The 115,996-nt window shown below is 42.3% G+C and overlaps 3 protein-coding genes across 10 annotated transcripts; 1 reads left to right on the forward strand and 2 right to left on the reverse strand.

Annotated features, from left to right (window-relative positions):
- Window positions 1–23,302: 23,302 nt before the first annotated feature.
- On the reverse strand, window positions 23,303–84,139 carry DZANK1 (double zinc ribbon and ankyrin repeat domains 1). 4 transcript variants are annotated; one of them, XM_032419280.1, is made up of 22 exons: window positions 84,054–84,139; window positions 82,539–82,683; window positions 81,677–81,793; window positions 77,447–77,600; window positions 69,721–69,835; window positions 67,867–67,963; window positions 66,941–67,065; window positions 61,329–61,414; window positions 53,542–53,659; window positions 48,263–48,376; window positions 41,537–41,629; window positions 39,904–40,026; window positions 38,703–38,867; window positions 36,938–37,157; window positions 35,399–35,502; window positions 33,289–33,363; window positions 31,377–31,473; window positions 30,830–30,927; window positions 27,719–27,799; window positions 27,091–27,218; window positions 24,093–24,167; window positions 23,303–23,662 (listed from the first exon to the last, which is right to left on the reverse strand). In XM_032419280.1, the coding sequence occupies exons 3-22, from the start codon at window positions 81,783–81,785 to the stop codon at window positions 23,539–23,541; spliced, it is 2,301 nt and encodes a 766-aa protein (XP_032275171.1). In that variant the 5' UTR covers window positions 81,786–81,793; window positions 82,539–82,683; window positions 84,054–84,139; the 3' UTR covers window positions 23,303–23,538. The 4 variants fall into 4 exon arrangements, with proteins under 4 accessions (XP_032275171.1, XP_032275174.1, XP_032275170.1 ...); XM_032419283.1 differs by having other exon boundaries at window positions 36,950–37,157; window positions 81,677–81,836; XM_032419279.1 differs by having other exon boundaries at window positions 81,677–81,836.
- Window positions 84,140–84,414: 275 nt separating this feature from the next.
- On the forward strand, window positions 84,415–99,304 carry POLR3F (RNA polymerase III subunit F). Of its 5 annotated transcripts, none has more exons than XR_004301198.1 (10): window positions 84,418–84,623; window positions 86,740–86,857; window positions 89,723–89,790; window positions 90,171–90,191; window positions 90,320–90,387; window positions 91,718–91,830; window positions 95,037–95,180; window positions 95,395–95,502; window positions 96,385–96,641; window positions 98,566–98,648. XR_004301198.1 is itself a non-coding variant. In XM_032419284.1 (10 exons), exons 1-10 carry the CDS (start codon window positions 84,562–84,564, stop codon window positions 98,641–98,643), a joined length of 972 nt encoding a protein of 323 aa, XP_032275175.1. In that variant the 5' UTR covers window positions 84,418–84,561; the 3' UTR covers window positions 98,644–99,304. The 5 variants fall into 5 exon arrangements, 4 of the variants coding, with proteins under 4 accessions (XP_032275177.1, XP_032275175.1, XP_032275176.1 ...); XM_032419284.1 differs by having other exon boundaries at window positions 96,385–96,576; window positions 98,566–99,304; XM_032419286.1 differs by lacking the exon at window positions 95,037–95,180 and having other exon boundaries at window positions 84,415–84,623; window positions 96,385–96,576; window positions 98,566–99,304.
- A 103-nt stretch (window positions 99,305–99,407) lies between these two features.
- Window positions 99,408–108,361, reverse strand: RBBP9 (RB binding protein 9, serine hydrolase). Its single transcript, XM_032419288.1, has 5 exons — window positions 108,189–108,361; window positions 106,929–106,971; window positions 105,825–105,930; window positions 103,306–103,391; window positions 99,408–102,922 (listed from the first exon to the last, which is right to left on the reverse strand). Exons 1-5 carry the CDS (start codon window positions 108,285–108,287, stop codon window positions 102,696–102,698), a joined length of 561 nt encoding a protein of 186 aa, XP_032275179.1. The 5' UTR covers window positions 108,288–108,361; the 3' UTR covers window positions 99,408–102,695.
- Between the last annotated feature and the right edge of the window lie 7,635 nt (window positions 108,362–115,996).

A 115,996-nucleotide genomic window follows, 5' to 3' on the forward strand; every position in this document is an offset into this window, starting at 1 on the left:
AAATCCCATCACTATCACATCTGGTAGCCAAGCATACATATATTTGATCGTGTCCATGTGTTTTAAGAGAATAAAAAACATTCCAGTTGTTCCCTTGGGGAAAAGATGGACCGTTAGGAGAGTTCCAGGGATGAAATGAATAATGAAACTGAGATAACAAATAGCATAATTTACATATATTTTTGATAAAAACTGGTGAGTTTATTTCCACAGGAGGGGAGTGTACAGTTCAAATTCATATTTCCTCAATAAACTAGGGGTCTCTCCATGAAACATCAGTATAAGCCCTCGCTGAGAAAGAAAAATGGACAAATTAAAGCAATTAGTCTGTTATTAAGGTAAATACTAAATACTCCATCTGAAAAGAAAGGGTGGGGGAGGGTAACTGTTAGAAATGGAGGAGGAGGAGAGGGAGAGGAGGCAGAGGAAGAAGGGAGGAAGGGAGGAGGAGGAGAGGGGGAGGGGTGGGGAAAGGAGGGAGGGAGAGGAGGAGGGAGGAGGTGAAGGGCAGGAGGGGGTAGGAGAGGTGGAAAAGGGGGAGATGGAGATAAGGGGCAGAACAGAAGGCTTGGGTAAAAAGGGAGGAGAAATTTAGGGGAGGGGGCAGCAACGCAGAGTTTGCAATATTTAGCCAATTCCTTGAAGACGTCTAGGCCCAATCTGAAACATGTTAGATCAGGTTTGCATCCTAGTAAAAATCTCCCCCCACCCACCCCCAAAAAAGGATGTTTCAAGAAATCTATACAAGTCTAGGCTTCCTTTGTCACTGGATGATGGATGTATTTAAGAGCTTTCCCAGCAGAAACCACCAGTCTGCCCAGCCCATTTAGGGGAAACAGTCCCGGGCCACCCCTGGCTGTGGATTCCCACCACATGCAAATTCTCAGTTCCCAGCTAATGGAGCAAAAGGCCTTCAAGAGCAGAAGGGAAGAAGCCAGGGGAAGGCCCCTCCTTTCCCCCCTCGGAACCGACCCCCGCCCCTCGCACTGTTCTCCTGAGCCCCCTCCTTTCTTGGGACAAACACCCAGCAGTGTATGTGGGCTGGTTCTCCCCTGGAAAGGCCAAAGACTGCATTTCTTTGTACAATTAAAGCCTGAAACATCTCTGCCCCTTTGTCCATGGCTTGGGGATCAAAAAGAAGGGGCGGGATGAGCGGAGAAAGGACACTTTTTGCCTGTGTCTTTTATGTAAAGGAAACCTTCTAATGTAATTTACCTTCAAGGCCCCAATGCCAGGACGCCTGGAGCTGGGGCCCTGGCTGCCACTTAGTGAAGCCCCATGACGGTTCCACCAGCCACAGGAGAAGCCACTTTCAGACTGGAGTGTCCGGGCTCCCAGTGTCGCTGTTGCATGGAACTCAGAATACAGTGACCTCTAAATATATCATCACATAGGACAGAAGCTTCCGGAACACTGTGAACACAGCTGACCCATGGGTCACCTGGAAACCAACCATAGTGAGCACCATTTTAAGTTAAAATACTCTAGGTTACACATAGCTTGAAGGGTCTCAGTTTGCAGAAGTCCTTAATGTTTTCTACCGAATATCCTCATGTTATTTTTGGCACCTCAGTTGAACAGTTTTTGGAGAAAAACCTTATCAGAGTATTTGATCTCACTTGATCAGGGTGGCTTTTTATTCCTATTACCGTAGCATACTGTCAAGATTCCTGTTCTCCATTAATGATTTATCATGTAAGACCCTTAAGTCCTCAAGAAAACTATTTCTTTCTTTTTTTATTTTATTTATTTATTTATTTGATAGAGTGTGCAAGCAGGTGGAACGGTAGGCAGAGGGAGAGGGAGAAGCAGACTCCCCACTGAGCGGGGAGCCGCATGCGGGACTCGATCCCGGAATCTGGAGATCATGACCCCAGCCAAAGGCGCTTAACTGACTGAGCCACGCAGGCATCCCCGAGATAATTATTTCAAAAACTTAAGATGGCACATTGTGTTCCATATGGCATGTAGTATTTTGGAAAGTGAATTAATACGTGGATGAATGTATAAATCATAAGGAGAAGCACAGAAATGCAGAACGGAGCTATCACCATAATTGAAATCATGCTGACCACGAAGGACACCAGGAATTCCAATAGTCATTCCGCGCACACACAAATCTGAAGCTTAGCATAAATATTTTTGGAACATCTAACAACTTAACACTTTGTTAGTGTTTTCCTTTCTCCATTTCTAGTAAATCTGACACGTAGAGGTCTCCCTCTTCCAGCCACCCAAACCCATTTAGATGACACTTGGTGGCGTCTGTTACACGGCGCCACACTGACAGACTCAGACCTGCCCTCCAGCGCTTGGATAAGCCAGTGGCTCCAAGGACTCCCAGGGACACCAGGGAATGCTATGAGTTCCAAGAGAGTCAAGGAATGAAGACCTTCATTTCTCACGTATCGGCTTTCTTCTCCATAGCTTGTCACTGGCTCTGTTGGATCAGAGTTGGGCACACCCACTTCCTGCGCATGCGCCTTCAGGTTCCACTTGGTGTGTGCGGGAAGCTGCGTGCCGGTCCTCTGGCCTGAGTGTGAGTCCCGGTGGCAGAGCCTGGAGCACAGGGAAGATCCCGGGCGAGCGTGGAGCCCAGTGGAGCCCGTCCTGACAAGCGGAAAGAAACAAGTGTCGCACTCTAAGCAGTCACCATCGGGGGGCACCTTCGTGTAGACCACTCTGGCAGCTCTAACGGAAGAGTGTTGAGTATAAAGCCGGGGGTGGGAACCTGGAGGAGAGCAATTTCATCAAACCTGCAAGAGATGACCTTCGCTAAGCCGGTGGTTGCAGGAAGAGGGGGAAAGGGAGCCAGGAGGAGTTTAGGAGACCCAGTCCGCAAGGCTTGGTGGCTGGATGTGAATGGGGGGTAGAGGGAGCTGGGGCCAACTGCCAGGCAGGCCCCTCCGGCCCCTCGGGGGCTCCCAGCTGAGACAGGGTATAAGCAACAGGGCAAGGCCTCGGGCTTTGTAAGGGATAGAAATTGACAAAAGGGGGCACCTGACCGGCTCAGTTGGAAGAGCAAGGGCTCTTGATCTCAGGGTTGTGAGTTCCGGTCCCACCTTGGGTGTAAAGATTACTTAAAAATAAAATCTTAAAAAAAAAAAGAGGGGTAGCTCAGTCTGTAGAGCCTTGGGCTCTTGATCTCAGCATTGTGAGTTTGAGCCCCGCCTTGGGCATGGAGCCTACTTAAAAATAAATAAAGGAAGAAAAGGGAGAAAGGGAAGAGGGAAGGCAAGGGAAGGGAAGAAAGGGAAGGAAGGAAAGAAAGAGGCCAAACAGGAGTTTTAGGCAAGGCTTTATTGGGGTTTATGCTCCAGGACGCCCGGAGGAGAGGTCATGGAGAGTTTCTTAAAGAAATTTAAATGGGGAAAAGGGTGAGGTTTAAGCTTGTAGAGGTGAGGTTTTTCTTGGTTCTGGTGTACTTAGAGATTATGCTTTCCACACATTGCCTGTCTCATTAGCATGTTAAATCTCCACCCCTGGGCATGACTTTTAGACTATAAAAGTGGGAAAGGTAACTTGAGGATACTCCAGGGGCTCACTGTGCATACTCCTACACCAACAGCGGAGGTCCACACTGGTGCAGACTGGTTTGATCCGCATCTCACTAGTTTTTTGCAGTGGCTGACTCCTTCCTTGAAGCTGACGTCCTGTTCTCTGCATTCCTGTCAAATATATTGCTCAAGAAACACAGATTCATGAATTTTCTTTTAGGGAGTTTTCACTTTACAGTATAGTCGCATCGCTTTAAGGTTTGGGGAGGGCCCCCAGTCCTGTCCCTATTTTATCTCAATGCTAGGGACACAGCATAGCAAGGTGAGCCTCACTGTAAGGTGATTTCTCTCCAGAATTTACCAAGGGCTCCAAATAGTTTGGTTTAACTTTTTTAATTGCAAAAAAAACCCCTGAAAATGTAGCTTTATGGGTTTCCCCATAATAACTGCATCCCCTTGATTTATATTCAGTACCTGCACTTGACCCAAAGAGGGTGAAATCAGGCAGCAGGTCTGGAATTACAGCTTCCCTGTGCTAGTGCCTCTCAGCTTCCTCCCTGGTGGGAAGTCCCACCCTTGCTTGCACAAGGCGGCTACCTCCTGGGGAGGGTAACATGAAAGAAGACACTAACAAAACCACACGGTTCCATAGTGCTGTCTGCTCCATTCTGTTGGGCGTGGAGAAATGTGGTAAAGAGAGATTGGACGTGCTGCTTGCCAACCAGGTCATCCAAACGGCACGCACAAACGTGAAAACCACCGTGTGGGCCGCACACTTCAGCTAAATGTGAAGTCATCATACCTTCTTACTGCAGAACTTTGAAAAACAGCGTGTAAGAAGCTTGGGAGGGGGCTTGAGTAACAGATTTCAGCTCATCTTAGGCCTCAGAGAGAGGCTTTCCATCTTGTGGTCTTGCATTTGGGTTTACCCTTGGCCAGGTTTCATTAAAGAGAGATGTGGGGACTTGAGGAAAGAGAGATATGGTCAAAGCCACGGGCGATACCAGAAGTCTGAAAGGACAAAAAGGTGCCTGAGCCTGGCTGTGACTTTATTTTAGGCGTCCTTCTTCAGGGGTGCCTCCAGATGCGCCCGGCAGAGGACTGGCTCAGACTGGCACGTGTGCGCCTTAAATTCTCCGCATGCGCTACACTCGCTGTCTCTCCACAAGTCATGGCACATCCAACTGAATGGCAGTCACACTTCACTCCATTCTTTCTGTCCCCAAAGGGCAGGTACATGCTAATTGTTCACCGAATACTTTTTGATTGGATAAGTTCAATTTCCCTGTAAAGTTGGACTCTGATTTTAAGGAATTTAAGAAGAAAGCCGGAGAAGCAGGTGAAATAAGATTCCTCCTTTCACAAGAGATATTTCCCAAGGTATCTCTTGGTATATAAAACCAGTAAAACCAGGATATCATTTTTACAAGGAGATAGATTTCAATATATTATTGAACAAAAATATTTATGTAAAATAGTCTATGTGTAGAGAGATGTTTAGAAAACTATCTCTGGGGTTGCCTGGGTGGCTCAGACGGTAAAGCTCTTGATTTCAGCTCACGTCATGATCTCAGGGTCCTGGGATCGAGCCCCATGTCAGGCTCCGTGCTTAGCGGGGAGTGAGAGTCTCTCCCTCTCCCTCTGCCCCTCCCCCTCCCCCAACCCCCCACTCATGTGCGCTCTCTCTAAAATAAATAAATAAATCTTTAAAAAATAAAACTGTCATCGATGAAATATCATTGATGGTGGTATTTCGGCAATTCTTCTTTGAGTTTTCTGTATTGTTTTAGTTTTTTACAACAAACACATAATGGTTTACACAATTATTTCTATAAGAGAAACAGTAAATTACTTAGACTGTCAACATTTGATGAGGCTTAAATATCTACCTTAACTATAAATGTGGCTAATGTAATACTACATTACCTGTCTTAGAACAACACATAAACCCACAAAAACAGGATATTATTTGAATTTAAAATACTTATTTTGAAATTTTTAAGTTATAAAAGAGTCGACACCCAAATACTTTATAGTTTACTGACATACATACTTTTATTTTTATCTACAAACTTACAGCAGAATTATCAGATAAAAAAAAAGAAATATGTTTTTCAAACCTCATGGCCAAGATACCCCTGCCACAAAGCCTACAGTTTGGCTGGGAAACTTTGCCCATACCAACCACACAATATATTACATCAACAACCATTTTCGAGAACCTGCCACATGCCAGAAACTGGAATTAGGCACAAGATGCAGTGCGCACATATGTTCAGTGTCCCAGGGAGATGGGCATATGGCCAAGCCAGTTCAACACGGACTGGTCACTTCCGCTGGAGGGAAAAGCAGAGGCCGTTGCGGCAGGTGGTGGAGGAATGGCGGGGCAGCCGCAGGTGTGCAGGCCCAGAGCTGAGAGAGCATGCCCAGGTAACTTTTTCGGGCCCAGGTACAGTCTCAGTGAGGAGCAGCAAGGAGAGAGGCTGGAGTGATGGCTGCAGCCGCTAATCTAGGAGTCACTGCCAACGTGGGGAAGGCATTTGGATTTCTCATGAGGACAACTGTGGGCTACCTGGAGAAAGGCAGGACACAGGCAGGACAGGAGGAAGGAAGCTATGAGGGGCCTGGAGGGGTGGATGGGGGCCTGAGCAAGGTGCCGGGTTGGGACCCTGGAGCCTGGCATCCTAGCAGGTGCAGTGTGGGGGGTCCCAGCCACAGGTGCAGCTGGAGGCTCAAGAACGATGGGCTGGAGTGGCCTCTGGGGGGTAGGGGGTGGTGTGTGTTAGAGAGCCAAGCCGAAGTATCTGAAAGCCCGCTACGCCCAAGTCAAAGGTTCCAGGAAAGAGAACAAGATGTAGGGGATGAAATGAGACGCTAATTCATTCCAAGAGGAAAGAAAGTGTGTAGTGATGGTCCATATGTAGAGGAGGAAGCTGTAGAACACAGTAACTCTCGAAAGACACAACCTGAAAGTTACAGGCCTTCAGGCCTGAGGAATAACCTGAGCAGCGGAAGTGGCTCCCAGCTGGATCCAAGGCAGGCAGGGATTTCTGTCTGACTGGAAGCCTGGGTGCAAGCTGCTGGTCTCACTCGTGCAGGCAATGAACACCATGACTGGTTGAGGGTATTTGCAACAGGAATTGTTCCCTGGTGGGAAGCAGAAGGAATGCAGTGTCTCCAGACCCGACAGACAGGATGGGGGCCAAGTGGATCCAGGCCACCTGCAGCCCCTTCCCCACCGTGACACTTGAGAGCGACAATCAGAACCACTGGCTCCAGGCAGCATCTGCTTTCCCCCTGGGACTTTAGGTCTTGAGAAAGAGTTCAACATGCTGCTTCCTTCAGCAGGAAAGCTTTGCTGCAAAGTCAGCAAGGCGAAACCAGGCGCTTGTGACTTAGTGGTTCCCCGTTCTGAACCACGATCCTTATCTTTTTGGCCTGGAATCAAGTTCATTGATGGAAAACATTGAAGAGCGTGGTGTAGTCTCTACTGCTGTATAACCTATTACTACTACAAAAGTAGCTGCTTACAACAACCCACATTTATTATCCCAGAGTCCCCGTGGGTCAGGAGTCTGGGCACAGCTTAGCTGAGACCTCCGCTCGGGGTCTCACCGGGCCGAAGTCAAGATGTCACCTGGGGCTGTGATCTCATCTGAGGCTCAGGATTCTTTTCTAAATTCACTGGCTGTTGGCAGAATTCAGTTCCTGGCGGTGGTAGAACTGAAACCTTCAAATCCCAGAGGTTGTACACCAGTCCTCCCACAACATGGCAGTTTGCTTCTTCGAGACCAACAGAAGAGAATCTCTGCTGTTTCAAATCTCTGACCTCTAGACGCTCTTTTAAAGGGTTCCCCTGATTAGGTCAGACCCACCCAAGATGACGGCAGAGTCTTCCCACTTTTGCCATACAACATAATTTAATCATGGGAGTGGGCATCCCCTCATCTTCACAGGCCCTCCTGGCAGGGGGCTACATAAGAATGTGACTCACTGGGAGTCACCTTAGAACTATGCCTTCCACACCTGGTCTCCAGCACTGTGTAACTCCAGTTTGAAAGAAAAGAAGGAATACAGTCCTGGAACATCCAAGGGAAAACAAACAACAAATTAAAGCAGTGTGTTAGGGTTCTCCAGAGAAACAGAGCCAACAGTACAGGATGGGAGGGAGAGAGATTTATTGTAAGAAATAGGCTCATGTTATTACGAAGCCTGGGGATCCTCATGACATGCCATCTGCAAGCTGGAGGCCCAGGAAAGCCGGTGATACAGTTCCAGTTTGAGTCCAAAGTCCTGAGAGCCAGGAGCACCAACAGTGTAAGTCCCAGTCCAAGGACACGAAAAGATTGATATCCCAGGTCAATAGTCAGGCAGGCAGTGAAGTCTCCCTTCCTCCATCTTTTTGTTCTATCCAGCCCTCAACAGATTGGGTGATGCCCACCACATTGGAGAGGACCATCTGCTTCACTCAGTGCCCCAACTCAAACACTAGTCTCATCCAGAAACACCCTCACAGACACACCCAGAGATAATGTTTAACCAAATATCTGGGCACTCCATGACCCAGTCAGGTTGATCCATGAAATGAACTATCCATCACAGGGAGCTTCTTCAAAGACGGGCATGGTGGCTGGGGGTGGGTGCCGGGAGAGCAAAGGGGAGGAAAATAGGAAATCATGTGTGAAGCTACATTTCTCTGTGCACGTTGATAGAGTCTTGGCCCATCTCAGATTCTGCCTAACTCACTCCACCCCCACATGTGGGGTATGAGAGTGGGTACCCAGGATACACAGGGACGGTTAGGAGATGGGGTGGGACTTAGATGGAAGAAGAGCCTGGGGTTGCTTGTCTTGCTGAGCAGTGGAATGTCGTGGGCAGGCAGTCTGAAATAGGAGAGCACCTGAAACTTCAGTGGGCATCTGTGATTTTTTTTTCCGATTACCATCTAAAGATAACATTGATTGTGGAAAGGTGGAAAGAGAAGAGGGGAATCAGGTAAATTAAATTACATTTCTTTAATGTGAGGAGTCAGATCCAGATATATTTGTTGTATAAATGCTGATTTGAAAATAGCTAAGGGGCGGAGGGGGTGGAGCAAGATGGCGGAGGAGTAGGAGACCTGGATTTCGTCTGGTCTCAGGAATTCAGCTGGATAGGGATCAAACCATTCTGAACACCTACGACTCAACAGGAGATCAAAGAAAAGAAAAGCAACAACTCTCTGAACAGAAAAGCGACCACTTTCTGGAAGGTAGGACGTGCGGAGAAGTGAATCTGAGGCGATATTCGGGAGGATAGACGGTGGGGGAGGGGGCCTCCATCAGCAGCTTCTGGCAAGTGATAGAGCCGCTGAGCACAAAATCGGAACTTTTAGAAGTCGGCTCCGCTGAGGGACATCACTCCAGTGGCTAAGCGGGGGGTGGAACCCTCACGGGACAGTGTGGTCTCAGGACCCTCGGGGTCACAGAAAGACCGGGGGTGCCTGAGTGCAGCATAGCTCCCAGGTATCGGAGCGGGGAAGCCGGCTGCAGAGACGGAGCCAAGGAGTGGGCTCTCAGCTCGGGGTTGTCATAAACCGTGATCCGCGGCACAGTCGGGCCACTGCTCCTCCAGCAGGGACCCAACAAGCGGCAGATCCGGGGAGACTCCCCTTCCTCCCCTGGGAGGAGCGGTGCGGGAGCACACGGCAGGGATCTGCTGGGTTTGGAGACTCCACACGGGGTCGGGTGCCAGAGATAGAAACGCTCGGTCACAGGCCAGGTGAGCACGGAGTGCGGCCGGAGACCGGGGAGACGGGAGTGACTGACTGCTTTTCTCTGGGGGCTCACTGAGGAGCAGGGCCCCGAGTTCTCGGCTCCTCCGGGGCGGAGATTGGGAGGCCGCCATTTTCACTCTCCTCCTCCAAAGCCAAATGGAAAGCTTGCAGGGAACAAAAGCTCCTGAGAGCAAACCCGAGCAGATTACTTAGCCCGGACCTGGCAAGGGCGGGGCAATTCCGCCTCCGGCAAAGACATTTGGGAACCACGGCAACAGGCCCCTCCCCCAGAAGATCAGCAAGAACAGCCAGCCAAGAGCAAGTTTACCGATCAATGAGAACGGCAGAACTCCAGCGCTAGGGGAATACTGCACATAGAATCCATGGCTTTTTTACCATGATTCTTCAGTCTTTCAAAGTTAATTTTTTTTTTAACTTTTTTTTTTGAATTTTTCTTTCTCCCTTTTTCAACCAACATCTTATCAATCCCTTTTTAAAAAAAACATTTTTATTTTTCATTTTTAGAGTCATATTCTATCCCTTCATCGTAGTTACCTGTATTTTTGGCATATATATATAAGTTGTTCTCTCCTTAAAATTTTGAGATAGTTTCTTCTACCACATCAAAATATACCCTAAATCTCTAGCATATGGTTTTTTTCTACTCCCCTGCCTGATCACATTCTCTCCTTTTTCTTTTCTTTTTTTTTTAAATCCTCTTCTTTCTTTTTTCAAACAACTTCTTATCAATTCCTTTTATAAAATTTTTTATAATTTCCATCTTTACAGTCATATTCCATCCCTTCATCATATCAACTCTTATTTTTGTACATATATAAGTTTTTCTTTCTTTAAAATTTTGGGAGGCACTTTCTTCTAACAGACCAAAATACACCCAAAATCTAGTGTGTGGCACTGATCTATATACCAGCCTGATCATATTGGATCATATCTGGTTTTTTTGTTTTGTTTTGTTCTGTTTTTGTTTGTTTTTATCTTTTTCTTTTTCTTTTTCTTTTTTTTTTTTTCCTTTTTTCTCTCTTTCCCTTTCTTTTCCCACAGCTTCAGGTCTTTTCTGATTTGTTTAGAGTATATTTTCTGGGGACGTTGTTACCCTGTTAGCATTTTGTTCTCTTATTAATCTATTCTCCTCTGGACAAAATGACAAGATGGAAAAAATCACCTCAACAAAAAGAACAAGAGGTAGTACCGACTGCCAGGGACCTACTCAATACAGACATTAGTACGATGTCAGATCTAGAGTTCAGAATCATCACTTTAAAGATACTAGCTGGGCTTGAAAAAAACATGGAAGTTATTAGAGAAACACTTTCTGGAGAAGTAAAAGAACTAAAATCTAACCAAGTCGAAATCAAAAAGGCTATTAATGAGGTGCAATCAAATATGGGGGCGCTAACTGCTAGGATAAATGAGGCAGAAGAAAGAATCAGTGATATAGAAGACCAAATGATGGAAAATAAAGAAGCTGAGAAAAAGAGAGATAAACAACTACTGGATCACGAGGGCAGAATTCGAGAGATAAACGATACCATAAGACGAAACAACATTAGAATAATTGGGATCCCAGAAGAAGAAGAAAGAGAGAGAGGGGCAGAAGGTATAATGGAGCAAATTATAGCAGAGAACTTCCCTAATTTGGGGAAGGAAACAGGCATCAAAATCCAGGAAGCACAGAGAACCCCTCTCAAAATCAATAAAAATAGGTCAACACCCCGACATCTAAGAGTAAAACTTATGAGTCTCAGAGACAAAGAGAAAATCCTGAAAGCAGCTCGGGAGAAGAGATAATGTAACCTACAATGGTAGAAACATTAGATCGGCAACAGACCTATCCACAGAGACCTGGCAGGCCAGAAAGGACTGGCAGGATATATTCAGAGCACTAAATGAGAAAAATATGCAGCCAAGAATACTATATCCAGCTAGGCTGTCATTGAAAATAGACAGAGAGATAAAAAGCTTCCAGGACAAACAAAAACTAAAGGAATTTGCAAACACAAAACAGCCCTACAAGAAATATTGAAAGGGGTCCTCTAAGCAAAGAGAGAGCCTAAAAGCAACATAGACCAGAAAGGAACAGAGACAATATATAGTAACAGTCACCTTACAGGCAATACAATGGCACTAAATTCCTATCTTTCAATAGTTATCCTGAATGTAAATGGGCTAAATGCCCCAATCAAAAGACACAGGCTATCAGATTGGATTAAAAAACAAGACCCATCGATATGTTGTCTGCAAGAGACTCATTTTAGACCCAAAGACACCCCCAGATTGAAAGTGAGGGGGTGAAAAACCATTTACCATGCTAATGGACACCAAAAGAAAGCTGGTGTGGCAATCCTTATATCAGACAAATTAGATTTTAAACCAAAGACTGTAATAAGAGATGAGGAAGGACACTATATCCTACTTAAAGGGTCTATCCAACAACAAGATCTAACAATTGTAAATATCTATGCCCATAACATGGGAGCAGCCAATTATATAAGGCAATTAATAACAAAAGCAAAGAAACACATTGACAACAATACAATAATAGTGGGGGACTTTAACACCCCCCTCACTGAAATGGACAGATCGTCTAAGCAAAAGATCAACAAGGAAATAAAGGCTTTAAATGACACACTGGACCAAATGGACTTCACAGACATATTCAGAATATTCCATCCCAAAGCAACGGAATACACATTCTTCTCTAGTGCCCATGGAACATTCTCCAGAATCGATCACATCCTAGGTCATAAATCAGGTCTCAACAGGTACCAAAAGATTGGGATCATTCCCTGCCTATTTTCAGACCACAGTGCTTTGAAACTAGAACTCAATCACAAGAGGAAAGTTGGAAAGAACTCAAATACATGGAGGCTAAAGAGCATCCTACTAAAGAACGAATGGGTCAACCAGGAAATTAAAGAAGAATTTTAAAAATTCATGGAAGCCAATGAAAATGAAAACACAACTGTTCAAAATCTTTGGGATGCAGCAAAGGCAGTCCTAACAGGAAAGTATATAGCAATACAAGCCTTTCTCAAGAAACAAGAAAGGTCTCAAGTACACAACCTAACCCTACACCTAAAGGAGCTGGAGAAAGAACAGCAAATAAAGCCTAAACCCAGCAGGAGAAGAGAAATAATAAAGATCAGAGCAGAAATCAATGAAATAGAAACTAAAAGAACAGTAGAACAGATCAACGAAACTAGGAGCTGGTTCTTTGAAAGAATTAACAAGATTGATAAACCCCTAGCCAGACTTATCAAAAAGAAAAGAGAAATGACCCAAATCAACAAAATCATGAATGAAAGAGGAGAGATCACAACCAACACCAAAGAAATACAAACAATTATAAGAACATATTATGAGGGCGCCTGGGTGGCTCAGTTGGTTAAGCGACTGCCTTCAGCTCAGGTCATGATCCCAGGGTCCTGAGATTGAGTCCCACATCGGGCTCCCGGCTCAGCGGGGAGCCTGCTTCTCCCTCTGACCCTCTCCCCTCTCATGCTGTTTCTCTCCTGCTCACTCTCTAATAAATAAATAAATAAATAAATAATCTTTAAAAAAAAAAAAGAACATATTATGAACAACACTATGCCAGCAAATCAGATAACTTGGAAGAAATGGATGCATTCCTAGAGATTATCAACTACCAAAACTGAACCAGGAAGAAATAGAAAACCTGAACAGACCTATAACCACTAAGGAAATTGAAGCAGTCATCAAAAATCTCCCAACAAACAAAAGCCCAGGGCCAGATGGCTTCCCAGGGGAATTCTACCAAACATTTCAAGAAGAATTAATACCTATTCTTCTGAAACTGTTCCAAAAAATAGAAATGGAAGGAAAACTTCCAAACTCGTTTTATGAGGCCACCATTACCTTGATCCCAAAACCAGACAAAGACCCCATCAAAAAGGAGAATTACAGACCAATATCCCTGATGAACATGGATGCAAAAATTCTCACCAAAATACTAGCCAGTAGGATCCAACAGTACATTAAAAGGAGTATTCACCACGACCAAGTGGGATTTATCCCTGGGCTGCGAGGTTGGTTCAACATCCGCAAATCAATCAACGTGATACAATACATTAACAAAAGAAAGAACAAGAACCATATGATCCTCTCAATAGATGCAGAAAAAGCATTTGACAAAGTACAGCATCCTTTCTTTTTTTTTTTTTTAAAGATTTTATTTATTTATTTGACAGAGAGAGACACAGCAAGAGAGGGAACACAAGCAGGGGGAGTGGGAGAGGGAGAAGCAGGCTTCCCACTGAGCAGGGAGCCCGATGTGGGGCTCGATCCCAGGACCCTGAGATCATGACCTGAGCCGAAGGCAGACGCTTAACAGCTGAGCCACCCAGGCGCTCCTACAGCATCCTTTCTTGATCAAAACTCTTCAGAGTATAGGCATAGAAGGTACATACCTCAATATCATAAAAGCCATCTATGAAAAACCTACAGCGAATATCATTCTCAATGGGGAAAAACTGAGAGCTTCCCCCTAAGGTCAGGAACGCGGCAGAGATGTCCACTATCACCACTGCTATTCAACATAGTATTAGAAGTCCTAGCCACAGCAATCAGACAACAAAAAGAAATCAAAGGCATCCAAATTGGCAAAGAAGAAGTCAACTCTCACTCTTTGCAGATGATATGATACTTTATGTGGAATACCCAAAAGACTCCACCCCAAAACTTCTAGAACTCATACAGAAATTCAGTAAAGTGGCAGGATATAAAATCAATGCACAGAAGTCAGTGGCATTCCTATACACCAACAGCAAGACAGAAGAAAGAGAAATTAAGGAGTCAATCCCATTTACAATTGCACCCAAAACCATAAGATACCTAGGCATAAATCTAACCAAAGAGGCAAAGGATCTGTACTCAGAAAACTATAAAATACTCATGAAAGAAAATGAGGAAGACTCAAAGAAATGGAAAAACGTTCCATGCTCATGGATTGGAAGAACAAATATTGTGAAGATGTCAATCCTACCTAGAGCAATCTACACATTCAATGCAATCCCCATCAAAATACCATCCACTTTTTTCAAAGAAATGGAACAAATAATCCTAAAATTTGTATGGAACCAGAAAAGACCCCGAATAGCCAGAGGAATGTTGAAAAAGAAAAGCAAAGCTGGCGGCATCACAATTCTGGACTTCCAGCTCTATTACAAAGCTGTCATCATCAAGACAGTATGGTACTGGCACAAAAACAGGCACATAGATCAATGGAACAGAATAGAGAGCCCAGAAATGGACCCTCAACTCTATGGTCAACTAATCTTTGACAAAGCAGGAAAGAATGTCCAATGGAAAAAAGACAGTCTCTTCAACAAATGGTATTGGGAAAACTGGATAGCCACATGCAGAAGAATGAAACTGGACCATTTCCTTACACCACACACAAAAATAGACTCCAAATGGTTGAAAGACCTAAATGTGAGACAGGAGTCCATCAAAATCCTAAAGGAGAACACAGGCAGCAACCTCTTCGACCTCAGCCGCAGCAACTTCTTCCTAGAAACGTCACTAAAGGCAAGGGTACCAAGGGCAAAAATGAACTATTGGGACTTCATCAAGATAAACATCTTTTGCATAGCAAAAGAAACAGTCAACAAAACCAAAAGACAACCGACAGAATGGGAGAAGATATTTGCAAATAACATATCAGATAAAGGGCTAGTACCCAAAATCTATAAAGAACTTATCAAACTCAACACCCAAAGAACAAATAATCCAATCAAGAAATGGGCAGAAGACATGAACAGATATTTCTGGAAAGAAGACATCCAAATGGCCAACAGACACATGGAAAAGTGCTCAACATCGCTCAGCATCAGGGAAATCCAAATCAAAACCTCAATGAGATATCACCTCACACCAGTCAGAATGGCTAAAATTAACAAGTCAGGAAACGACAGATGTTGGCGGGGATGCGGAGAAAGGGGAACCCTCCTACACTGTTGGTGGGAATGCAAGCTGGTGCAGCCACTCTGAAAAACAGTATGGAGGTTCCTCAAAAAGTTGAAAATAGAGCTACCATATGATCCAGCAATTGCACTACTGGGTATTTACCCCAAAGATACAAATGTAGGGACCCGAAGGGGTATGGGCACCCCGCTGTTTATAGCAGCAATGTCCACAATAGCCAAACTGTGGAAAGAGCCAAGATGTCCATCGACAGATGAATGGATAAAGAAGATGTGGTATATATATACAATGGAATATTATGCAGCCATCAAAAGGAATGAGATCTTGCCATTTGCAACAATGTGGATGGAACTGGAGGGTATTATGCTGAGCGAAATAAGTCAATCAGAGAAAGACATGTATCATATGACCTCACTGATATGAGGAATTCTTCATCTCAGGAAACAAACTGAGGGTTGCTGGAGTGGGGGGGTGGGGTGGGAGGGATGGGGTGACTGGGTGATAGATACTGGGGAGGGTATGTGCTCTGGTAAGCGCTGTGAATTGTGCAAGACTGTTGAATCTCAGATCTGTACCTATGAAACAAATAATGCAATATATGTTAAGAAAAAAAAAAAGAAGAGGATAGCAGGAGGGGAAGAATGAAGGGGGGGAAATCGGAGGGGTAGACGAACCATGAGATACGATGGACTCTGAAAAACAAACTGAGGGTTCTAGAGGGGAGGGGGAGGAGGATGGGTTAGCCTGGTGATGGGTATTAAAGAGGGCACGTTCTGCATGGAGCACTGGGTGTTATGCACAAACAATGAATCATGGAACACTACATCTAAAACTAGTGATGTAATGTATGGGGATTAACATAACAATAAAAAAATTTAAAAAAAAATAGCTAAGGGGCGCCTGGGTGGCTCAGTCGTTAAGCGTCTGCCTTCGGCTCAGGTCATGATCCCAGGGTCCTGGGATCGAGCCCCACATCAGGCTCCCTGGTCTGCGGGAAGCCTGCTTCTCCCTCTCCCACTCCCCCTGCTTGTGTTCCCTCTCTCGCTGTGTCTCTATCAAATAAATAAAATCTTTAAAAAAAAAAAACTAATAAGGTGTTGATATCTAATTCTTTTTTTAAAAGATTTATTTAGTTATTTAGTTATTTATTTAGTTATTTTAGAGAGAGAGAGAGCATGAGTGGGAGGGGCAGAGAAAGAGGGAGAGAGAGAATCTGTGAGCGCAGAGCCCAAAGTGGGACTCGATCTCATGACTCTGAGATCACAATCAGAGCTGAAACCAAAAGTCAGACGCTCAACCGACTGCACCACCCAGGTGCCCCGATATTTAACTCTTAATACTTTATTGATACATACTTTTTAAACATTTGTGTATTTATCTACATCATAACCTTCTGCTCCAGGTAGCCAAGAATGAAAAAAGGAAGTGTTTTCTGAAGCTGATTGACAACTACCACGGAATGTAAACACTTATTTTCTAGCCAGTCTACTAATTGACTCTTACCAATTCATTCTGTTTACTTACTCGTGGAAGCACCCAACTTCCAAAATGGCCCCCTCATGGTCCTCACCTTCTGGTATTCGTGTCTTTGTGTGGTTGCCTCTCACACTGAAGAGAGCTGACCACGATAGGAAGCAGCGGAATTGATGGTGTGTAATTCCAATTGTAGGTGATAAAAAACAAGCGTCTTCTGCCTTGGTCTCTCTTAGATTGCTCACCTGAGGGGAGTGGGCCACTGTGTTGTGAGGCCACTCAAGCAGCCCATGGAGAAGCCCACACCAGGAAGAATGGAGGCCTCCTCACAAAACCAGCAGCACATGAGCAAGCCATCTGGAAGCCTATCCTCCAGCCCCAGCCAAGATTTCAGAAGACTGAGGCCCTGACCAGCTTTTTTAGGGCAACCTCATGAAATATCCCAAATCAGAACCACCCAGCTCAGCTGCTTCTGAATTCTTAACCCACAGAACTGCCAGATAGTAAGGCTTTATTATTTTAACAAAGTTTTGGAGTAATTAGTTATGCAGCAATAAAAACCTAATGTAATTAAATATTTACTGAGCATCTCTTGTTTGCCAGGCCCTGGGTCGAGAGATAGCAGATGGCAATTTTCCTGCAAGGGAAGTGGAGGGTCTACAGTGAGCTGTGGGCACCGACCGTGGTGGAAATGTCAAAATGTCAGCTGGAGCAGGGAGGGGGTGAAGAGTCTAGAATTTCTGAGCAAATAGGGCTGTTGAGGTAAGATGGTGGTATTAAATGAGCTCAGAGCAAGCCCTCTCTAAAGACAACAAAATTATGAGCAAATAAGTAAAAATACACACACACAAAAACCTCACACAATTCAAATTTTAGAGTAAGGGGTGTCCAGAGATAGAAGTTTCTGGAAGTTATGTGTCTCATACTCCATGAGGCTAACGTCTCCCTTAACAAAGCAGTCTAAGGGAAGGGTTCTTTTTTTTTTTTTTTAAGATTTTATTTATTTATTTGACAGAGAGAGACACAGCAAGAGAGGGAACACAAGCAGGGGGAGTGGGAGAGGGAGAAGCAGACTTCCTGCCGAGCAGGGAGCCCGATGCGGGGCTCGATCCCAGGACTCTGGGATCATGACCTGAGCCGAAGGCAGACGCTTAACAACTGAGCCAGCCAGGCGCCCCTAAGGGAAGGGTTCTAAAAATCTCTAATACTGTCCCAAATTTGAAAACAACTGAGAAACAGAATATACTTGCCTAAAGAAAGGCATGAATGTCCCTCTAACAGCAATCTGTTCTTAACAACTACATGGTCAGAAGAGAAAAGAATGAACCAGATTTCACCAGTTTCTTTTTCCATGCTTGGAGAGAGTAGGAAAGGGAATTTCAGGTGGAACAAGAAAAAATAAGAAAAGCACCCACAACAGCCAGGGATGAGAATGTGAGTCAAGCCTACTAGTGGACATTTTACAGAAAATCATATTTGAGAATGCTGCTCTCTTCTGCAAAATCAGAAAGGATTTGGGAACTCCTCCCAAGGATCGCCTCTTTTCCTTCTGTTTGATGGGGGGAAGGAAGTTTCTACTGAGCAGATGCAGGATAAAGTGGGGGAGGGGGCTTGAGGAGAGAAGAATAAAATTTTTCATGTTGAGAGTTGGGGTCAGAAGTAGAATTTCTGGGGCACCTGAGTGGCTCAGTAGGTTAAGCATCTGCCTTTGGCTCAGGTCATGATCCCAGGGTCCTGGGATCGAGCCCTGCATCGGGATCCCTGCTCAGTGGGGAGTCTGCTTCTCCCTCTCCCCCCTCCCCACTCATGCTCTTTCTCTTTCTCTCTTGCTCGCTCTCTCTCCCTCAAATAAATAAATAAAATCTTAAAAAAAAAAAAAGTAGAATTTCTGAGGTTCTAACTGCATTGGAAGTAATTAATCTAAAAATTGAACCATTTATTACCACCCAGCTGGAAACATGGGGACCCCAGATCAGGGGCCTGGAAACTGCCATTTATATAAAAATTACAGTAAATAATAAGTGTTAGATTCATATCCACTAAATGTTTTTTTTTTAAAACTCAAGGTGATTCCTGATTGAGCCGACCTCTGTCTATTTCCAGGCCACTTCATTTATTTATTTATTTTTTAATTTTTTTAAAAGATTTTGTTTATTTATTTGACTGAGAGAGACACAGCGAGAGAGGGAACACAAGTAGGGGGAGTGGGAGAGGGAGAAGCAGGCTTCCTGCCGAGCAGGGAGCCCGATGCGGGGCTCGATCCCAGGACCCTGGGATCATGGAAGGCAGATGCTTAACGACTGAGCCACCCAGGAACCCCCAGGCCACCTCATTTAAAGTAACTCCCCCCTCCCCTATCCTGGGAAGGGTCCTGGTGGTGGGTTAGGGGTCTGATAGCAAAGCAGACATGAATGTTAGGTCACTCTGGTCCTTCTCTGAGGACATGTTTGGGGACCGGGTGGGCCGGAGTGGGGAGAAAGGGGTTCAGCTTTGCCAGAAAGTTATCTTCAGCCCTCACTACTTGGGCATTTGCAGGAAGTGAGGCTCTTGCTACTCCGAGCAGCTCTACGTTCACACAAATTGAAATAGTGGCGGCCAAACGAGAAGTTAACAACCGATCTGAATATAAAAACACAAAAGAAGGATGATGAAAATTGTATGACCCCAAAATCCAGGCAACTGGCCGAAAAAAAATGTGTAGCCTTATGCAAAAAAAGGACACAAAATGTACGTGTGTGTATTATTGATTTTATTCAATTTGGGGGTAGGAGAAAGAATCAATAATCAATGACTTTGTAACAGAGGCTGAGATGGTCCTTTTTTTATGCGTCATCTTGCCTGGGCTCCGGTCCTCAGTTATTCACACACTAATCTAGGTGTTGCCAGAACTGTATTTTGTATTGTGATTAAAGTTCTTAGCTGACTTGAAGAAAGGGAGATCATCCTAGCAGGTCTGGGTCGGCCTGATTCAATGGGCTGCAAGCCCTGAAGGAAAGAGATCTCCCTGGAGAAGAAGGAGTTCTGCTGGTGGGCAGCAGCTTCAGCCGTCCGTGCCTGAGCAGTGCCAGCCCACCCTTCCTGACACCCGCCCTGCGATTGGGGACTTGCCCAGCTGGCCTCCACAACCACCTACGCCCGTCCCTTGCAGTGAGTCTCTTGATACACATCTCCTGCGAGTCCTGCTTCTCCGTCTGAGCCCTGACTGATACAGAGCCCCAAGATTTATGCCTACAACTCATGAGACCCTGAGTTATATTGAAAGCCTTCTCCCAAATCTGCACAAAATATTTCACTCCTGTGTTTTATAAAGCACTCCAAAATACTCGGAAAAAATAGAAGATTATAACATTTGTGAGTCTAGCATTACCCTGGTTCCAAAACAAATAGCAAAAGTAAATAGAGTTCCATTTCAATTAATAAAAAGACATAATAACCCTGAGCAGATTGTTAGCAAATAAAATCCGGGAGTGGAATTCAGTGAGAATGTGTTATATTTATCCCAGCAATGAAGGCTTTATTTAAAAAGACACTATCAATGCAACTCACTCATGGGGAAAAATCAATTTAATGGATGCTGAAAATCATTAACATACAGTTTTTATCCCATCAGGATTCGTAGTAAGTTGGGAATCAGTGGAAATGAAATTTGGCTACTAGAAAACTTATGTATGTGGCTGGCATTATATATCTACTGGATACTGCTGCTCTAGATCCTAGAAAATATTCTGATTCTAGAGGATATATTTCTCCAAATCAATAAGAAAAATATAAGGTACTCAACTGGCCAATAAACACGTGGGAATTCATTCACATGGATGGTCAGTGGGGGGAATTTGGCAAACTCCAAGGCCACTAGAGCCCTGTGGGGATATGGGATGAAGCCACAAAGTGAGGGTGGCTCCTCCAAGAGTTGCCGCTGAGCCTCAGGAGGAGTCTGCAGCGAATCCAGATGCAGGGAGGTCGCCGTGGCCTGAGCCACCAGGTACCGGATGCTCAGCTAATTGTCACTCCATGTAGCACCCGGCACCCTGAGCATCAACCACTGAGCCTGCAGGGTGGGCGCTCTGAGGTCAGTGTCACTGCCGCCCTCCCTGGCATCCCGGGACTGGCTGGCTGGTGGGTGGGGGCAGCTCCCACAGACTTCCCCCTTCCGGCAGCCTGGGTCAGGGACCCATGCCGTGCACTCCGTGGTATACACAGAGGGGCATCCTCCGCACGCCCCTCAGGGCAGCGCTGACTACCTGGGGATAGGGAATGCGGGCAGCAGGAAGAGCAGCAGACTGCCTCCAGTCATTAGCAGAGAGCTGCCTGGCCTGAAGTCACAGCTGTCCTGGGGCAGGGGTGGTCCGGTGACTGAGCTCCAGCTGTCCGGGCACAGCGGGATGATGGACAATCCTCCTCCCCAGCGCCCTGCCCCAGGGCCGGCTGCAGCTTTGTGGGGGCTGTGTCTGTGTTGATGTCTCCTGCCGTACCACCCCCTTCTTCCTTCCACAAGGGCTGATCCCCCATAAACACGCATCCTCTTCTCCCCCCATCCCCAGCTGTCTCAGTCTGTTTCTGGAGAGCCCAGCCTGGGATGCCTGGAACAAGCTCCATGCCAAAGGGCACCAGGGTCTCCTGCAGGTCACCTGTGACCATGAGGAGGGAGGAGGGAGACTGGGCCCACAGGTTCCGGTTTGTCCTCGCTCTTCACTCTCGGCACCCACCTTTCCTTCCCCACTGCGGCCCTGCTGAGGTACAGGGGCTCCTGGCCTGTGACCAGCCTCACTCACTCACTCCCACGACTGCATGCAGTCCGGTCCTTCATTACCCCTTACTCAGCATCACTATGGCGGTTCTGCTCCCATTTCAAGCCTTGATACAGGGACCCGAGGAAAAGAAAATAAAACGTCACGAAGGACAAGAAATAACATGAATTTTGAAATCAGAAAGGCCTTGCCTGTAACATGTGTTTAACTTTACTTTTCCTGAAAACATGGAGTTCAATGTTTATATAATGCTTTACATAACCCTCCAGGATTTCATCAGAGAGTTCCTGGATCTGAACCTATGTTCTTGCATCTTGAGCCACCTGTTCGCTCTGTACATGAGGCTTGAGGGAAACCCAAAGGGGATTTTTGCTGGCAGTGGCCTTTAGCGAAAGGCAAGAGCCCTGGTAGATGTCGGGTGTGCGCTTTGCCTCGCAGGTACAAGGGCAGGCCCTGCCCCCAGGAAGCGTGGAAACCCAGGAACAGTGGAGATGTGCTTCCCGCACTCAGGGCATGGAAGTTACCCGAGAGCTCCCAGAGGGGCCTCCCCTGTTCCCTGAGCTCTGGGCAAAATGGTCTTGAACTCCCTACCCTCCTCCCTGAGTGTCAAACCCAGAGCCTGTAGGGTGAGCCGCAGCACCATCTGGGGCCCTCACCCACCTTCCTAGCGTGAGGGCCGCACTTCGCTTCCGCCTTTGGAATCTGGAACCTCGTGCCGTCACTCCTGCGGCCCACCCTGCGTCGAACCATAACGGCAGAGAAGTCTGGGCGGGGTCGTACTGCACCGGCTGAGCTGACACAGTGCACACCGCCCCGACTCAGGGACCCTGCTTACCGTGCCGCAGCACCCCAACACAGACGGCCGAGTGCGACAGGGGCCGGCCAGTGCCCCCCAACCCCGCGTGGGGGCATCACTTCCAGCGACTCTGCGCCTGGCCCCGCCCCCCCCACTGCAGACAGTCGCTCCCACAGGAAAGCAGTGCGGGTAGTGATGACAGCAACCACTCAGCAAAGTCGGTTATTTATTGTGCGGAATTAATCATTCAGAATTAATAAATATTCCAACAACACACTTCAACAGAAACTATTTAGGGACTGCACGACTGCAGCGCTATCACCCGAGGACTGAAATAACAATCTGAAAAAAGACGTAAGTCAAAATGACACATTTCCTGCAGATGGCTGATTCAAGGCTTGTTTGTCAACCAAAGAACAAACCATAACAATAGGAATATTGATGAGCTCAACATCAGAAACAACATTTTTAAAATAAACTTGATCTTTATGTACTCACTTGGAACCACCTACGAGATATATTAAGGAAAAGAACAAGATGCAACACATCGGAAGAGTGTGTGGTTTGCTAGTACTTGTCTTAAAGAGGGCAAAGAACATATCTGTTATCTATATTTGTATTTTGTGTAAACCCTCTATGTGCAGATGCATATATTATATACATGTGCTTATATAATCCTATACTATTTCTGGAAGGACACAGATGACACTGGTATCATTGGTGCCTCTGAGGAGGGGATGTGGGTGGCTGTGGGACAGGGATGGCAGAGTTTTTACTACATAACACTTCATGCTTTTTAGCTTTGAATCATGTGCAATTATTATCTACTGAAAAACAAATTTATTTTTTAAAATTTTTAAAAGATTTATTCATTTATTTGAGAGAGAGCACCCGCTTGCACAAGTTCAGGGAGAGGGGTAGAGGAGAGCGAGAGAGAATCTTATGAGCAGACTCCATGCTGAGCATGGAGCCCGACGCGGGGCTTGATCTCAGGACCCTGAGATCACGACCTGGGCCAAAACCAAGAGTTGCCACTTAACCAAAGGCACCACCCAGGCGTCCCCTGGAAAATAAATTTAAAAGAAAATTCTAAAATAAGCAGCAAGAAAACCTTTAAAAAATATATGTTAAGTTTGTCACCATTCACAGCATATTGGGAAATGCCCACATGGTGGCTTACAGTGTCATATTAAAAAAAAAAGTCTTATGAGTTCCTCTCAACCTCAATTCTCAAACCACAAATACACATCTCAGAAAGAAACAAAGAAGAGCCAGAACTGGATGGTCCTGTGCAGGCCCTTAGGTCTAAGAGTCATCCAGGCCGAGCTTAGCAGCAAAGAGCGAGGTGACGACATCATCCCCAGTTTGCAGAGCCAGGTCATACGGTGTCTGGCCATTCATGTTCTTCTTTTGGATGCTTGCATTGCATCTGCCAAGGGAATGGGCATGAATAGAAGAACTCAGGCACTTGAACCTGAGGGCCTGGCTCTTCCCTGACACAGAGGCCAGTCTGGGAGCCTCCTGGCCCCACCTTCCTAAACCTATCCCCAAGAGGCCACTATGACCCCCACTCTCAAAGGAGGCTCTACCCTGAGACCTTTTGAGGGGCTCTGTGATTTCAACACGTTCAATTGCCAATCCTGCCCATTGGCTCCCATTGCATCGAAGTCCTACAACCAAGTATGTTTGGTGGGGGGACAACATCTTCATTGTGCTTTTAAGAGCCCTCAGTGCTGGGGACCCACAGTGGGATGGTGGCTGTCATTCACAGGGTTAACTGTTCAGGAACTAGGGCCTTCTGAAAGCATCATAGGTCAGCAGGGGCCCTCAGAAGTCTCCCCCAGAGGCCGGAAACATACCGCAGTAAAGCAGCGACACACTCCCTTCCTGCCAGGCCAAGCAGAGTTGCTTCATGAAGAGCTGTATTTTGGAGCCTGTTTGGGGGGGGAGAAAATCATCCTGCTAAAGCAGTTGTAATGCAGGATGCTGTGGGCCGCGGACAAAGTCACACCGATGACGCCAACCCTCCTTTACCTTTCGTCTTTCCTTTCTCCCTGGTAGCACAACTGTTTGTTGCTTCACCCCTCATGGTCTTTGGGTCTTTATTAGGCATTTACCACTAGAACTTATATGTATTCCCGGGGTTGCCACATCTCCTGAGTAGACGCATGATCTTCTTTCATAACCCCCTCTAAACTGAGAGCAGAGCGCAACTTCCATTTATGAGGTGGGGAGGGGGCACCATGGCTGGATTTTCTGTGTAACCACAGTTCAGTCTGGGGAAGTAATGAATTGTGACTGCCGACTCTAACTCTGTACACTGCTCTGACTCCAACAGGGCAAGGACGCTAGAGGGGACACCCTCTTCTGTTCAGAGCAGAGGCGATACCTGTGAGTCTGTTCCTCTGAGTAGCTTGGTGTTATATCACCAGACCTTCTAGAACGTGTTTTGTACAGCAGGTACACCACGGTGTTCTGTGAATTTGTGTTTTAAAGAAACTCTACTATGAATGCACAAACTACTCAAACGGTTTATTCAAATCTAAGTATCATGGTAGATGAAGGTACATTCTCTCTTCGTAAATCATGAATTACCTAATAGACTAACTCTCCACAGTTGAACTCTAAGAAGCAGACTGATGGTTACATCCACCCCTCCCGGCTACTGGGGCAGAACTAAGAGACAGAATGTTTGAAATTGCCAGTGAAGGAGGGTAGCTGTTGTCCAAAAGCAAATGGCACTTCTCTTTGCCCATCTCTTAGCGAGACCTTGAATCTGTGTTCTTGAAATCTGCCAATAAGAGGAATCAGCTTTGGTGGAGGATGTGTACCTCTCCTTAGCCATCCCTTTGGGTTGAATATGAGTGTATTCTGGTAGGAAAGAGACAAACATTGGAAACAGAAACACTAGGGAGGGGCTTTCTGCTACCTGCCAAGCCAGTGGACAGAAGTTACCTGGTGTAGAGACCACCTACGCTGCTTCTCTCCACTAGTCAAACAAGCTGGGAATGCAGTGAGGAAGAGTTTTTTAATCCTTGTTTGCTAAGGAACAATTCACTGAACCTTTTTTATGGGAAAGCCAGATCTCTGGATGGCTTGTGCCTGAGGAGCAGTAGGATAGATGGAGTCCTGAGGTCATGTTCCTGGATCTACAGAGGTCCAGCCAGGGGGTAGAGGCCAGGCTGACCCAGGTCTAAACACTTCGAACTAACAAATATAAAGCAGACAGCAGAGTTGGCTCTCAGTGGAGAAATCTGCTTTCTTCTACTGGCATAAACTAAAGGGGAAGAAGAGATCTCTGTGCTCTATTTTGAGGGAGGGCTCTGGTCTAGCTTTCCTCCCTCCCCCTCCATGTGAGCTAGATTCTGCTAACCATGCTAATGCAGTGGGAGTGACAACGGGCTATTACACACTGTTCAGACAGATGGTACAACCGCAGAGTTAGACTTAGTAGAGATCACGTGTGGGTAAATGTCAATTTATAGAATGGTAATGAAGTAAGAATGGAAACTGAGGAACAGCAAGGAAAAACAGGTAATCTGTTCCATGTCCAGAGTAGTCCAGAGTAGTTTCTTCCTCTCAGCGGGACTTCTCATAAGCATCAATTCAAAATCTGTTCAAGAGATTCTGTATCAACCACAGACATTATACATAAGTGCTCCAAGAAAAGCTTGTCTGAATTGTACAAATATAAAATACACCTTCGTGCCAAACATGGTGGCATTATTTTTATGAATAATGATAACCCAAGTGTGGGACAAATGAAGAAGCTGACAGAGTATGAAGAATGTGAACCCCAGGGAAAGGTGAACAAGTAAATTCCAGCCACCAAATATGTCCACCAAATGGGCCAAAGGTTCTGCTCTAAAATAAAACTAAAAAGAGGTGGTGTCTACCTGATATAGCTGTCCTATTGGGCAGAAACATAACAGTGCACACAGAAAAATTAACTGGCATATATTGTGAATAAAAACACTGGAGGAAAAGTTGAGACAGAGGAAAACAGAAGCAAAGCTATCTAACTTTGGCTCTGCGTGCTGGCTTGACACACTCAGCAGCACGATTCCCTGGCGGGCCTCGATCTGGTCTCAGAAGTAGGTCAAGGGGCAGCAGGGTCAGATGGCTGCAGGACCCCTAGAGAACTCCCAGTTTGGCAACTTGGTTGGCAGGCTATTAGCAGTTAACATGTGGAACCCGTCCTCAAGAAACTGTCCACCCCACGTTTCCAAAGTAATTTCAGAGAACAACAGAATCCCAAGGCTGCGAGAGGTCAAGAGGCAGGAGAGGCCCGAGACCAGGGAAGTGACAGAAGTACCCAACAGGACTTGGTATCTGTCCATCCTACTTCCCAGCTGGGGAAACCAAGGCACCAGATCATGTAGTGAACTTGGATGTGCAGTGTCACCCCCAGTGTGTCAACATCCAGAGACAACCGGATAAGGTTTTCTTTGTACAGTAACTTCATGGCTACATTTCCATAGGGACTACACTGGGCCCGCTCTTCTCTTAGCAAACTCAACCGTTCAGATCATGATGAAAATAATGTGGCTTAACATCCCAAGGGTGAAGGATTTGCCGGCCCCCGCTCAGTGTAAACTCGTGAGCTAACAAAATTTATCATCATTTATAAAAGCTACAAAAAATTCAGCAATCCAATAATCCACTTAAAAAGATTTGTTTTGCCCAGGTTTGAAAAATAGTGGCAGTGAAGTCTCTTATTAAGGCCCAAATGGGTTAAGATGGTTCCCGAGCAGTGCCAATGGATCGGGGCGTGCGTGTGGCTGGACGCTGCTAGAGCAGGGCCCCGAGGCGGCAGCTGGCCACGCCAGGACTCTCCTTTGATGGCGTCTTACTTACGGGCCCCAGCGCTGCTCCGTGTCTGCTCCTCTCTGCACGAGAACTGGAATCACTTCGGGGCGCGTGTTCACAACAGCCACGGTAATCACGGGTCGCTCTTCACTGTCCCTGCAGTTGGGGTCTGCTCCCTGCAGCATAAGGGAAAGGACAGACTTGCCGCAAACCCTGCTCTCAGCAGCATGCAGCTGCCATCCTGCGAAGTGTAATGCACATGCTTGCCGGAACTAAACTGCTTTACATCAAAAGAGAAGAGAATCAGGACACCCAAGATCTAACCGCCCTAACTCAGGTGATAAAACTTCTGCTCCCCCCATCAGGAGGGGCAGGCACCCCCCGAGCCTCGCTTCTTTAGGAAACATGAAGGTCACATGGGGTCACAGGCCAGGGATTCTGTCCACCTTTATGCACATTATTTGGGCTCATATGACTTCTCTTTGCTATAAAAACTAGCAACCAGGAACAATTACTGAAAAGTTCTTGACTGGCCATTTAGTCCACTTCCAGGCAGTTTTAAATGAAATGGCACTGTGGTTATCACAATACTGAACAAGACTTGCATCTGAAAGAGACAGAGGTGAAATGCAAGGCTGAAATCCTCAGAGAGACTTGTTCTTTGAGTTGTACTTACCTCCTCAAGCAGCTGTTCAATCACAGAGACTCTCCCTTCCCCTGTAGGTCCGACTTCCTTCAGCAGGAGCCTGTTTTCAGGCTGCAGGGTTACACAAGGTCATTTCCACCGCCGTGAAATAGCACTGTCCCCCTTGCCCAGACCCAATTCCCAAGGCAAACACTTCCTCTCTAAGGTTAAGTTCTGAGCTTCAGGGACAGGTGAGTGTGAGCGTGTGTGTGTGTGTGTGAGCGTGTGTGTGGTCTTCTACACCAGCAGCACAAAAAAAACCTAGCTAATGTAAATCTTGCTGGTCTCTGAAACCTTGTCTCGGGGAAGGATACCACATTGACACTGTTTTATCTTTATAAAGGACAGGGATGCAATGAGAAACCTCACCACCCCAGAAACCCCACACTAGTTTTATTACAAAGGAAATAAATATTCCTAAGAAACGCAACCAGGTGAATCCTAATATTTCCTCTGCACACTTTTATAAAGTGTTCAGAATCAGCCTAAGTATGACTGTTCAGAAAATGTGCTCACCTGAGGCATGAGTGAACTGATAAAGTCGAATCTTGTTTGGGGGAAGGAAAAGCTCTCACCTATCATCAGAAATCTGAAGAATTTATTATATGCTCTGTTTTCAAAATGTGATGAAATTCCCCTTTCTATGCAATCTTTCTTTACATAAAGGATTGCAAATGCTGGTTGCTACAAGGCTAAAGATGAAGAGACAGTCTAGAAAGCCAGAGACACTGCTTTCAGTATGTTTCCACCACTGGATCTGAGGGTGACCTGGGGTGGTTGGTCCCAGGACTCCCGTTTTCCTGTCTGTAAAGTAGAAATAATATATCTACCCCCTCCTGTCTTTCTGGGGAGCCATTAGGATGAGGACATTGGTCAAGGCCTGTGAGCCTTCTGGAAGAAGATCCCGGGTTCAAGCTGTGTCCCTTCCTCCCCCTACTCTAAGGTGATTAGCTTGGAACAAGGTACTCTAATAAGTGAACCCCTAGAAAGTCTGGGGGGGCACATTTGTTCTTACTGAATTCCATTCCTTATGGAAACTTATACTAGAATGCACTAGAATGTCACCCGCATGAGGTCTGAGACCTTTATAGCTTTTGTTCATGATTTATTTTCACCACTGAAAACTGTGCCTGGTATATGTATGCTCCAAATAACCACTGAATGAGTGAACCACTGGATGCTGTTATTATTTGTCTGATACTTATCCCCTAAACACAAATGAGAAAATAAAGGCACATAGCAATGGGGAGATTTGGGTCACATACAGTGTAAGTGGGTGTAGTCTCCAAAACTGTTAAAGTTTATGCAACGCTATACTTCTCTTCTACTCAATATTTTAAACTGAGAGAAGGCCAAGAGTGCAAGGAATTATACACAATACATGTTAATATAATTCTAAGGTCTTCTTCCCAAATTTATTGGTGTTTATGAGATGCAAAGCATGTGGTGGGAAAACCCAAGATGAGGCGAGAAGTCACCTGCCTTTGGAGAAATCATGATACAAGCTGGACACCAGTATACACACCCCTGAGGGCGCCCTGAGGGCCTGGCTCCATGGAAGGTGGAGGAAAGAACCCACACGTGCCCATCTTCATCTTGGGGGAGACCCAGGCTTTGGGCTTGTTGCTAAGCACATCTGTCCTCCCTACTACAGCCAAAGAGGACTGACTGAAAGGCAAGGTGAGTGGCTGAACAAGGGCACCCACTGTCTCTTTCTCCAAAGCTCCAGTTAAAAGTGTTCAGTGTTCATGGCCTGTATTTTTGAAAAACAAAACTCTTAACAGCTGTGGGAAACTCTGGAAGGGTGCCATCAGTGGATCGGGAATTGTGAGGAATTCCAAAGATTGGAAGTAGCTGGAATTTGGCTGAGAGGGAAAACAAAGCAAAGAAAAACCAGCTGAAGATGCCAGAGATAGTAGTCTGTTCCGTCCAGGGAGCCCTGCAGAAGCTGAGTTAATCAACAAGGAGGGCCAGTGTTGGGCGCAGGCTGGATTCATGAGCGTTCTACGAAAGGGCTTTGCTGGTGAGTGGCTGAGATGAGTGGTGTCCTCCTCTCTCTCCTGGGCTCTCTGCTTAAAGCCTGGTAACTTTTTTTCCAGAGAGTTCATGATCTGCCTAACAAAGTCTTCTCCTGGGAGTACTGGGCCCAAGAAGGGCAGAGCCCAGATCTCTGTGACAGACACAGGGAAGGAGAATAAGGAAGGAAGGACAGCTCCATCCAGGAATGAAATATGCTAGAGCCCTTCACAGCACCATCCTCACCTCCAGAGGAAAGGCAGCTTAGGGGACCCCAAGGCTTTCTCCTGCCCTCCACCCAAATACCCTCCAGGGAGGCCGGCCCCACAGCGTGCCCATCCATCCCCACGGGGACCCGAGGCCCACACACCCATGGCAGGCACTGACACTACTCAAACCAGCCCTTCACTTGTCAACACGACCTGGCAACCAAGGATCATCACATATTTGAGACCAACCAAAAACAAGACAGACAGAACTGACCCCAGAGGAAACAGAGGTGATTCCGGGAACTAATAAGAACTTTAAAATAGTTCTAATTAATAATCTCGACATATTTTAAAGGATTCCATAAAATAAAAATACACTTCTAAAAAAGGAACAGAAAATGAAAAAGTATTCTTCCATTTAAAAAATCTCAAAGGAGGGCCACCTGGCTGGCTCAGTCAGTAGAGCATATGTCCCGATCTCAGGGTCGTGAGTTCAAGCCCCATGTTGGGTATAGAGCCTACTTTAAAAAATAGAATGAGGGGCGCCTGGGTGGCTCAGTCGTTAAGCGTCTGCCTTCAGCTCAGGTCATGATCCCGGGGTCCTGGGATCGAGCCCTGCGTCGGGCTCCCCGCTCTGCGGGAAGCCTGCTTCTCCCTCTCCCACTCCCCCTGGTTGTATTCCGTCTCTCTCTGTCAAATAAATAAAGTCTTTTTAAAAAATGAATGAATGAATGAATTAATTAAAAAAATGGAATGGAATGGACTAAAATAAACAAGATAAAATAAAATGAAGTAAAATTAAAAAAAAAATCTCAAAGTAAAACGTTCAACAGACAGGCCTAAGAAGACAGCTATAAGGACAAAGGAGTACACATACTGTGAGCTGCTCCTTTTCTTGAAACTTTTTGGTCTTGAAATTCTTTGTCCTCTTGACTTTTTCAGTGGTGTCTGAGGTGCTCTGGCTGTAGTCACTCACTGAAATGACAGAATCAAGGACTAAAACGATGCCCCCCTGCCACTCCCACATATAAAGAGCTATCCTACTATCATGCCCCTCGAGAGGTCAGAAGAATAAAATGGCTTGTATAGAAATGTCTATTTTATTGACCCTCTCAAGAAGGACTCCTAAAGCCACTCATCTCAGTCCAGGACCAGAGGATGACTGGGAAGGAGGGGAAAAAAAGGGGACTACGGTTTTTTAAGCCCAAAAGAAAACACCCCCCACAACCTATCTCCCCAAGCCCTATGAAAGATTTCAAAAATCTCACTTCTAACTTCAGAGACGCCAGAAGAATAAAATGGCTGGAACATTAAAGGAAGATGTGTGGTTGGGCTGGCAAATTTTAAGCAATTCCCTGCTGTCCTTGCCAGGTCAGTGTGTTCCTGGTCGACTGTTTTAAAATCACTGGAAGGGTACAACTCACCCAAGCTGGACCTGCTGCCAAATGGCCCATCACCACCCTTGGTGACACTGCTCATAAAGTGGCTGCTGAAATCCGTGGCCTTGCTGAGGTAAAGGTTCTGGGCAACAGAAAAAACATAGGCACCGTGACTGATGAGGCTGCCGTGTCCCCACAGAAGGAGTGCTCTCCCTGCTAACCTGTTCCTCTCTTCATTAACGACCACTCTGTCTACACATATAGTCAAGCCGGAAGCTGGACATCCCCTCACTGGGACGTTTCGTCCGTTCTGCCTCTTAAGTGGCTCCTCAGCCTGGCCCCTCCTTTCTGTCATTATAGCCACAGCCCCCTCTTCATATACCAGGATCCCTGCAAGCGATTCCCAACCGGCTCCTGCCAGCCCACCTTCCACGTGGGTTGCTCCAGTCACCTTTCTACAATGTATAAGTAATGGTGTTCTTCCCCTGCTTCAAACCCTTCCATGTCTTGGAATAAGAGTGGCAAGATGGGGAAGCTCAGGCTACAGAGTTTGAACCCTGACTCTATCACTTATTAGCTCAGGGACCTTGGAAGAAGGTGGCTAAATTTCTCTGTACCTCAGTTTCTTCACCTGTAAAGTGGAAATATCATGGCCTACCTCAAAGGGATGTTGGGAAAGTAAAACAGGGAAAATGGAGGTCTATAAAATTAGGATAGATGATGCACAGTCCAGACCTGGAATTGTGATTCCACCTGGATCCATTCCACAGCATGGCATCCTGTCCCACCCTCACGTGGCTGCGTCTCCCACCACAGGGAACCACCTGCTACTGCCTGAACACTAGAACATACAGGCTAAGAAAAAACATATTAAACCTGGGGATAATGACTCCACTTCTATCTGATAGACAGCGTATTGTAGATGCTCTTGGTGCCCACCCAGTTCCACTAACTGATTAGCATATCCCTCCCAGCTGCCGGGTGGGCTGCTAACACCTCACAGCTAGCCAGCTGCCTCTACAGATGGGTGCTGCCTTGCTCTAGAGGTTACGTCCTTCCTTTCCTTGCCTCACCTGGGACAACTTCATGGTGTGAGCCACACTTCAGAGCTCCTCATGGATCAGGCTGAAGCTAGACTTTATGTATGACCACTCAGCTCCTCCCCCTGCCTTGACTCGTGTCCCTCACTCCCCTTCTCCTCATGTACCTCCCTGACCCAAGTTCTGCTGTAGCCACACAACTGACAACATGGCATTCAGTGCTTGACTTGACTTCAAAACACTTGTGTGTGTGTCAGTGGACTGCATTTTCCCAGCCTCTGAGTTAGGCAGAGCCCACGTGCCTGTCCTAATTTTCAAGACACCGCTAGCCCCCTGTTGGGCACATGGTCAGGGCCTGATAGACACTAGTCCCCGTGCTTTTTCTTGCCTTCTTTACCCATCTTCTCAGTCCATTCCTTATTCTTTTGTATATTCTGACTTCTGGTCCAGTGAAACTACAGCTGCCGGTATGAACCAGTCAATGCTTGTCACACGCTGCAGGCACTGTAGCAGAGTTCCAGTCACCACAGCAGAGGGCAGACCAAGGGAGGCAGAGCCACAACGTCTGGTTTCTTATAGGTAAATAGGTGAAAGTACATACAGGCAAACATTTTTGTCAGTCTTTCACCTATACTCAGACTTTGGTGCGTATAAGTATGCCTGAGAACCCAAGGACTGATAGGGTGGGTAATTATTCCTGTTCTTACTACATCTTTATGTGCCCGAGACCTGGCTTCTCTGAGGTTCAGTACAGTTATTTATCTATTTCTATGAAATTATTGGCCTTTAGCCAAGTCTTACAACATTTGGAATTTATGCCTTCTATGGATTTCACAGAAGCACTTTGATAGAGTGTAAGCTACAATTTACTAGTGTGGTCGATTTTCAAATGAATAGCTTCTAAAGGTTTTACTCACCTTGTTGGATACTTGAATATAATTCAGCCGAATGCTAACTTCACAGCCATCCTCATGGACAGTAGCGGAGATAAGCTTTTAAAAAAAGCATTGGAGAGAATTCACAACCACGCACATGGGCTTAATGTCCTGAGCCAAGAAATCCTGAGATGTTAAACGGTAAATTTAATCAAATATTTAATGAACTCAAAAGAAGACAAGAAAAGAAAAACAAAGGAACAAAAGCTAAGTGAGATAGAATATAAGTAACAAAATAGCAGACACCAATCCAGCCATATCTATAATCCTATAAATTGTAAATGAACGGAATTAATGTTCCCATCAAAGAGCAGAGACTGCCAGACTGGACGAGAAAGCAAGGCCCAAATTTATACTCTCTAAAGAGACACACTTTAAATTTAATCAAGCCACCTGGCTGGATGTCATCACCTGGGTGTCCTGAGGGGCCAGGCCTCGGCAATCAAGGGCCCAGTTTCAGAGTTGAGTAGCTTTCTCTGTAAGTAGCCGGAGGAATTTCAATCAAACAGGGGTCAGCAAATGCTTAAAGAACCAGATAGTAAATATTTGAGGTTTTGTGGGCTATATGGCGGTGATAGTAAATATTTGAGGTTTTGTGGGCTATATGGCGCTTGCCGTTGTAGCACAAGAGCAGTTATGGACCATAAGTGAATGAATGAATGTAGCCACGACCCAATAAAACTTGATTTACAAAACTGGGTGGCAGGCCTGATTTGCCCCACACGCCATAGTTTACAGACCCCTGGGTTAGGCCAAAGAATGAATAAGCCACCAAAATAGATTATCAAAGGAAACTGAACAGTACTTGACAATGAAATAGCTTCAATGTTGGCCTATTTGGTGGCAGAGGATCAAATAGGCTGATTTTCAAAGGTTCCTTCTAGTGTCATACAAATGGAAGAAGAGATCTTCCCACAGAGCTCTTTATAATGATGGGGTAATTCTAGAGAAAGAGTTGGGGCTCAGGGTCTGACAGACCTGCTTCAAATCCTGAATACCCCGAGACCCATCAGTGCAATCCTGGGCAGGTCACCAAACTTTTCTGAGCCAGTTTTCCTGGGTGTCAAATAAGGCTTGTTCAGATTATCTACTGCAGTGTAAAAAAAACCACCCCTAACTTAGTGGCACTAAACAACCATTTTATGAAGTTCATGGCTTCCAACAGGGCACGGCAGGGATAGACTGTCTTTGCTCCATGCGTCTGACACCTCAGCTGGGAAAACTCAAATGGCTAGAGGTGGCTGCATGTTCGGAGGCTGGAATGACCTGGACTCTCATCACTCGTCTGCCTGGCTCCTGAGCCAGGCTGACCTGAGGACTGGGTGCAGCTATGGTTGCAGAGGGGTGCACCTACATGTGGCTACGCCATGGGGCTTGGGCTTCTCACAGCAGGGTGGCTGGGCTCCAAGAAGGATTGTTGGAGGGGAGCATGCCCAGTAAGACAGGAAGCAGTGTGGCCTCGCAGGACCACACCTTAGGAGTCCCACAGCATCACTGCCACCACACTCTGTGAGCCCAACTGCCACAAGCCCGTCCACATTCGAGGTGAGAAGACACTGACTCCACTCTTTGAAGGGAAGACTACCAATGAATTTGTGGCCATTAAAAAAAAAAAAAAAAAAAAAAACTGCTGCAAAAGTAATATTCCTACTTTGTAGGTTTGTTATGAGCGCTAGAGACTGATGAACACAATGCACCTAGTGAGTGCATCGGGAAATGGCAACTCTTATGATTACTATTGCTGCTAACATAGACTGGATTTAAGTGCACAATTTGGCAAGACTAAACTCTTCTGGGTTTTCTAGCTCTGAGCACCAGAGTCTCCATAGCATGTGGAATCTAAAAGCATGGAATGTTCACAGTTTACTGTCTTAGGTCAGGTGCCCAGAAGCAGACTCGGAGACAAGGCTCGTGTGCAAGCGATTTGTTAAGGCAGCGCCTGCGGGGAAGGACATAAGGAAGTGTGGAAAACAGGACATGAAAGGGACAAGAGCCAAGCAAAGTGCAGTCTCAGGTGAAGTCAGTGGAGGGCACCTGCGGCCTGATCCCATGGGACTCTCTGGAGTGGAAATTCCATCCAGAGCTCACCCACCTTTCCCATTCTGGGTTCTGCAATCAAGGCCCGGAATTCAGGGTTGTTCTGAGCATAAGACCTGAGGTGGGCAGAGATATGATCCAACTGTTTTCTCCAGTATCCTAAAGAAAAACAAGAAACCCATCCTCATGGATAACTCTTCTGAAGCCAAGAAAGAAAAATGTTCCTGTGCAACATGCATTCTCAGGTTATTTTTCTTTGCCAAACTTTGTGATGGTTTTTACTTACTGAACCTCAACTAGGTACCAGAATAAGTTCCATTTTTGCTCCCAGGTTTATTTTTTACACATGACTAATCACAGAATAGTACAGAATCTCAAAAAAATATATTTTGATGGCCACACATGGGGTCTTTTTCTTTTATTCTTTTAAAATTAATCATATTGAGGGGCACCTGGGTGGCTCAGTTGGTTAAGCATCTGCCTTCAGTTCAGGTCATGATCCCAGGGTCCTGGGATCGAGCCCCACATCAGACTCCCTGCTCAGCAGGAAGTCTGCTTCTCCCTCTCCCTCTGCTCCCCCCATGCTATCGCTATCTCTCTTTCAAAATCTTTAAAAATAAATAAATAAAATTAACCATATTGAGATAAATAACTTTTAAGTGTACAGTTTGATTTTCAGCAAGCGTATATATCCCGATCAATATGAAGGACACTTCCATCACTCCAGAAAGCTCCCTTGTGCCCATTTGCAGTCTGCACAGGGTTTAAAATGCATTTGAATTCAATCATTGCCACCACTTAACACTTGGGAGATTTTGCATGAGTCTGGATTTCTGGTTTCTCATGTGCAGGCAGGAGATGCATTTATAGGAAATGTCCAGAACAAGCAAATCCATCAAAACAGAAAGATTCGTGGTTGCCAGGCACCTGGGAGAGGAGATGTGGGGCACGACTGTAAAATGAATACTGGGTCTACTTTTGGGGTGATGAAAACATTCTGGACATACAGAATGGTGATGCTTCTATACTGCTCCTAATGGGCTGAATATCACTATACACTTCAAAATGGTTAAAATGGTGGATTTTGTTATGTGACTTTTAGAATGGTAAAAGGAGAAAGATAATGGTAGATAGCAATAATGACACAGACTAACAACATTTCTACTGTAATAACAGCAATCCATATATGCTATTTGATTTACAGACTAGACAATGGAGCTATGAATCAAAACACCAGAGTACTGGGGCGCTGGATGGCTCACATGGCTCTTGATTTCGACTCAGGTCATGATCTCAGGGTCCTGGGATTGAGCCCCATGTCAGGCTCTGTGCTCAGTGGGGAGTCTGCTTGCGGATTCTCTCTCCCTCTCTCTCTTCCCCTCCCCTTCTCTCTCTCTCTCTCGAATAAATAAATAAAATCTTTTTTTAAAAATTAAAACATCAGAATACTACAAGTTTAAAAGCTATATTATGAGGAAAATTACCTAAAGAAAAACAATGGAATTTACTTATGTATAGAAATAAATCTAAAGGAAGAAAAAATGCAATTTTCTTTCCAAGAAAGAGGGAGTTCCCTACTGACAAGAAAGTGTACCTTTTCCCTCACCTCTTCCTGGGCTGACAGCTGTGAGGAGAGGTTTATGGTCACTCATCTTCTCCTGCCTCTGCTTCTGAGAAGCCATTTCCTGTTCCTTTTTGGCTAGTAGCGTGCCAGATGGGTAGAACAGGCCAGCAGTCTGTGTGCCCACGTCCTTCCGAGTCCCAGCATCAGGTCTGGGTAAAGGAACATTTAGGGACTGCCAGGCAGATCGGGGCTATGAGCAAGGCAGAAAACATAAAATACTAGAATATAATTTAATTAATTCTTCATATTACTTATAGAAAAGAATTCTAATCAGAAGTAAACATATCTCCAAGAAACTGTACTTTGAACTAAAAAGAGGTTTTCAGCCCTTGCCTCACCTTTCTTGCTTCTGTCTCCCCCAGCAATTCCCAGTCTGATCTATAAAACCAGCCTCATCTGCTTGGCCATTTACTATCTCAAATTCGGCCAATCAACCGAACTGCTATTCTCTGCCTTGCTGCCCGAGGCTTGAAAGAAATCTAATCTCTCAGTTCTACAATCCAATAGAACATAGACTTCACTACTCATCCACAGTCAATCACTAGTCACCAGTATTTTCTCTGAGATACTCCTTCATCTGGATGTGGGGACTGGGGGGACCATCATGTAACGTTATGTAGGTTGTGCACTGCACACCATCACTGCATCTAAAGGGATACCATTCACATGGTGAGCATTATATATTTGCATATTTATTAGGGCAATTTTTCTGGTAGATGGGAGAAAATGTCTTTCTAACAAAATTAGTATATTACAATCGATTTCCAAAAGATCGAAGTCAAGTGTCCTGAGGAAAGAACCCTTTGTCTCACTTGCATATGGTTCTATATGGGCTACTGGCAGCCCCAGGATCCATAAGTCTCAGTCTGGGTTAAGAAGGCCATGAACTCCCTAAAAATGAATGCAAAGTTGCTGAGTGCATGTGCATTCTCTCTAATAACTATCAATCTCCAAATTCTTCTAATGAAGAGCTATAAAGAAACCTGAAAACCCTTTATGTAGCTTAGAGAAATTTATAAAAGGCTAACGCCAAGCTTGTTAGAGATTAAGTCCTTCTGAAGATAATCCTGTAAGATTTTCCTTAAACTATGTGCTGTTGTTATAAATGGCAAAAGCAATTTCATATGCTTGATGTAAGTTTTCTAAAATATAAAAGAGCAGGAGCAAAGTTCCTGGTAGGCTACATAAGAAATTCATGAAGTATGTCTGTCTCAGGGCGCCTGGGTGGCTCAGTCAGTTAAGTGTCTTTATTCCACTCAGGTCATGATCCCAGGGTCCTGGGATTGAGCCCTGGGTCTGGCTCCCTGCTCAGTGGGGAGTCTGCTTCTCCCTCTGCCCCCCCACCCCCCGGCTTGTGCTTCTCTCTCTCTGTCTCTCAAATAAATAAATAAAATCTTTAAAAAAAAAAAAAAGAAGTATGCCTGTCTCATGTATTTTAAATCCATTTCTCCCTCATGACATTGTATTGATTTCCATTATTTATATTATTAGTCTTGCAAATGCAATTAGACCTCCATCTACTATAGATAAATCTTTGAATTCTGAAGAAATCACTCGAGTGTTTAAAGCCTAAATTGATCGAATTTAATTACACATCTAGTTGAAAATCCAAAGGAAAGGTCTACGTGTTTCGGCTGTCTTTCCCCGGGTCGGGTTGATCCACAAGGTGGAGGAAACAAATTCAGTCTTAAGCTCGTCCCCCTGGCACCAGCGCTTCCTACAGTGGAGGCCTCACCTCAGCAAAAGGGCCAAGTTCTCCAGCAGCTAGAGCCAGGCTGTTGTCCAGGCTAAGTCTTGCCAAGGACTTCACGTAAATACCACAGGAACCACAGAATCGGGCAGATGGGTGATTGCTGGCCCCACATTTAGGGCAAACAGAGTAGCAAGCAGAAATGCCCGGCTAGAGGACAGAAAATATTTTCACACTTTCATAAATATTAGAGTCCTAATTTTCCCACGTAAATTATTCTCATACCATACGATCCCCAGTCATCAAAATAACATATGCCTATCCCCCTGACCCTGCAAGTCTACCTTCTAGACCTTATTCTCCTGACGGACAAGTACACAGAGAAGTATATTTAAGACCATTCCCTGCAGGATTGTGGTTTTAGAGAAAATAGCTGGAAAACAACCTAAATGTCCAGCAATAGGGGATGGCTTAAATGTATCATGATACATACAGATGGCGGTATGTTATAGAGCCACTGAAAAGAATGAGGAAGTTACTAACAAGGTACATTGCTAGGTGAAAGGAACAGAATTAGTGTTTCTATGAAACTACTAGTTTACTTATTAATGCATTGAATGGCTCAAAGAACACACACACTAGGTAACGGTGATCGCTTCTGGGGATAGGCGCTGTGGGCCTGGGATGAGAAGGGAGATTAACCCTTCACATGAAACCTGCCGTATTATTTACATGTGACACTTATTCAAAGAAATGACTTTAAGTGTTTCATTAAAAAGGCAATGGGTGCCTGGTAAAGGCTCAGTGGGTTAAGCATCTGGCTCTTCATTTCAGCTCAGGTCATGATCTTGGGGTCCTGGGATCGAGCCCCATGTCGGGCTCTGGGCTCAGTGGGGAACCGGCTTGAGGATTCTCTCTCTCCCTCTGCCCTTCCCCCACTGGTGTGCTCTTTCTCTTTCTGTCTCTCTAAAGATAAGCAGACAATTCATAAAAGAAGAAATACCAAGAGTCAATAAATGATTGAAAAAGTTTAACCTCAAAGAAATGCAAAGCAAAACAGCAATAACAGAGCTTTCTCAATTTAACAGAATCAATTATTTCTGTCCCCAGATTCTTAGGTAAATAGGTGCTAGTACTCAAATCCCAAGAAGTGATTTCTGCAAGGCAGGGGAAGAGGAGGAAACTGGCTCTCTCTAGGGTGGTGGTGAGGCCTCGGCACCAAGAAGCTCAGATTTAAAATACCCACCGTGGATCCACACCAGTCACAGAAGCAAGCCTCCCGGCGATTCCTGCGACCACACTTGGAGCAGGAAATGGTCTCCCCTTTCTGAGTGGGCAGAGGAGGGGCTTTATCTCCATTGCGTATGCGCTGGGGAACACAATGGCTTTTATCAATAGGCAAATTAATACTATATTCTGCAATCTCCCTCTGAATCCAGGGGGATAAAGCTCCAAATCATTGCAAACCCTGGAATAAGGTATTTTTGCCCCAAAGAGTAAAACTACGATGAACTTCACCAATTAATAAATTCGTACAAAGAAGACACATTCCACTTTGCATGATCTCAGAGTCCTGGGATAGAGCCCCTCCAAGGGCTCTCTGCTCAGAGGGGAGCCTGCTTCTCCCTCTCCCACTCCCCCTGCTTGTGTTCCCTCTCTCGCTGTGTCTCTCTCTGTCAAATACATAAAATCTTTAAAAAAAACTGCATCTACTGTTCAGGGTGCCTGCGTGGCTCAGTTGGTTAAGCATCCAACTCTTGATTTTGGCTGAGGTCATAATCTCAGGGTTGTGAGATTGAGCCTGCATCCGGCTCTGCACTCAAAGCAGAGTATTCTTGAGATTCTTTCCTCCTTCCCTCTCCCTCCCCCTCTGCTCCTCCCCCGTTTTTGTGCCCTCTCTCTCTCAAATAAATAAATATATAAGGGAGCCTGGGTGGCTCAGTCGGTTAAGCGGCTGCCTTCGGCTTAGGTCGTGATCCCAGGGTCCTGGGATGGAGCCCCGCATCGGGCTCCTTGCTCAGCGGGGAGCCTGCTTCTCCCTCTCCCTCTGCCTGCCTCTCTGCCTACTTGTTCTCTCTATCTCTCTGTCAAATAAATAAATAAAATCTTAAAAATAAATAAATACATAAAATCTTTTAAAAAAATAAATGCATCTACTGTTCAAGTGGATTTTTTTAAACATAACATTGCTTTAAAGAAAGAAAAGGTATTTTATTCCATTCATATTAACGCTGCTAAACAAAGAAAAGACATAAGCTATCGGACTGAATACACATTGTTACTTCTACGGCACTTCAGTGATATATACTCTCATTGCGACATCCAAACTCTGATACACCATTCAAAGAGAAATCAAATCCTGAAAGCAAATTCAATTTTGTAATAGTTCCTGAAACAGTTTTGTTGATAGGTGAGACCCAGAGACAACTACATCCCTGACAGGTAATAACGTCAATTTCAGTTGCACGTACTCTTATTCCTTCACTTTAAATACTCCAAATAGGCTGGTAGAAAATCCAGAAGTGGGTACCCACCATGTTCTCAATTTCAAACAACAGCATGGCCCAGTCAGTAAAGACATACCTGACCGCGAATGAAATACAAGTGGGTCTACTTTTCCGCTGGCTCCCACCAGCCTTCTGTGCAAAGGTATTAAATGAAATTGTAAGAAATTGCTGATTTTATTGAGTTAAGACTTTGAAAACTATTTTGTATTGGTGAATATATAAAGTCCTCTCCACATTTAGAAATGTTGCCTTCACTGTGTCTCTCCAACCTCCTACTTCTTCCCTCCTCTGCAGATTATATTTCTTCATTATTATTGAAACTGGACATTTAGCAGCCACCAAATAGACACCTGGTCCATGCTGTCCACCTACCTCTTGAAATGAAGGCAGGGCCCCCTCACAGGTGACACAGTATTTCAGGTGAGCTGGATTCCCTGTGCCACAGGTGCGGCAGACTACTTTCTCCTTGAAAACAAAGAACGAGAAATACATTTTTCTCTGAGCAAACAACCGTGCAGAGAAATCATCAAGCAGTCTTTTCAATCAACCAGCTATGGACCCTATTTTAACACCCAGACCCTGAAACTGGATTGGTTTAGGAATGATTACAACATAGTGTCAGACAAATAAAAATCGTTTTAAAAGAAACTCCCCCCCGCCCTGCCCAAAGAAACAAAACTCAAAATGAACAAACTGAAAACAGGTATTCATTTGGCCTCAGAAAGGCAAATAAAAAATTTTGCACTGATTATATATGAGTTTTTTACTTTTTTTTTTCCCCCAGTGGAAAACATGATGGTAGGCTCTTCATCTCATGGCCTGAACAATAAACAGAAAAGTCCAAGACTAGCAAAAGCTTACCTATGTGTTTACAAGTCATCTTGTAAACAGCCCATGGGGCTTTATGTTAATGAATTTAGGTTTACTCTATAGTTCCTCACTCAGAAATGCAAAAATGAAAAGACTGTCTTAGAAAATAAATGGTAAGTACAACTTTCCAAGTTAGGAAACTGAGGATAAGTAGCAATACAGAGAGGAAGGAAGGAAGGAAGGAAGGAAGGAAGGAAGGTAGAAAGGAAGGAAGGAAGGAAAGGAGGGAGGGAGGGAGGGAGGAATATTAAAATAGTCTAACTAGAGTTCAACTATTAGAGGTTTGCTAAAACCTGTTCAGTCGCTGGACTACTCTGCACTATCAGGATACTATCCCCTTCCCTTATCAATGATCAGTGACACTCAGTGTTCCTTTCTACTCCAGTGCCTACATTTCCCAGGTGTCCTGAAACTGACACTGTATGTTCTGAAGCTGTAGAGGCAAAGAAGACGATCAAGAGAAAGTCCAACTCCCAGGATTGTAGTTCCAATGCCACTAGGTAGGCTATGAAGTCCCTGGCCTTTCCAAGTCTGGTTAATTTCACTCTAGTAAAAGACTCCAAGTTCTTGCAACTCAAAGAACTCCTAAAGTGCAAATGGCCGATTGACTGCTATTCAAAATATCAGAGTATCACAGATTCGCTCTCTGTGGATCCTGACACTCCCTGGTTCCAGCATTCTTCAAAGTTGCTTAAAGTCTCTGTAGCATAATCTGCAACTGCCAGAGCTTTTCTGTGAGATTTAGGGCTGTGGTCTTCCTGGAGACTCAGAAAAGATCTGGTGACACTCAAGACACTCCTTGAGAAGTGAGTCAAATATCCTGTCCCTGTGTTAAAAAGAATACTGAGATCAAACAAAAATAACAAAGCTGTTTGCTGCAGGAAATATTCTGGAAAGACTGTAAACCAGTAAGGCTGCTTACTTACTCAGTCCAATAGCTTACCTCAGGATCCTCATGCTGGCAGGTCCCACAATCCAAAATTAGTATATCCCCACATCGTTAATATTTCTGTGTGTGTGTGTGTGCACGCACATGTGTGTTCGCATGCACGTGTAGTGAGAACACCTAAAATCTACTCTCAGCAAATTTCCGGTATACAAAGATGGATATGTTAATTAGCTTGACTGCAGTAGTCATTTCACTATGTACATGTATACTAAAACATCATCACCTTAAACATATAAAATTTTTATTTATTTTTTATTTTGAGAGAGAGAGAGAGAGAGAGAGCGAGCAGGGGTGGGGGCAGAGGGAGAGAGAGAATCTTAAGAAGACTCCACATATAGCACACAGCCTGACGCAGGGCTCAATCTCACCACCCTGAGATCAGATCTGAGCCAAAATCAAGAGTCAGATGCTTAACCGACTGAGCCACCCAGTGGCTAAAATTTTTATTTAAATAAATTATTAAACTTTTTATTTAAATATTTTAAATTTTTATTTAAGTAAACTATTTTTAAAGCTAGCATGTCATAACTTTGCCCGATCCAAACTAACTCTGCCCTATCCCAATCCTGCCTTGCAAAACTCCCTTTTAAATTTTTTTAACTAATAAACTTCATTTTCTAGAGCAGTTTTAGGTTTATATCAAAACTGAGTGGAAATTACAGGGAGTTCCCATATACTTACTCCCTGTTCCCACGCATACACAATCTCCCTCACTGCTGACATCCCGGACCAGGATACCCTTGGTACAACCAGTGAACCCACACGGACATGTCATTATCACCCAAAGTCATAACTGACCCTGGGGTTCACTCTTGTCAAACTCTCTTTTTAAAAAATCACCCACGGGTGCCTGGGTGGCTCAGTTGGTTAAGCGACTGCCTTCGGCTCAGGTCATGATCCCAGGGTCCTGGGATCGAGTCCCACGTCGGGCTCCCCCTTCTCCGTGGGGAGCCTGCTTCTCCCTCTGCCTCTGCCTGCTGCTCCCCCTGCTTGTGCTCACTCTGTCTCTCTCTCTCTCTCTATGTCAGATAAATAAATAAAATCTTGAAAAAAAATAAAATAAAATAAAAAAATAAAAAATAAAAAATCACCCACATGCATCACTAAAACCCTATAAACACCTTTCCTTGACTTCTCTGTTCTGAGATACCATCAAGACAGTCAAAGTGGCAGTCTACGTACTGTTTCAGGTCCAGTAAACACAGCCTTCTTGGCCAGCAGGCATTTCTAATGGTTTTGTTGGTGACTTTCTGACACCATGTCATGGCTTACTTCCTTGAAGAGCAGTGGCCATGACCCACAGATAGAAATAATTTTACATCATAATCACTACACTCATAGATGTCCATAGGGATGACTTGGGATTGAGGCCACTATCAGACTACCTTAAAGAAGATGCTAAACATCTGTGATGAGGACCTTTTTTTAAAAAAGTCATTACCCTCTGGCACCTGGGTGGCTCAGTCAGTTAAGCGTCTGCCTTTGGCTCAGGTTGTGATTCCAGGGTCCTAGGACTGAGCCCCATGTCTGGCTCCCTGCTCAGTGGGGAGTCCGCTTCTCTCTCTGCCCCCCATCTTGTGCTCTCTCTCGACCTCTGTCTCTCAAATAAATAAATAAAATCTTTAAAAAAAAGTCAATACCCTCATATGCTGGGGCGCCTGGGTGGCTCAGTCGTAGAGCGTCTGCCTTTGGCTCAGGTCATGATCCCGGGGTCCTGGGATCGAGCCCCACATCGGGCTCCCTGCTCAGTGGGAAGCCTGCTTCTCCCTCTCCCACTCCCCCTGCTCGTGTTCCCTCTCTTGCTGTCTCTCTGTCAAATAAATAAATAAAGTAAAATAAAAAATACCCTCATTTGCTACCTCATCCATAGCATTTGCAATGTGTCTAGTTGAATGGCTCTAAGCAATTTAGTGGACCCAACTTAGTTATTGGGGTAACATTTTTCCTTACAAAATAGTTGGGAGATGAAAACAATTTTCTAATCTCCCAAATGATAAGCTCTGACACAATGAAGTGTGGAGAATATAGTAGGTCATTGCAAACTTCATCTCAAAGTGGGTTTTGTGAGTTACCAAGCTAGAGTTCTGCTTGATGCGGAGCTGCGGCGACCCTGGCTGTAGCCCCAAATCCCTGTGCGAGAGGCAGGAGTCTCAGAAGGAGGTAACTGCCCCAGTCACGTGGATAATCAGATCTTTTTCAGTAATGACTTCGAGAGGATACCAGCCCTAAGCCTGTCAGATTCTAGGAACCCAGTATGACTGGAGACCTGGGGGTATACGATATGTGCTAGTTAGAGCCCAAATGAAATTGATGATCTCTTGGTAAAGGAGAATTCATGTGTCCTTGTGAAATGAGAGATGCTCAAATTAATTTTCAACTTTAGAAAATGGCCAGTGGAATACATTTGTTTAAAAACCAAAACAAAGCTTGGGACACCTGGGTGGCTCGGTCGGTTGAGCATCCAACTCTTGGTTTCAGCTCAGGTCATGATCTGGGGGTGGTGAGATTGAGCCCTGCCTCGGGCTCCTCGCTCTGCAGGAAGTCTGCTTGAGATTCTCTCTCTCACTCTCCCTCTCCCTCTGCTCCTCCCCTCCCCTCACGTGCTCTCTCTCTCTCTCAAATAAATAAATAAATAAATAAATCTTTTAAAAATATAAATAAATAAAACCAATCTAAATGTGTGAATACATATGCATGTTTCTGTGCATCCAGAAAAATATGTAGAAGGATATTCACTATCATCAGTTATTTTAGGAGGATAGAAATAGAGGTGGGTGGGGAAATTACACACTTCTTTGTATATCTTTAGACCATTTCACTTGTTACAGAAAATTAGAGAATTTTTGAAAATGCAAAATCCTCTCTTCTCCTGAAATACAGGCACCTGTGCCAGAGAGTAAAAGGAGAAACTTCGGCTACTATAGCTTCCAATCCTGGCAGCAAAAAAATGTATATCTGATAGAGCAAAATTCCTCAGCTTTGACATGGCCTTTAAATCAACAGAAGATAAGTTTGCACCAGTGGACTGTTGGCAGGAAGAGGATGGATGGTGCTTTGTATGCTATGTGGAGTGAGATGGAGACCAACACAAAAACAGCAAGGAAGGTCTTCAGCAGGGCCTGCTGGTGCCTTGGGAAAGGTAAGTCTGTTGGCTTCTGCGAACAACAGGTGTTCCCACTGACCTCAGAGGTGCCTCTCTGGGTGAGAATGTTATCTAAAAATCTATCCCCGTGGGGCGCCTGGGTGACTCAGTCGTTAAGCGTCTGCCTTCGGCTCAGGTCATGATCCCAGGGGTCCTGGGATCGAGCCCCGCGTCGGGCTCCCTGCTCGGCGGAGAGCCTGCTCCTCCCTCTCCCACTCCCCCTGCTTGTGTTCCCTCTCTCGCAGTCTCTCTCTCTGTCAAATAAATAAATAAAATCTAAAAAAATAAATAAATAAAAAAATAAAAATCTATCCCCGTGTAAGACCTGGGAAAGCCACTGGGATAAAGATTCTCAGCCCAGGGTTTCCAAACAGGTGTCCTTCTGTGAGTAGAAGCAGCAATACTGATTGGCCATAAAAATCAGGCATCAGGCATTTCCCCTCAACATCAGATGTCATGGTGATAAAAGTCTCTCTAAAAAATCAAGTCTGATTAAATCCTGTCCCTGCTTTCCACCGTTCAGGGTGCACTGGGAGAAATCGGAGCTGTTAAGTATGGTAGAGAGGTGCCATCTTGCACAACCCACAGCAAAACCAAACTGCTTACAACGCTTCCAGTCTCTGTACATCTTCCTGGAACACCCTCTCCCCTGACCTCCCACATATACACATGAGCAACTTTTCTTTGTCCCATTCTTTCCCCATCTGGCAAGTGCTTGTGCCTCCCACAATATCCATCAGATGACACCCCATCTTCAAAGCTATCCCTGGCCCCAGCCCCTGATAAGAGTTAGTGAATTCTTCCTCTGTGCCCCCACCCACCCACCCACCAGACTGCTACCTCCACTGCTGCAAGTGTGGGCAGGATCAGGGGCAGTGGGTCTAGGGATCAGAGTCCAGGGAATGTAGGGTGCAGAGGCCCAGAGAGTGGTCCAGGAAGCAGCATGCTGGGAAAAGTCACATCAAAGGTGTCTGAAAAATCCCCTCAGCACCTGAGGGTTCACACTTGAGGTGTAAGGCAGAACCCAGAGAAATAGGGTGAAGCTGAAGGAAGGTTCATGGCTGCACCATCATGAGGGATGCCAGACTAGGCCCGAGTGGCTGTGAATCCTAGAGGCCGGGCCTAGAGACCACTCCTTCCTCAGGCCCCTTCCCTCGATCTTCCCTATTCAAGGGACTCTAAAGTGGGTATCCAGAGACGATTCCTCAGGCTCATACCACTCCCTGCTCCATCCATCTAACAAAACGATTAGTAAATTTTCATCTACCTGACCTTGGCCCGGCCAGGTCTTCAAAGTCTCATTTCTGAAGGCTTACATTGCTTGGAATACTTAAAAACGTTTCAGAGTGAAGAGGAGCTTGGAGGTAAAAGAAAAAGTGGACGTCCCCTTTCTCTCATAAACTTCAATACAGTTTGCTCATATGAAAATCCACAAAGTTGTTTTAGGAGTATTACAGTTCCAGTTGTACATTAAATTCCTTATTACTAAAAACTCTTGCTGTTTTATGTCTCAAATTCTAAATCTATTTTATCCTTTAGTGACATTTACTTGAGATTAAAGAGGAAGTGATTGGGACTGTAAACTGAAAAATGGGGAAAAGATACAGCTGTACATTGAAAGATTCTACCAAAAATATTTTCTTGGTATGACATTGTCTAGCAAAGTTTTCTGAATATATATAATGATGATACTTAACTTTTTCTTTCTTTTTTTTGATACTTAACTTTTTCATCCATGTGACCAGCTATAATCATTCTTTTCTACATAACATCCATAATCAAATAAAAGCATAAAACAACTTTAAGGACAAGATTAAAAGTTCTTAATTGCAACATTAATTGCAACATTGAAGTTTAAATATATAAGGTAAAAAACTGTCTAAGTTAGTTGTATGCATTTTGCCCTCCAAATCCATGTTCAGGGAACACATTTCTATGTATCTCTCTTAACAGTTATAGATCTTATTGGCAAGTAAAATTCTTGGGCAGCATACCTTCCCAAAAATTAGAGTGGATTTTGTTCACAGATATTAGTTTATCAATTGTTCACCAACTTCATCAGCTGAAGACATTTAATGGCTTACATACCACTTTCTATATGTTTTATTCGTGTTTTTACAGAATCACATTTCATTACCTTCAAGCGCAGGCTGGCCTGTGGCTGCAGCTGTAGGATAAGAGAGGCCTCACACACCACACAGATGGGAGTGTTCATGGGCACCATGTTTCCACACTCTGCACATAAGCCCATCTGCACAAAGAAAGAGGTTTGTCTTGGGATGCAAAAACTGAAGGTATAAGTAGATCTTCGAATATAAGATTTAATTTGCTTTTGGGGTGCCTGCGTGGCTCAGTCAGTTAAGCATCTGCCTTCGGCTCAGGTCATGATCCCGGAGTCCTGGGATCAAGTTCCGCATTGGGCTCCCTGCTGAGCGGGGGAGTCTGCTTCTCTCTCTCCCTCTGCCCCTCCCCCCACTCGTGCTCTCTCTCTCTCTCTCTCTCTCTCTCTCTCAAATAAATAAATAAAATCTTAAGAAAAAGATTTAATTTGCTTTTGTAAAAAATGTTTAAAAATAATTACCTTTATTCTTATTTTTTTATATTGTGAATAAGAACATGTTTATTGTGGAAAATAGAAATGTAAAAAAAAAAAGAAAGAAAAAATATCTTACAGCACAATGGAGTAAGGAAACCCACAAATCCTCTCTCCAAAAAGCAATTATAAAGTTGGATAAAACTGTCATTTCAGATTCAAAAAACCATTCCAGATTCTGAAAGTCACCAAAGGCACACAACAAACTGAAAAGTGGTGAATTTCAGGTAAGAACACTACAAGTCTATGTGGTTTCTGCTTGAGGCTGTACCCATCCTCCTCTAGCTCTCTTAGTCTGGCAGCCTCACTGGGGCAGGACAGGCTGTGAAAATCAGCAGCTTCATAGCTGCTGCTGGGCAGGGCTCACTTGATTTGGGGCACTGTTGAGATGACAATCTCAGGGACACCTGGGTGGCTCAGTCGGTTAAGCGGCTGCCTTCGGCCCAGGTCATGATGCCAGGGTCTTGGGATCGAGTCCCACATCAGGCTCCTTGCTCAGCAGGGAGCCTGCTTCTCCCTCTCTCTCCCTCTGCTTGTGCTCTGTCAAATAAATAAAATCTTTAAAAAAAAAAAAAAAGATGACAATCTCAGTGGCAAGAAAACAGGGAGGGCCAGTGGCTCTATAAGCCTGAAATCAGCATCCTGTTTGAGGCAACTAGTCAGGGATTTAACAGAAAGTTCCAGGAGCTAAGTCAAATATAGGGTGCTTGATAAGCTCCCCACATATCTTTAGTTGACTGGAAGATATGCACGTGTATAGCATAAACCAGAGTGGGAGTAAGCCACTCATACATCGCTGGCTGATGGAGGCTACACATGGAGATGCAAGGGAGTTCAGTATAAAGTAAAAGCTGAGGCAGACTTGGAAATAGCCTGAAGCTTGAATGTTCGACCCAGCCCACACATAGATCCATCAGCAGAGAGTGGAAGCCTTACTGGACCAAGGTATTTGAGTATAACTTCTGGCCAATCCTCAGTTGAGCACTAAGCTATGCAGACTCAGGGGTGACCCCAGGCTTAAAAATAAAAACAAGAACAAAAAACCTGATATCAGTGGCCACACATTTCAGGGGAGACAAACATGAGAAAAAAATTAATCCCAGTAAACAAAAATAAAAATAGCAGAAAGAAAAAGTAAGAAAACGTTAGAATCCAGAGTTGTTACAATGTATCATCTAAGATGTCCAGAATTAAAGAAAAAAATTATGAGGCACACAAAAAACAAGAAAGTGTGACCTAAACTCAGGGAGAAAAAAAACAGTTGATAGATACAGTATCCCCAGATGTTGGATTTACAAAGATTTCAAAACAGCTATTATAAAACTGTTCAAAGAACTCAAGGAAACCATGTTTAAAGGATAAAGAAAGTATGATGGCGATGTTTCAAAAAAATAGGGACTCTCAATAAAGACATAGAAATTATTTTTTAAAAAGAACCGTATCAAAACCTGGAGTTTAAAATTAAAATAACTGAAATGGGGAAAAAAAAAAAATCTCCAGAGGGACTCCATAGCAGATCAGAGATTGACAGAAGAAAGAACTGGTGAACATGAATATGTTCAACAGAAGTTTTCCAATCTGAAGAACAGAGAGAAAAAGGATGGAAGAAAATAAACCATCAAACACCTGTGCGACAACATATCAACATATATGTAATAGGAGTTTTAGAAGGAAGGGAGAGAGAAGAAAAGGCAAAAAAAAAAAAAAGAGTTTGAAGAAATAATAGCCAAAAACTTCCCACATTTGAAGAAAAACATTAATCTATAGCTCCAAGAAAATCAATTCCAAGAAAGATAAACAGAAAGAGATCCACATTTAGGCACACTATAGTCAAATTGCTGAATGTCAGAGAAAGAGAAAAGTCTTAAAAGTAGCGAGAGAAAAAACTACTTATCACATATCAAAAACCATGGAGACCAGAGGTAGGAGAATAATGTCTTCAAAGGACTGAAATTAAAAATAACTGTCAAACAAGGGGCTTCTGGGTGGCTCAGTCTGTTAAGCGTCTCACTCTTGATTTCAGCTCAGGTCATGATCTCAGGGTTGTGAGATCGAGACCTGCATTGGGCTCCATGCTCAGTGGGGTGCCTGCTTGAGATTCTCCCTCTACCCCCGCCCCTCCCTTTCCCCTCTCTCTCTCAAATAAATAAATCCTTAAAAATAACTGTCAAACAAGAATTCTACATCCAGTAAAATTATCCTTCAAAAGAGGATGCAAAATAAATATTATCATAGACAAAGACAGAGAGAAATGGCTAGCAGATGTGCCTTTAGTAAAGGAAGTCCACCAGGCTGAAACTACGTGACACTAGATGATAACCTGAGTTCACAGGAAAGAAATGAAGAAATGAGAGACCAGATTTAATAAATATGTGAGTAAATATAAATGAGTACATAAACATTTTTTCTTATCTTTAAATGTAACACTGCATTTTCAGTTTATAACATATATAGATGTAATATATATGATGATATATATTACAGAAAAGATAAATAAATGGGGAGGAAAAGGAGTATGGCTGTTGACCATTGGATAGCAAAGAAGTTCAACTGGGGTGACATAGACCTGAACTGGCAAGCAAAAAGCAAAAACCTGGGTCCAATGAAACCTGTTTGGAAATCTCCCTCTGGGGAGCTGGTAGAACATGCTGGGAAGGCTGTACAGGCATGCTGCTATAACTTGCCGGCAAACTGCCCACTGGGGTGCCTGAGGACTGTCTGGGAGCTGGCTGGGGTGCCAGTGAAACTCACTGAGAAGCTGTTCGTGGGATGTTACCAAAACACAACGGGGCTCAGCAGAACTGGGTTCCTGCAGGTTAGCTGAGCACCGTCAGAGCAAAAAGAGAGGAAAGCATACCAGAACCAGGAAGAAAGGCCAAGTCCATTCTCCTGCAGTGTCCCTCCAGCAGCAATGTTCCTCTACTAACACAATTAACATCTAGCTAGCTGGCACAGGAGAAATGTTAAAAGGGTCCAGCTCCAGGACCCACGAGGCAGGGCAATGAAGGGTGGGTCTGGAGCTGTAAGGTGCACTTCTCCATCTGTCTAATGAGACTCTGAGTGTCTTGGATTAAGTTTACCATTTAAAATATTTATAATCTTGGGGCGCCTGGGTGCCTCAGTCAGTTAAGCCTCTGCCTTCGGCTCAGGTCATGATCCCAGGGTCCTAGGATCGAGCCCCACATTGGGCTCCTTGCTCAGCAGGGAGCCTGCTTCTCCCTCTGCCTGCTCCTCCCCCTGCTTGTGCTCTCTCTCTTTGTCAAACAAATAAATAAAATCTTTAAAAAAATAATAAAAATAAATAAAATAATAAAAAATAAAAATAATAAAGTAACAAATAAAATAAATAAAAATAAATAAAATAATAAAAATAAATAAAATATTTATAATCTTTGATAACTTTTCCTCCCTAAAAGAACAAAGAAAGTTCTGAAAATCTGTTTTCCAGGGTGCCTGGGTGGCACAATTGGTTGAGCGACTGACTCTTGATTTCAACTCAGGTTGTGATCTCAGGGTTGTGGGATCGAGCCCCACACTGGGCTCTGTGCTCAGCACAGAGTCTGCTTGGGATTCTTTCTCTGCCTCTCCCTGGCCCCATCCCCTGCTCACACTATCTCTCTCTAAAATAATAAATAAATAAAATCTTTGAAAATCTGTTTTCACGCAAGTAAAAAATAATTTTGACACTGCACCAATGAATAAATATAAGCAGGGAAAATCCAAACTGCTGGGATCTATTCATAGTTTATTTTCTGTATTATCTTCTTTATGAAGTTCAAAATACATTATAGCAAATTAAATTAACTTCTACAACAATCTTGAGCAATACCTTGGAATAAATTGTAAAAAAGATATCCATTTAGATTCTCACCCTTTGCTTGAAGGTATAACTCAATTCTAGAACTCTAGACTTAAACACACTGAATTAGTGGCTTTTTCTTAGTGACTATCTTTTTAAAGATGGTTATCTTTCAGTCAACATCATAGATCCTTTTATTTCATTTTGTAAACCCTACTCCATAAAACTGCCCAAGTTTCAAGTGCATAAAAGATAACACATTTTGGTGAAGGTTTTGATTTTTAGTAAGCTGAGTATCTTTTCTACCTATAAACTCATTAGTAGGCTTATACCAATTATTATCTACACTTAACAGCCAAAATTTTTTAATTGATCAATCTATAGCTTATACCAATAGCATCTTTGGACAAAATGAGGTATCTTAAGGATATACAGACTTGTAATTAGTACTTCTCTCCATTTATTTCTAGAATAGAAATATTACTGTACCCAGGTTATAAACTGAGTATCATCTGAGTAGGAAATATATATTTATCTATGCACATATCACTGAAACAGTAAGATTTCAGGGCACCTGGGTGGCTCAGTTGGTTAAGCGTCTGCCTTCGGCTCAGGTCATGAACCTAGGGTCCTGGGTTCGAGTCCCACATCAGGTTCCCTGCTCCACGGGGAGCCTGCTTCTCTCTCTCCCTCTGCCTGCCACTCTCCCTGCTTGTGCGCGCGTGCTCTCTCTCTCTCTCCCTCTATCAAATAAATAAATAAAATCTTTAAAAAAAAAAAAACAATACAATAAGATTTCAGTATTCTTCTGAGCCTGTGCTTCTGTAAGGCCACCAAAAGAAATGGCATCACAAACAAGGTTTTCCATTTTTAAGTAAGAGACTGGGCAATAAGAGATTAGACTGCCAGTAATTTTTTCAACACTATTTATGTTTGTGGATCATGAGTGCCAGGTACTATGCTACTGCTCTACTAAAGATCAGATAAACCAATGAAAGAAGTTTTTAAAGATTCTGCTGCTCACCTGAGCTCCTTCTGGGGGTGGGAGACGACAGCCAAATATGGGTGGGACAGGAGAGCCACATTCTTGACAGAAGCGAGCAAAGGGGTCAGACGGGCGGGGGGCCAGGCAGTGGGCACACCTACAACAAAATAGGTTCCTGATTGGCCATGTTCTGATGGGTTCACATTAAGAAGTCAGATGAAAATCTCCAAGTGTGCAAACATTTTAGAAAATAAAAAACAAAACAAAGAGCAGACCACTCTCAAAGGCTATGGAACAAGTTCAAGACAGGGGATGCTTCTCCAGTCATTTTATTACAAAGTGGTCTTCCGCCTGGACCCACTGGTCCTTCACCTGGCCTGGCTTACCTTATTTTCCAACATTTGGCAGAAGTTTATCAGCAGCCTTGATCCCACTTCTGACTCATCCTATGACACTGGATTTGGCGTGCGTGAGGGTGATCCCCGAGAATTCCAGTAAAGTCTACCTTAACTGCAATTTTCTGACTTCCTACCTGACCTCTGAGCTCAGTCTGTGACAGGTCTTGCCTGCAGGAGGACCACGTCTTGACCAAAGAAGATATACAAATGGTCAAGAAACACATGAAAAAAATGCTCAACGTCACTTGTCATTAGGAAAATGCAAATCAAAACCACAATGAAATTTCACTTTATATCTATTAGGATGACTATTAGAAAAACAGAAAATAACAAGTATTGGTGGAGAAACTGACACCCTTGTGCATTTCTGGTGGAAGGTAAAATGATGCAGCTGCTGTGGAAAACAGTTTAGCAGTTCCTGAAAAAGTTGGACAAAGAATTATCATAAAATCGAAATTCCAGTCCTAGGTAAATACCCAAAAGAACTGAAATCAGGGACTCAGATACTTGGACACCAATGTTCACAGCAGCATTATTCACAATAGTCAAATGTGGTAACAACTCAAGTGTCCATGAACAGATGAGCAGATAAACAAATTGTGGTGTATACATAATGGGGTATTTTTCATCTTTAATACGGAATGCAATTCTGATACAGACTACAACGTGAGAACTTCGAAAATATGCTCAGTGAAGTAAGTCAGACACAAAAGGACAAATATTGTCTGATTCTACTTACATAAGGTAACTAGAATAGGCAAATTCATAAAAACAGAAAGGAGAACAGAGGTTACTAGGGGCTGGAAGGATTAGGTGAAGGAGTTATTGCTTAATGGGAACTGAGTTCTGTTTGGAATGACAAAAAAGTTCTGGAAATGGATGGTGGTGATGGCTGCACAACATTGTGAATGTACTTAATGCCAGTGAATTGTACACTTAAAAATCATTAAAGTGGTAGATTTTATTTACGTATATTTTACCACAATAAAAGTGTAAAGGGCCTCAAAAATAATCGATATAAAATAAAAGTAATAATGTAAGGATGTATACGTATAATATGTATAAATGTAACAATGTATTATGGGGTTCATAATATTCGCAGAAGTGAAATGAGTGACCACAGTAGCACAAAGGCTGTTGTTACTCAGTGCCCGGAAGTACGGGATCATGAGGTTCCTATGCTGTGTACAAAGTGGCCTAATCCTGCTTGAGGATGGGCTGTGATGAGTTAAAAATACGTATTAGAAACCCTAAAGCAACCACTAAGAACAAAGTTCTAGCTAATAAGCTAACAAAGCATATAAAGCAAAATGGAATCGTGAAACATACCCAACTAATCCAAAAAGATGGCAGAAAAAAAGAAAAGGCAACAAAGAACAGATAAGATGAACAGAAAACAAATAGCATGATGGCTGATTTAAATTCAAACATATCAATAATCAGAATATACTCTTAACACCCCAACTAAAATGTAGAAATTGTCAGGTTTTTTAAAAAGCAAGACCTAACTAGATGTTGCTTTAAAAAAACTTAAAGAAAAACAGATAGGTTAAAAGTAAAAGGATGGGGCGCCTGGGTGGCTCAGATGGTTAAGCGTCTGCCTTCGGCTCAGGTCATGATCTCAGGGTCCTGGGATCGAGTCCCACATCGGGCTCCCTGCTCCTTGGGAGTCTGCTTCTCCCTCTGCCTCTCTCTCTCTCTCTCTCTCTCTGTCTCTCATGAATAAATAAATAAAATCTTTAAAAATAAATAAATAAATAAATAAAGATAAAAAAAAAAAAGTAAAAGGATGAAAACAGTTAGACCATGCAAACACTAAGCAGAAGAAAGCAGGGGTGGCTGTGTTAATATCAGACAAAATAGGTTTCTTTTTTTTTTTTTTCAGACAAAATAGATTTCTGAGCAAAGAGTATCACCAGGGTTAAAGAAGGTTATTCATTATGATAAAGGGGTCAACTCAGCAAGAGGACATTAAGAATCCAAAAGGTTTACACACAATAATAGAGCTTAAAAGTACATGAAGCAAAATCCAATAGAAAGCAAGGATAAGTAGACAAATTCATAATTATAGCCACAGATTTCTCAATCTCTGATTAAGCAATAGACAGAAAAATCAGTAAAGATAGAGAAGAGTTAAATAATATCATCAACCAACTTAACCTAATTGACAGTTACAGAATACTCACTCTAGCAAAATGTACATTCTTTTCAAGTGTACATGGAACATTCACCAATCAAATCATACAATATATGTTCTCTGATCAAAAAAGGAATTAAATTTGAAATAAGTACCAGAGGATATAAGGAAAATCCCCAAATATTTGGAAATTTAATAAAATACTTTCAAATAACCCATGGGTCAAAAAAGAAACAAGGATAGTTAGAAAGTTTACACTGAATTAAAATGAAAACACAACAGGGGCGCCTAGCTCAGTCAGTAGAGCATGTGGCTCTTGATCTCAGAGTCATGAGTTCAAGCCCCACACTGGGCATGGGGTCTACTTAAAAAAATTAAAAATAAAAATGAAATGAAAACACAATATACTAATATTAGGGGCTAACGCAGTACTCAGGGGGAAATGCAGAATTCTAAATGCCTATATTAGAAAGAAGAAAGCCTTCAAATGAATGAGTTCATCTTCCACATACTAAAGAAATTAGAAAAAGAAGAGCAGAGGCGCCTGGATGGCGCAGTTGGTTGAGCAAACAGCTCTTGGTTTCAGCTCAGGTCCTGATCTCATATGGGTCATGAGATCCAGCCCCACGTCCAGCTCCAAACTCAGTGCAGAGTCTGCTTTCCATTCAGTCTCCCTCTGCCCCCTGCTCCTGCTCTCTTTCTCTGTCTCTAACAAATAAATAAATCTTAAAAAAAGAAAAAGAAGAGCAAATGAAACTAACGGTTCGCTAAAAAAGAAACAGATAAACTTAAACAGACTTATATTTATTAAACAAACTTAATATGTAGTTTAAAGTCTTCCTTAAAACTCTGGACCCCAGTGCCTTCACTGGTGTACCCGACCAAACACCTAAGGAAGAGATAATACCAATTCTTTTCTTTTTTATTCACATATAATGTATTATTTGTTTCAGGGGTACAGGTCTGTGATTCAACAGTCTTACACAATTCACAGCGCTCACCATAGCACATACCCTCCCCAATGTCCATCACCCAGCCACCCCAACCCTCCCACCACCCAATAATACCAATTCTAAACAAACTCAGAAAATTAAAGGAGAGAGAATACTTCCCAACTCATTTTGTGAACCTAGAATTACCTTGATACTAAAATCAGAGAAAGACATTGTAAGGCATGAAAACTACAGACCAATATCCCTCATGTACATATATGCAAAAAGTTCTTTATATTTTAGCAAATCAAATTATATATTACATAAAATAGATAATACTTCAAGTGAGGTTTATCTCAGAAATGCATGGCTGATTTAAAACTTGAAAATCAGGGCACCTGGGTGGCTCAGTCCGTTAAGCGTCTGCCTTCGGCTCAGGTCATGATCCCGGGGTCCTGGGATTGAGCCCCACATTGAGCTCCCTTCTCAGTGGGGAGCCTGCTTCCTCTTCTCCCTCTCCCTCTGCCTGCTGCTCTGCCTACTTATGTGCTCCCTCTCTCTCTGTCAAATAAATAAATAAAATATTTAAAAAAATAAAACTTGAAAATCAGGGGTGCCTGTGTGGCTCAGTCAGTTAAGCGTCTGCCTTCGACTCAGGTCATGATCCCAGAATCCTGGGATCCAGCCCCGCATCTGGCTCCCTACTCAGTAGGGAGCCTGCTTCTCCCTCTCCCTCTGCCCCCCCGCTCGTCTCTCTATCTCAGATAAATAAATAAAATCTTTAAAAAAAAAAACTCTCAGCAAGCTAGGACTAGGAGAAAATTTCCTCAATCTGAAAGGTCAACAAAAAAAATCTACAGCCAATATCATATTTAATGTTAAGAAATGGAATGTTTTCTCCCTAAGTTCAGGAATAAGGCAAGAATGTCCACTCTCATCACTTCTATTCTAAATTTACTGGAAGTTCTGGCCAAGGCAACAAGTCAAGGAAAAAAAAGAACAAAGAAAAGGGATCTGTATATATGTTCCAGCTATAGAGATCAGACTGTTTTCGGCTTGCGCAGCACCTCAGGGGAGGAAAGAATATATGAATAGGGAATATTGCCATCCAGGTGGCTTTAGGGTCCTGAGGAGTAGAGAAGGATGGCACTGGGGAGGTCTGGATGGATCTAATTTGTGTAGGAGTTCCCTGTAGATAAATTACTGATCCCCCAACTACTATCTCCCAGGATGTAACGGTTGAATTAACATGTAATCAACTGCACTGTAACTAAGGCAGGTGCACGCCCCACCCAATACCATTTCTTACCCTCTAATCATACCTGATCTTTAACAAAGCATTAATAATTCTAAGGATAATCTCTATTTTGTTGTGCTTTTTTGTAACTTTTAAATAAATTAGTTTATAGTGGAAGAAAGGAAGGAAGGAAGGAAGGAAAGAAGAAAGGAAGGAAGGAAGGATCCATGTAGAAAATGAAGAAGTAAAATAATTGCCTTTATTTGCAGGTGAGGGGGGCCTGGCTGCTTCCATCAGAAGAGCATGCGACTCTTGATCTCAGGGTTGTGAGTTTGAGCCCCACATTGGGTGTAGAGATGGAATAAATAAACTTTAAAAAAAATAAAAAAATATTCACAGGTGTCCTGACCACCTATATAGATAATTCTATGGACCCTACCAAAAAAGCTAAAAGAATATGTGAGTTTAGTAAGGTTCTAGGATATAAGAACACTACACAAAATCAATTTTATATTCCAGCAATGAATAACCAGAAATTTACATTTTAAAAGCAATACCATTTATGACAGCATCAAAAAAATACGAAATACTTAGAAATCAATTTGACAAAAGATATGTAAATCCTGAGCACTGAAAACTATACAACACTGCTGAAAGAAATTAGGAAGAACTAAATAAACGATGAGATAACCTCATTTTTCTGGACTGTAAAGACTCAAAATTGTTAATAACATCAATTTTTCTTAAATTAATATATCAACTAAATGCAATCCAAATCAAAACTCTAGCAGACATTTTGTAGATGTTGAGAAGCTGATTTTAAAACTTATTTGAAAATGCAAAGTACCGAGAGGAGCCAAACTATTTTTGTAAAAGAAGAACAAAGTTGAAGAATGTATAACACTTAGTTTCAAGACTTATAAAGGTATGGCAATCAAGCAGTGTGGTAGTAAATAAATATAGACAAACATCAGTGGATCAGAATACAGAGTCCAGAAACAGACCCACAAAATCTCAAAAGTAATCAATCAGAAAAGGACAATCTTTTCAACAAATGGTGCTGGAATAACCTCACACCATAATTAAATATGGATCACAGACCTAAATATAAGAGCTACAACTTCTAGAAGAAAACATAGAAGAAAATCTTATGAGTGGGATGTGTCTTTGGTTTGGGAAAGACTTCTTAAATATGTCAAAATAAACATTAAGTATAAGACAAATAAATACATTGCATTTGATCAAAAATAAAAACTTCAGCTCTTTAAAAATAAACTTTCTTAAGCAAATAACAAGCCAAAACTGGGAGAAAATATTTGCAAAACATGTATTAACAAAAGAGAACATGTACAACTCTATAATTAGGAGATATAGTACTCAATTTTTAAAAAGGGCAAAACGTTTGAACAGGCACTTTCCCAAAGAAGGTATATGGATGGCAAATAAACACTTTTAAAGATGCTCAAAGTCATTAGTCACTAGGGAAATGCAAATGAAATCCACAAGCACCATCTCACAAGAATGGCCAAACATAAAAATTAAAGCATTGGTGAGGATGTAGAGGAAGTGGGATTCTCATACACTGTTGCTGGGAATGTAAAATGGTGCACCTCCTTTGGAAAACAGCTTGGCAGTTTCTTAAAAAGTTAAACGTACAGCTATCATATGACCGAGGCATTTCATTCCAGATATGTACTTAAGGGAAATGAAACTATATGTGCATATCATGACTTGTATACAAATGTTCTTAGCTTTATCTGTAATAGCCCAAAACTGGAAACAACCCAGATGTCCATCAATAGATGACTAAATATACAGATTGTGATGTATCCATACAACGGGATACTACTCAACAATAAAAAGAAATAAACACCTGATACGTGCAGCAACGTGGGTGAATCTCAAAATAACTAGGAAAAGGAATGGGGCGGCGGGGTGGCTCAGTTGTTAAGTGTCTGCCTTCGGCTCAGGTCATGATCCCAGGGTCCTGGGATCGAGCCCGGCATCGGGCTCCCTGCTCCACAGGAAACCTGCTTCTCCCCTTCCCACTCCCACTGCTTGTGTTCCCTCTCTTGCTGTGTCTCTCTCTGTCAAATAAATAAATAAAATCTTTAAAAAAAAATAACTAGGAAAATGAAAGAAGCTTGGCAAAAAGAGCACATACTGAATTATTCCATTTATGTATGGAATCAAATGCAAACTAAAACTACAGTGACGAGAAGCAGATCAATAGTTGCCTTGGGATAGGGAGGAGCACAAGGGAGGGACTTCAAAAGGGTACAGTGCAGGAAACTTTTGGAGGTGACGGACTTGTTCATTTTAATTATAGTGATAGTTTCAAGGTTATATGCACATGTCAATTGCACCTTTTTTTTGCAAAATGAATTAAAAAATTTTTTTACTTGAGTATAGTTGACACACAATGTTACATTGGTTTCAGTTGTATAACATAGTGATTCAACTTCTTTACATGTTAGGCTCACAAGTATAGCTACCATCTGTCACCGTACAATGCTATTACCATTGGCTATATTCCCTATGCTTTTATTCCTGTAACTTATTCATTCCATAACTGGAAGACTATATCTCCCACTCCCCTTCCCCCATTTTGCCCATCCCTCCAACCCCCTCCCCTCCGGCAACCATCAGTTTGTTCTATTTATAAGTCTGATTCTTCTGTTTGTCTATTCATTTTTTGTTGTTTTTTAGATTCTACATATGAGTGAATTCATATGGTATTTGTCTTTCTCTAATTTCACTTGGCATAATACCCTCTAGGTCTATCCATGTTGTAGCAAATGGCACGATCTCATCCTTTTTATGGCTGTGTAATGTTCCACTGCATAAATATACCACATCTTCCCTAGTCATTCGCCTATTGATGAACACTTAGGTTGTTTCCATGTCTTCGCTATTGTACATAATGATGTGATATACATAAGGGTCAACTGTACTTTTTAAATAAGTACAGTTTTATTGTATATCAATATACTTTTAAAATTTATAAAAATTTAATGAAAGACAGTTGGGTGAGAAAACACCATTCTTATGTCTCATCCTTAAATTTTTTTGACAATGTCTCAGTAGGATTTAAGAAATAGTAAAGAAAATGTAATACTTACCTGAGAAAGTCTGTCTCTCTTTGAATTCTCATGATCTCCGTGCTTGTTAAACTCTTCTGGCCAGTTATGTGTGCAAAACTAGGGAACTACAATTAAGGATACATATAAAATCACAGTAAAAGCTATGTACAGTAAAATTGCATTTTAATGTATTGTCTTATCATATCCAGCACTCATCTTTTGAGAACCATGACGGGAGAATCATAAGTAATGATTACCCTAGGACCCAACATTAAAAAATTAGAGTGCTATCATGATTAGATATGTATATTTCACTAAAAACAGAGTTTACAAGAAAAGATATCTGAATTTACCATCAGACAGACCAGAGTTTAGAATTTAAAAACCTAAGTTGCCCTCCATTTTTCTCAAAGATTACATCCCCAGGAAACTCAAAGATTCACCTAAAAGAACATATGCAGCAACTGTCTGCTGTTATCCAAAAACATTTAACTCATTTGATATATTTTTATTTGAGCATTCACTTTGTACCAGGCACTGTGTTTGACACAGGGAGGGGGGACAAAGATAAATATTACACGGTCCCTACCCTTTAGGAGCTGAACTGGTGGACACACAAAATACTGAAACACTGTGGTTTCAGTATAGTAATGCATTTGTGTTGAGTCCCATGGGACCCTAGAAGAGAAAATAATCACATTCACTTGCTCCAGGGGAGAAAGGCTTCCCAGGATGCTAACACCTGACCTGGGCCTGTAAAAAAAGCAAAAAAAGGGGGAAAGTAAAAAAAGATTTGTCTTTTTTACCTGGGAAAGTAAAAAAAGATTTGTCAAATGGACACAAGACAATGGGAATCCCAAGCAGAGGAAACCCATTTGCAAAGGCACAGTGGTAGGGCAGTGCTTGGCCTATCCTGGGGCTCAGGGGTGTGACGTGCTTTAGACGTCTGAGTAGCTGGAGAAGGAACATGGAGGGGAGGAGCTATCACTTAGGAAGGGTCTGACACCTGCTAAAATGGTATTACGTAGTCATTACCTCCTTAACATTTCACAATGATCTTATGAGGTGGGTAATATTATCCTCATTTAAAAATTTTTTGTAATAGTTTCTTTAGATATAATTTTGAACTTACAGAAAAGTTGCAAAGAGAGTACAAATAACTCCTGCATACCCAGCTTGATCAGGTTTTCATGTTAACATTTTGCCCAGTGCACCTTCTGTCTCTCTCTCTCCCTGAATCATGTGAGAATGAGCAGCAGTTACAATGCCCTTCTGCCCCTACATACTTGAGTGTGCACGACGTTAAGAACAAGGATGTCCTCTTACATGACAATGCAATTATCAAAACCAGAAAAGTTAACGGCTACACAATACTATGATCTAATCCCCAGATCTTTATTCAAATGTCATTGTTCGTACCAATGATGTCCTTCACACTATATATTATTTTTCCTGGTCTAGGATCCAGTCCAGTGTCACGCTGTGCACTTAGTTGTCAAGTCTCTTTTGTCTCCTTTAACCTGGAATTGTTCCTCAGTCTGTCTGTATCTTTCATGATCTTGACATGTTTGAAGAGTAATGGGTCATTTAATCTGTAGAATCTCCATTAATTTGGTTTTGTCTGATGTTTCTTCATGACTGGATTCAGGCATGCATTTTGGCACAAATATGAGGGAAATGATATTGTGTCCATCTCAGTGCCTCACACCAAGAGGCACATATAATCCCCATTTTTGTTTCCCTTGCCTTTGAAGACATGTCTAGCAAGAAGTTGCTGAGGCCAAGGTCAAAGAGGTTGCTGCCTATGTTCTCCTCTAGGACTTTGATGGATTCCTGTCTCACATTTAGGTCTTTCATTCATTTTGAGTTTATCTTTGTGTATAGTGTAAGAAAATGGTTCAGTTTCATTCTTCTGCATGTGGCTGTCCAATTTTCCCAACACCATTTGTTGAAGACACTGCCTTTTTTCCATTGGATATTCTTTCCAGCTTTGTCAAGGATTAGTTGACCATAAAGCTGAGGGTCCACTTCTGGGTTCTCTATTCTGTTGCATTGACCTATGTGTCTGTTTTTGTGCCAGTACCATATTGCCTTGATGATTACAGCTTTGTAGTAGAGCTTGAAGTCTGGAATTATGATGCTATCAGCTTTTGTTTTCTTTTTCAACATTCCTCTAGCTATTCGGGGTCTTTTCTGGTTCTAGTCAAATTTTAGGATTATTTGTTCCAGCTCTGTGAAAAATACTGATGGTATTTTGATACGGATTGCATTGAATGTGTAGATTGTTCTGGATAGCATAGACATTTTAACAATATTTTTCTTGGAGGGAGGTGGGTGAGGGAATGGGGTAACTGGGTGATGGGCATTAAGGAGGGCACTTGATGTAATGAGCATTGTAATATGCAACTGATGCATCACTAAACTCTACCTCTGAAACTAAAAATAATCATCATCATCCCCATTTTTGAGATGAAGATGCTGAGGCTCAGAAAGGTTGAGTCACTTGCTTGAGGTCATGTCAACAGTATGTGAACTATCTCACATACCCAGGCCTCTCTGACCCCAGTAGGGTCCCTGTCCACCACAATAACTACGGGCTACAGACTCCAGAATTTATGCTTCAGGCAATGGGGAGCAGTCAGAGGTTTTGAGTTGCTTTTGTGTCAGATCCAACATGGCATGGACAAAGTGGTGGTCTACTGGCCAAATCTGGCCTGCCATTGAGTTTCATTTGGCCCATATATATTGGTCCACACAGCGTTTAAAAATTCGATTTAATTGTTAACATTTAAAATTAGGTTATAACACATAAAGATGCAGGTTTCTGGATTTTCTTGCAAAATCATGAGATGTGGCAACACTGAGTCTGTAGGCCTTCTTGTACATAGTTGACTGGAGCTAAGTAGAGATAACTAACCCATTGAGCTGACTCAGGCATTCCATGTTGCCAGAGAACCCCTGACTCAGGACCTGAAACTAAAGCCCTGTGTCAGCTGTCATTTATCTTCTACCCAGGTTTTACAACACATTTACTCTGCTGCCTAGCCCCTAATGGCGCCCCCAGGTCAGATGCTTAGTTCAGAGACATCTTGTCTCCCTGGTGGTTGTTGACATGTTGTAATACCCAGCATCATTAATTCTGATGTTTGCTGAAGTATGCTTCAGATGGGATTGAGCTGGAATAAAGATCTCTTACCAAAAGGAATAAAAAGAGTAGAAGATAAACGTTTTGCAGTCCTTTTCTGGTCCCCTTGGTCCTCTGATTTCTAGTCAAATTCCCCAAATGTGTCCCCATGTTCCTAGTTTTGGGGTATTCTAAATCTTGGAATCTTTACATATTGTCTCATTCCATCTTTCCTTTTGAAACAACTCTTAAATAACTAGATGGGCAAGGCAATCCAAATATTCATACACAAAGAAAATCAATCACTCTTTCTAGACACATTACAGATTATTATGGTCATGTGAGAATGTTTTCCAAAAATAGTTATGATTGCATTTTGTCATATACCATTCATTCTTCAAAATGATATTTTTCTATCTCAAAACCAGTATGCTTATATACTACACTGGCTACACTGGGGAGCACTGCTTACAGGAGTTGAGTGCTCATTAGTCCATTTGGTAACCAGGGAATCATTCTTCCAGAAGACTGAGAAGGGCAATCTTCTATTGCAGGGATGGTTGTCCTTTTGTTTACTGAGATTTTCAGGAAGGCCTTACTAGGTCAGTGGTCCTCTGGCCTGGGCTTTGTGACCTTCCAGGAAATATAGTCAGTGGGCTCATAGAAGAACCCAGGAGGTCACACTGAGTTACACTACAGCACTAGACACTGGAAATGAAGAAAAGGATCTGACTTTGAGATAAGGATAGTTGGTCTTCTAGGCCAGGGATGCTCAGACTGAGCTGATTACCAAAATCTTTCAGGAACTCCATCCCAGGCTTATGGGATCAGATTATCTAAAAGGATTGTAGGAAGGTGTAGCTGGGAGTGCATATATATATTTAAAGTTCCCCCAGGTGATTCCGATGTACAACCATGTGTGAGGGTCACGTCTTTTTTATACTTGATGGTAAGTGTGAGCAGCCTTGGGATCACAGGTACACAAGAAGCAGTTGTGGTTGGCTAGAAAATGTGATTCCAGGTACACTCTACCTAGGGCTCAGAATTGGAGGAAGAGAGCAAGGGCTCCTGGGTTGCCCTTAGATGCCAAAAGTCTAGACTGGACTTTATAAACACTGAAAAATCAGAGTGCTCGAATAGTTGTAGTACGCAACTAGGATAAGAGAATCTTTGTGTTATATAGTAATTAAGTAATTAAATATTTAGGTTGTAAATCACCTCCAAATCTAATGGGCAAGTCCCTGTCCTTGTCTAATTTGAATCCTTGGTAACATTTGACATAGATGTGCACTTCTCCTTGAAACTCTATCTTCTTTTGACTTCTATGGCACCACTTTTTTTTTTTTTTCCTTTGGCTTTCTTCCTACTTCTCAGGCTCTTCCTCCTCTGCTCAACGTCTAAGTCAAGGATTTTGTCTTGTGCCATCTACTCTTCATCTTCTGTACCCTGTCAGCAAGTAATCTCATTCAGACCCAAGCTTTAAACACCATCTATATATTAAATATTTCTAAATATATATCTGTGGCCCTGACCTGTTCCCTGAGTTTGAACTTGCACATCCAACAGTCTACTTAAGACATCCAGATAGATGTCTAATGAGTCGTTTCATACCTGCTTCTCCCTGAATCTTCCCCATCTCAATTAATAGCACCACCATCTCTAGATGCCCAGGCCAGAACCCAGAGTCAACTTTGGTTCCTCCCTGTCCATTATCCCATCCATCTGATCATTCAGCCAAACCTGGTGTCTCTTCCTCCAAAACATATCTGGATTCCCATGCCTGCTACCATCACCACTTCTACAACCTTGGTCCAAGCCACCATCATCTCTCCCCTGGAGCAAAAACCTTCTAAATGATACTCCCCTCTTATTCCTTTACAGCTTAATCTCCATACTGTGGCCAAAGAGAAAAATTTTAAATGCAAATGATATCCTGTGTTACCTTCCAAATAGATTCCCTTTACAATTAGAAGAAAATCCAAACTCCTTGCTATAGGCCTCAAGATCCTAGCATCTGTGATTCTCAACTATGCCTGTCCATTAGAATCACTTGTGGGTGAATTTTATTTAATTTATTTAAAGATTTATTTATTTTTTTGAGAGAGAGAGAGAGAGAGCACGTGCATGCGAACGTACATGCACATGAGCTGGGAGGGGAGGGGAAGAAGGAGAGGGAGAAGCAGGCTTCCCGCTGAGCAGGGAGCCCAACTCAGGGTCCCATCCCAGAACCGTGGGATCATGACCTGAGCCAAAGGCAGATACTTAACCGACTGAGCCACCCAGGTGCCCACTATTTTAAAATTTTTGATAGATGACTTAACATGTTTATTATCTGCATGCCCCACTCCCAATAAAATGTAAGCTTCTGAGTACAGGGGACTTTCCTGTCCAACACAGTATTCCCAGCACTAAAACAGTGCCTGGCACGTGGTGAAAAGGCTGGGGGATACAGACTTAAAAGTATTTCATGGGAAGATTAAGAATATAGGAGGTATTTAGTACCATAAAGATTTTCTTTAGAAGTTACCTGAGACTGGCGGGTAGGTGGTCTAGAACCTGATTCTTCATGGTAAGGTGGGATTTCCAGTGGACTCTCTGAGAAACGAAGATCTTTCCATGTTTTAGAGTCAGTTCTTTCACCTATGTCAAGGTCTACAATTATTTAAAAAAAAAATCATTCTGTGAACATCTGTAATTCTATGTGTAATTATGCAAATATGTCTTCATAGGTAGAAACCTTTTTAGGGACCACTGTCATCACATCTTTAACTAGATATAGCAACTATATAGCAACTATATAAGCCCCCAATTGGTGAACTAGCCCTAGGAAAGAAAAAATTAGCCCAGACTGAGAAAATAAAAACCTGCCCTGCTACATTCTATAACATTCCACATCAGGCTGAGAAAATAGATAAATCCAATGGCAAGGTTAGCAGGAAACATTATTTCTCCCAAGGACACACTGTAGCTGTAAAATGTCATAACAGAGCCCCCCCTTCTTTGAGTGGCTACTGTTTCCACATTCATTTTTGTAGTTTCCAAGGTGAACAAAACCCTGGTTCCCTTTGCAATCCATACCTGATGGTGCCAGTTCACATGCAGCCCTGCTTTGCTTCGAGTCTGTCAAAACTCTGCTCTCATTTAAATTTCACCCAGACTCCACCTGTCCCCTAAGCCCTATAACCTTGTCTTTTCCTTTGTTTGGTGTGATGCCCCACGGTTCTTCTGCAGGGTGGTCTCCCTTGTTGCAACGAGTCAACAAATCTCACTTTGTTGGACTCCTTGATGATCCCTCTTGGTCTTAAGCTGTTAGCGAGGACAGCACTAAGATTATAACTTACTTTTCTATTCCAGTGTTTCTTATTCCAACCCTTCTGCAGACAAGAACACGAGCAGTGAACCTGTTTGGTTGTTTAGAATACTAAAATTTATCTTCATCCTTCCATGTCATACCTGCAGACTTTCTAAGGTTAACATTCCAATTCTGTTTATTTTCAGCATTCTTATATTTCTTCCATAGTTTTGATCCCACAAATCCATTTTTCAATTCCTAGGAATGAAGAGATCGCATATCAATCACTTGATTACACCCATTTGCAATGTGAAAATGAAAAGTTGCCAGGTAGAGACAATGTCATAGTGTGCCCTTCTTACTTGAAAGGGTTTACAATAGTTTTTACAAAATGACCTCTGTTTCACCTTACTCTGGAAACACAGAGCTTGGTATCTGGGCCGCTTGGCTGGTAGTATGTCTGGTTGGTAGGCTCCACCAGTCAAGCAGCAGGCAGCAGGACACGAAGGCAGGATGTTACAGTCATGGGAGTCTGGGGAATAACAATGCGACCACCAGATCCAGGAGGCAAATAAAAGGTGGGGTCAGACCAAGATAGGACTTAACCACACTACCTGCCCATGCACAGTCCTTATACTCTTCTCCATGGACTTCTTTCCCCATGGACTCAGTCCCTTATGCCTGATTCAAGCCTGAGCACCTACTGACCCAAGTAGGCTCAGCCTCTGCTGGATACCCCTGCCCATGGCAGATCCCTGTGCTGATCATACTTGAGCCCCACACTATGCCTGTACCCACTGCTCTGGTCCCGCAGCCACTTCTGGACTCTGGTCCGTCCTTGGGCTAAAGGGATCCCCTCCCAAACTTCTGGTCATCCCCATCAAGACCTCCATGACTGAGACTTTTTGGTTGATTGCCTTACCATGAGCTAGCCCATCCTCTGGCCCTCGGATCTGTCTCACTGGTGCTCAAAGCCCAGGGACTGAAGTTTCAAACATCCTTGTAGATAAGTCTAGTTCATCCTCCAGAGAGGCAAGGCTTTGAGCTTTTCAGGGATGAAGATTTCAACATAATCAATGGCTATGGTCAGAGAGGGTTTCTACTAGTCTGATGTATCTGTTCAACAAATATACACTCACGGGGTGCCTGGGTGGCTCAGTCGTTAAGCGTCTGCCTTCGGCTCAGGTCGTGATCCCAGGGTCCTGGGATCGAGCCCCACATAGGGCTCCCTGCTCAGCGGGAAGCCTGCTTCTCCCTCTCCCACTCCCCCTGCTTGTGTTCCCTCTCTAGCTGTCCCTCTCTCTCTCTCTCAAATAAAAAAAAAAAAATCTTAAAAAAAAAAACCAAAAAAACCCCAAATATACACTCACTGCCCTCTCCAGCTTACCTCTGTGCAAGGCAATGAGTATGGCAGACATGCTCTCTGCCACCTTAGAACTTACCCTGCCTGGGGAAGGTAGACGATGAGCAAAGTAATCACATATTCAAAGCACCATATAAAAGGAGAAGGCCTGAATGATGGGGGAGCAGTGATAGAACACAGCATACACAGTGTAGTTTGGCTGGAGAAATGTACAGGGGAGTCACAGAGCAAGAAAGGATGACTGAAGACAGAAACTGATCACTTTCTTCAATAGTAAGTGGGGGTCACTGAAGACAATGGAACATGGGCCATGATGCTGGGGAGGAATTTCTTTCTTTTTTTTTTTTTTAAAAAATTTTTTTTATTGTTATGTTAATCCCCATACATTACATCATTAGTTTTAGATATAGTGTTCCATGATTCATTGTTTGTGCATAACACCCAGTGCTCCATGCAGAATGGGGAGGAATTTCTAATGTGCAGGATGGACTGACCAACAGGCAGGAAATCACTTTGCCATGGTCGCTACTGACCTCAATTATAAGAACCTAAGAGCACAGGTGATGAAATGAAAGAGAAGATGGGAATCACTGAGAAAGAAGGAACCAAGAATGTGGTGACCATCTGAAAGTGTTACAGTTTCATTACTTGCCTGCTTGGAAAAATCTTTGAGAACATTTTCAACATGGTTTTCTGAAGAGACTGTATTTGGTGGCTCATAGCCCACCTGAAACACCTTTGTTACAATGCCACTCTGTCTGCAGTCCCTGAAAATTATTCAAAATAGAAAAAGTGTTACACGAAGCTTCAAAGAAAAGACGGCTATCTTGAATAACCACACTGCCAGCCACACCACTTGATAAAAAACCAGGCCACTACCACCTTCAACCCCCACCACCACCCCACTCTGAGGCTCCTTGGTTGGTTTCCATAAATTACCATTTGGGCCCCTAGTTTGTTTGTTTGTTTGTTTGTTTTTCTCTTCCCAAGCTTGAAATTCCTGCTCTTATGTTTTAAATTAACCAATAAAGAGTGAGACCAAGAGACCCTAGGCCCCCACCCTCAACCCCAATAAAAGCAGAACCCCAGGCCCATGAACTCTCTTTCACTCTCTCTACTGGTGACCTTGCTGTGTGGCCTCAGGTATGCTATGTAATTTCCAAGACCTGTAAGTAATAAACCTTGTCTCTGAGAGTTTCCTGGTAGTTCCTGCTGAGGATGTCTTGCAGCCATGATAAGAACCACAGGGCCAGTCTAGCCACAACACTGGTTACTGCTGGGCTGAGGCCGGCACACGATAGTCTTCATGTGGACATGCTTTCATTTCTCTTGAATAGATATACAGGAGAGGAATTGCTGGGTCATGTGGTATCTCTAACTTTTTAGAAACTGCTAAACTGTGGTTGTTCCATTTTACATTCCCACCAGCATTATCTGAAGGTTCCAGTTTCTCCACATACTCATCAACATTTGATATTGTCAGCCTTTTTTGATCACCTGTACTCTTGATTATGTTCTCTGTAGGCATTTGCTTGTGCTGTGTCCCTAGAGTATTGGGATATAGGCTTGGCTGTTGGAACACAGAATAAAAACAATAGTGGCTTAAACTAGAGAGAATCAACAGGGTGTAATCAGCCCAGAGCTGGTACAGAGGTGCCATGGTGATGGGGGCATGGTGCCAAGTTTCTACCTTGTTGCTCCAGCTCTAGGACCTTGAACTTGTCTTCATAACCCAACATGGCTGGCCACATCCACATTCCAGCGAGCGGGAAACAGGGCCCACCTCTCCCCTTTAAGGGCACAATCCAGAAGTTGCACACATCACTTTCACATACATCTCACTGGCCACACCTGGTGATATGGCTCTTGCCAGTTGCAAGGAGGATTGGGAAATATCTTTCTTCCAGGCAACCATGTGTCTAGCTAAAAATCATGGGCTCTATTATTCTGGAAGAAGGGAAACACAGATACTGGGGGACAGCCACCAGCCTCCAATGGTCATAATGACCACGTGTCAGATTTAATATTTTTAACTCTCATGCCCACTAATTTGTGTTGAAAGCTCACAGCTGGAACACAGGTGATTCTGTGTGAATTCTATTCTGCCCAGGCACTTAATTCTTTTTCCACTTCCATTCTCTTCTTTCTTTTGTGTTCTTTGTCTGCTTTGCTCTTATTGATTTTCATATTGGTCTCTCATACATTTCATGTTTCATTAGCCTTTCTTTTGCGATTTCTCAGATCTCTTACATGTCAGATTTTTAATATTTCTTAAAAATTTTGAAGCTTTAAGTAAATAAGTGTCCCAAAATACTTAAAATTCTTTGATTAAGTAAATATTTATAAATACATAAACATCAATTCCAAAACAGTTGAGAAATGTTTAACATTCAGCAATAAGGAAGTTTTAAGCTACATTTCTAGAAGAAAAAAAGTGATCAGAAATACACAATTCATCTCAATTGCCACTATCTATCAGTGTGTAATAATATTTAAACTGCATGTTCACTGGCTGGAGTGATTTATGGGTGGCTAAACTTCGGGGAAGCACACGTTTTGTTTTCCTTTGTTTTGTTCTTAATAACAAAACCACTTTTACAGTTACAGAAATCTGGATGCAGATACAGATGATCTTTGAGATGAACTGCTTACTTAACTCATTCACCTCAACATCCATCCCACCTAAATGTTCATCTTTGGTCCCAGGTCTGTCATCCAAGATACAGTTGTTCTCCTTGCTAGCATACTTCCTAGACACCACAAACATCTCTATCCAGGGATCCTTTAAATCCTGGATAATTGTGGGGCTCCCTGAAATGTGTGCTTCTAGCCCCACCATCACACTGAACGGAAGCCTGACTCCCATCCACTTGCTCTACTCCTGGAAGGTACAGGTTGTCTCCCCAACCACATCTGGCCCCTTCCATGGGGACCCAGCCAGGGCTCTCACCCGTGGACTTTGTTCCTTCCATGAGGAGCCCAGAAACTAGCTTCAACTGCCTACTAAGTAGAAGGATTTCCTTCTTTTTTTTTTTTTAAAGATTTTTATTTATTAATTGAGAGAGATAGTGATAGAGAGAGAGCATGAGAGGGGGAGAGTCAGAGGGAGAAGCAGACTCCCCGCCGAGCAGGGAGCCCGATGCGGGACTCGATCCCGGGACTCCAGGATCATGACCTGAGCAGAAGGCAGTCGCTTAAACTGAGCCACCCAGGTGCCCTAAGTAGAAGGATTTCCTGATTGTGATATCAAAAAAGGCTTAAGTTTAGGGTTGGAGCTAGAAATCATACTCAGCCCAAATCTCATTTAAACACACATAAATTGGGGTGCCTGGGTGGATCAGTGTGCCTTCGGCTCAGGTCATGATCCCAGGGTCCTGGGATCGAGCCCCGCATCGGGCTCCCTGCTCCGCAGGCAGCCTGCTTCTCCCTCTCCCACTCCCCCCTGCTTGTGTTCCCTCTCTCACAGTGTCTCTCTCTGTCAAATAAATAAATAAATAAATCTTTAAAAAAAAAATAAAAATAAATAAACACACATAAATTTTTGCTAGGATTGAAATCAGAGGTCTTAAATATATATCTTTAGGAATAGCAATATAAGGTGCATTCGACATTAAAAAAGTTACATGTAGCTCTAGCCCCACAAAGATCACTATCCTCTCAATAAAATAGCAGAATTACTTGGATGATTGTAAGAGTTAAGAAGCTGGATCTGTAAGAATTCTGCAACTTGTCCAGGCCAGGTTTTCTCAATCTACTGAGAACTACTGAAATTTTAGGCTAGATAATACTTTGTTGTGGAAGGCTATCCTGTGCTAAGATGATTAGCAACATCCTTGACCTCCCCCCAGCAGATGCCACTAGCACACTCCCACTTCCAGATGTGACAACCAAAAATGTTTCCAGACATGACCAAATGTCCCCTTTGGGGCAAAATTATGCCCAACTGAGAACTTCTGGTTTAGGAACATGAAGGGGTTAAGTAGAACCCACTTACTCATGCAGGCATAGATTTTTCAAATACAGGCATGCCCTTTGAGTTGGGTCACACAACAGCAACCTGTTAGCCCCTTTGTTAAGAATTAGAATAACAACAAACAACAATAATAACAGCTACTACAGGTGCAATGACAAGTGTATACTAAGTGTATTACCTCTGATATTCACAATGGCTGCCAACTAAGTTTTATTAACCTCATTTAACGAATGAGAAAACTGAGAATCACAACTTATTCAAGTTAATAAGTTCCTCTTATTCAGTGAGGAGCAAGAGAACTGGGATTAAAGTCCAGATCTGAAGGCTAACAAACTCCATCCTCTGTCCCACACTCCAAACTACCCCTCTCAAAGCAGTGCTCTTCTTGCCTTTGTTGCTGCTTATGGAGATGACATCTGGATCTTTCCTCCACACATTATATACTGCATGGGGCTGCAGATGGATGCCCGTGAGATGGCCTGGTAACCTGCCAATCCGTTTATTAACCATTGCTGTAAAACTGGAAAGTCCCCCCATGAAAGAAAAATTATTGTTCTCAGGGGACTCTGACTCCCCCAGCTACCTACCTTCAGTTTGAGACAACTTTTACCTCAGCCCAGCTCAATTTATCTTGACCACCATATAAGGTAATTGACAGAGAAGGGAGAACCACACAAGTTCACTGTCAAAACACTATAAAATGATATCAAAGATAGGGAGTTCCTGACCATAAAGGTAGCTTTTAAAGAAACAAGACAGTTGTCAGAAAGTTTACAGACCCTGGACTGGACCATCAATATGGACCATCAAAACCCAACACCTGCGGTGCGTGGGTGGCTCAGTCGGTTAAACGTCTGACTCTTAATTCTCAGCTCAAGTCTTGACCTCAGGATTGTGAGTTCAAGCCCCGCACTGGGCTCCATGCTGGGGGTGGAGCCTACTTAAACAAGACAAGATAAAACAAAACAACCCCGACACCACTCCTGCTTACTGAAATGTTCCCAAGTTCCCCACTCCTCCCATTCATCTGTGTTCTTTACTGACCATGCTCTGACGTGAAAATTCATGTACATATATTTGGACCCATGAAAGCACACATATGACAGTGTCCTTATTCCTTTTCTTTCATTCTAGAATATCAAACTTTAATAAAAATATATTTCAAAAAAAGTGGTATTGGTCAAATCTCTCTAAATGGAAACATCTTTTTTCCCCCCATTAATGTGTCAGTTGCCACCCTTGGTTGCATATTGGAATCATCAGGAAACTTTAAAAATACTGATGCCTGTGTCCCACCCCAAGACACTGTTATTTAGTTGGTCTGGAGTGTATGACCTGGGCCTGGAGATTCTGCAAAGCTCCCTGGGTGATTCTGATAGGAACCTGTGGTAGATTGTTACAATCACAGTCCCTGAGGCATTATGTCTTTTATCTATCTGCACGCCCTGGTGCCCTCGTGCCCTTGCAGAATCCCCTCACACATTGACTTTGGGGGTTGCCATGTGACTTGCTTTGGCCAGTGAAACATTAACAAGTATGACACAAGCAGAGACTAGAAAAACATCTGCATATCCAGGCTTGCCCTTTCTCTTACAGCTTTTGGAACTGAATGAAAAAATTCAGGTGACCCAGCTGGAGAACCAAGGCTCAGCCAACCGCCAGCACCAACCACCAGAAATGTGACTCAAGCTTTCTTAGACTCTCCAGCTCAAGGTGAGCCAAAAAACTGACTGCAGCCAGGTCAGGGACCTCAGGAAAGACCAGGAGAACAAGTACCCAGCTGAATGCACACCAAAATGCTGACAGAATAATGAGCAAATAAATGATTGTTCTTTTAGGACATTAAATGTCAGGGTGGTTGGTTATACAGCAATAGCCAACTGATTCAGCAGCCAAGGTTGAGAAGCACTGGTTACATAATAAGTTTGGAGATTCTTTATTATTTATATTTATTTATCACAAAAGCAAAGCTCACTGTTAAATTTTGGAAGCTACAAAAATTATCAACACAAACAACACAAACCATGACTGAATCACCAGAGGCAATGAATGCTAAAGTTGGGCTTGTTTGTTTGTTTTGTTTTCAAACGGCTTAATCATGAGAAGCAAACTAAAATCAGAGAGGGAGACAAACCCTAAGAGACTCTTAATCGTAGAAAACAAACTGAGGGTTGCTGGAGGGGAGGGGGATGGGGGATGGTAACTGGGTGATGGGCATTAAGGAGGGCACAGGATGTAATGAGCACTGGGTGTTATATAAGACTGATGAATCACTGAACTCTACCTCTGACACTAATAATACATTTTATGTTAATTAATTGAATTTAAATTAAAAAAAAAATTTTTTTAAAGGAAAGCTTACAATAGAGAAGAATTACATGTTAGTACCTTTTGCAAACTGAGCTGGGACAGAAAGAGACTGGGGGGCTGCCCCTCAACCTGACCCCTTTGAAACAAAGACATCCATAATGTCCCTGGCCATCTAGCTCAGGGAAGGGGGAGAGGGCTGGCTCCGTACAATGAGCACTCCTTGCCCACCACTCACTCACTCCTGGCCGCCTCTGGTCGGTGCCCTTCTTCAGTTCTGTCCTGACACATTTTTAAGATTTTATTTATTTATTTATTTATTTATTTATTTAACAGAGGGGGAGAGAGAGAGAGAGCACCAGCAGGGGGAGTGGCAGGCAGAGGGAGAGGGAGAAGCAGGCTCCCCACCAAGCAAGGAGCCCAACACAGGGCTCGATCGAAGGACCCTGCGATCATGACCTGAGCCTAAGGCAGATGCTTAACCGACTGAGCCACCAGGCACCCCTGTCCTGACACATTTTTAAACAATGTCGAAATACTATAGTGCACTCACATATCCTAACTTGTTTTCACTTGTATCATATCTTCCCAAATCACTCAAAACTTCGTGACCATAATTTTTCCTCTTAACATGTTAGTGGCCTTTAATTGTTAACACTCTCATTTCAAAGCCTTTTCTCCTCATTAAGAAATTAATTACTGTAAGTACCTAGAAAAAGGCTTGAATGAAGCAGTATAATTTCCATAAAGAAAATGTATTGCATTTAAATACATTTGTCACGAATGTATACAAGCACAAATCCTTCTGTCTTGAAGACTCAAAAACATTTTTGTATAAGTACTTTCCCTGAGCTGAGCATACCTGAATTCCTATCAGTGCTTTCAGAACAGACACTAAGTGGGCACAGAGCAAGATGGTGAGAGGCATAAAGAAGGACCTTATTTTAGACTCTTTTGAAAACTGTATTAACTCCTCTGAATTACATAGTTAGTAATTATTACTTCATCTTACTACTACCTGCAAGTTATAAAAGGGCCTGCCTTACAGCCTTAGGCACTGAAGTATTTTGCTGGTTAATTTTTAATAATTGAGATGACTTGTTTTGACAGAATTGGTTTGGCAAGTGAAAAAAGCCAATTTTTTCCAATTTTTAATAAAGAATAATAATGTGTATGAGGATTTTTGTTTGTTTCATTTTTATTTTGTTCTTTTTTAAAACTTTCAAATGCCAAATCTGTCATCTGTGTAGAATTTGTAGTGCTCCTCAAAAGCCATGCAGTAGTTCAGCCACCAGGGGGAGCCTGGAAGACTTTTTTTTTTTTTTTTTTTTTTTTTTTAAGTACCTGCTCAAAGCCTCTTACTGGTTTGGGGCTTTAAGGTGTTCCAAAAATGTGGCTAAACCTGTCTTGCTGTGCAGAATAATTCCTCTATCACAGACACACAGACGTGCAAAGCACTTGGGTTTTTTTCTCTACAACACATGGCTTCCAAATTAAGTTGTGTTTCTATATTTGAAAACTATATGGTGGCTAAATGAACATAATAAAAAAAATAATAATAATTTTAAAAAAAGAGTCTCTGAAAATTGGAAAAAGTCATTGAGAAGAAAAGAAAGGACAAAGAAACAAATAAAGGAGCTAATGTCCAACAAATTAAATTGACAGTAGCCATGAAGACAGATTATGTCAATACAAAATACAACAGAGAATGATGGTGGTGGTTGTAGGTCATGTCCTGTGGAATAAAAGGACCATCCACTAAAACCAGTATTTTCTTCACAGCCGGATGAATCACTTCAAAGGTCCCAAACCCTAAAAGGCCTCTTCCTTCCCCAAATCCCAATGTGGAAGTCAGAAGAAAAACAGTCTTAATATACATTACACCTTATCAAGCTGTACTCTCGTGATTTGTGCCTTTACAGTATACCCTGGAAAAAGACAAACAAAACCCAAAAGTTATAGATATGTTGAAATTAAAATAACTTTGCCTTTAGTGCCCTTCTAATACAGCACTTGTTCTCATAGGAAGAAATAAATAAAATTAAAATGTAATGTCATTATATTACCAATTATTTTCATCACCATGCTCTTAACTTACTTAGAGACTGCAACAGCTTTAACTTGTATTTTTCCATCAGGCAGAGTAATAGGCTTCGTATACTTAAATGTATTATTTTCACCATAACCAATTCTCTTTAGAAATTCAGGTTTGCTGCCATCCAGCGTATAATATATGTTGACATCAGGGGTGTCTGAAAAAAACAAAACAGGGTAACTGTAATTAACACTAAGGTAGCACAGTCTCTGTGGGTCAGTTAATTAATGAGATTTTTTATACATCATAGGAATGAATAACAATAACTAGCAATAAGTGAGTTCTTTCTCTGTGCCAGGCACTGTGCCTTGTATGAATTAGCTCAACGCATGTGTACAACCCTATGTGACAGGTCCCATTTTATACCCACTTTATAGATGAGGAAACTGAGTCCCAGAGGGGTTAAGAAGGTTGCTCGATAACAGTAGAGTTGTGGTTTCACTTTGGCTATGGATCCAGAACCCATGCTCTTGAATCACTATCCTATTGTGCCGTTCCAATAACGCACTGAGGCAAATAGAGCAGGGCTCCGTTTTAAGACTACAACACTCATTTAGAAAGCAGAAGCTAATTTTTTATTTTTTTTAAGATTTTATTTATTTATTTATTTGTCATCCCTAATTTTTTATTTTTTGAGCATTGCTTCAGAAATGCTATTACTGGGGCGCTTGGGTGTCTCAGTCGGTTAAGCCTCCAACTCTTGATCTTGGCTTAGGTCTTGATCTCAGGGTCGTGAGTTCAGCCTACTTAAAAAAATGCTTTTTAAAAAGAAATGCTTTTAAGGGGCGCCTGGGTGGCTCCGTCGTTAAGCGTCTGCCTTCGGCTCAGGTCATGATCCCAGGGTCCTGGGATCGAGCCCCGCATCGGGCTCTCTGCTCAGCGGGAAGCCTGCTTCTCCCTCTCCCACTCCCCCTGCTTGTGTTCCCTCTCTCGCTGTGTCTCTCTTTAAAAAAAAAAAGAAGAAAGAAATGCTTTTATTATATTTTATTTGGGCTTGGTAAATGATTCCCACACTTCTTGGAAAATTTTAAAAGGTAATAAACTCATACAATTCAAGGTTCAAAATGTCAAAAAAGTTTGCTAAGAGAGGAGATCTTAAAAGTTCTTATCACAAGAAAAAAAACTGTTGGTGATAGATGGTAACTACATTAATTGTGGGGGTGACTTTGCAGTATATATAAATATCAAATCATTACATTGTATACATGAAACTAACATAAAGTTATACATTAATTATATCTCAATTTTTTAAAAAGTCAAAAAAGGATATACAATTAAAACCCTCTCCCACCCCTGACATCAATCAGATGGCCAAAGGCAATCAATGGTGTCTTGAGTATCCTTCCAAAAATATTTTACATCCATACAAGCATGTATATATTCTTATTTTCCCCTCTTTTTTAATACAAATGGTGACATAACATATCCTGTTCCACACACTTCTTTTTTCATTGAACAATATTATCTTGGATAGTTTTCTATACTGGTATACAGGGTGTCCTCACTCTTTGTTATGTCTGTATTGGGTTCTATCCCTATACAAATGAACCAATATTTAACCAATTCCCTACAGGTGAATATTTAGGCTCTTTTTCTTTTCCTTTCTTTTTTTTTCTTTTGCCATCATAAGCACTGCAATGAATATCTTTGCAAGAAGTTCTTTTAATATCTGTAAAATATGCGGGGCACCTGGGTGGCTCAGTCATAAGTGTCTGCCTTGCGCTCGGGTTGTGATCCCGGGGTCCTGGGATCAAGCCCCGCATCGGGCTCCCTGCTCCGCGGGAAGCCTGCCTCTCCTTCTCCCACTCCCCCTGCTTGTGTTCCCTCTCTCGCTGTGTCTCTCTCTGTCAAATAAATAAATAAAAGCTTTAAAAAAAAAATCTGTAAAATATGTAGAACTAGTATTGCTCAGTCAAAAGATATTTTAGCTAATATGGTCAAACTTCCCTTCATGGACACTGAAACAATTTACATTGTTACCAGCAATGCATGAAAGTGCCTGTTCCCCCACACTCACCCCTATAGTGTGGTATTAATTTTTCTTTTATTTTTGCCATCTCCTAGGTGTAAAAAAAAAACCTCATAGTTTTAGATCACATTTCTTACATTTTTGAGTAAGATTTATCCATTCATTCAACAAATATTTATCAAGTACCTATTCTGTGCCAGACACTGTTCTAGGCACTGGGGAATACACCAGTGACCAAAGACCCGGCTCTCTGGGAGCCTCTTTTTAGGAAGGACACACAAACAGTAAACAAAACAAACAAACAGGTATATACATGATATCAAGTGGTAATTAAATGCCATGGAGTAAATAAAGCAGGGGATAAGGCCTGCTCAGCTAGTAGGTAAAGGGATGGGTAAATGTATATTCCCCTATGTTTAAAATACATTTATATTTCCTTTCCTATAAAATGTCCTTTCACATCTTTTGCCCACTTTTCTATTGGGTTACTATTATTTTTGGTATTGAATTGTAGAACCTATTTATTTATCTATTTATTTATTTATTTAAAAGATTTTATTTATTTATTTGAGAGTGCGAGTGCACACGAGTGGAGGTAGGGGCAGAGGGCGAGGAGAAGCAGACTCCCTGCTGAGTGTGGAGCCCCACCCTGGGCTCGATCCCAGACACCAACTGAGCCACCCAGGTGCCCGGAACCTCTTTATTTATTAAACATTTTAAATATTAGGGAATTTGGATACTTTATCATTCATATCATCATTTGTCAATAATAATCCACCTTCTCCCAAGAGTTATGGGCATATTCATTAAAATTTGTATTCTGGTTTGAGAATTTTTAAAAATAATACTAGCTTTTAAGATAAAGGGAGATATAGTATATTACACAATATTCTTAGCTGGAATTTGTCTAGGAAGCACAGGGGTCACCAGATTTATAGATAAATAGATTTTACACATTAACTATCAAATATATAATTGGGGGGCGCCTGGGTGGCTCAATGGTTAAGTGTCTGCCTTTGGCTCAGGTCGTGATCCCAGGGTTGTGGGATCGAGTCCCGCATTGGGCTCCCTGCTCAGCGGGGAGCCTGCTTCTCCCTCTCCCTCTGCTGCTCTCCCTGCTTGTGCTCTCTCGCTCTCTCTGTCAAATAAATAAATAAAATCTTTAAAAAAAAAAAAAATATATATATATAATTGGAATTTCAAAGCCCTTTTATTTTTTTTATTTTTTATTTTTAAAGATTTTATTTATTTGACAGAGAGAGACACAGCGAGAGAGAGAACATAAGCAGGGGGAGTGGGAGAGGGAGAATCAGGCTTCCTGCGGAGCAGAGAGCCCGATGTGGGGCTCGATCCCAGGACCCTGGGATCATGACCTGAGCTGAAGGCAGACGCTTAACGACTGAGCCACCCAGGCGCCCCTCAAAGTCTTTTTAAACAAGTATTTGTTCATATGTTTTATCTACAAAGCTTTCCTGGGGCACCAAGCTGGCTCAGTCAGTAGAGCATGTGACTCTTGATCTCACGGTCATGAGTTCGAGCCCCACATTGGGCACAGAGATTAAGAAAAAAAAAAAAGCTTCCTCTTCTCCTTACGTTAACTATATATATATATGTGTATATATGTGTTCATATATATATATATATATATATATATATATATATATATATATAAACTCCTGTCATTACCAGGATATGTATTCACTGCTTTCTTTCTGTAATAGTTACGATTTATTTTGGCATTACTATGTGCCAGACGCTGCGTACCTCACATAACATGTCAACTCATTTAATTCTCACAGTGGCTCTAAATGGCAGACAGTATTCTCACTAACAATGAAAAAACTGAGACTCAGAAAGGCTAAGTAATGTATCACTAGAAGTTGTCAAAAGCAGGATTTAATCTCCAGCATGTCTGACTGGAAAGCCTGTGTTAGTAGGTCAAATTACTATCCCAGCAAAATAACAAGAATCCTGGGATAGCGCAGGGAAGAACCGGGACATCTTACCTTGGCTAATGTGAGTCAAGGCATTGCTGCAACTGTCTACTGTTACAAATGAAAAGTTGATCAAAGCCAACCACTTTAATCCAAATATATACCACTCTATAAACCACCAAGTACAACACTGTTTCAAATTTTGGAACTTTTACAAAATTCCCAAGGCCTAATTATAGAAAGCATGCAAAGTGATAAATCAACAACCCGATGAACATTAAGAGTATGGCAAGGTTATTTTACATGCTTTCAAGTACATTTGATTCTTACCAGATTTCATTTCCAAAAGTGTATTGTTATCAATTTCATGATTGGCTTTTCCGGGGGGAGGCACTCGCAATGGTATGATCTGAGGAACACACACTGAGCCTGCAGTCATTTTCCCTCCTTACATTAAAAAAAGTGGATGAAAATAAATTCCAATGGGCACCTTTTTGAACACAAAAGTTGAAGAGAAGCGCTTTGTTTAAATACAGCAAAACTAGTAAAAACTAAGAGAATGCCACCAAAAACATTATTTTTAATTCAAATAATTATCATTTCAGCTGCATTTTTGCTGTTGAGGTCTTGTGTGGGATTTTGATTATCTAAATACTTACCTCACATCTGGGAAAAGAGCATGAACAAATGGGATGGGGAAATGACATTATTTTAAATGAACAAATTAGATGAATACAATAGTCCCCCCACCCTTATCCATGGGGGAAATGTTCAAGACCCCCAGTGGATGCCTGAAACTACAGATAGTGCCAAACCCTATATGTACTGTTTTTTCCTATACATATATACCTATGATAAAGTTTAATTTATTAAATTAGGCCCAGTAAGAGATTAACAACAACAATAATAAAATAGAACAATTACAACAGCATACTATAATAAAAGTTATGCGAATGTGGTCTCTCTCAAAATATCTTATTGTAGGGCGCCTGGGTGGCTCAGTTGGTTAAGCAACTGCCTTCGGCTCAGGTCATGATCCTGGAGTCCCGGGATCGAGTCCCGCATCGGGCTCCCTGCTCGGCAGGGAGTCTGCTTCTCCCTCTGACCCTCCTCCCTCTCATGCTCTCTGTCTCTCATTCTCTCTCTCTCTCAAATAAATAAATAAATAAATATCTTATTGTACTGTACTCACCCTTCTTGTGATGATGGGAGATGATCAAATGCCTACATGATGAGATGAAGTGAGGCGAATGATCTAGTCACTGTGATGTGGCACTAGGCTACCACTGACCTTCTGACTTCAGAAAGAGGATCATCTGCTTCTAGGCCTCAGTTGACTGCAGGTAAGAGAAACCATGAAAAGCAAAACTGCAGATAAAGGGAGACTACTGTACATCAGAACAGAGACCAACAGTCCTGATCTGATCTGAGCTTCCCCTAAATCATTATCACCCTTTCCTGCCTCTTGTTAACATGCCACCTCTCTTGGCTTCAGGGCAAGTCGTCACCCAAGAGGAACAGAAGTAACTCTGTATGTGGCATGAAATGTTAATTTAGAGCCAACTCCCTTGGGAAAGCTCCAGGTTCAAGGCCCTGCTGTTGTCGCCAAGTGGTTCTTGCATTTGAAAGCTGCAAAGAGTACCATGCCTCAGCCGAAAGAAAGTTGGCACTGATTTAAACAGTGAGCAACAAGCAAAAAGTCTCCCACTCTACCTCCTGTATTTATAAATAATTAAGTATAAGTATGGAGGCCTTACTGATCTTTTTTGGTGGGATGGAGTATAATTCTTAATGCATAAAGGATAAAGGGGGGGGAAGGAACCCTCACCTTAATACAAAAACCATTTACATCTCTATGCAGCCTTTTCAAATTTTAACAATTATGGATACATAAGTTTCACTGTTATAATCTATATGTTCATTCAATTTTTATAGTGTACTTCTTGCACCCTCACTCTTTTATTTACAATTTTCCACATACTTATATCATCTTATTTATTATTTTGTGGTTGGGCATTTAGGCTATTACTAGTTTCTTTTTAGTTTTGGTTGGTGCAATTCTAAATAATGTTGCTCTGAACAACTTCTGGTTTGAATTTTGCCACAGACTACATTCCCTAAAGTTGGATAACTAAATTTAAGAAGTGAATTTAATGCCTGGTTGGATAGTTCCAGGTCAGAGGCTAAGAATTTAAATTGCAGATACTGATTTTAGAGTAATAGCCTGTACAGAAGGATTGCTGGACTCGGGGAAGGGAGAGGGAGGGAAGAAGAAGGTGCTGTTCCTCATTTTTCCATTTAAGTAAGAGGCAGTTAAAATTAAAATAGTTGAAAAATTAGTCCAAAAAAATAGAGTAATACGCGCCGCAATTAGGAGCTACCCTTGGGAGGCTGGGGCGGCCAGTGGGCCCCAAGCAAAGAGGATCTAGAAGTAGACCGACATGCTAGGCCCAAATGACAGTCTGGGATCAATAGCAGCCGTAACCCCTTAACTCCTTCCATCAATACCGCCCCCTCGCCGCCCGGATCCGGAACCCCATCCGGTCCCTGTCCCTGTCCATCAGGGGCAAACAGGGACGCCCGCTTCCTTTCGGCTGGAGCGAGGGAGGCCCTTCTCCTCCTCCATCCCTCCTCCTCCGGCCACCGGGACCTGTATTGGGGCCCCGAGGTACCGCCACGGTCCCCAGTCAGGAAGCCCACCTCTCACCTCCTCTTGCCCTCTCCTCGGCCGCCTCCTTGGGTTTCCACAGACGCTGCTAGTCGGGCCCCGCCCACGAGAGCCGAGCAAGTGATTGGCGGAAACTGCCTTCCTAGCAACCAGCTCCGCCCCTGCTGCTAGGCCCGGAGACTGGTACCAGCCTCGAGCGCCTTTCCTAAGGCTTCACGTCAGGTCTCTGAGAATATGCCTTCACCGACATTGGAAAGTGCTCGGAGGTGGCGTCCCAACTCAGAGTGAGGGAACCAGGCTCGTTCGTCCGACAGGCATTGACATTCTGAAAAACAAGATGTAGCGGGGCGGGCAAGTGAGGCGGATCAGGCGTGCCTTGGCCACCTCAAGCCGACAGAACAAGTAAGGACCGGCTGCGACACGAGGAAGAAGGCCCCTGCCCAAGCCGGGCGCCGTTTTCCCCCCTATTCCCGGTTCCTCGGTTCCCCGACTGGCTATCTGGCGACCCCGAGCGTCTCTCCCCTCAGGGGCCGGGAACTGGGCAGTCATGGCTGAGGTGAAAGTGAAGGTGCAGCCGCCCGACGCGGATCCGGTCGAAATAGAAAACAGGTAAAACCAGTGAGGCTCGCTTCCCGGCTCTGGAGCCCCCCACAGGCGGCCGGACGTTTGGGCAGCCGGACCCCTTCTCCCGGGACCCTCGGTAGATACCCGCGCGCGCAGGAAGATTGGGGATTTGGAACCCCTCTCCCATCCCTGGAACGTAGACTTCCGAAGTTCCGAGCGAGTTTGACAGTTTGTAACTTTCTGTATTTCACCTTGCCCCGGTGCTGTTCTGAAAGTTGTGATGATGTGCTTCCTTCCTGCATTAAGGTGATCTACGCCCAGAGGACTCGGCGTTTTTCCGTAGTACTTGTAGCTACATATTCTCATCCAGGATCGCTCTTGTCGCTAAGGGAATTCTCAAGACAGAACATTTCGGCGAAGTTAGGATGCAGTTTGTGGTTTTTGAAGAGACATTAAGCCAAATGGTTTCCGTGCAGTACTTAAGTCAAGATTTTAGGTCACCTAAAGCCTCTCCTAATTTTAAATTCGCTATCCGTGCACTATTTTTAGTTTATCACATAGTTTTAGAAGACCTTAACTTTCTCAAACTTATGAAAACACGTATGATGATCCTATGACAAAGGTGGATATTTGGGCTTATTTTTGTTTGGTAGAGATAATTCCAAAAGCAAGCCCCAGTTATGGTGACTTGTCATAACAAATTTTTCCTTCCTACCAGAAGTGTCTGATTTGCCTCCTCCTTGCAGACTTATGGCTGCCCAACGCACTGAATATTTATTTTGTCATACTTGTTCCATCTGAGAACATTGAAGCCTCAGCTTTAATATTTTTTTCTGTGTTTTCATTTGACTTTTGTTCTAATTTAAAGTTCATATTAGTGAGAAAAAGAAACACTCCTCTTAAATAATAGTAATAATGTAAACATGTACTTTATTTTGCCCAATTTCTAACATGCTTTGATTCAGAACCATCATAGAAACCCAGATTATCTGATTTTAGCATAGGGCACTTGGGTGGCTCAGTAGATTAAGCGTCCAACTCTTGATTTCAGCTCAGATCATGATCTCAGGGTTGCGAGATCGAGCCCCACATTGGGCTCCGTGCTGGGCGTGGAACCTGCTTAGGATTCTCTCTTTCCCTCTCCCTCTGCCCTTCCCTCCTTACCGCCCCCCCCCCCACTAAACCTCCCACTAAAAACAAACAGATTATCTGCCAAATGTGCATAAAGGCACAATTTCTTTCTTTCTTTCTTCTTTTTTTAAGACTTGGAACCTTAAATGGAATTTTTTTTTTGCATTTTTTTTTAATTTTATCATGTTATGTTAATCACCATACATTACATCATTAGCTTTTTTTTTTTTTTAAGATTTTATTTATTTATTTGACAGAGAGATAGAGAGAGAGAGAACAAGTATGCAGAGAGGCAGGCAGAGGGAGAGGGAGAAGCAGGCTCCCTGATGCGGGGCTCGATCCCAGGACCCTGGGATCATGACCTGAGCCGAAGGCAGCCGCTTAACTGACTGAGCCACCCAGGCCCCCCTACATCATTAGTTTTTGATGTAGTGTTCCGTGATTCATTGTTTGCGTATAACACCCAGTGCTCCATTCAATACGTGCCCTCTTTAATACCCATCACCAGGCTAACCCATCCTCCCACTCTCCTCCCCTCTAGAACCCTCAGTTTGTTTCTCAGAGTCCATAGTTTCTCAGAGTTCATGGTTCGTCTCCCCCTCCAATTTCCCCCCCTTCATTTTTCCCTTCCTACTATCTTCTTCTTTTTTTTAACATATAATGTATTATTTGTTTCAGAGGTATAGGTCTATGATTCAACAGTCTTAAACAATGCACAGCACTCACCATAGCACATACCCTCCCCAATGTCTATCACCCAGCCACCCCATTCCTCTCACCCCCCACCACTCCAGCAACCCTCAGTTTGTTTGCTAAGATTAAGAATTCCTCATATCAGTGAGATCATATGATATATGTCCTTCTCTGATTGACTTATTTTGCTCAGCATAATACCCTCCAGTTCCATCCACGTCGTTGCAAATGGCAATTCTAAAGGCACAATTTCAAACTGTTCTGCTTGTATCCCCGCCCCCCCACCTCTTGAAATAGGTAAAAACATGAATAATATTGTTACTGCCTTTCTTCCTAGGATTATAGAATTATGTCACCAGTTCCCTCATGGAATCACAGACCAAGTAATTCAGAATGAAATGCCTCATATAGAAGCCCAGCAGCGGGCAGTGGCCATCAATAGACTGCTGTCCATGGTAAGGCAAATTCAACTAGTTCATGTAATCATTTATGTGCTGTGATTGTCATTACTTCCTAGTATGTGAAACCATTCGAAAGTGTCTTAGGTTAAGACTCCAAGCCAGGAAGCGGCTCAGACTGCCTGAACTGAGGAAAGAAGAAATAATTACACATCATTATACAAGATGAATGAGGGGCACCTGTGTGGTGCAGTCGGTTAAGCATCTGACTCTTGGTTTTCATTCAGGTCCTGATCTCTTGAGTTGTGGGATCAAGACCCATCTGGGCTCTGTGCTCAGTGGAGAGTCTGCCTGAGATTTTCTCTGTCCCTCTCCCTCTGCCCGCCTCACCCGTGTGCTACCTCTCTCTCAAATAAATAATTTTTAAAAATGAATAAAATAAATGTATTTTGTTTTAACCATTGTATTTGTTGACCTAATTGTCATCGTGTATACAGGGCACATAGGGCTAGTCTGCTCTCACCTTCTGTTTGCTTCCTGCTGCCGATGTTGGACCATTCCCTATGAAATATGCCCTCTGCCAGCTATCACAGAGTCAGTTCATTAGGGTTTCTCCCTCCACAATTTCACTTTGAGCATTTCAGGAGGCAGGAATGAGTCCAGTAACACTACAATGGGGTTTTTCAATGAAGCCCTTCTACCTGCTTTTACCTCTTCTCTTGTCCTGGGGCCTTAGTGTCATTCTCCTCCACTGTCCAAAAACACCCCACCTTGTGGCACCCCATCCTCTAAGTCTACCTATTTCTCCTTCCATTTCCCGTACATCAAAGATCCCCAGTCTTGGAAGCATTTCACTTTGGTCATAGTAGAAACTGGGAAAAAGATTTCTACACTAAGGACTCATGGAAATTTGAGGACAGGTGAACTTTCTGTTAAACTACTCCCTTCAACCTTCTAGCTTAATGGCTGGAAAACTTCTTCTATAAAGTGCCAGATAGTATGTATTTAGGCTTTGCAGGCCATGTGGTTTCTGTCACAAGTACTCAACTCTGCAGGAAAGTAGCCATGGACCGTATATAAACAAACGAGCATGGCTGCATTCTAGTAAAACTTTATTTATAAAAACAAGCAGTGGGCCAGTTTGCTGACCTCTCTTTTAGTACTCTAAAACAATTGGTGATCTCTAATCAGTTCACCCTGGTGAAGGACTTGGCTCCAGGAGGGATAGTGGAAGGGATGCTGGAAGTTGTGGCAAGGGATACTGTTTTTGTCCTCTGACTGCCCTTTCAGCCCTTTGCTTTCTGTCTGAAAATCATCCTCAATATCTCCCCCTCTCTTTCTCCACCTCTGCAGCCGCATCCACTGCCAGTCCTGTTGTCTGGAGGATATAAGCGGTGGTGGAGCTATGATGAATTTTAAGGGAATAAGTATTAGTAAATCACAAAGTGTTGCTGATTTTAGCTCTTAAACAGCTCTCAGATTTGCCCCCTCATTTCCATTCCTACTACTCCCGCGTGTGTTCAGGTCTTGGCTTTTTCCTGGACTATTACAGTGTATTCTAACCCGCTCTCCTGGCTCCGTCTGCCTTAGAGAAGGCAGCCTGATCATCTTAAACACAGATCTGGCCAAGTCACTTCTGACCCAGAATCTCAGCACTAGAGATTCAAGTCCAAACTCGTGGCTTTACCACACTGAGCTGCTACCTTCCTCACCTGCCTCATCTGCCACCACTCTGCCTCAAAAGTTAAGTTTCAGGGGAATGGATTGTTTTTGGTTCCCTGCCGCCTCATGCCTCAGGTCCTTTGTCTTCCCTGGTTAGACCGCCCTTCTTCCCTTTCTTCACAGACTAACTCCTCATTATCCTTCAAGACTCAGCTCTGCTTTCTGTCTCCCAGAAAGCCTCCCTGAACCCCAGGTTGGGCCAAAGCTGCTGCTCTGAGTGCCTGTTCTACTCTTTACTTACCTCTATGTTAATGCCAACCAGATAGTTGAAATTAGCTGTGTGATTCTCTTTTAGAATTCATGTTGGTCCCCCCAAACATATATCACAGTACGGGTGTTCAGCAAACATTCATAGGCTAAATTAAACAACCTCCAAATGGAACTTTGTGTTTCAATTTTGCTACTTAGTGGGGTCCGGGGAGGAAGTTATTGCTGTTCATCCATATGTAAACCTGTTTGCAAGTCATGTGTCATCCCAGTCTTAACTCACGGGAATGGGCCTCTCAGTCATGGGTTCCCCAAACTGCCAGAAGCCCAGTGGTACAGCCACCTGAGTGCTCCGGAGTTCAGAACCAAGGAATTTCAAAATCACATTAGACAGGCTTTACTTTACTTTTGACTTGTTATATAAAACCAAAACTATTGCATCTTTTATTCATTGCTTGATCTTTCTGCCTAACTGTCCATGTAATACAATAGAAATCACACAAATCAGTAAATGTCACTATTAACATTGCAAATTTTATTTGATCATCATGTTATAGAATATTTATGCATGTTAGTCTTTATTTGAACTTTTTATTTATACAAATTATATTTTCATTTTTATGTTTATATTATATATACTTAGTGAATTTATTTGAATTTGAATGTGGATTTTTATTTATTATTCTAAAGCTGCTTTTTCAGAATTCATTACGCATTGGTCATATAACCAAGCCAGAATATAGCATATAGGAAACTGTTAGGTATTTATATTTTGGAAAATGACAAACTAAGGAGCTATGTATGTTTTCAAAAATATATTACATGTGATATGTAGGCAAAAACTTAAGTCTCAAGTGAGGAACTAACAACTGTGCAGGGTAGGATATTTTGGTTTGTGTAAAATTTTTTTAAAAAATTAACATTTGTGATTGATTTGAAATATCTCCAAAATAATTCATTGTTATTTTCTATAAAAAACAAAACAAACTTTAGGGTCAGTTGGATCTCTTAAGGAGCAATACAGGACTTCTGTATAGAATAAAGGATTCTCAGAATGCTGGGTAAGCCCCAATTTTTTTATTTTAAGAAATTTTAATTATTACAAATGTAATAAATGTTTTGGGGGAAAATGTCAATATAGAATTGCATAATGTAAACCTGTCCTGCATACCATCCCCACCTCTTATCATGAGTTCCATTTCTCAGAGATAACTGCTCTTAATAATTTGGTATATGTCCTTTCGTCTAGGTATATATATAAATATATAGAAATGATTATATATTTATATACTATATATATAATCTCTTTTCTTTTTTTTCTTTTTTTTCCTTTTTCTTTTTTTTTTTTTAACAAAAATGGGATCATGCTATCCATACTGTTTTGCAACTTGTTTTTTTCACTTACTATATCTTGGACATCTTTTCATTCTGGTACATACAGCCCTGTCTCATTCTTTTTAAGGTAAGCTCTTATTTTGGTAAATAAGTCAATGTGATGACCTTGTCTACTAATTCATTAAAGTAGTTATGTAGATTATTAGATTATCCTGTATCTCTTCGCCTTTTTAATTCTACTTTATTCCCCTGCAGTAAAATGAAAGGATCAGATAACCAAGAAAAACTAGTATATCAAATCATAGAGGATGCAGGAAATAAAGGTAAGCATGTGAAGGAAGAAACAGGAAAAAAACATTGTCTTTAGGACCCGAAATAGGGACTGAGGGCTGGCTTCCCAGGGTACAGATATGTGTATAAAAAATGCTGCCATGTATATTAAAAGGAGAGGAAATAGAAATACATAATGTGCATATGCTTGAAGGACACCCAGGTGTGATGCTGCTGCTGTTAGCTCACAGGAGGCAGGAGCTAGATGGCCGTTGGCCAGGATGGAAAGAAACTTCTGAATTCTGAGCCATTGGAATGTACTATTGATTCAAAATAAATCAGTTAAAACTTAAGGGTTTTTTTTTTTTTTTTTCAATCCTCACTTTCTAAACTTTGGAGGCCTTCATTTCTTCATTTTATCTGTAAATTGTGGATAATACCATCTCTCTGGTTTTTGCAAAAACCAGAGGGATGTCCAGTGCAGTGTGGCAGTGTCCCGACAGAGGTCCCTCAGCAACTTCGGTTTTCTCTATCCCTCTTACAGACCTATATCTAAATAGCTATTATTACACTCTAGGATCTATTTGAGTCCCTGATATTAGTTTCAACAATGTATCAATAATGATATAATTTGAAATCATATATCATTCTTATATTATTAGGAGTTTAATACTTTAAAAATTGACATATGACAACAGCCATTCTCTATTTTTTTTTTTTTTTTTTTAAATTCTTCCTATCTCATTATGCCTCTTTGCTGGGAAGAAAATAAGGTAACATGTTTAATATAAAATTCCACATACAACCCTTCTTTGAAAGAGAAATCCTGGCTTCCTGCACAGGGCTTATGGCTGTGAGAACCTCAATCTTCATTTTTCATCTCTTAAATATAGGGTATAAATAATGGGTATACATGCACACAGATGCTTACATAAAGAGTTTTTTTTTTTGCTCTCCATTGACAGTGGTAGCTGACCTTGGCCCAAACTGAAGTTACAATCTAAATACAATCTAAAATAAAAATAATAGGAAACAGAAGTTGGGGTGTAGGAGGGGATGGCAGACACAATGTAAGTTAATTCAGCAACATTCAAGATTTTTCTTCCATTAAAAAGTATCTTTTTCACATGTTTTTAAAAAGGTGCCACACTAGAATTCCAAGAAATTTCTGGTTAGAAGATAAAGCACATAACTTCTTTATCATTTTGCATACTTTTGTTGTTGTCTGAGATTCTTACTCTAAGTCACTGTTTTTCCCATAGCTATGTGCTAGGAATGTATACATATATACATATTTTGTTAGTTTTAGCCTGCAATGTAAGCAGTAGGACTGTAGACACAAATCCTATGGCGTTGAACTCATTTTACTTTACTTTCTTACAGGAATATGGAGCAGAGATATCCGATACAAAAGTAACTTGCCATTAACAGAAATTAACAAAATTCTAAAGAATTTGGAAAGTAAAAAGCTTATCAAAGCTGTTAAGTCTGTGGCAGTGAGTAGTTTTCTCTTTCCTTACCCCAAGTGTTCACTGTATTGTTTTGCTCCAAGTATGTTTCAAGATCTTATTGTTCTTTAAGCTATGTCATGATTTAAAACTACTAGTCAAAAAGATTTTTAAAAATTTAGTCCATATTGGATTCGTTTGGAGACGTTGCTTAGATTTATCACTGCCTAATTAACTCTTTGTGTCTCACCCACTCGAAAAGCTAAAACTACTATACTCTTCAGTAAGGAATTTTTGGAATCATGAACATTTTTCCTGGATTTTCAGCATGAAAGATAATTTACTTCATTCTAGCATGTTAGATTATTTATTCAACAAATACCTATTGTGTGTTTGCTCTGTGCCAAGCACTGTTGTGGGTGCTTGGGCTACATTAGTGAACAAGCCAGAGAAAGATCTCGCCCTGGTAGAGCATTCGTTCCAAGACATGGCGTTTTTCGTCCTCCTCATCACATTCCCCCCGCCCCCCCATGACCTCCTTCAAGGGTTGCCATTCCAGAGCTGGCTCCATCAGGGACACCAGCTGCTAACCTCACTGACCTAGGCGGAAGAAGACCCGAGATTCCCCTAAACTAAAGTTTGCTTGAATACGGATTTCAGCAAATAAGAATTTGATGTTCATCAGAAATTTTATTTATCAAATGATATTTTTAACTTACCACACCCTTATTTATTTATTTATTTTAAAGATTTTATTTATTTTTAGAGAGAGAGGGAGCGTGATCACAGGGAGGGGCAGAGGGGGAAAGAGAGAATCTCCAGCAGACTTGGTGCTGAGCGTGGAGCCTGACACAGGGCTCGATCTCACAACCCTGAGATCATGACCTGAGCCAAAATCAATAGCCAGACACTTAACCGACTGTGCCACCCACACGCCTCCCAGTCCCTAATTTAGAACGTTATCTCCCTTCAGCATTTTTAATGGATGATTTCAAATATATACAAGAGTAGAGAAAATAATACAAGTCCCCACATACCAATCACCCAGCTTCACTTTGCCAATCCTTCTTCTCCATCTTTATTTTTAATAACAGCTTTATTGAGATAATTGACGTACCATAAAATGCACATGTTTAAAATGTACAATTTGGTAGTTTATAGTATACTCACAGAGTCGCGCATCCATCACACTATTCTAATTTTAGGACATTTTCATCACCCCTGAAATGTGACCCCACTAGGAGTCACTCCCCAGCCTCCCTGCCCATAGGCCCTGACAACCACTAATGTAGTTTCTGTCTCTGTAGATTTGCCTTCTCTGGACATTTCGTATAAACAGAATCATACACTATGTGGTCTTTTGGGTCGGGCTTCTTTCATTTACATGATGTTTTCAAAGTTTCAAACTAAAGTACTATTAGATTATAACCCAGATTATAAAATAAATATTCATGAGTCCATATGGATGTAAATGTTTAAATAAATGACAGATCGGGGTGCCTGGGTGGCTCAGTCAGTTAAGCGTCCGACTCTTGATTTCAGCTCAGGTCATAATCTCAGGGTGTGAGATCAAGCCCCACATCGGACTCCGCTCTCAGTGCAGAGTCTGCTTGTCCCTCTCCCCCGCCGCTTGCACTCGCTTGCTCTATCTCCCTCTCAAATAAGTAAATAAATGACAGATCTTCCCATGAGTAGATAGAGGCAGAATAGACAAACCTCCTGTGCAGAAGAATTCCACGTAATTTAGGTGGACACTCCACCCTCAAGGAAGTAGAATGTAACTCCCATTCCTTAAGTGTGGACTGTGCATAGTGATGTCCTTCCATACATGGAAAGGCTGGTGGGGGGGAAGTCAGTTTACAGTGGAGAAAACAGAGAAACACTACCTCAAGCCACATGATCAAGGTTAACCTCAACACTGACAAGTCATATTGATGGTGATCAGTCATCACTTGGTGACAATCAAGTGCCCATGACAGGATGTGATGAGAAGGGCACTTTTCCTCCGTGTCCTTTCTCCCGTCTAGTCATGAGAAAAACATCAGACAGATGCCAGTCAAGGGATGTCCTACAGAATACCAGACCAGTAATTCTCAGAACTGGCAAGTTATCAAAAGCAAGGAAAGTCTGAGAATTTGCCAAGGAAACGTGACAAGTAAATGTAATGCGGTATCCTGATTAGGTCCTTGGACCAGAAAAAGGATATTAGGGAAAAACTAAGGAAACCTCAGTGAGGTGTAGACTTTAGTTAATAATGATGTATCAATATTGGTTCATTAATTGTAATAAATGCACCCTACTAATATATTAAGAGGGGAAACTGAGCACAAGGTAAATGTACCATCTTTATAATAATTGTGTAAATCTAAAACTGCTCTAAAATATAAAGTTCTGAAGGGTGCCTGGGTGGCTCAGTCAGGTAAGCATCTGACTCTTGATCTCAGCTCAGGTCATGATCTCAGGGTTGTGAGATCGAGCCCCGCATCAGTTCCATGCTGGGTGTGGAACCTGCTTAAGAGTCTCTCTCTCTCTACCCACCTCTCTCCCTCCCTGCCCCTGCCCCACCCCTGGCTCCAAAGAAAAAAGTTTTGAGGGTTTTTTCTTAAATTTTTTTTTTTTTTAAAGATTTTATTTATTTATTTGACAGAGAGAGAGATAGCGAGAGCAGGAACACAAGCAGGGGGAGTGGGAGAGGGAGAAGCAGGCTTCCTGCCGAGCAGGGAGCCCGATGTGGGACTTGATCCCAGGACCCTGGGATCATGACCTGAGCCGAAGGCAGACGCTTAACGACTGAGCCACCCAGGCGCCCCTTCTTAAATTTTTATTTTATTTTATTTTTTTAAGATTCTATTTATCTATTTGACAGAGAGAGAGCACAAGCAGGAGGAGCAGCAGAGGGAAAAGGAGAGGCAGGCTCCCCACTGAGCAGGGAGCCCGACCAGGGAGCCCAGTGCGGGCTCGATCCCAGGACCCCGGGATCATGACCCAAGCTGAAGGCAGATGCTTAACCGACTGAGCCACCCAGGCACCCCGAGGGTTTTTTTAAATCTCAGTTTTGGAAGACTTGGTTATCTTTTTTTTCTTTTCCCAAGACAGACTGATTGATTGATTCATTCATTCATTCATTCAGAGTGCGTGGGCACAAGCCGGGGGCCTGATCTCATGACCCTGAGATCCAGAGTCAGATGCTTAACCAGGCACCCCCGGAAGACTTGGTTATCTTATAACCACATCTACTATGCATTTTTTCCTAGGCTTCAAAAAAGAAAGTATATATGCTCTATAACGTGCAACCGGACCGGTCTGTGACTGGTGGAGCCTGGTACAGTGACCAGGATTTTGAATCAGAATTTGTAGAGGTGCTTAACCAACAGTGTTTTAAATTCCTACAAACCAAGGTGAGGCATAATTGAGGAAACATGACTGCAGATCTTTTTTTAAAAGTTGCTTCATCAAGAATGTTTAATCTTGTATATCATATTTTATAGGACTTGAAAATACTCAAATCGGTAATTTTTACTTAACAATATATTCTGCTGTTGATTTCACGCTATATAGTTGTATTCAGAAAACACAGTGTTCTTGCTGAGAGTTATGTTTCTACCCTTATAGGCAGAAACAGCACGGGAAAGCAAACAGAATCCAATGATACAAAGAAATAGTTCATTTGCCTCATCACATGAAGTGTGGAAGTATATCTGTGAATTGGGGATCAGTAAGGTGAGAGCACAGTTTTTAATTTTCATCTTATTTTTTAAAGGTTACTCTTCATCACAGGAATGTAGTTTACAGTATATTCTAAACACAATTGGACCCAGACCCTTTTTTCAGGTGATACCTACGAACATTCTGCAGAACCCACTTTGAGAAAGCACTGTCTTAAGCCATTTAGACAAAGGTGAATGTCATGCCATCAGGCACTGTGGGATCTGTATGTACTCAGCTTGTGATACAGAGTAGCAGAGGAGAGGCCAGGCAGTGCATTGCACTACCAAAATGCAAAAGTCTGTTGACAAGCCCTTGACTTTCTCAGGGACATTTCAACATAGATGCCAAACATCAGTCATCACATCAGTTGTCATTTATTGGTATTGTGTCCCTCTTGTAAGTCGTGAGTAGTGGTGTCAGTATATGCTTTTGAAGACCTATACATAAAGACACCATGCTGGGTGCTTTTCATAATCAGAGAAGAAACTGAAGTGGCCACTTCGACAAGTCATTTTCATTTCCTAGACCCTAGATCTCTCATTTATAAAAAAGTAGGCATTTGGACTATTTGATGTCTAAAGTAACTTTCTGTTCAAACATTTTGTAAATCCCCATCAAATTCTTGCCCCAAGAATGTTAAAAGACTTCTAAATTTTACTGAAGAGGGTGGACAAATAGAAAGTGTCAAATTCAACATGAGGTTAGAGTTCTGTCCCTAGCATTTCTGTGGTTTGTGCTAACCTGGGCTGTTGTTCAACCCATGCTTTTAATGACTCACCAGCATAATGCTTCCCCATTTCACCGAGGAATTGCGGACCCTTTACAGTTTAAAGACTCTCCCAAAGGATGTCTTCTTGTGCTTTTTGTGTCCTTTCTAATGCATCCCCTTTTCAGGTAGAGTTGTCCATGGAGGACATTGAAACGATCTTAAATACACTTATTTATGATGGGAAAGTGGAGATGACTATCATTGCTGCAAAAGAAGGCACGGTTGGCAGTGTAGACGGACACATGAAACTGTACAGAGCAGTCAATCCAATCATCCCACCCACAGGTTTGGTCCGGGCCCCGTGTGGACTCTGCCCGGTGAGTTAAAGTGGCTTCACTTCATACCTGACTGCCACCAAGTGCAAATACCACCTAACTTACCAGTAAGCACACTCGTTTTCTGACACTCAGGGTTGACCAACAGTGGCTCAGACCTCTGTGTAACCTTGATGACAGGCCCTTGATGAACAAGTCATTGCTTTACATTCTTTTTTAGAATAACCAGGTTAGGGAAATTTGTGTTTTCTACTCATGGCCCTGAAATGGACAATTTTTAATGATGGCTGATCATTTAACCCTAAGTAGGGAGGGAAATGAGATTTGCTGAGAACCCACCACAGGCCACGCATATTCTTGAAGATTTATGTGGTCTCATGTAATCCTACTTCTGTCCCTTGGAGCTAGCGATATTATTTCCGCGTAAGCATGAAGCTAAGGAAGCTGTAGGGGCTACAGCTTCGAAGTAACAACTAGGACGCACACCTGGACATGTTCTTTCCCCTGCAGTGCGCCCCAGCACTCTTCATCCGGTCCCATGTAGCTCGCGCATGCCAGCTGCGTGCCGCAGGCACTGCCTCTGCCCTCGGGGCATTTATATTCTTGGGCCGCTGGCGTAGATTTTATTTCCTTATACCAGCCCTTGTCTATATGCCTAAGCTCTCTGTGTGCTGGTTTCAAGTCCTAGAAAAAACAGCGAGCATATTGGGAATTCTGTTTAGCACCCTTCAAAAAAAGGAATGTAGCTAACATGAAACCTTTGGTTAGTGATGTATGTAGATCTGCTTTCCTCTTACCTACTGATAGCCTTTGGCCCAGTGGGCAGATGAGCAGATCATCTTAGTGCTACAGTGAAAGGTGTCTCATTCACTAACTTTATAATCACACAGCAAGTCTCTTATAGCATGTTCTTAAATACAGCCCTAGTCTTTTTTTCTTTTTTTTTTTTAAGATTTTATTTATTTGGGGGCGCCTGGGTGGCTCAGTCGTTAAGCGTCTGCCTTCGGCTCAGGTCATGATCCCAGGGTCCTGGGATTGAGCCCTGCATCGGGCTCCCTGCTCGGCGGGAAGCTTGCTTCTCCCTCTCCCACTCTCCCTGCTTGTGTTCCCTCTCTCGCTGTGTCTCTCTCTGTCAAATAAATAAAATCTTTAAAAAAAAAAAAAAGATTTTATTTATTTGACAGAGAGAGAGAGCACAAGTAGGCAGAGTGGCAGGCAGAGGCAGAGGGAGAAGCAGACTCCCTGCTGAGCGGGGAGCCTGACACGGGACTCGATCCCAGGACCCTGGGATCATGACTTGAGCCGAAGGCATGCTTAACGACTGAGCCACCCAGGCACCCAGCCCTAGCCTCTTTCACTTTGAAAATTTTATTTTTATTTTTTAAAGATTTTATTTATTTATTTTTTTGACAGAGAGACAGCGAGAAAGGGAACACAAGCAGGGGGGAGTGGGAGAGGGTGCCCCGAAAATTTTATTTTTAAATAGACTTTTTTTTTAAGATTTATTTGAGAGAGGGAGAGAGAGAGAGAGAACAAGCAGTGGTAAGGGGCAGAGAGGGAGAAGCACGCTCCCCTCTGAGCAGGGAACCTGACATGGGGCTTGATCCCAATCCTGGGATCATGACTTGAGCTGAAGGCAGATGCTTAACTAACTGGACCATGCAGGCACCCTGAAAATTTTATTTTTAATATTGCTTTAAAAAATGGGTCAGGGCGCCTGGGTGGCTCAGTCGTTAAGTGTCTGCCTTTGGCTCAGGTCATGATCCCAGGGTCCTGGGATCCAGTCCCGCGTTGGGCTCCTTGCTCTGCGGGAAGCCTGCTTCTCCCTCTCCCACTGCCCCCGCTTGTGTTCCCTCTCTCGCTATGTCTCTCTCTGTCAAATAAATAAATTCTTTAAAAAAAAAAAAACAAACAACAATGGTTGGGTCTTGGATACATTGTTAACAGAAATTTTAGTTGTAGGTGACATTTGAGACTTACAGTGTAATTTTAAAACTCTCATTTGATTGTAAATTTTTTTCTTTTTTAAAGGTTTTTGATGACTGCCATGAAGGTGGTGAGATTTCACCATCTAACTGTATTTATATGACAGAGTGGCTCGAATTTTAATAGAGAACTAGGAACTTTCCTGACATTTTGCAAATGAAATTACTTTGGGAGCAGATAATTTAACTCATGATGGAACATCAAATTCCCTTGAAAGCAAACTTCACAATAATGGATAGACTTGCTGCTATAAAAAAGTATTTTTTTATCTATGAAGACTAAATTTATATTGGTAGAGTAGCCAACAGAATATGAAGCAGGTAAGGCTAATAGTGAAATCCATTCTTCAATAAATAAAATACTTTGAACTTCAGGAAGACCACCTTCTGAAGCTTTCAAGACTTTTGATGGTTCATGGAAAAAGAAGCCAACAAATCCATATTTGCCATATACTACAATAATGACTAAAGTTTAAAAATGCCCATTTTAAAGTTATTTATTAAGGTCTTCATTGGAAAATTTTGTATCTGGTTCACTATTGCCATTTGTTTTCTCTTTTCTCAGTGGTTTCATTGAGAAGGAATCAAAAGTGGTGAGGCAGAAATAGCACTTGGAGGCATGAGTGGGGGAGAGAATGGAACATCCCTTTCCACACACTATTCGTTCCTTTTTACATCAGAAATATTCTTTCAGAGGATTATGCCTTTGTACTTACCTCAAATGCAAATGATGACTATTGTCAAGGATGTTTTCAGTGCATAAATATGATTATTCTCATCCTAAAGAGAATGTTTTCACTGGTCCTTCTTTGTCAAAGTCTTCCAAGTTTTACTCTGCAGCTCAACTGCCTTATTTGCTAGAGTTGCCCCATAATCCATTGCGCTCCATTCACTTTATTGTGAGCAGGGTACCACTCCTCTTTTCTTATTTTAGATTTGTTTCCATACTCTCTTAAAAATCATGGTGTAATTGGTCTAAACTAAGCGGAAACTCATTATAATTGTTCTCAGTTCTAATGGTACTTTCAATCCTAGGTAATTTGGTGTATTGTTGCACAGAAGTTAGCTTTTTAGGATCTCAGCTGTTGTATTTTCACTTTGTAGTTCTCCTTAATGATTTCTGTGTCCAGGCCAAAAGCATGAGACCAAAGGAAAGGAATTCAAAGCCAGCTACTACTGAGGCCTGAGTTCAAACACCAGTTTGGATATACTCGAAGTGGTAAACATCAGAAGGGTTATTTTGAGATATATGGGATCAATAAAATAAAATTCAGCTCAGTAACCAAGAACCAGGTGGAGTCTGTGGCCAGCTCTATAGAAATAGAATTCAATGACACTAGCATTTTGAAACAGAGTATTGGATGTATAGAAGATAGAGCCTGAAACTACACCACCCCCAGCGAGAGCTGGAATAGTAAGAACATTAGCTGTCCTCCCTGGGACCTGGCCTGTCACAGAGGCACTAGTCTTATTTAATGAAAAAACTGAACTTGGGGGAGAGGTGCAAGTGGGGAGAAGGAAGCAGTTCATGACTTTGCATTGTGTCTTGATAGCCAAAGATTTTAAAGGTTACAATCAGAGGCCACAAAAGTTCCCTGACTCACCAGAATAAAGAGACCCTTTAAATGCTTTTCCCACAGCATGTCTTTCATTCTGAATATTAACTGAAGGAGAAAAGAAACAAAAGTACTGCACCTCTTGTTATATAGTTAAATGGATATTTACCTACCAGAAGTAAACTGTGACCACAGTTTATGGAGCTGTAGACTCCCGACACCACAAAATCAAATTGTGAGTGAAGTCCTAATCCTTACAGTTGATTTCCATTTAGTACAAGGTATTTTGGTCACCTGAGAATAGATATTCCCTGGAGTCTGTTAGGGCCCTTCTATTCCGCTTAATAATGATCCATTGGGAGTCAAATAATCATGAGAGACCATGATTCAATGGTTTAAATGGATAGTTTATGTGAGATTCTTCCATAAAACTCCTCTGAGCTTGGTTTGGTGAGGAGTAAATTTTATGGAGCCGTGATTTTTATGGTGATCAACTGAGTAAACAAGTCAAACAAGTAATTTCAAGTTGAGTGACTTTTACTTTGAACCATTATTATTACATGGTGGGTAAGGGGAGAATAAAAATACATGTCCTAGGACGCTTGCTGTCCCCCAAACTTTTGATGACAGTATTCCATATCTGCTGTTCAATAAGGTAGCCACTAGTCACTTGTGGCTGTTAAGACTTGAAATGTGGCTAGTGTGAATGAAGAACTGAATTTTTAATTTTATAGCTACCTGTGGTTACTGGCTACCATATTGGATAGCACAACTCAACAATCATAGGTCTAGATTAATTATAGGAATGAAGAATATCAAAATTAATTATTTCTCAGTTGTATAGATTTGTTGCTTTTCTGTGGAAGAAGAGGACAACAAAATATTATTAACTGTTATTTGTATAAGTTTGTAATTTTTTGACAAAGGACTTCAGAAAACAAGACTGAGAGTAAGTAGAGCAATGACTAATTCCAAATCAAAAAGAATCAAATTTTGGTTATAAGCTTGATCAAATCATTGCTAAACAACCTCTTTAAGAAAATTATTATTCAATTGATTTATTGAATTTGCTTTTCACTAATGTGTCAAATGAGTTGTTTTAAATCTTAATTTTTTTATTTATAAAAGTAATACATGTTCACTATAATAAACTCAGATAATACCCAGGTGTACAAAATAAGGAGACTCCCACCACACCATATCTAAAATTCCTATTCCCCAAAGAAATTGCCATTAAAAGTTGAGAGTCTTTTTTTCTTTGAGCACATTTAGAAACCAAGACTTTTCCGGTTAAAATGATGGCTTTGAATCTCCTTTAGACATAAACAGGGAATTCACATCTTTGCAGCAAACATCAGGTTCTGCAACATCAAGTATGAAGTCACTGGAAGTTGTTTGAGGCAATACTTAGGGGTCATAATAGCCAAAAAATGTTGGGAAATAAAAAGCATTTTTTTGAGGGAATATGATCAGAAAAGAAATCATGGAATGAGGCTTAAAAGAGAGCCAAAGGACCATGGAAGTTAAAAGGTAGAATTCTTTACAGAACAAAATTTGAGGTATGGAAAGATTCTTTTAAAAAATACTTAAGATTTTGTAACAAAATCCAGATTGTTCCCATGATTGCATCCTTTGACATTATGTTCATTTCTCAGGCTTCATAGAGAAGCACCTGGCTAAGTTAATCCTTAGCACCTGGCTAAGTTAATCCTAATGGCAGAGGTCACAAATGGGTGGCTTGGACTTGCAGTGTTTGTAAATTTTTTTTTTAACTGTCGTTGCCAACTTACATCATCCATATGTACATGTATTGGACACAACTCATATACATATGAACTGTGTATACAACCATATATATAGTCCCTAAATATAAAAACCACTGCATGAAATTTTTTCCTTGAAAAATCAGAAAATTGGCAACACTCTGCCCCCTTCCCACATGGCAACAATTTAGACAGGACATGAGTTCCCCATGTTACCCTAATCCCCACCACTCTGGTCTAGCACAGATCTAGTTGGCTATGCTCATGTATATATGTCCAGGCTGTGCTTATGGTCCCTGTCTGACCTGGCAGACCCCTGACTCAGATCCATGAAGGACCAGGGCAGGGTGTCAAAGATGGAGGCCCTAGTCTAGGTTTAATGTCCTGGGCCAGCTCAAAATAGCTAGTGGTTTGAGCTCTAAGCCAGCACTCTGGACCTTTAGTCGTGTTTTCTTTTCCCCCCAAATAACAAAAGGTTCATTTCAAAGAGGAGTACCACTCTTACAACATACACGAAACTACTTCATTTTAATCTGGACTGGGAATCAGGAAACCTGGATTCCATTTCTGCTTATTCACTTTCGACAGATAAAGGTAGTTAAGCTGTCCTTATGTCCTGACTCAAATGGGAAAAATATTGCTTTAGTTCATAGCAGTTTGCGAGATATAGATCCTATGGAAAATGGAAATGCTGTTTGTAACTTAGTTTGAACATTGAACTTTTGTTTTTTTCAGAACTTAATTTGACCTGTTTTATGTGTCCACTAATCTGATCACAGATAATTTTTATCTATTAATAACCTGATAATTGCTCTACCCCTATACCGGAATGCAAAATAGCAGAAATCCCATCCTGTCTATGCTGGCACTTTCAGCATAGACTTTACCACACTAATCAGTTCATGAAACTCCGTGTTCTGAAAGTGGCCACGGTCACTGAATTTGTACAATTTGGCTTCCAACCTATCAGCCACTTCTTGTTGTTCTTTCCAGGGAAGGAAAGGATCATCAGTGGAGCCAAACTGCACAATGTGAGGGCAGTTGGCTTTGATCTTCTCCCACTGCCAGGGACGATTGAAGTATCCTATGGGAAAAAATATATATATAACCTATTACCACCCATGGATAATTTCCCTTCTAGCCATTGTAAAATATCTAGCGGAGACACAAAGAATCAGAGCCTAAGTGTTAGAAGTCCTTTAGTTTTCAAATCTGTAGAGCTTGATACCATAGCCACTTGGGAAGGGGGAGTACATGGCTCATAAAGTCAGGGTTCAATGCATTAGAAAGTGGTCTATCAACTCTCAAAGGGCCTAATTTATATCTAAAGAAGGGCAGTAAATGTTTCTCAAATGCCACTAGAGGTTTTTTTTAGCCTATCCAAAAGCCAGTGCTGTTTAACCTGAACAAGCATCCCTGTGACTAGAGAAAGGGCTTTTCTGTACTGGTTTCTGCCTTCAAACTTACCACTGGCCCGCTCATTTTCATCCCCCAAGTCGGAGGTGTATGCAGACACTAACACAATAGCATATACTTGGTGTGTTTCTGCATACCTGTAGAAAGAGAAATAACGTCAGCTAATACTTAATGTTAAATCTGCCCAAAAGTCAAAACAAAACAAAACCCTGAAAACTCATTTGATTTAGCTTACAGAAAGCAGGTGCTATCAACTGTTGAGTTTAACAAGAAAAATAGGAAGGAAACTGCAGAACTACAAGCCCAGTGGTTAATGGCTTACCCTTGGCCATTTGATGAGTTTCTACTGATTTTTCAAGGTAGTCCAAACCTCTTTGGTAATCCTTTCCAAAAAAACATAAAAAGTGTAATCATTCTCTTTGATGTGCCTATTAACCTACCTTCAGTATGCATCAGCATTGCTTTGTTGGTTAACCTACAGATTCAGTCCCAGAGCATCTGATTCAGAGGGTTGGTACAAGGCCCAGGAATCTGCATTTTAAGACATGACACCTCCCCCAACCCAGATGACAAATACAAGTGATCTGTGAACCGTATTAAGAAATTCTGTACCATGATGGAAATGTACTTCTTTTTGCCACACACTCTACATTGCATTGTAGTACTTGTTTGTGTCGTGTTATATCTATCTTCCCCAATAAACCTCAGCTCCTTAAGGGCAGGTGTGAGTCTTCTTGATCTTTGTGACCCTGGTGCCCCGTACAGTGCCTGGCAAGCAGACACTCAGCTAACTATTTGCATGAAGTTCCCTCACTCAGCAAAGACTAGGCTAGGGAAAGATGTGGGGTGGTAATAGTTTCCAGAGGCCTTGCTGCCAGGAAAGATTTAGGGTTGGTATTTTGTTTTCAGGCTAAACTTTTTGCCCAACCATTTGTTTTGAAAAATGTCAAACTTACAAGAACAAGAAGCACCTAGATTTATTCATTTTACCACATTTCACACCTAAACATGTCAACATGTATCGCCTAAGAACAAGGTAGTCTCTTATATATATCTCCACAGTGCCATTATTACAGCTAGTACATTTAACACGGATATGGTAATACTATCTGTATTCATTTTCCCCCAGTTTTACCAAAAATGTTCTTTAAAACTGCTTTTCAATCCTAGATCAAAGATCACTGCATTTTGTTTTCATGACTCTCTAGTCACTTTTAAATTTTTTGTTTTAAATGACATTGACATCATTGACATTTTTTCCAGAGTTTAAGCCAGTTGTCCTGTACATCATCCCCTAAACTGAATTTGGCTGTTTTCCTCATGATTAGACAGAGGTTAAACATTTTTGGCAAGAATACTGCACAGGCAATGTGTCTGTCCCACTCCATCACATCAGAGACACACAATGCCAGTTTCCCTTTATTGGTGAGATTAAGTGTGATTACTAAGGTGACAGCTATCAGATATCCATTGTAAAGACACAATTGTCCCCTTTGTGATTAGTAATCTGTGGGGTGGTCCTCTGTGACTAAATCAGTATCCTGTTCCCCTACAATCTCATACCCCATAGTTTTGGCATCAACTTTCTCCTTGCCTACCTTAACTTTAGAAGTTAATTTTTAGAAGGTTGCAGACAATCCTGCAGTAAGTTTCAGGGATCTTTAAAAGAAGGCACACCTTTAGTAGCCAATGGCCTGAGAAAAATTCAGTTGGCCTTGAGTTGGTACAGATTTCAGCATAAAGGGATTCCTTCATTTTCCAGACAACCCCTAACAGCTTATAAACACTAGGGCTGTACAGAAATTCTGCAGCTCCACACTGGGAAGCATTATTTCATAGCTCTGGTGTGGCAGAAAGATTATGGAATCTGGCAAGGTTCTCTGACATGCGATTCATATGACATCCTGAGCAACTGCTTGGGACAAGGGGCTACACAAAAACTATATTCCTTTGTCATCCAGCTTAGCAAATATGGAAGAAACCCAACCTTAATATGCTTACTCAGCCAGCTAAATCCTATCCTCTAGGCCTTATAAGCCTAAAGGGAGGGACATGATGTTCTAACCGAGAGCATCAGGGAAGCGCCATGAATCCTAAGGACTGGGGGAGTTGCAGGGTGGGGTAACAGCCTCCACCCTCCAACAAATATTTACTGAGCACCTACCATATTCCAGACACTCTTCTAGGCACTGAGGTTTCAGTGTCAGAATGAACAAAGTCCCACCCTCATGGAGCTTACATTTCTATTGGCCGGAGACAAATAAACAGGACATCAGGTGGTGAAAAGTGCTACAGATAAAAAGGGGGATACCAAGATATAAAGGGGATATGAGCCAGTGGGGTGAAGTTGCTGTTTCATTTGAAGTGACTAGAGAAGGCCTTAGTGGGAAGAGACATTCGAGGAGAGACTTAGAGAAAGCCATGCAAGTATCTAGGAACAAGTATTCCAGGTAGAACAGTGGCAAGCGCAAGCCTAAGGCAGGTGCATACTTGGCATGTTCAAGGAGCTGCAATGAGGTCTGCACACCAGCTGGAGCCCACATGGGGGGAGAATTCAGCAAGGATCGCACCTCATGGCTGCAATGGCCCCAGAACTGTGGCCTATGATGACAGTCTTCTCATCACAGTGCAGCTCCGTCTCCATGAAGGGCAGCCAGATGCTCTCTTGAGCTGTAACTAAGGTTCAGGGTAAAGAAAGAGTGTCATTTGATAGGGACAGTCTTATAGTCTAATGCTGTCCCACCTTTCTAACCGATGACTACTCAGCACTTCTCAATTTAAGAACTGCAGGACCAAATGGGAGATGGGACTGTTTTAATAGAGCCAACGATTTATGTATTGCTGTTTGAAAGACTCAAATCCACAGTTTTGGTCCATCTATCTATCTGGTTTTGCTTTCATCTTTCACCATGTTCTCATAAGAAAATACCGGGGAAATAATAAAAATACAACTCTAAAGTTTTAATGTAAACTTTCAAACTTAAGAAAAAAACTCTAGATGACATTCTCAAATTCATATGCATATATATTTTCTTTCCAAAGAAGAATTTCCTGACACAAGTCATAGGCACAGTCAGAACAAAAGTGGCAATGTTACATTTTGAAATATTCTGATCTCCTATAGGTGCTGTAAAGTTTTATCATATCTCTGTCTCACATGAAATACCCATAAATTTTGCCTGAAAATATCTGTTGACTTCTAGAAGGGAAAATCTAGTTGCTTGCAAAGTTGAAAATTAAGTTTTACCAAGCCCAGATGCTTTCTTTCTTTTTTTTTTTTTTTAAAGATTTTATTTATTTATTTGACAGAGAGAGACACAGTGAGAGAGGGAACACAAGCAGGGGGAGTGGGGGAGGGAGAAGCAGGCTTCTGCCGAGCAGGGAGCCCGATGTGGGACTCGATCCCAGGATCCTGGGATCATGACCTGAGCTGAAGGCAGACGCTTAACGACTGAGCCACCCAGGCACCCGCCCAGGTGCTTTTCTTGATCCTTATTAGAATTTTCTAGAATGTTTTTTGGTTTACACCCTTTTCCCCAAACTACTTGCCATCATTCATTCTTAGGTATATATTCCCTTTGGCTTCTCTACTGATATTCCTGTTCTCTACCAGGAAAATGGCGAGATCAAAACCCAACAAGATGAGACTATTTAAAAACACGTTTAAAACTTACTTGGGTCAGGCATGTTTTTAGCCAAACACTGGAAACCAGGTATCTAAGATATGAGGGGAAAAAAAAGCTATAATAAAGAGTTTAATTACAACTAATACTTTGCTAATAAGAAATGAGACACCTGATATGATCTTTATCAATTCAATAAGTATTTGCTTATATTATGAAATGAAGTGGGTTAAGTGCCATATGAACAGACAATCCCTCTTGATAAACTCCATCTGTCTGTAGTTCTATATCCAGCCAGCTCTGTAGGTATCTATATACAGAGACCTGAATCCTCATTTGTACATCTCTGTTTGTTGCTGTAGGCATATATCTACAGAGGTATCATGAATGAATGCAATTCTAGACAAACTGACCTGTAGTCAGACTGTGCACCAGGGATTAGGTAAAACATGGTACAGAAACATGGTACAGAAGGTTGGAGATCCCACCGTCTTGGACAGCTTCAGCCCTGATCTTTTTGGATTGTAGCTCTGGCCTTGGTTTTCAGCCACAACCCTGGAACTTTATTCTAGAAATGTACTCTAGAGCTCTAGAGGATGGCAATCCAGGAAGCAGTCCTATTGCCTGGTTATGGAAGAGGTTAAAAAAAAATCAAGATGCACAAGACAACTACAGCTGGTCACCATTTTTATAAAGCTCATAAAGAAGCCAAATTAAACAATATATTGTTCAAAGTATACACACATGGTTGCAAAAATACGTTCATTTTTAAAAGGGTTGGAGCAAATGAAAAAGTTTCAGGATGGTAGGGAAATGGGATGGGGGAACGTACATGTGGCTTCGAAGGTATTGTTAATGTTGCAGATTTTAGTTTGGTGATGGAGCCTCAGGTTTTCATTACATTAAACTTCATAATTTACATATATGTTAACATATAGGTTTTTTACATATTAAATATTAAGCAGGGAGCAGAAAAGGAAGATGTACAAGTATCTGGGAAGTCCCAAATCTGAACCAGCAGCAGATGCAGGGAGACCGACGGGGCTCTAGGAGGTGGTGCCTTGTACCCTAGCGACTGAGCCCTCAGGGAAGTCTTCCAGGCAGTTTTACCCACCAAAATTCCGACCACTAGTTCTAGTGTTTGAGATAGGGCAGCGGGGAGAGGAATGAAAACACACTGGGCTGTACTAAAGGGGGTGTGCTGGGGTGGGGTAGGGGCTGGTGAACACACGTTCAAACTTCAGTCCTCAGTCCCCTCCATCCCCTCCGGCTCCAAGCTGACTTCCCAGCGCAGCCGCTCGTGTCTCTTACCTGCTCCAGCCCTTTCTTCACCCAGCCGTACCAGCCGTGCGTGGCCACATCCCCGCCTCCGTTCCCGGGAACAATAACTGCCTTGCTTGGGGAAGCCATGAGCGCAGAGGGTCCAGTGTCCCCCAGCAGCCGAACCTGTAGTACCGGGAGCTCCAGACTGCATCCGCCGAGGAGCCTGCACCGTGGCATTCTGGGAATTGTAGTTCTGGGGCGCCGGCGGTCCTTACCGCACAAGGTGGCCAAAGCAAACCTGGGAGTTTCCATCATATGTGAACCACCTTTCACTTGCCTCTTACTAGTGTTCTCGTCCCCTCCCCACCTTATTTAGGACAGGCTGTGACATGCCCAGAATATGTTCTCTCTTTACTACAATTACGATGTATTTCTATAGGAAACTGTTTTTAGTTCCAAATATACAGAAATCACCTATTTATAGTTGAGGACTCCTGTTATTCTTATTACTTTTCCTTCTGATTTCAAAACAGTTGTTAGTAAAATAGTTACTGTCAGCCCTGGTTGTTATTTTTCATTGCTTTAAATGCTGTCCTCTTAAAAGGTATCCCCATTGGTGTAGGGCACGTGGATAACATACTTAAACCAATTTAGAGACTGGGGAAACTGAGGTAGCAATGAAGCGGTTTACCACCTGTTATAATACTGCAGTCCTGAAATTTTAGGAACCAGTCATACCTCATAGATATATCCAAATCTTTTATTTTTCTTAAAGATTTTATTTATTTGAGAGAGAGAGAGCATGAGTGGGGAGGGAGGGGAAGAGGGAGAAGAAGACTCCCCGCTGAGCTGAGAGCCTGATGCCAATGCCGGACTTGGTCCCAGGACCGCAGGATCACAACCTGAGCTGAAGGCAGCCGCTTAACCGACTGAGCCATCCAGGTGTCTCTATCCAAATCTTTTATACTGAGGTGGGCAGAAGTGTGCATGTGTGGTTATAAACGGGAATAAACTTGGGGTACCTCTGTAGCTCAATCGGTTAAGTGGCTGACTTTGGCTTGGTCATGATCTCAGGCTCAGCAGGGAGTCCGCTTGTCCCTCCATCTCCCTCTATCCCTAGCCCCCTCATGCTCTCTCTCTCAAATAAATAAATAAAATCTTTTTAAAATAAACAAATGGGAATGAACAGGAAAGTGCTTCTTCTTCCTTGCCCCTCCCATTGACTTACTCACTCTGTACATCGAAGGTGTTTCAGCATCTGTTACTGAGGAACACTCTCAGGCAGTTTATTTTTTGGACAGGCATAAGCAGGTGATCAAGGATACACTGCCCCACCACCACATTCTTTAGGAAGAACGAGACATAGTCTTTCTTCTTGAACCTGAGACTCTGAATTTCCTTTAATTTTTCTTTTCTTCATTCAATATTATGGAATTTTAAATGTAACCTTAATCACTTCAGAAGGAATGAATAACTGAGACACACAACACCATGGATTGATCTCAAAATAATTGTGCTGAGTGAAAGATACTAGACAAAAAAGAGTACATACCATATTATTCCGCTTATTTAAAACTATGGAAAATACCAGGGGCACAAGGAAACATTACACATGTTCATCATCCTGATTGTGGTGATGGACGTCAAAACTTAATATATTGTACACTGTAAATATGTGCAGCTTATTGTGTGTCAATTATACCACGATGAAGCTGTTTAAAATTTAAATATAAATTAAAACAAGCAGAGGCATTCCTGTAGCCTAGAGATTTCTTGCTTCGTGGTTTTTCATTCAATAAACAATGACACTCCATTAACAGGAACTGTGGGCTGAAAAAGGATCTATCCTTCCTCAAGATTTAAGATTTGTCTTTCTTCTCACTCACAAGGTAATTGAATCTTCCCTTGAGAAGGAGAAAAATAAGGTAATGGCCTCAACTGTCACCTTTCTCAGATTGTTTTTGTCGATAATGTTTGCAAAGATTATGTACTTACACATAAATCCACCTTGTTTTCTTTTCTACTTTCTATCTCTTGGGTGAGCATTTTCTGAGCTTATCATTATCAAAGAAGAAATAGCTTGATTTCAAAACTAACATCATTTTTATAAATTAAAAATGCACATTTATGTCTGGTATATCATTTGCTAATATTGAAAGAGCCATTCTTAAGAACTTGACAAAGACGTTTTCATTTTTCTTTTCTTTTTTTTAAGATTTTATTTTAAGTAATCTCTACACCCAACATGGGGCTTGAACTCGTGACCAACTGAGCCAGCCAGGTGCCCCTCATTTTCATTTTTCTGACAGACTCAGCCATCAGCCTCTACGACTCTCTTTCTGAATCACCTTCCTTTGCCTGAACTTTTCTTTTCAGGTCAGAATCTCTTCTTTAGGCAGTTTGCCTCTGAGTCTCCAAACTCACTTTCTAGACATTCTACCCTCTACTGTGGTTCCTTTTCTATTTCTTTCACATAGTATTATTGTTTTAACCAATAAGAAGAAAGGAAAATATAAGGAAAGCTTCTTTGGAGTCCTGAAGGACACCTGGGAGTTAAGTGAGAAAAGAAGAGAGGCAACCAATGATGTGGAAATGTTGGAGTTCAGAACAAGGGGCAAGAAAGAATTCTTGAGACGTCTTCGGTCCCAAAAGGTGGTTTTATTAAAGCACGGGGACAGGACCCATCGGCAGAAAGAGCTGCCTTGGGTTTGTGAGGAGCAATTGATTATATACTTTCAAGTTGGGAGGGGGTTAGGGATAGTGTAAGTCTCTAAGGAATTTCAGAAGCAAGGTTTCCAGGACCCTGAGGAGGCTAGGTATTGTTAGGAAAAGATCAGTTATTACTGTCTAGTAAAACCCTAGTCATGAGACCCTTCGGATGTGTCAGTGGGCCATATGCTTGGAGGATGATTGCTAAAATAGATCTTGGGGTAGAAATAAAGGAAGTTTCCAAAGGAATTTTTATATGTTAAAGGATCTGGGAGGTTGGGATAGTGTTAAGCTAAAATGGCCTTTTGCCCTTAGGAAAGTATTAACATTGAGGCAGCTGAGTTCCTAGAGGAAGGTCACTCTGCCTGTTTCAAGGACTTGTCAGGGGGCTGTAAGTAGTAAGGAAATTTTAATTTTTTCCTTTTGCCTTTGTTCCCCACATAAACCTGGCTGTTCTTAGCAGTGTGGAGGGTGTGCACAAGGGCGAGAGGTGAGACACAGCAGCATAGGCTGGGAAAGACAATTGGTTCAGTGCTGTAGGATTGAGGTAAGTAGATCGTGGAGGCCCTTGTACAGCAAGATGGGGCATCTACTTCATCCTGTGAGTGACGGAAGCCAGGTAGAGTTTTAAACAACAGAAGGTCTGGGTCAGATGTGTGACTCTGAAAAATCTATCTGGCAATCAAAGTGAGATTTGGGTTTGACAAAATTTGGGGAAGGAGATCATTCTGAGGGGCTGTTGTAGTAATTCAATGAAGGAGAATGAGGGCTTGAACTAAGTAGATAGATGGAATTGAGAAATAATTAGAATAAAAAAATCAACAGGACCAAGTGATTCATTATTAGTTTCAGGTTTAGGGTGTCAAGAGATGTAGGGAAAGAAAAAAATATCTTTTCCTTCTACCCTTCTAGGTTCTTGGCTGGGACTCTGAAACAAAAGACATATGAACAAGAGAAAAGCATGCAAATTGATTTTTAAGTATGTTTTACATGACATAGGAGCCTTCATAAGGAAATGAAAACCCAACAAAGCAGTTAAACCAAATTATTTTTATGCTAGGTTTGATGAAGAGTGGTAGGTCGTGAGGAAAATGCAATAGGATAAAAGGATATGAGGGGCGCCTGGGTGGCTCAGTCGTTGGGTGTCTGCCTTCGGCTTGGGTCGTGATCCTGGAGTCCTGGGATGGAGCCCCGCGTTGGGCTCTCTGCTCAGCGGAATGCCTGCTTCTCCCTCTCCCACTCCCTCTGCTTGTGTTCCCTCTCTCGCTGTGTCTCTCTCTGTCAAAGAAATAAATAAAATCTTTAAAAAAAAAAAGGATATGAGCTAAGGGTAGTAAACTGGAAGAAACTTAGCAAGGCCTGTTCATTTTGATTCCTCTCATCATCTAAGGGAGGTATACGCAAAACTACCTCCAAAGGCTGAAGGAGCCATAAGACCAAAGAAAAAGCCTGGTAAGTCCAGCTTGACAAGAGATGGTTTACTAAAAGGACTCTAGTGTCTTGGGCAGCTGCAAGATGAGTAGATCTCTGCAAGCCCACCTCTCATAAGACTTGCTTTTTTAGCCATAGAGGCAGGGGAATATGTCTTGGGAGACCACCCCCAGAGGAAATGTTTGAGAAGAGTTGGGTCATACTCATATCTCCAGAGCAGGTCAAGGATGTTAGGCCTCAAGGGTGTACTTAAGGGTGTGGTTAGACAAAAAGAAGGTGTGGGAGGGGGGCAGCTGTGCTGGAGAAGGCTTCAGGTTACAGAGAGGTAGTAATGGTGGATTCATCCAAGATGGTGCTAGTCCAGCTCACACAGCACCCCTCTGTCTGCAGAGGTAACAGATGTCTCCTCTTGGTAAAGGGAGGGCATCTCTCACATGAAGGTCTTATGACCTTTTTGAAGGGAGACAGGAGAGGTCAGTGGGACCTTCCTTGCACCTACCCTCTCTCAAAATCTTTCAGCTTAAAATATTCAATATGCCAACATGTCATATTTTGGGGTAGTGTGTCTTGAACCACATCAGAGACAAGAAAGGACCAAGAATAACTCCTTAGTTACTAGGCTGACTGGGAGAAGAATGGTATCTCCAAGTGAAATAGAAAGTACAAGAGATGGGTTAGTTTAGGGCAAGGGGAACAGTGAATTCAGTTTAAAAGATAAACTGAGCCATAGTAAAATTATCAGAGCTTATCTGAGCAAAATTCAGTTTGAATCAAACAGCATCAAACCAGAAGTGGTTAGGAGCCCTCTGCCAACAGGAGTCAGGGAAAACACTTTTATAGAGAAGGTATGGAAGCAAAGAGAAGAAACTGATTGTCTAGTTGGCTCTTTGTGATTGGTTGTCCTCAGTGTTTTGATTTCATAACCTCGAAGCATTTATATGCTTACATTTTAGTTTGCTTATGTAGGCTGCCATGGCCTTAGAGCCACATCAGTCTAATGGCCTTCTTGTTCAATCAACTTAAGAGGACATATGGAGATTGAGGTGCCAAGAATACCCAGAGATATCCAGCAAGTTGCTGAATATATGAATCTCATGTTAGATAAGTATGAGCCAGAAATATAGAAATTAGATTATAGATGATGAATAATATCATGAAAATCGTGAAAGATTTTGAAATAGTCAAGAGTTTACTGGGTGAACTTCCATGGAATGCTGGGCACATTTTAAAGGAATCCCTGGGGTCATCTGATTGTAAGGGGTGTGTGCCTTTATCTTTGACTAAGCTATTTCACAACTCTGTAGAGACAGAAATTAATTTACAGAAAACTGGTAGTGATGAAGGATAGTTGGAAGAGAGGCAGGCAGGGACAGGCTCCCCATCCCCCCTAAGAGGAAACTACCCTTAAAAGGATTTTACACCATCCTGGAAGGAGCCCTCCACTCTTTCCCACGCATTAGATGACAAAAACCTGACTGGATGACAAGCGCATGGAGGGTTAATCAAATTAAAACAGCCCGCCAACAAGCCCATAAAAACCCCTAGACTTAGAAACTCTGGTGGCAACCCTCTGGGTCCCCTCCTTTTTGGGAGAAGCGTGACCAAGAACCACCAGCACTGCACGGCACAGAAGGAAAAGATATCCTGCAACAATAGTAATGCAAACATTTCCTGTCCATAGCAATGCAAATGAGTCTTGTCCACAGAAATGCAAGTGGGTTTTGTGTGTTAGGAAATATGAATCTATAAATCAAATTCTTCCTTGAACCAGTCTGAACATCCTTACTTGTTCCCTCATTAATGAATGAGTTATGCAGAATCTTTGACACATGCTCATTTTATATTTGTATGAGGGCCAGAATTTTACCTTTTGAAACTTTAACAATTTTGGAGATTTTATTTATTTATTTGTCAGAGAGAGAGAGCACACACAAGCCAGGGAAGCTGCAGGAAGAGGGAGAAGCAGGCTCCCTGCTAAGCAAGGAGCCCGATGCGGGACTCGATCCCAGGACCCTGGGATCATGACCTGAGCCAAAGGCAGCCACTTAACGACTGAGCCACTCAAGCATCCCTGAAACTTTAACAATTTTGAAGGTTTCACCAACATCCTAATGGATTCACCTGACAAAACTGGGTAAATCATGTTGCTGAAGAACACCTCATGGGCTGCTTACTTAAGCCCAGGCATGTTTTGCTTTTGGCTCCCAGACTGAACAGTGAATATGCAAGTGGCAGTCGTACAACAATGGACTGACTCTTTCTCCAGGTTTCTTCTCTTTACTGATTTTTGTTTTTCTTTTTGTTTCCGATACATTTACAGCTGGTAAGTTTCTCACCATTGATGGCAACAACAATTAGGAATTTGGTTTTATATTCTGACCATTTGGTGATCTCATTAAGTTAATTAATGGTTTACATAGATATATTCTCTTTTGGATAGGAGAAGACAGAGAATCTGGTTGGTTTTTTGTTTGTTTGTTTGCCTTTTTGTCTATTTATGAACTCAGATCAGTCAAGATTTCCATGCCCAGTGGGAAGGAGAATGGCTCTTTGATACCTGATCTAGTGAGTTTTTGTGTTTCTGCATTCACTTCTGACCTGTGACTGAAGTGGTAGAACCAAAGCTGTACTCTCTGTGTGTCTGTGCGTCTGTCTTTACGGCTGTAATCCAGAAAGGTCTTCACATCCTGTGGAGTGTGAAATGTTTACTAAGTTTGGAGAGCTTTAATAAATTAGATGATTATATCTCTTAAAGGAGTTATGTTCTGATTGGCTTATTGAGATAAATACACACTTACATAAATCAAATATTTCTACACTTCCCAGAAAATAAAGAAATTAAATTTCCAATACTTTAGGGGTGGCTGGGTGGCTCAGTTGGTTAAGCGACTGACTCCTGATTTCTGTCCAGGTCATGATCTCAGGGTTGTGGGATCCAGCCCCACCAGGAGCTCCGTGCTCAGCATGGAGTCTGCTTGTCCTCTCCCTCTGCACCTCGCCCCCCACAAAAATAAATAAATAAATAGATAGATAGATAGATAGATAGATAAAATCTTAAAAAAAAAAAACCCTTCCAATATTTTAAATGTTTAAGATTGTATTTAAAATATCCTTTTCAAAAATTTCTAGCACTGAAAGAATCCAGGTTCAAATAATCAAAGCAAGCTTTTGGCAAATGATAGTCTTTTAAAGTTTGGTTAAAAAAACATGGCTGTCTTTTTTCAGTGTAAACCATAATACAAATGTGTATGTATTTTAATTCAGTTTGTTTCCTGAGAGAAAAATTAGTGTGAACTTCCTAAATTTATTCAAGTTTAATAATTAAATAACCTAACATTACTCTGACATAACGTTTTAGGAACTGGAAAAATATAAATTTATTCAACAAAACTGAATAATTATTCCACAAACTTTTTATATTAAGAGTAATTACGTAAAAACAAAGAGTAATTATGTTTCATAGTACATCAACTTAAAACTAATTGGTGTTCTGTAGGTAATTTAAAATTTTGTACTAATATTAAGTTGAACTAATTAATGGTAACCCTTGGATGTCTAGATATGTTCTAAGCATAATATTAAGTTTATATAGCTTTCTTATTTTCATATACTACAGAGAGGCTGTATTTCTGGGTTAGATAATAAACGTGCTCATTTTTGTCACTTATAAAAAGGTGTATAATGCCTTTGATGGTTGTAGAAAGCAGTGCTCTATA

Source organism: Phoca vitulina, unplaced genomic scaffold (assembly GCF_004348235.1).
Source record: "Phoca vitulina isolate PV1807 unplaced genomic scaffold, GSC_HSeal_1.0 scaffold22, whole genome shotgun sequence".
Lineage (NCBI taxonomy): Eukaryota > Metazoa > Chordata > Mammalia > Carnivora > Phocidae > Phoca > Phoca vitulina.

Coding starts and splice junctions, on each gene's coding strand:
- DZANK1 (XM_032419280.1), bottom strand. CDS start 81,785: ATGACTGCAGGCTCAGTGTGTGTTCCTCAGATCATACCATTGCGAGTG. Junction 77,601..81,676: donor ACTTTTGGAAATGAAATCTG/GTAAGAATCAAA, acceptor TGTTTTTTTCAG/ACACCCCTGATGTCAACATA. Junction 67,964..69,720: donor TCAAAGATTTTTCCAAGCAG/GCAAGTAATGAA, acceptor CTTCATTCCTAG/GAATTGAAAAATGGATTTGT.
- RBBP9 (XM_032419288.1), bottom strand. CDS start 108,287: ATGGCTTCCCCAAGCAAGGCAGTTATTGTTCCCGGGAACGGAGGCGGG. Junction 106,972..108,188: donor TGAAGAAAGGGCTGGAGCAG/GTAAGAGACACG, acceptor CTCATATCTTAG/ATACCTGGTTTCCAGTGTTT. Junction 102,923..103,305: donor TGAAAATGAGCGGGCCAGTG/GTAAGTTTGAAG, acceptor TTTTTCCCATAG/GATACTTCAATCGTCCCTGG.
- POLR3F (XM_032419284.1), top strand. CDS start 84,562: ATGGCTGAGGTGAAAGTGAAGGTGCAGCCGCCCGACGCGGATCCGGTC. Junction 89,791..90,170: donor AAGGATTCTCAGAATGCTGG/GTAAGCCCCAAT, acceptor TGGTACATACAG/CCCTGTCTCATTCTTTTTAA. Junction 91,831..95,036: donor AAGCTGTTAAGTCTGTGGCA/GTGAGTAGTTTT, acceptor ATTTTTTCCTAG/GCTTCAAAAAAGAAAGTATA.